This window comes from Phalacrocorax aristotelis, chromosome 11 (genome assembly GCF_949628215.1).
Source record: "Phalacrocorax aristotelis chromosome 11, bGulAri2.1, whole genome shotgun sequence".
Taxonomy (NCBI): Eukaryota; Metazoa; Chordata; class Aves; order Suliformes; family Phalacrocoracidae; genus Phalacrocorax; species Phalacrocorax aristotelis.
The window spans coordinates 23,777,706-23,899,601 of record NC_134286.1 but is presented as its reverse complement, the minus strand read 5'-3'; the positions used below and the strand labels follow the sequence as shown (position 1 = coordinate 23,899,601).

General features: G+C 56.2%; 5 protein-coding genes and 1 long non-coding RNA gene across 29 annotated transcripts; 4 read left to right on the top strand and 2 right to left on the bottom strand.

The window, feature by feature from the left end:
* Positions 1–268: 268 nt before the first annotated feature.
* On the top strand, positions 269–5,779 carry LOC142063056 (regulator of cell cycle RGCC-like). Its single transcript, XM_075106393.1, has 5 exons — positions 269–401; positions 794–949; positions 2,539–2,619; positions 3,714–3,776; positions 5,134–5,779. The coding sequence occupies exons 2-5, from the start codon at positions 796–798 to the stop codon at positions 5,139–5,141; spliced, it is 306 nt and encodes a 101-aa protein (XP_074962494.1). The 5' UTR covers positions 269–401; positions 794–795; the 3' UTR covers positions 5,142–5,779.
* Positions 5,780–17,641: 11,862 nt separating this feature from the next.
* LOC142063055 (H(+)/Cl(-) exchange transporter 5) lies at positions 17,642–60,676 on the top strand. Of its 8 annotated transcripts, none has more exons than XM_075106387.1 (16): positions 17,642–17,761; positions 17,996–18,069; positions 18,713–18,843; positions 20,171–20,363; positions 33,570–33,719; positions 45,260–45,411; positions 47,644–47,743; positions 49,958–50,142; positions 50,753–50,875; positions 51,373–51,579; positions 52,473–52,553; positions 53,450–53,992; positions 55,194–55,380; positions 56,715–57,113; positions 59,230–59,446; positions 60,309–60,676. In XM_075106387.1, the coding sequence occupies exons 5-16, from the start codon at positions 33,587–33,589 to the stop codon at positions 60,397–60,399; spliced, it is 2,418 nt and encodes an 805-aa protein (XP_074962488.1). In that variant the 5' UTR covers positions 17,642–17,761; positions 17,996–18,069; positions 18,713–18,843; positions 20,171–20,363; positions 33,570–33,586; the 3' UTR covers positions 60,400–60,676. The 8 variants fall into 8 exon arrangements, with proteins under 8 accessions (XP_074962488.1, XP_074962489.1, XP_074962486.1 ...); XM_075106389.1 differs by having other exon boundaries at positions 17,664–17,681; XM_075106388.1 differs by lacking the exon at positions 18,713–18,843.
* Positions 60,677–62,616: 1,940 nt separating this feature from the next.
* Positions 62,617–66,022, top strand: LOC142063054 (uncharacterized). 2 transcript variants are annotated; one of them, XR_012662620.1, is made up of 3 exons: positions 62,617–64,302; positions 64,949–65,028; positions 65,795–66,022. It is a non-coding gene; the product is annotated as an uncharacterized LOC142063054 (long non-coding RNA). The 2 variants fall into 2 exon arrangements; XR_012662619.1 differs by lacking the exon at positions 62,617–64,302 and adding an exon at positions 64,321–64,584.
* A 3,321-nt stretch (positions 66,023–69,343) lies between these two features.
* LOC142063053 (tumor necrosis factor ligand superfamily member 10-like) lies at positions 69,344–76,236 on the bottom strand. The gene is made up of 5 exons (XM_075106382.1): positions 75,924–76,236; positions 72,240–72,386; positions 71,883–71,919; positions 71,236–71,343; positions 69,344–70,979 (listed from the first exon to the last, which is right to left on the bottom strand). Exons 1-5 carry the CDS (start codon positions 76,158–76,160, stop codon positions 70,537–70,539), a joined length of 972 nt encoding a protein of 323 aa, XP_074962483.1. The 5' UTR covers positions 76,161–76,236; the 3' UTR covers positions 69,344–70,536.
* Positions 76,237–90,425: 14,189 nt separating this feature from the next.
* LOC142063052 (transmembrane and immunoglobulin domain-containing protein 1-like) lies at positions 90,426–96,707 on the top strand. Of its 3 annotated transcripts, XM_075106381.1 has the most exons (7): positions 90,426–90,903; positions 91,637–91,966; positions 92,089–92,358; positions 92,552–92,611; positions 93,656–93,707; positions 94,416–94,521; positions 94,827–94,963. In XM_075106381.1, exons 1-6 carry the CDS (start codon positions 90,828–90,830, stop codon positions 94,480–94,482), a joined length of 855 nt encoding a protein of 284 aa, XP_074962482.1. In that variant the 5' UTR covers positions 90,426–90,827; the 3' UTR covers positions 94,483–94,521; positions 94,827–94,963. The 3 variants fall into 3 exon arrangements, with proteins under 3 accessions (XP_074962482.1, XP_074962481.1, XP_074962480.1); XM_075106380.1 differs by lacking the exon at positions 94,416–94,521 and having other exon boundaries at positions 90,722–90,903; positions 94,827–96,707; XM_075106379.1 differs by lacking the exon at positions 94,416–94,521 and having other exon boundaries at positions 90,733–90,903; positions 94,831–94,966.
* A 3,915-nt stretch (positions 96,708–100,622) lies between these two features.
* LOC142063050 (uncharacterized) lies at positions 100,623–120,908 on the bottom strand. Of its 14 annotated transcripts, none has more exons than XM_075106365.1 (12): positions 120,562–120,908; positions 118,844–118,907; positions 113,443–113,555; positions 111,949–112,290; positions 108,690–108,959; positions 108,359–108,547; positions 107,174–107,275; positions 106,239–106,361; positions 105,903–105,998; positions 105,437–105,529; positions 103,152–103,228; positions 100,623–102,366 (listed from the first exon to the last, which is right to left on the bottom strand). In XM_075106365.1, the coding sequence occupies exons 3-12, from the start codon at positions 113,474–113,476 to the stop codon at positions 102,319–102,321; spliced, it is 1,374 nt and encodes a 457-aa protein (XP_074962466.1). In that variant the 5' UTR covers positions 113,477–113,555; positions 118,844–118,907; positions 120,562–120,908; the 3' UTR covers positions 100,623–102,318. The 14 variants fall into 14 exon arrangements, with proteins under 14 accessions (XP_074962466.1, XP_074962468.1, XP_074962470.1 ...); XM_075106367.1 differs by having other exon boundaries at positions 100,623–102,363; XM_075106369.1 differs by having other exon boundaries at positions 108,359–108,475.
* Positions 120,909–121,896: the final 988 nt, after the last annotated feature.

Here is a 121,896-nt window from a genome sequence, read left to right as displayed (position 1 = left end):
GCTGTTGTGTGCGAGGGCTGCGGCCACCCGGCTCCGCAGGACAAACGTCCCTCTGTCCCCGGGCCCGGCCGTCACCCAGGACCGTCATCGCGTGGAGACGAGGCGAGCCCCGAGGGGGAGAGGGGGGACCCCGGCCCCAGCCCCGGCCCCCGGGCCTTCAGGGCGACCCTGGCCCGGGCACGACCGGGGGGGGGCAGGGGGGGACCGCCACGGGAGCGGCGCGGTCCCGCGAGTCCGGCGGGGCGGAGCCCCAGGGCGTTACGGCCACGCCCCCGCCACGCCCCGGCCACGCCCCCGCCACGCCCCCGCCACGCCCCGGCCACCGCGGGGCGGTCCCTGGGGCTAAAACCGCCGCGCCCGGCGGGACCCGCCGCTGCTGCCGCCCGGACCGGAGCCCACCGGTGAGTGCCCGCCGTGCCCCCCACCCCCCGCCCCTTCCCCCGGAGCCCCCCAGGCTCCACGTAGGCCGGGGCTCCGGTTCAGCCCTGCCGAACCCTGCCCTGAGGGGTCCGGCAGCAAGACCCTTGCCTGCTTAGGACCGGCTCTTACCGGGCTGGGCCCCCGCTCAGCTGCGGGATGAGCTGGAAGGGCGGCCGAGCTCTCCGAGGAGCCGGGTGTGCCCCGAGCTCTGCGGGGCGGGGAGCGGGGGGCAGCGGCAGCCCTGAGCTTGCTGCGCGGAGCAACAGAGCCTGGGTCTGCCCCGTCCCCGGTGCTGCTCCCGAGGGGCTCCTGCTGCGGCCGCCTGCCTGGCGCGTACCCCAAAGCCATCCCGCCGCTGGCTTCTTGTCCCCAGCCATGGCTGATGAGCTCAGTGACCTGCTGCGGGAGTTTGATGAGGTGATGGAGGACTTTGACAGAGGCCCTGCGAGTCAGTACGAGCAGCACCTGGAGGAGCTGAAGAGGAGAGTGGGACACAGCGTGTACGACAGTGGCATTGATGAGCTGGAGAGTGAGTCCGGGGCTGGGGAATGACGAGTCCTGGGGGAGGTTGGTGTCCGTCGCGATGGAGTTGCTTTGGGGGCTCTAGGGTTGCTCCATGGTAAGCCACGGAGCTTCTGGCTGACCCCACCTCTGAGTTGCCTGTCTGACTCATCTCCCGTGCGCTGGATGAGTAGCGTGGGGTGATGACCGCTGGATCCTGGCCCAGGGCCTGCCAACATCTGCCGGGGCTCCTTCTGCTGGGCCGGCTGCTGTGGGACTGCACATGGCTTGAGATAACCTGGAGCTCAGGGGGAGCCACTTCCCTGTAATGACCCCGAGGAGTCCCCGTGGCCGGGCCCGGCAACCTCTGGTGCTGTTTGGCGGGGCAGAGAAGCTCACTTTCTTTTTCCCAAGTGTTCCTTGCAGAGGGGCTGCCCAAGAGTGAGCGTGGGCCAGGGACCCCGTGCCACTGTGGTGGATTGACCATGGCTGGATGCCAGGTGCCACCCAGCCGCTCCATCACCCCCTCCTCAGCTGGGCAGGGGGAGAAAATGTAATGAAAGGCTGGTGGGTTGAGTTAAGGACAGGGAGAGATCACTCACCAGTTACCATCATGGGCAAACCAGCCTCAGCTTGGGGAAATTAATTTATTACCAATCAAATCAGAGTAGGATAAAAAGAAATAAAAACTAAATCTTAAAATACCTTCCCCCACCCTTCCCTTCTCCCAAGGCTTAACTTCTCTCCTGATTTTCTCTTCCTCCTCCCCCCGAGCAGTGCAGGGGGATGTGGAGTGGGGGTTGTGGTCAGCTCATCACACGCCGTCTCTGCTGCTCCTTCCTCCTCAGGGGAGGGCTCCTCACACCCTTCCCCTGCTCCAGTGTGGGGTCCCTCCCACGGGAGACAGGCCTCCACGAACTGCTCCACCGTGGGTCCCTTCCCCGACTGCAGCCCTTCGGGAACAGACTGCGCCAGTGTGGGTCCCCCACGGGGTCACAGGTCCTGCCAGGACCCTGCCCCAGCGTGGGCTCCTCTCTCCTGGGAAGGAGCCTGCTCCAGCACAGGCTTCCCACGGGCTCACAGCCTCCTTTGGGGGCATCCGTCTGCTCTGTGGGGTCCCCACGGGCTGCAGGTGGATCTCTGCTCCACCCCTATCCTCCATGGGCTGCAGGGGCACAGCCTGCCTCACCATGGCCTTCACCAGGGGCTGCAGGGGAATCTCCACTCGGGTGCCTGGAGCACCTTCTCCCCCTCCTTCCCTGCCCTTGGTGTCTGCAGGGCTCTTCTCTCGCATGTCCTCACTCCTCTCTCCAGCTGCAGTTGCACAGGGGATTTTTTTTTCCCCCCCTTCTTATTATCCTAGAGGTGCTGTCACCGTCGCTGATGGGCTTGGCCTTGGCCAGCGGTGGGTCCATCTCGGAGCCGGCTGTCGTTGACTCCATCAGACGTGGGGGAGCTTCTGGCAGCCTCTCACAGAAGCCACCCCTGTAGCCCCCGGCTACCAAACCCTTGCCACGCAAACCCGATACAGCCACGCATGAGTTTGGTCCCTGGTCCTGCAGCTTGTTTATTAGGTGCCTGTGGCCGTAGACAGCGACTGATGCTTTGCACTTGCAGGTGCCAGCACGTCCCCGGGAAGCAGCCTCAACTCCAGCGAGGAGGACCTCAACACCCCTGCCAATGCTTATCCCTCCAAAGGTGAGGCTGAAGCATGTGCCCGAAGGGCTGATGCCAGGGTTGCCTTCTGTGTGCTTGGCTTGGCTCAGCAGCGAGGGGTCTTCACCCGCCCTGAGGTGTGGGGTGAGGGGGTGTGTGCCAATGGGGCCCTGCAGGATTTGGAGGTGGGAATGAGCCCTGGGGTCCCAGCTGGATCCTGGACGAGGCATGAAGCTGGACTGGCATGTTCCTAGTCAAGGCTAGACAGAGCCAGAGGCCTGTTTGGGAGGGTCACAGAGAGGGGCTCTGTTCCTGACCTGGGAAGCGCAGGATTGCGCAGGGAGGAGGCAGCACGGGGAAGGCGAGCACCCTTCCTTCCCACCACGTATGGCTCCAGTCCAGCTCTGGCCTCAGCTGAGCCCTTCCAGACCGAACTTGTGCCCTGCCCGTCCGCTTTCCCCCGTGTTGAGCCTGAAGCACCACTGGCTGCGTTATGGGATGCTGATCTGCGCGACACCTGCGGGCACCATCCTACCCCAGAGCCTGGGCCTGAGACGAGGCGGTGTGGGGTGTGAGGGGCAGAGGCGCTGTGGGAGGTGGAAATACTGTGTGTCTGCAGGTCAGAGTTAGTCCTGGGGTTTTCCTTCCTCAAGCAGCCTCCTTGGTGAAACCCCTTGCTCCTCAGCCTGGGAACGGCCAGCCCTGACCTGTGTGTGCACAGGGGGGAGCACCCTGGAGGGCACCTGGGGATGGGTGATGCTAGAGCTGCCCTGAAGCCCCATGCGAGTGTGGGACTCCAGAGCCAGAAAGCTTCAGCGCTGCTGTTTTGATGCCTTCAGCAGCTGGGTGCAGGCGTGGGCTGTAATCCCATAGACATGCACCGACCCACGGAGACGCTGCGCTCGGGGATGTTTGGCTGGGGTTATTCTGAGCTGTGCAGTGATCGGCCCCCATTAGGACATGCAGCCCCCCCATAACCCCCTCCCACCGCTGCCAGGCAGTGCCTGGCTGGTGCAGAAGCAGCAGGCAGCCAGAGCAATTGTGGTTGGAAGCAAGGGGTAGGGATCTTCCTTCTCCCAAATTAGAGCTGGGGCAGGGGAATGGGAGAGGCCTGACAGTGTGTTTCTCTCCACTAGCAAAGCTTGGAGACACACAGGAGCTGGAGGAGTTCATTGCGGATCTGGATAAAGTGTTGGAGGGTACGTACGCAGCTCTGATCCCTGTGCTTTCCGAGCCCCAGGCTGCATCCAGTGCAGTAGGACACCTGGGCTGGGGCTTCCCCACTGCCTCTGGCTCAGCAGAGCCTGGCCTAGCACCCCTCCTAGCTGGGGCTCCCACTGCAGGGGCCCTAGAGACTGATTTTGGCTGCACGGGTGGAAACCTTCTGTCTTTTGAGGGCAAAGGGGGGCTTATCAGGATGTCACTTCCCATCCCCTTTCAAGCTTTTTCAGCTGGAGCAGAAATTCCACTGCTGAGGGTCTTCCCTCCCTGGTGCCTCAGTTTCTGCCAGCTGGTGGGGTGGAGGTGGCAGCACTGCCCTGCTGGAGGGGCTTGGGGGTGTGAAGGCCAGATTGGTCCTGACAACAAAGGCCTGCAAAAACAGTGGCCAAACAGCACAAACTACAGAGCTATTGACATTTCAGGAAGATGGACAGATCTCGTGGCTCTCTGCCTACAGCCTCCTTCCGACCTCTGCTCAGAGGCTTTTCTTTGCTATGGGGTCGGGGTAGGGGGGGGGGGATGAGCAGGAGAAGAGTATTTTCCCTTGTGGTATACCCCAGCCTGGAAAAAAAAATCAGCCCTGGGGAAATATCCCATTTGGAGGGAGGAAAGTAAGGGTTCAGACTTGGTCAGTACCACCGAACACGTACCCCTGGAAGTGCCCCTCGGGGCGTGCTGGTGCTGAGCAAAGCCGTGGGCAGGTCTCAGAGTGAGCGGGAACCGCTTCAGAGTGTCTGTGCGGTGGCAGCGAGGGGAATCCCAGCCCTCGGGGAGCACGGACGGGTTGTGGTCTCCTCCTGCAGGTGTTTTCCTGGTAAAGGGCTTGGCTGCAGGTATCCCTGGGGAAGGTGGTGATGCTGTGTTGGGCATCTCTGGCAGCTTTGGCCAGGCAGCTCCGCAGTCCACTGAGGTTGGATGGTTCCTTGATGGGGAAACTGAGGCAGAGGCCACACTTCCTCTCCAAAGGGGTCCCTGGGTGACAGGCTGGAGGCAGAGAGCCTGATTTTCTTTTTTTTAAAAAAAAAAGAAAAATTCCCCCAGCCAGGCTGCATAAGTTGCAGTTCTCAGTATCTGTTCCCTTCTTTTCCCTTCTCAGTATCTAAAACAAGACAGCTGGTGGAAGCGCTGCTTCTGCTGGCTCTGAGCCACGCTGGGAGGCAGCGAAGCAGGAAGGAGACCGGAGTCCCCCCAGCAGATTTCTGCTCTAACCCTGCTGCCGGTGGTGCCTGGGGGGCTCCAGTGCACCGTGCAGCCCTTCTCCCCGCAACAGTGGTCTCACCGGTCTTCTTTTTTTTTTTTTTTCTTTTTCTTCCCCCACCCTTGATTGTCTTGCAGAGATGTGAGAGGTGGTTTTGGTGGCGAGTTTGGAGAGGAGGACCCACAGCAGCTGAGCCCCGTGCCTCCGCAACGCGCCCTCTGCTCCCATACCCCTGCCCCCCGCCGCCTGCGTGGGCGACGGCTCCCCCGTGCCACGCTGCTCCGCGCCGGGGAAGGGCAGCGCCTGCCGCCAGCGGGGACCGACCCAGCAACGGGTCGGGCAGCTGGGCTGCGATGGTGGCTGCGCCTTGCGCTGCTCCCCCGGGCAGGGCAGGACTCCGCCAGCATGAGGCGGGACCCGGGGGCACCAGGCTTTGCCCTGCCAGGGGGGCTGGCAGCTCTTGCGGCTGGTGGGTTTGGCGGGGACTAGGACACTGTTGAAGCCCGAGGAGAAACTCCAGGTGGCTTTAGGGAAGATCAGCTTGCAGTACGTCAGGGAGACCTTGGTGTCCCCTCCTGGGTCAGGAAAGCCTGTTCCCGCACTAGCATCTGTCGCAGGCGGTGACAGCCACTGCTGGCCCTTCGCTTTGCGCGGGTCGCCTCAAATAAGGCCCTTGCCTGTTCCCCAAGTGCCTCTGCCCCGGCTGCTGCTGTAAATACTGTAAAAAGGATGTTATATGCTGTACAGATGAGATGTATTTTTATGAATGGGATTTGAAGTGCTTCTCTGTGTGTGTGTCCAGCCTTTCTCCATGGGTTCCTCTCTGCAGCTGCCTATGGGGGTGGGAGCAGGCGTGCCTGTGCTGTGCCCCAGCCCTGGGGGCTGCCAGCCGGTGGGGCAGCGGAGGGATGGTGGGGAGAGGACTCAGATGCAAATGAAGCACCATTTGCCTGCCTGAAGTGGGGTGTGGGACCCCCTGGGCAGAGCATGGGGTGGCTGCTGTGCTCTGAGCTCTGACCCTGGCAGCAGGGATGGATGGACAGAGGGAGGGAGCCAGCTCTCCTTGTGGGGGGCATTAGTGAAGCCCCCTGCAACGTGTTCCCAGGATTCAAAGCCTCCCGCTGCCTTGTAAACCCCCTGGGGAAATGCCCTGCCTGGCCTGGACAAACCCCAGTGCCTGAGCTTGGGCCTCTGTGGAGCAGCCTCGGGAGCCTGGCTGCTCCAAGCGGGCTAGATCCAGCCTGCCTGGTGGCCCTGACGCTGTTGGGGAGGGGGGAGAGGAGGGCTTGGAGCTGGGGGGGCTCATCAGGAGCTGCAGGGTGGGTAAATGGCCATGGGAGCAGCTTGGACACCCCATTGCATGGGCTCTGGCTCTTGGATGGGGTGGGAGAGGAGGGCAGAGCCTGTCCCTGTCCACCTCCATCTGCTGGGAAAGATGAGCCCCCTCCTCTTGCTCCAGTGGGAGGCCCTGGGACCTGTTCCTGGGGTGCTGAGGGACCTGCTGTGTTCCTGTTGATGCTCTCTTTTGAAAAGCCTTTTACTTTACCCTAAAGGTACATTACAGGGACTATTTTTCGCTTGACCTAAAGAAACAAGAGGTGAGCATGACCATGTGATGCGGAGCCGCATTTGCAGCTGTGGGTTTGTGCCCAATGTGCTCGGGAAGGCCGGTGTGGGTGTCATTGGGTGATGCTGCCCGCAGATGCTGCTCCGAGGGTCCCGCTTGCCAACGGCCCTGCCCTGGTGATGCTTATTTGGTTATTGCCCCTTGCACCAACCCCGGGAGCAAGTCCCCAGGGGATGTGGGTTTGCAGCCCCCTGCCTTGTGTGGTGTAGGGAGACCCCCTGCCTTGCTGGGTCCCTGCGTGTCCCTGCAGGGTGAGTGGCTCGGAAGGGGGGCAGGCAGAAGGTCCTGTGGATGTGGGAACGGCTCAGGTGTGAGGTCAACCTGGGCACAGCTGAGCTTGGAGTGAGATCTGGCGGTTGTAAGGGATGCTCAGCCCACCCCCACGTTTCCCCTCCCAGAAGCTGCCCTGCGAGCAGGGTGATGGCCAGGGGATGCTCCGGGGAGAGGAGGAACGTGGGGCCCTGCTCGTCTCTGGGCTGGCAGCGCTGCCCTTCCTTCCCTGTGATGTCCACGTGGAGCAGAGCCACGTGCGGCTGTGTTGCAACTGTCTGAGTAGGAAACAAGCTGGTTTTAGCTTCTTCCCTCACCCCTTGGTTCATGGGGTGCCGATCAGGAGGATATTGGTCATCTAATCTGCTAGCCCGGGGCTTAGCGCTGTCCCAGAAGTCTGCTGAACACGCGGTAATCCTGCAAACCCAAGTGCTGGGGAGGGAGGGCGGGAGTGGGGGGGGCTCCCGAGCAGCCCCAGCAGAGCCCTGTGCAGGGCAGGTCACGCGTGGGAGGAGCACTTTCCACATTCACTCTCCCCACGCTGCATGACGTGGCCATTGATCTGTCTCCCAGACAGACACACACACCCCCCACAGCCACGTCAAGGGCAGCCAGAAGACGGGGGTGAGAGGAGTGCGGTGGGGGCGGAGATGATGCTCGGAGATGCGCCCGTGATGCTCGGCTGCGCCATGGGGGCTGGAGCACCCTGCTCTGTGGGGAGACTCAGCCCACATCAATGGGGCCGGGGCAGCAGGAGCTGCGGGGACGGCTCCTGCTGCGCACACCACGCTGGTGAAGGCAGCAACCCCAGTGTCGCTCAGGACATTTTTTTTCCCCTCTGAGTCATTGCACACAGGCGTTTCACCCTTGCAGTCTAGCTCTGACTGATGTTTATTCCGCCCACGGTCTCTTTCTGCCTCTGGGCATCACAAGCTCTGTATCAGCCTGTGTGGGAAGGGGATTTTTAGCAGAGCACCCTCGGCCCGCCCAGCAGCGTGGTTTCTGGCTGGATCATGGCGATGCTCGGTGCTGGGCTGGGGAATCCCATGCCATTGCCTTCCCTGGGCACTGCCGGCCTGCACTGGTGTGGCATCTGCAAACATTGCTAAGCAGCTGCAGAGCTAAATACTCTCAAGTACCAAATCTGCTGCAGCTGACACAACCTCTGCAGCAAAATAACAGACTTGGTGAGGTTCCAGAGGGGTTGTTTGTCGTGGGGGTTGCCAGGAGAAGGGTTTGGGTTTCACCCCAGGTTTCCTCCAGCCCCTTGGATCAGGCAGGTTACCTGGGTGCTGCCCGCACCACGAGGCTGAGCTGTCCCATGTCACACAGGATCCTCTCCAGGGCTCCTGGGACCCCCTGCACCCAGCAATACAGCTGCCAGCATCTGCTTGGGTTGGTGCTCTGAGGACGGTGGCACTGGCACCGCGCACCCCACAGTGCCGGTGCTACGTGTGGGTGACGGGGTGACACGGGACCCAATGCCAGCGCGTCCTGCCCAGCCTGCACCCGCAGCAGCAGCAATGGTGATGCTCAGCCTAAGCCGCCGGGACGGACTCGTGCATGTCGCTGCAAGCAGACCCCTTTGGGCACAGGGGCTCCGGCAGGTTCTCTGCTGGGACAGGGTAGGGGATTATTTTTCCTGGGGACCCCGGGCAGGGGTTGGGGACACGCCTGGGTGGCAGGGTGACCCTGAGAGGGGGGCTATGGCATCCACCGGCCCATGGGGGGGTCAGTCATCCAAGGGCTGTTGTGCAGCCTGGAGGGTCCACAGCCTCCTGGCCACACTCCCGGGGCGGCTGAAAACCCAAGAGCTGGGAGGGCGGTTGGTGGGGAGGGAGGGTCGGATGGCCCTTGTGTGCACGTGCAGTGGAGGTGCTGCAAAAATAATCAGCGCGAACAAGCACGTCCTGCAGCACGTCAGTTCCTCCCCTGGGCCCCTCTTCCCACAGCAGCTCGGAGGAGGCTGGACCAGGGCCAAGGAGCCCTAGGAGCAGCAAGGCCAGGCTGGACTTCGTGTAGGGCTCTGCAAAGAGTCTGGAGCGTGCTTTGGACCCACCCTCCGAAGGCAGCGGGAGCTGAGGGTGCTGGAGGAGCTGGGGACAGTCAGCCCCTGAGCCGCATTGCCCGGGGGGAGCTGGAGCCCCCAGCAGCAGCTGGGAGCTGCTGGTCCAGGCTGGTTGGGGCGCAGGCAGCAGAGGGCAGGGAAAGCGGGCTGCGGCCCCCCCCATCCCACCACGGTCAGTGGAGAAGAAACGCAGCACGAGCCAGGCCGGGGCAGGCAGGCGATGCCTGCACGGGGCCACCTGCAAGGCTGGCACTGCTCCCGGCCGTGCGTGCACCGCCGGCAGTGTGCTGCCTGCTGCCTGCTTGCCTGTGTTCTTAGAAGCGAGAGCAGCGCACGCAGGGCCGCCGTGGGACGGGAAGTGGCTAACCGGAGTCGAGGCAACTGCACGGGCCTCCTGCCTGCACCTTTTCCTTCAAGCCCAGCTGCAAACCTAGCCTTGCCGGAGACCGTGGTGCAGAGCCGGCACTGCTCTAGCAGTAGGTCCCATACGCCCTTTTCATAGGGTCTTCAGCCTCCCCATTTCTTCCTCCACAGGAAGAAGGGATGGGGCGTCTTTTGCTGGATGGAGGTGTCCCTCAAGGCTCGTGGGGAGGCAGGACGAGCATGCAGCTGTCAGATCTTCGGTCTGTTCACGGAGGCTGATGGAGCTGGACACAGTCCCCCAGCCTACCCAGGTCTGATGTTCCTCCGTGAAGTTGCTCCCACCTGGAGGGATGTCCCCAGCCTCTATCAGGTAAAAAGAGTCACCAGTATTTCCCATAAAGAAATTATAGGTTGATTTTCCTTCATCGCACCCAGCTGACCGGGTCAGCCCTGAGAAAGGCATGTACAGTGAGGTTTCTCTCCACCAAAATACCATGGCAAAGAGCTGTTGATCTTGCTGAGCTTAGAACCCGGTAGCAAGAGCAGCTCGATGTCTAATTGCAGGAAGCTTCACACCAGGACCTCAGTAGTCCCACCAAAAGTTCTCCTTCATCCCCACGTAACCACGGCTCCCTGGTCCTCTCCGGCGTGCTGAGCTCCGCCCGCTCCAGCTGGGGCTTCCTCCTCCAGCAGCCAGGAGGACACTCGCGTGGTGCTGCCCAGGGCCACGTGCGCCTGGGGACGTCTGTGCCATGCGGCGTTTCAGAGATGAGCCACAACCTTCTCGGGGAGGGGCGTCCCTGGCTGCCCAGACAGACTGGCCATGGTGACGCAAGAGGCTGTAACTATTTTGGGAGATAACCTAACCCTGGGGATGCTCTCTGCTGCTGCCTCTTTTGTCCCAACAAGCCCTCTTGCGTTCTGGGGGGGTCTTTCCACATTTACAGGAAAGAAAGAAGTGGGGCCCTTCTAGGTCCTGACTCAAAAGTTTATTTTCCAGCATGCTTTTTAGCTGGAGCTAGAGAGCTGTGCGGGGGCAGGCATAACTCTCGTTGTAGGTCACGTTTCCCCTTCAAAAGCCCTGCTCATCACTCCTCACCCACCCAGACCCCAGCTGTCCCATGCTGGTTTGAGGGTGCTGGTGGGCTGGCAGCAGTGAGGGCAGAGCCCGTGGCCGACCCATCCTGGGGGGAGCGGGAAGGAGCACCGGCTCTGCGGGACCTGACCGTGGCGCTGGCTCTGGGTCCTCGGCAGCCGGTCCTCCTCCTCATGGGTTTATGTGAAACAGCCCCCAGCCGTGCGTAGCAGCTCGGCTCTGGAGCCCTTCCCTCCCTGCCCTGCCTGTGGGTCAGCCTGGGGGTGCCGTCCTCGGCCCCCTCCTCTCCCCAGGGAGCTGCCAGCCATGGCTGCGCCAGACCCATGTCCTGCCCACGGGAGGGGGCAAACCGGGTGTCAGTGCAGGACCTGGGAAGAGCAAAGTCTCCATCACCCGAACCCCTGCCCAAGAACAGCCCTGGTGATGCCTGTGGGGGGATGCAGGACCGGCAGGACCCCAGAGCAGAGCCTGAGATGTTTTTTTTGGGGGGGGGCACAGATCCCCGATGCCCCAAACACCAACTCACTCCCCTCTGCTGCCTTTCACCACCTTAGTGCAGCCAGACGCAGGCTCTGGGGAGCATCCCCATCTTGGGGCCCAAGGTAGGACGGGCACGGTGACCCTGCCTGCCTCCAGCCGTAATGAACCCAACGTCTCTCAGCTCTTGAGACATCGGCGCTTGCCTTCGGCCACCACAGACAGGAGACACCCAGCTGCGTAACATGGGCTGGCTTGGCCTCCTCCAAGGGAGACCCGTGCTTAGGCAAGAGGGAAATACACGTAGGCTTTGACTACGCCTCTCTGTTGAAACACCTCCCCAGAAACAAACTTCTTTCCCAGAACCGAAAGGGGTGACATAGCCTGGTGTCACCGCTCCCAGCAGCTCTCCGCTCTCCTTGCCTACGGCTTCCACCGCTGAGGCAGCGGACTGCGCTGCCACGGAGGGATGTGAAACCACAGCAGGATCCAGAGGGGACATAGCAGGCTTGGGGCGTCATGGGTCACGGGTGTGCTGGGGGAGTCCCCAGGGTGACCAGCCCAGCTGCTGGAGGGAAAGGCAAGATGGAGAGAGGCTGGTTGGCGCAGGGCTGCAAGGAGAGCTGTAGTTCAGGCTGAACAGCCTCAGGTCCTGATTGAGAGTGACAGGAACAGGGCAACATGGCCCTTATGGGCCAGACAAGAGGTTAGGGGCGTCATTAGCCTTGGTGGGCTCGGGCTACCCACCCAGAAGAATGGTGCAAGGATGAAGCTAGCCAAGTGGCAAGGGGCAGTGGGGTGGAGGGGGGTCTCCATCACACACAGGATGTTCAGAGAGCCATGCTGATCATGCCTTTCCACCCTGTACAGCCCCCGTGGCATCCCCAGCTCCACCAGCCCTCAGCAGGGTCTTCCCCAAGGAGCAGCGAGTCTCCCCTGGACCATCTTTCATCTCTTCTGTGCTAAGGCCTGTGAGCTGCATCCCTGCTCCAACCAGTGCCTGAAGGACTGCCCCAGTGTGAACCCCTTCAGTGCTCAAACACATCCCTGCAGCACACAGCGTGGTGCTGGCTCCAACCTGTGTCCACCCAGGTTATCAACCAGCGCTGGCGGTCTTGATCTTGCTTTACACCCTTCGCCCTGATTTCCACCACGAAAGGAAACCCCAAGGATGCTCCCCACCTCTGGGCACCTTGGGGGAGTCCCTGGGAAGGTCGGGAGTGAACTGGCGGTCCATGGAGACAGCACGCTGTCTTTGAGAGCTACCAGGGCAGGCGATGGGCCAGGTTTGTCCAGGGTTGCCCGGAGGCTTGTGCCTTCAGACCAGGCTGCAGAGCAGGGCTGGGCGCTTTCCTCAGCGGTGGTGCAGCTGCTCTTTCTGACTCAGCATGGAGTGGGTGCTTCCTCCCCTCCCGGGGGTGCGAGTGACCCTGGATGAGAGGAGACAAGCTTCTCCGGGGCCTCGCTGAGGTTTCACCCAGGCACTGAGGCGGGTGCCTGCGATCAGAGGGATTTTGTGTCCCTTTCTCTTGGCCGCTGTTCCCCGCTCAACCCCCCGACCCGTGCTCCTCCGCCGGGCTGGGCTCTGACTTCATCCCTCAGGTATCTAAAGAGACAATGCCGCGGTGGCGGCCAGCGCGCCATCCTGTCCCCTCGCCCCCCCCGGGTCACTTCCCGGGATTGTTCTGCTCTGCTAGGACAAGGGCTGGCTGCTGGCTGGCCCCGGGGACCGGGAATGGATGAGCCTCACGTGCCTCTGGGCCAGTGGTATTTCATTCCGTGGCAGTTTGTGCCTGGGGTACGGGATGACGGCAGGGAAAGGTTATCCCATCTCTCCATACTTTCTCCTGCAGCCTTTCCCCCCGCTTCGTTAGGATCTGCCCTCCTGTGGTCCCCACCAGCCTGGGCCACGGGGCAGGACCCCGATTTCCATCCCAGCCAAAACCCTTTGTCTGACATTGCCGAGACCTGCCCAGGTCGGGGTGAGCTCGGGGGGGGAACAGAGGAACACAGCTGATCCGGGCCAGGGCTCTCTGTTGGCTTAGCTGGCATTAACCTCATAATTAAACTCATTAAACTAATACCATGAGGGTCCAGCGTCGTGTCACCATGCCTCTGGCTCCAAGCCTGCATTCAAGCCAGGGACTAAGCCTGCAGATAACCCTCCCTGACATAATCAGCCCCGATTTTCTGCACCCAGAGGCTGGCAGTCTTTTCATACAATGAACTTTGGACTGGAAATATCTTTTTTTTCCTCTTGTAATTTTTTATGGTTTGGTTAGTATGATGCCCAGCTACACACGCCTTTCCTCGCTGCATCCCACGAGTTTTTGTGTCCTGCCTGTCCTACAGCTCTAGGGCATGTTTAGACTTTAAAGTTCTACTCTTTTCCCATTTTGCTGTGGTATTTGCATTTTATGGGGTGTGTTCCTTGCTACCTGTTGGCTCCCAGCTGTGTGCTGGTTGTCAGTACTTGGAAGGCCGATGCTGGGTTGATATCGCTGGTAGCTGCTGCGTGCAGATACCAGGTTATGAAGCAGCAGCATCTGCCCGGCAGCCTCTCGTGGCCCAGAGCATCCCCCTCCTTCCCGCTCGCCCTCTGCGTGGTCAGCTCGGACCCGGCTCTAGGTCCTTCTGCCTGCCCCAGGTCAGCACACGGGGTCAGCGGCTCCGTCCCTCCGTGGTCATGGTGTGAGGTTGGACAAGAAGGAGGCTGCCTCCTTTCTGAGGACAGCCTCTGGTTTTATCCCCACGCCGGGAGGGTACGGGGCCGAGCTCCCTGTTAGCGGCAGGACGAGGCCATCCCACCTGCAGGCAGCAGTGCAAGGCTGCACCCACCGCCGGGACCTCTCTCTGGGTGCGCTCTCCAAGCGGGGTGCTGGATCCAGGGTGGCCCAGAGCGTGGCAGGGACGGGTCCTGGAGCACCCGGTGCTTTGGACTGGGTTCTGCTGGGATGGGATGGGGTGGGTGGGGAGGCAAGGAAAACTGTGGCAGGAGAGGCAAAGGGCAGTGGGCTCAGCACAAAATGATGCCAAGGGGCAACCCAGGGGCTGTGCAGGCGAGGTGTGGGGCTCCCCCCAGCCATGTGTTTCCAGCTTCGGCTATTTCAGGGCTTCCTGTTTCCCTGAACCAAGCGGTTTCCCAGCACAGCTGGGAGCGAGGCAGGCAGCCCTGGGGCTGGCCCTGCCTTTGCTCAATGGATCTGACTTTCACATTCATCCAGGGGGAATTTTTATCTCATCTCATGAAGCTCCTGGGCAAGCGGCGTAGAAAACAATGGGCAGGAAATCAGGGATGGGGTCTGCCTTCCCGGCCTCGGCAGCTCTGCCCGTGGAGTGTGTCTGAAGTATCTCCAGGTCCAGGTTTCTCTTCCTGAAGCCCCGCCATGGAGCAGCCCAGTCACCACAGCAGCGGTTGTCGCTGTCAGGATGAGCAAGTTGGCGGTGGAGTGGAGCAGACCCCTCTCCTTCCCTCTCTTCCCCGGCCCCACAGCCCTGCTCCTCCCTCCCAAAGACCGTTGCTTTGCAGAAAGTCTGTTTTCTGCTGAGGTTTTCAAGTTGCACCTTCCTGTCCTGTTTATTTCTGGTTCTTCCAGGCCTTTTGCATGCTATGCAAATGAGAAATAAATGTTGGTTATTTTTGCAGGAAAAAAAAAAAGAGAAGTTATTTCATTTAATGGGAAAATGGTGGGGCTGTCAGTCCCATGGGAGCTGGCCGTGGGGCTGCTCTCGGGCGTGCTGAGGGCAGGGACCTCCTTTGCCAGGCACACGGGATTTCCCAGTCCTGGGGACAGTAACTCAGAGAAGGGGACCAGAAAGGGACCAAACCAGCAAGCGGGGCAGGAGAGACCCCCTTGCTTCTGCGTGTGCTGGGCCTCCAGGCAGAGGACGGGCACTCACCATCCCCAGGGAGGGACCTGCTGCCCGCCTGCCCCTCTCCATCAACCCCGATGCCCTGAGCACGGGGCCAGGGGAAGGTGGCAGGCCAAATCCAGCAGCCACTGCTCCCAGGGAGGTGGGGGGGCTGAGAGCATGCCCCAGCTCAGAGCACGCCTGGGGGTGGGAGCACCACACCATGCACAAGGATGTGGCGGGGCTGGCTGCAGCCAGGGGAGCTGGTGCTCGTTTCTTGGCACTAAACCCTGGGGGAGCCTGGCTGACCGACGAGATCACAGGGGAGATCACATGAAGCCAGGTTTCACCTCCTCAGGACTTGTGGCAGGGTCATCCCCTTCTAGAGGCTCTTCACTTACCTGGCACGATGCTGGTGCCATCTTCTAGGGTCGCTGTTATGGTAAAAGTAAGGTGTCTCTTGTCCCATGTCTCGAAAATGGGCATGTTGCCAGCCCCACCGTGACATTCACCCTCTTTGCTACCTCTCCTGGTGGGATGCGGGAGGTCTGAGGGTACCAGGGTGCTGGGTGAAGCCTTTCGATGAGGAGCTGTAGGGCTTCCCACGCCACCCGAGAAGTGACTGAGCAGCCGTTCCTCAGGAAAGCGAACACATCTGTGCAGCTTCTGTGCATCTCCATCACGAGCAGGAGCTGGGAGCTTGCCAAGATCCCCCAGCCAGGTGAACCTCTGCTCCTGGGACGAGGTGGAGCCAGAGGCTTGGATCCTGCCCTGCCCTGGTCCTCTCATGCCAGCAGGGCTGTCTGCGGTCTGCTGGGAACGAGACAGGCTCTTTCTCCACTTCCAGCAGCATCACCCCACCGTGATGCACGGCTCCGTGCCCTTCGGGGTTCCCTCCCAGCAGGGACCGGCCACGCGTCCACCAGGCCCAGGGAAGAAACCATCCAGGTGCTGAGCCAGTCTCCATGGGAGGAGGAGAAGACGCCTCCAAGGATGCCAAGGGATGACCTGGGAGCTCAGGCAAGGTGCTCCTGGCTGGTGGTGGACTCTGCCTGTTCTGGCAGCTCCTGCCTGCACCATTGCTGCCCCCTAGTGCTGCCAGCATTCCCAGTACTGCCTGTCCCCAGGCAGACTGGTGGGACTGGTGATGGACTGGGAGGTGGGCTCTGGTGGTGGGGCTGCACTGGAGGGGCTGGCTCCTACTGGGGGTACGACCTGTAATGGCCCCAGCTGCTGCTCCAAGGACTTTAGTGCTGCTGAGGATGCTCATGCTCCGGGGAGGGGGAAAAATCCCCCTAAAACCTGCTGCCGATGAGCTGTCCGTCACAGCGCTTGGCCCATGGAGATGGGTAGGGAGAAGGGAAACTGAGGCACCACGGCTCTGCCTCGTCCCTGGCTCGCACCACAGCTCAGTGCTCCGCTCCGACGGTGCCCCCGCTTTGGCACGAGGGTGGGGTGGGATTGCGGGGAGCATCCGGGCAGAGACCAGTGGGTGCAGCTAAGCCTGGGTTGTCTGGGGTGGGGGGGAGCCAGGTTTAGCCCCCAGAGCCCTGAAGTGCCCATCTGGTGGGGTGAAGTGAAGGGGTGCTGAGTTTAGGAGGGTTCCCCTGTACCAGGGCGGGCACTCAGAGCTGCCTTTTCTCCCCCAGAATTGTCACCTTCGGGGGACAGGAGGGATGGAGCCCTTCCTGTGGGCAGGGAGAGCCAGCAGCCCCCCCGCTCTGCCGCGGCTCAGGGGGCTCCGGTGCTGGCCCGGGGTGGGGTGGGGTGCCGTCAGAGAGGCTGTCCTCTGTGGCCACACCACAAGCCTGAAGCAGACCTGGGGGTAAAAAGTAGGTTTCCTGATGCTGATCCCTTGTTTTAAACCCACCTTTCTTCCCCCTTACCTATTTTCTGCCCCAGGGGACCCTCCCCGAGCACCAGCCGTCTCCCCTTTGGTGTGGCATGGAAAGTGGGGATGGGGGGTCCAGAGGTGAGCATTTTCCCTGCACAGTCAGACTTTGGGGGGCTGGAAAGTGTCTCATCTTGTGCAAGGATATGTTCTTCAGCTGGAGGCATTTGGGGAGAGAAACTCCTACGTGTCCCCCCAATTCCTCTGTGGTGGCCAGGGAAAAGGTGGGCGAGGGAAGGAGGGACACTTGTTCTTAAGACAGGGTGAATACCCTCCCCCAGATGTGGTTTGGCAGCAATGTCCCAGCCCAGGGCTGGGTGGTGTTGGATAAGCTGAGCCTGGGGAAAAGCAAGAGGTGTTTGGGTCAGGCCCAGCCCTCCGCGCCCTCCGGGGTGGGATTTTCCCAAGGGTTTCACCATGGGGGTGTCCCAGTGGGGGTCATGGCAGAAGCATCTTGCCAGGACCCTCGGGGCCTGCTGTGCCAGCCCAGCTGGGGGAGATGGGGGACAGCGCTGGGGGGGGTGTCTGTGATGGGATGTCAGCAATGGGGTGAGTCAGTGATGGGTGATCAGTGATGGAGGGGTCTGTGGTAGGGGGTCAGTGAAGGAGGTCTGCAAAGGGGGGGAAACAGCAACGACTGGTGTCAGTGTTGGGGGATCAGCAATGGTGGGTTCTGTGATAGAGGGATCAGTGAAGGGGGTCTGCAATGGGAGGGTCATCAATGGGGGGGGGTCAATGATGGGGAGGGTCTCCTGGGGGGGTTAGTGATGGGCGGTGTCTGCGGTGGGGGGGCCAGAGGCGGGGATGCGGCAGGGTGGAGGTGAGATTCGCGCTGTAGCCTCACGGTGGCCTCACACAGGGACCCTCCGCACCATCTTTCCCTGCCTTTTGCACCCCGTTGCAGAACGGGGTGCATACCGCTTTAAGAGCCCCCCGCCCACACCCAAGATGGCGCCAGCAAGGCTTCAAGGGCAGGGCAGTGCGCTTGCGCAGAAGCCCTGCCCGGTAGAGGAAGGGCGGGCGGAGCCGCCGGTCGCGCAGGTGCCGCGGGGGCGGTGGGGGGGGCCCGGGCCGGGGCCGGGCTCGGCCTCGGCGGCGGAGCGGGGCCCGGGGCGGCGGAGGTACGGCGGGCAGGCCCGGGGGAGCGGTGGGGCCGAGCTCCCAGGGGTTGGGCGGGGGTGGAGCACGTGTGGGGCGGGCGCAGGGCCACCCCTCCCCTCCCCCCCCCCCCCGCCCCGTGCATTGCGATGGCGGCGGTTGGTCCCGGCGTGGGGCAGGAGGGAGATGGGGGGGATGTGGGGGGCCCCTCCTGGCTCTGCTCCGGCCTGAGCAGGCGCCTCTTTCTCTCCCCGCAGCTCCAAGAAGCACCAGAGCGAAGGCGGGAGCAGCCGGGCCTCGGGAGAAGGTCCGGACGCCGCTTGTTGGATGGGTAAATGCCCCCCTCGTGATGGCGGCTGCCCTCTCCCGCGGGTGATCGTGGGTGCTGGGAGCAGGGCCGGGGGGCACCCGCTCCGCTGCCCCGCCGGGCAAAGCGGCTGTGGGTCGAAGGCACGTTGCGTGTTTTCCAGGTGTTGGTGGTTCTGCCGTGGGCTCGGGCCCGGGGGGGGGCGGCCGTGGGCTGGGGGGTCCGTGGGGCAGGACTGCGGGCACCGTGGAGGCAGCGGGGACGGGTGGCTGGCAGACACTGCTGCGCCTCTGGCTCCTTTTGTGCCCAGAAGAACTTGAAAACAGGATTTTTTAAAAAATTTTTTTTTAATACTACTTGAATGACGGTTGTGTAAAATTACTTTTAATTCTTTGGGGTGCAATGGCCAAGGCATCCTGTCGCCATCCCGCACTGGGGCCTGGCTGAGCCCTTCTGAAACGGCCTCCTGCCCGCTGCACCGGGATGGGCGAGGGTCTGCGGCCGTAATCGTGGCCGCACCAAAATATTCCGTTGAGGTTTGGCTTCGGTTTTGGTTCGCCCAAGACTTTGTGGCGTTGTCACTAACAGTTGTTCTCCAGTAACTTCAGAAGTTGAAATGGTTTGGGAGCCGCACCCAACCAAAAGTGGTTTGTTTTTTTTTAAACAGTGGTGTGTTGTGCCTGCACCGCCTAACCCCCCCTGGACGCCGCATGCACTTGAAAACACAACAGCAGGTTTCCTTTGGTCTCCCTCTGGACTCGTAGGTCATGATCTTCAGCTGTTAGAAAGCTGCAGAAGGTAGAAAATCACTGACGCTCATTTCTCTTTTTCTCCTGCCGTGTTCTGAAGGAGGTTCTTGAGAAGCTGTGCCACACAGATGTACTTTTCTTCTCTCTCGCGTCCCTTGCCGTACGGCCGTGCTGCTGCTTTCTGCTGCCCTGCGCTCTTGGCAGCCCCATGGCATTTCAGGACTGGGTAGCGCTGCGAGGCAAGATTTTCTGTTCATCTAAATACTTGCCGTCGGTCGTTCTTCAGCAAATTCCGATTTGTGTTTGATCTGGCTTGTTTTTTTTTTAAAAAAAAAAAGCCATGGAGCTGGTAATTGAGTAAATATCTCGTAATGATGCATTATTTTTTCGGCTCTGGATGTCTTGACAAGGCAAAAAGCCGCTTGTGCGGTTGTCGTGTCACAGCGGGCAGTTAGAACGCGGAGTCACCTGCTTTCCGGATAAAGAGCTGCTCTTCACGAACAACTGGTTTAATGGGAGGAACCATGGAGCGAGCTGTCAGGTCGGCAGCCGTTCCTGTCGCATGTGGCAGCGGCGGCGGGGTTCAGCAGAAGGCTTCCAAAAGTCGGGGAAGCCCCACGGTGCAGGGGGCAGCAGCTCTGGCGTGGGGTGGCAGCAGGTGGCTTTGTGCCTGGGGAGGGTCTCCTGCTGTTGAGATGCCTGGAAGAGTCTCCTGCAGCACCTGGGCTTGTCCTGCCGCCGCCTCGATTTGATGTGGGGATTTCAAGTGCGGGGTGATGTACACAAATCTTTTTTACTTGGGAATAGCATTTTCAAGGAGATGTCTGTGTGGTGGTGGTGGCATCTTCCCCTTGATTGAGGTGCTTGCTGCAGCTCTCTGAGCTCTCCAGGCTTGTCTGCTTATGCTCCTTTGCCCTGTGTCCACCTTCATCCACCTCCTTCCCCAACACCCATATTATTTCTTTCCCTCTGCCACGGGTCCTCGCTTTCTTCTTCCATCCTTGGTGTGGAAGGTGGCACCAGCTGTGTCTCCAGCTGGATCTGGTTGCTAGTTAAGAAAGGCAAACCTGCTCCCCAAAAACACCTCACCCATAGCATGCTTACATAGGAGTAGAGTTCATCCATGTAATATCACAAGTCTTTTGGGTGTTCTGGGAGAGGATGAAGCCGGACTGGCCCCCCAGACTGACTGCAAGGCCAGGCGAGGGCTGGCGGTGGCTGACGTTGCCGTCGTCTGGTCGTCAACTCATCCAGCGGGTTTGGATTCAGGTCTGAGTGGTGCAGAATTGACCACGTGCGTTTGAATATTTATGTGCATCTTGCATCATGCTTTTAATTATTCCTTCTGGAATAACAACTCCCTCTTGGTTATGCAGCCCAGCCTCACGTGCAGTGTTTCTGGAGGACTGCGAGCCATGGTTTTGGAAGATCCTTTTCTGAATGAGTCCCTTGAGCGTGGAAGCCCACCCGCCTCCCTGGTGTAGCTTGGGCAGCGTCCGAAGGCAGAGCAGATGAGGGGCCCTGAGGAGCCTGCCGCGTGAGAGGGACGGGCGCACCGCTTCAGCCAAGGTAACCCTGGCCATGTCTCTGCTGAACGGGAGAAGCTACAAAGCCAGATGATTTGGATGTCTGTGGTGCTGCACACCCGTCGCTGTCACGCTGCAGGTGTTTGTGGTGCTTTCGGTTGGAGGCCAGTGCTTGGATAATGTGAAGTGGAGTGAAAAGAGCAGAACTAGTGTTTCAGGGCTCGTTGGGGTGCTGCTGGCGGTGTTCCGTAGTTGTTCCCTTTCTGCAGGGCTCTGTCGTGCAAGGTGGGGTGTCGGGTGTGTGTCCCCGCACCCTTAGGGTGAAACCATCGAGGGTTTTCTCAACAGCCATTTGTTTCTCAAGGCTGAGGAATGGGTGAGACTGTCTGGGGGGAGGCTGGCTGTTGTGGCACCCTGTTGTTACCTGGAGAAGAACGAAGTGGCTGTGCTGTGGGGCAAAATCAGCTGGCCTCCAGGACCGAGCATGCTGCCGTGGAAGCTCCTTCTCTCTCTGTATGGCTCTTTTTTGGTCAAACTTCCGCAGCCAACTGGCTGAACTTTGGCTCTGTCTGGTTACTGGATGTATCTGTGCTTTATTCAGAAGCAAGGATGCTGCAGGTGTGCTTCGGTGATAGAGTTAGGGGAGGTGAGAATACCCAGGCAAGGGCTTTGGGTAGAGGCAAGTGGTGGCTTTTGGGGGGCAGGAGATTTTCATCATGTCCCTGATTTTCATCTTAATAGTCCTTTTGCCTCTTACTGGGCTTTTGCTTTAAGCAGAAAATCCCAAAACCTTAGTACTGTAGTGCACCTGCACAGGGTATGTAAAATTACCTTGATTTTTTTTTTAATGACACCTGCTATAATATCACTTTTTAAAAAGTTTTAAAGAAATGCTGCTGCAGGCAGTGGCAGTCCATTTCCGCTATTATGCGACACCGTAAGGACCCAAATCCATAAAGAGAAAAGCCTTTGTGTGTTTAGTGCCTGTGATCTCTTAAAGGGCCGCGTGACGAGGCATTGAACAGCTCCTGATGAAACGTGTGTGCGGTTGCATTTTCCAGAAGCTTTACAGCAAAGGGCAGGGAAGGTGTCCATTAACAGAGGGTCTGAAACCCGGGGGGTGACTCCGCTGCCTGCTGCAGACGAGGCCAGCGTGCCGCCGCTGCCGAGGCTCAACTCCGTACCGCGCTTGCTGAGGACCTGGCTGGAAATGAAGTAGAGGGTCAGGCTGCTTATTTTGGTGGCTGCAGCTGCTTTATTCTCTAGACAAATTTCCTTTTTCCCAAAGGGGATACGGAAACCCATTTGTATTTTGAGGGAGCTGGCGTCGTGGGTAGCTGCGGAGCATCTGGACACCAAAATGTTGCAGCTTCTGCTGTTGGAGGGTGGAAGGTGAGCCTTCGAACGTGTGTCCTGGGTTTGTAGGGAGTGGAAACATCTGTAGAAATTCAATGAGTCCCGAGAGCTGCTTCAACACTGCAGTCAGTGAGTTAGCCCTGTTGTTTGGGTGCCAGCTTGTTCTGGTTCAGTGCAAGGGGTTTCAGACCTGTTGGGCTGCGGTTCAGTGCTTCCAAAATGCCATTTTTATCCTTCATCTTCAGGAACTTGAGTTGTTTTTTTAAAAAAAAAATCTAGTGACTACGAGGAAAGAGCATGCTCACTTTGGATGGAACAGCCAGGCAGCCTGCGGAGGTGCCTGCGTGCAGACAAATCCACTGCTTGGACAGAAATGTATAAAATCCTCTGGATCACGTGCGCCGAGCAGCTCGGGTGGATTTTGTTGGAGAGGGAGATGTCGGAAAGGTGACTCGTCTCCACAGCACTCGCGGCCCGGCTGCTTCATAGCGTTCGGTGCGTGCCAGCTGTAATTCTCCCTGCAGTTTGGCAACATCTCTGGATCCTGAACGCCGCCTCCCTGGGGAAGCTTAGCAGCAGTTCCTGCCAGGGCCCCGGTTCTCCTCCTGTGACCCCCTTACCATCGTGGCGGGGAGGCGTCTAGGAGGCTTTTCTCACCGAGGGTTTTGTGCAAGTTGGGTGCTCTACGTTCTCCTCGTGCCTCGGAAAATCCCCTCTTAAGTCTGTTGTGGCGTTTGTTTCAGTAATTTGGGTGTTTCCTATGCTGTCGAGCAAGAAGCAGAGCTGCAGTCTTCCTAAAATAAGTTGTCCTGTTTGAACTTCAGGGCGTGCTGTGAAGTGTCTCATAAACCAAACAAAAAAGATCAGGTGCTCTGCTGGAAGAAAATGGTGCTTGGCACTTAACGGAAGGATGAAATGGAAGTTTTCCAGCTGAAACTTGATGCAAGCTTGAAGCTAAACCTGACTATAAAATGTAAATGGAAATATTTGTTGAAATCTCAGCATTAAGCCATGATGGTCCTTATTACTGAAAAAGGGGAAAAATAAAAGGAAAAGGGCGAAAAAGTGGTGGTGTTTGAGGAGATGATGATTTGTCAGTGGTTATTTGGCTTTTTTTATCTGACACAGTTTTGGACATAAGATTTCTCCATCAGATCCGAAGGACTTTAGCTCTGTAACAGCAAATTCTTGTCCTCTTTGAATTCCAGTTCAATAACTAAGTGTAACAGATACAGAAAGAATGGGATGATTGTAAGCCGTGTCGTCTGATGGTGACGGTGCTCTGTGTTCGTGTTGCACGCTAGTGGTCATGGTGTATGTGTAGCGTGTGACCTCAAGGAGGCACATTTTTAACCTGAAAAGTGAAAATGAGTTTGCAAAACACTAATTCTGTGGCTAGAGTTAACTTATTTTTGTCGAGAAGTAGATTATTATTGTACCTTTAATAAACTGACTTATTTTCTTGTTTGCCTGGCTGGGGTGAACAGGAAAGGACCAGCATTTAAGAACGCTGCTGCCTGGCAACTTGTTCTGCGTGGGGTGTGAAACTCTCCGGCGTGGTTTGTATCGCAGGGGACCCACGTGGGTGCTGGGTGTCCATGGGTGAAGATGGCCGCGGAGTGCTGGTGATGCCTGGGGAGCTGTGCAGCGGTATATTTTTGGGAATGGGGGAGAGAATATAAGATTCTTGCTAGACTAGTCCTTGGGATCTGCCTGCTGCAATATCGGGAATCGCATTTGAGAGACATTACTGAGCCTTGAAGTGTGCCTGGGTTTAAACGAGTCTGGCATGTGCACCCTGCGTGCTTCCCTGCCATACACTGGGAAAAGAATGCTTTATATCAAAACGATATTTGGCCAGTCCTGTTGGTTTTCCTGCTGCTCTGAATACTTTTCTGTATTAAGACCTCCTCATCTTGCATCCAAGCCATTTTTCCACTTGTTTTGGGGGCGGATGTGCTGTGGCTGGTTTGATCTGGACACGCTGCTGTGAACTGGCGTGTGTTGCACCGCGCCGGACTGAAGCCGCAGGTCGCGGGGCTGCTCCCTCCGGACCCCGTCGCGGGGAGGGGATGGCGGGAGGTCCTGCAGCCTTTGGCCGCTTGGGTGCCTTTGCTGCCGTGTGTCTGGGAGCCCCGAGCCCTCCCCGCTTCTCGTTGGCGCGGTTTTTGGCTGTAGCTCCTCGAGCACAGCCTGTGGCCATCTCACCTTGGAAACTGTCATCCAAGAAGCAGCCTACCTCCTTAACAAAAACAGGGCCCATAGGGGTGTTCTGCTTCCTAGAGCTCTCCTAGGAGAGGATTTGGCCGTGGGGATGGCTGTGGTGGTGATCCAGTTTAAGACCAGAGGTTTTGGATGAAGACTCTAAAGCCACCTCCTGCCAAGATTTTGATGTTCTCAGGACGAAAATGGTGTCAGATCTGTTCCTAACAGTGATGCAGCCTCCGTGATGAAAACCACCTGCATTTATTCTGGCTGTTTCACTCCGGGTCACGCGTTAATCACACTCTTCCTGTTTGCATTGGGAAGGCTGGCTGAAGGGAATGACACCCAGCAGTATGTTGTTGGAGATTTCCTAACCCGAGGATGGCCTGGAGATGCTTTGGAGTCATCGCTTACCAACTGCACGGGTACGTTTTAAAAACAAGGCTCTAGCTGAGCTGATACTGCTGCGCAGGGACGTGCTAGTCAAGCAGTGCCACCATCCTGGGTTTCCAAAGGGGGCGGTAAAGGCAGAGAAGCTGCAGGCTGTGTTTCACTATGGAGACTGCTGTAAATAACGGAATTTAGTCTGGAAAATACAGAAAGCTTAAAAACCAGTAGGAGAACCCCCTAACTGTCTGTTGCACGGCACAACCGCAAACTGCCTGTAAATTTGGACTTTTGTGTTTTCAAGTTAGGCTGCTTTTTGTCAGAACATGAACCTGAAAAGGAGCTGGAAGTGTTTGTGAAGCAGCTCGTGGCTGTTGAAGACTCCCGTGGTGGTTATGCTTCAGGGCTAGGGAAGTGGTGTCTGAGCTAAGATTGTGGCTTCTTAACGGAAAGTTAAAATGTAAATTTCAAAAGATTTAGGAGGTAAAAAACCCAAGCCAGCGAAAGCGAGGCGGTCTGACTTGTGTCTCGGCATTTATTGCATTTCTATATGATGAAGCATCTTAAGAAAAAATAGGGGTTTTTTGAGGAAAGCACTGAAACGTCCACGATGGCAGTCAACTCGCCGGTCAGGCTGCTTTGATCCGAACCCGCGCTCTCCCGGCGGCTCATGTCATCCGCCCGACCGGACGGCTGAGAAATCAGCAGTGCTGCTGGAGGTGCCGGTTCTGGATAACGCACCTGAAAAATCACTGCTGTCGTTGGAGTCGCCGGGCACGCTTGTGTGGCCCTGCTGCGATGGGGGCCAGGAAGAGGAGCCACGCTCGGGCACAGCTGCGGTGGGGTAGTATGTACAGGAGGATAAAACCAAGACTGTTGGGTGACTGAGCGGGCGGTAAGCCTGGACCCGAGAGATGTGACGCCTGCCGTCAGCGTCACGAGAGGCACGCACGTGAAAGCGTTGTTTGCTAACGTGAACGGTGCTTGTGCAGGGCCTAGGCTGGCGTTGCTGTGGGTCCTCTCCTGAATCCCACATGGCCCACGCTGGGGGTGTCTCCGTAGGTTTGAAGCGGAGGTGTCTAGCTTGGGAGGAGAGATAAGCAGCACGTGACTTTGGAAACAGGAGGGGGTGTTGGGGAACCCACGGTGTAATCCGTCTCTAAATAGGCTGGTTATTTGAAGCGTCGCAGATATTTGCCCCAGCAAAACAGGGGAAAAAAATCAAACCCTCGAAGAGCAGCATGGCCATTCTGAGGGACCTTGGGGTTGGTCTGGCCCACACTCATCCTCAGGCGTTACGGGCCGGGGACGCAGGCCTGGCTCAGTGTCTCCAGCACGCCGGCATGCCAGCTTTCCTGTTCTTTCCTGTCGCCCATGCAGCTCTTTGCTTCCAACAGCCGCAACCTGTATGGGCCCAGCTTGTAGGTACAGTCAACTAGAAAAAAATACGGCAGTATCAACAAAAATGTTTAAACGGGAGTTTGCGGCTTTAGAGGTGGGGGAGGTTTGAGAGCTGTGGTTGCATATCAGTACTTATCAGGAAAAGAACTGCTGCTCAGCTTTTAGGAAGTAGGGCAAGGTGGCGTAGCATACCGAAAAGATGCTATCTGTTGGAAATGTCGTAGGACTGCTTCTGAATTCCCCCCCAAACAGCAGGGAAAGCCCTGAAGGTACAAAAGGATCCGTGCGGGTTGGGGAACTAACACTGCCTTGATGGTGACTACTTCGAAACCTGTTCCTCTGCTGAGTTTGTAGTGAATACCGTGTGCAGGTCAGTGCCCGGCGTTGGTGGGTTCGCTTCCCCTGGTGCGTGCCTCGCTTTTGTGCGTAGAAACTCGCTGGTATCCCCTCGTGTGCATGAGCTTTCCCTGTCTCGCATCATCGGAAGAAGGTTTTAATGTGAATTTGCCCCCAGCCAAAACAGGGCCTGGTTTGCCAAGATGATTTAGCAACCTAACAACTGGTAATTCCAGCAACGTCGTTAAACAGTCTTGTTGGACTGGTACTTGTGGCTTGGCTTGTTTTAACGCAGTTCCTTAAAACTATACCCAGTGTGATTAATATTGCAAAGAACTGGAGCGTGCCCGGCAAGAGGGAGTGAGAAGGAGCTTTCCTGGAGAGGCCAAGTGATGCAGGGGAGAACTGGGAGGAATTAATTAAGAAGATATCATTCTAATAATGAGTTGTGATTTACTGGTGCTACCGGTGGCAGCTGAGCTGAACTTGTGCTAAACAACGTCTCTCTTGGAGGACCGACGCTGGTCTCGAATGGGGCTGTACCTGCTTCGAGTCGTGCCTGGGGTTAGGGCTGCGGTGGTGCGAGAGCTCCCAGTGTGGTTTTAGCATGGGGAATGGGAACGCAGCAGTCCGCTCCTGGAATTGATTCACTTCCCCGAGGAAGACTGTTCTGAGTGAACCCGTGCGGTGTGTTACCCCTACCGCTAGCCTGCGCCCAGGGATGCCTTCCTTGTGGGTAGCTCAAAACCAGCAACTTCCTGCCGTGTCCGCAAGAAGTACAAAAGCTTTTCCCCCATTTCATGGATGGAGACACTGAACCAGATAATAAGATTTAAATAAAAACCACAAGTGGCTTTGTGGGATGGGGATATGGCCCTACGTCTGTTGGCACGTCTGCCTGCGCAACCTTGTCTCGTAGCATCTTTTTGCTTGTTGGTACCGCAGGAAAAAAAGGAGCTCCTGCTCCTTTTCTGGGAAGGAAAGCAAGGTGCAGGAGCGAGAGCGTATCGGTGGTTTGCTTGAAGCCCTTTGCTCGTGGGGTGGCTCTCAGGAGCAGATCTCCCCCAGGACTTTGACCTCCCTGTGCTCTTTTCCATCCCTTGTCCCCTGCAGCCTGCGAGGTCCGTGTGTGGCAGGGCCGGCCCAGGCTCTAAGCGCACTCGTGAGCCTGGGCACTTCATGGGTATCCTCGGCCTTTGTTCTCCCCTGGGGAAGCCAGATGCTTCCAGAGTTCCCGTCCCACTCCCTCTCCTTGCTTTTGTTTCCCCAAGCCCTTGGGAAGCACATTCCTACTTGATTTTTTGTGTAGATGTGCACGGGCCCGGGGAGCAGGAGCAGCGCGTGCAGTGCTTATGCATACGATGGCTGCTGAAACTTTGCTCACAAATACCAGTTTTAGAAAGTTGCACAAAGCCTGTACAAGGTATCTGCCTTCCAGGTACTGATAGGGAAAACTAGCTGTAAATTAGCGTAGAAGTTGGGGTGGAACAACCCTGCACTGCCCCAGTTGCCATCTGAGTAACGGGGTCTTTATCTTTGCAAGACATGGTACCGTGTTCTTGCTGGATCTGCTGGAAATAAATGGGGATTTCTCCAGCGACCTGAACTGTTCAAAACTTCTTGCATTGTAAGTGTTAAGTGTTTTCATGCTTATTGTGTGGAGAACACCAGGAGAGAGGTCTTTGGCTGCTTGTCCTCCTCTCTCTGTCCCTCTTCAGGGAAAGCCAACACAAAGAAATCCACCCAGTCTGCCCTCGTGAGCAAATCAGCATGCTTTACAAGTATGTTTTGCTTTGCTGAAGTCTTCTGACCAGCTCTGTGTAGCTGATGTGAGCTGCGGAAATCCCTGGTAAAGCAGGAGAAATAGCTGCTTTTTGCTTATTTTTAGAAATCCCTTCTATGTAAAGCATCTGCAGCAGCAAAGCATTTCTTTAATCAGTGGTGGATGATCATGGGGGATTTTTAATCTAATAAATGAATTACTGGAACATCTCGCTTCTGGAGACGCGCTTTTCTGGCAAGTATGTGTGATTCTGTTAACTGCACTCCCGGAAACAAGGTTTTGTTCAGAAGCCAAGTGCAGGTACTCACGAGCTGAGGATGAAGTCGGCTGTGATTGATGTCTGCCTCCACTTGAGTTTTGCCCTGTCCTGGGCTGAGCGGCGCGAGCCGTGGGGAATGACGAGGAGAGGTGATGCTCATGCGGACTGAAGGACATGGGCTCTAAGCGCCTGCGTGCCTGTTGGTACGTCGGCCTCCCGGGATGGCAGTCTGATGCACAAAAGTGCCAGGGAAACCTGGCACGTCGCAGGATTCGTCCGCCGCTTTCTGGCGTTACCTGGTGAGACGTGGCGGTGCGTGTCACCTCGCCGGAGGATGTCAGACCAGAGTGCGGAACGTCGTCTCCCTGGGGCCCGTGTGAGTACGTGTCAAAGAACAACAGAAGAACCCCAGACAAGCCCTAAAACAATTCAAGTCTTTGCTGGGCTTGTGTTGGTAGACTTCCCAGTTTCTCTAAAGCCGTCCATTGTTCCAGGCCAGCTTGGCCGTACAGCCCTTGCCTAATGCAAAGAGCTCAACCGGCGTTTGTTTGCCTTTGCCCAGGCAGCTGCCGAGGACGAGGTGGATCCGTGAGGGCTGCCTGGAGCTGCGGGGTGGAGCGGCAGGCTCCTGCCGGCCAGGTCAGCCCGGTGCCGGGACTGGGGGACTCCGTGCCGCCTCTCCAGCCTGAGAGGGGCAGCTTCTCTGGGTTCCTGCACTGGTGCTGGGCTGGGGCGGCCCCTGGGCCAGCCCGGGGAGGGAGCTGTCATCTAGGGGAGAGGAGGGGAATGGGAGAAGGGGACTGATGCTCGAGGATGAAGGAGTTGTTTGCTTTTCAGAGGACACGCGGGTGGACAGCGAGGAGTGAATGTAGGTAAATGAACGCTTTTATGACCCTACGCTTAAAATGCAATGGTAAAAGGCACATTGATAATCTTAACTGAGCCACTAAACCCTTCTGTTAAGTGATCTTTGTGCTGTTTCTGAAACCAAGCTGTTGCTGATAGCAACATGTTTTATGAGTTGAAAGAACATTTCATTTTTCCCTGAAGGTATTCGTATGTTGCATACGGCACCCGAAGGGAACGTAAAGATGGTATAAGAATATCCTCCCGGTTGTCAGCTCTCCTCTTGGCATAGTTTCATCTGCACAGAAGGGGAGACTGGCTGTAGGCACTTCAGGCTGGACGGAGAATCGGGGGAAGGAGCGGCACAGAAAAATAATATTTCTTTTAGAAAGCTACAAAGTGATACTTTCCACTGGTATCTGAACCCCAATTTCTTTTCAGGTAAGGGCTGAAAACCTCGGAGCTCTTCTGTGAATGCTGCCTCCAACTTTCTGTGCACTCTGGTTTGATTTTTTTTTTTTAGCAGTTAAAGAAATGATTGCAATTGCTTTGTTTGCTTTTGGTGGTGTTCGGGTTTTGTTTTGGGTGTTTAAGATCAGTGCCCAGCCGTCTTGCAGTGCACTTGATGTCTGCGTGTGGAGCCCGCGCCTGGCAGGGTTACGCATTTCATGGGCGGGGATGTGACAAAACCCAAACCAGCTCGCTTAGTTGGCCTGTGCGCTGAAGCTTCTCTTGTGGAGTGACCTCCTGCGCTCTGAAAAAAAAAGCCCTTTTTTCTTAAGGGCAAGGTGAGCCACTGGAGTGATAATCTTGCAGCAAAGCCTTGCTCTGCTGGCTCCAGTATTAGCATAATGGCTAAATGATTTTTTTCTCTCCTTTTGGTTTTTTTTCAGTTACAATTGGTTTATTCTATCTTTCTCCTTGCTTGTATACTGTTGGATCTGGTAATTGTGGGAATTTTGGATTCCAAAATGTGGGGATAATTAGAGGGCACCTCCCCTGCCCCTGTGAAGAGATGCTGTGGGGATGGAGTGGAAGAAGGGCCTTGGAACATCAAAGCCCGGCTTAGATTTGCCGATCTCTGGGAATAAAAAAGACAGTATTGTGATCTGGGCTTTGGTTTTTCACAGGAAATAGCCGCTAGGTGGTAAGCTCGCTCCTTCCCCCACAGCAGCAATGACTCACGCAGGCGGCTCTCAGGGCTGCTCCCTGCTCCTTTTTAAGTGGTGTTCTCCTGGTGCGATGTCTCTGTGGTGCCGGCGGAGCCGGAGCCGAGATTCCCGTCCGATGGGGGCGGGAAAAAATGCAGCGGGAACTTTCACCATGCTCTGGCTCGGGAAGCGTTGGACCTGCGTGCTGGAAGGGCCGCTCCGAGCCCTCCGTCGGCGGTGGCGGTGCCCGTGCCAGAGCTCGCCGGTGCCGCTCCGCCGGCGGCTGCCCCTGCAGAGAGGAAGGGGCGACCGCGCTGGTGCCGCGTGCTGCGCCGAGGCTGGGGGAGCAGATTTGCTGGATGTGCCGGCGATGCCGAAGCATGAAGTGGGGAGAAGAGCCTGCAACGTCTGGTGTTGATTGAAAAGCGCTGGGAGGGCTGAAGCTGCCGCCATGCGGGGGCTGGGTGTGCTCTGCAGGATGGCAGCAGGGTGCTCGGGCTTCCTGGTGCCGAGGGCTGTCATCTGAGTCACTTCCAGGCATCGCGGGGCTGACCCCGTCAGGTTTTGCTTCGTTGCTTCCCTTTGCTTGGCTGCGATGGGAATAAGCAGGACGGACTGCAGAAGGCAGAGGAGGTGAATGGGAGCAGCTGGAGGAGGATGGCTTCTCGCCCAGGCAAGCGTTGGGTGCACCAGGAGCCTTTTGGTACGTACACACCTGCTGCGGGGGCGTCCCGGGCAGTGCCACGACCCGGTGGGAAGGAAGCAACCATTGCCCGATGAAGCACTGCAGTAAATTAACAGCGTAGATAAGCATGAGAACAGTGGTTTAGTTTTTGAGGGTTTTTTCTCCATGTTTTGGTGCACATGGTTTAGCCTGGAAAGGCACCGCTTGCCCGTAGAGGGAGCGTTCTTGTAAGAGAAAGTGACTTAAACCTGTAGCCCAGGGACTGCTTTAGGACTTGGGAGAGAAGCAAGCACTCAGTTATCATCTTCTGAGTCCTTCCTGTGCTGCGTACGTGCTGGGTGTTACCTGGACGCTGCTGTGACTGGAATGTGATGTGCTTGTTGGCTTCGTTTTGTTTTTTTTTTTTTTAAGCTGTAAATGAGCAAAAACTTGGGAGTGGGTTGGGGGGAGCAGGAGGGGACGTTGCTCCAGTTTTCAAGCGGGATTTCTGGCCGCCTGTGCTGGTGGTGCCGTGCCTTCTGCCGGCCGCGGCCTCTGGCTGGGCTACAAATTTACGCTTTTTGTGCAAAGCTAATATGTGAATACTGACATATTTTAAACCTCCCCTCCTACATAGATGTATATATTCACACACACACACACAGTGTCTTATTGGAAAATACCTATCAAACTGCGTTATGCTGCAGACAAGCCCTGCAACACACAAGTACAGAGTTTCTTCAGTTCTCTGCTGGGGTGCAATGCGCCATCCCTGCCTCCTGGGCTGGCAGCCGGCATCCACTGTGCTCCCTGGAAGCAGCTTACGGGAGGTGCACCGCAGCACTTCAATGAAATTTAATGGTTTTTAGTTATTATTAGCTGGCAAATAACAGCTTTGACTTCCTCAGCTTCTGCTGCCTCGGGCTCTCCGTGCACGCTCGGTGCTGCAGCCCGCGCCGCCTCTGTGCTTCCAGCGTGCGCTCAAAGCGTGGCCGCTGGCGGGGCGGTGTGCGGCAGCTCGCGGGCCTTCCCGAAAGCCCAGCTCCCCTCGGTCGGTGCTCAGCGCTTTCTTTACTGGGTATTCCACACCAGTTTAATGAGTAAACATGGCTTAAAAGTCAAGTAACATTGTGTTCCGCAGAGCAAAGCTCAGCAAAGAGCCCAGTGCGTCACTTCGTACGATGCCAAGACTTTTTTTTGTGTGGAGTGATGGCTTTTTTTTTTGTAATAGGAAGTGCTTTCTGCCGAGTGTGTAATTCATACTGTTTGCAAATGCTGGCTGGCTTTTTCCCTTCCTGAAATAAGGCTGAGCTGCATATTTGGTTCCTCTATAATTCTCTTGAAAAATACGTATGCTTGCAAGAGAAAAGCGGACACGGCCTGTCGTCTCATTAAGATGAAAAGATTCCTGCTTTCAGGTTGCAACAGCTGTTTTTGAGGCTGAGACCTAAATTTTTTTTTTCCAATTTAGTTTATTATGTTTTCAGAGCTTGTGCTTTTGTAGTTCCCCTGCCATCCTAGAGAAGAGGAGGGGAGATGGCGGTGTCTTGTGTTGTGGCTTGGCATGGGCAGCTCCTTGAGATGGCTGGGTCTGGCAGCAGGTCAGGGGTGCTTAATTAAGATTATTTCTGGAGCTTAATAGCACGCTTCCAGATTGCATTTTGCAGCTTCGTGTGTGGGTGGGTAAGAATCATCATTCACTTGGGTTGGTTTGATAGTTTGCCTGCGTGTCAGAGGAGGACGGGCAGGTGAGCTCGGCACATCTGGAGGGCATCGCAGCCGCGTTCCTGCTGCGAGGATCCTCGCTCTGCACGATGCTCGAGCAGTAACTACAAGGACACGGGGGGGAGGTGAAATGGTCAAAAACAAGTCACTACAAACCTGTTGAGAGCACGTGCGGAGGTCATTTAGAAAATACCTCAGCGGATGTCTCGCGCGGTGTTGACCTGAGTCATTTTTCACCTGCTGTTAGAGTGGATTTCTAATGGCTCTGTCTGGTAGCGATCAGCAGATAGAAATTGATTCACAGCCTTTGTGGGAGATACAAAGGAGAAAAAGTAAATACCTTGAGAGGCCTTTTAGACCAAGAACTTAGAAATAGAGTTGGTTTTCTATAGAAAAAAACATTATCTGAGGCATTTGGGCTGCTCTTGTGTTCGAGATTGTAGTCGCAGAAGTTAGCGCTAACTTGTACGTGATTATCAGATAGCAGACTTCGTATGACACGTCATTTTCAGGACGATCCCAATCCCACCTCCAGCAGAGCTCTGACGCGCCCGAGTGAAAGCCGTGGCGGTGGGTGACACGGGACAGCACACCCGAGCTACGGCAGCTGAGACGAGGGCGGTTCCTGGGTTTTGGGTCGGTTGGTTGCAGTTTGAGGCTCTCATTGCCTTGATTAAGCCCGTCTCGTGGCTGGCAGCTGGTTTGCCAGCAGGCAGTGGATTGAAGAGCAGAGGATATGTGTGTAGGATCCCTTATCATGGAAGGACTTTCCTCTGCGAGGCTTAGCTTGGGTGTGCGAAGCTTTCTAAAGTCGTTTTCTTTTAAGAACCTGGGCACCCTCGTGCTGCTGTGTTTGTATGTCTTTCCAGTTGAGTCCAGATGCCATACTGGGACTTGATGTTTGTTTCTGGTATGTGGCAGTATGAAATCTAGTGCAAGAGCTGCGCTTGGAGTTGTGAACACCCAGTTTTGTCCTGTTCTAGCCCAGACTTCAGGCGGTATTGCTGCATTTCTTCACGTGGGGAGAGCAGTGCGGCCTCCTGGTCTTCAGGACAGTGTCAAGCGGGCGTCAGTCCAGTTGCCTTAGGAAATGAGTCTTCATGCCTGTGCCCTAAAAATTTTCCCTGTGCTCCCAGGTTTGGAAGCTCTGGCCATGGATCAGAAAGGCTATCGACGGGGGAGCTTCCAGAGCAGCACTAGTGATGAAGATATGCTGGAAATAGCAGGAGCATCTCTGGACTTCTCCATGGCAGACGATGACCCGCCACTTGACAGGGAGATGGGAGGTAATACCTGTGCATCTCTTCACTTTCTGTTTGTCATAACAGCTTTCGATAGGTTTTCCTGTTAATATTTTCTGTGTGGGTCCCGCTGGCCTCTGCCGAGGGTGGGAGCCTAGCGTTTCACAGCACCAGTATGAATAGTTTGCAGGATTCTGCGCTGCGTCGCATCCATGAATAGACTTCTGCAGAACAGCTGAGCGCCTGCTGACGTGCCACAGTTGGCTCCCAGCACCGCTTTGTAGCCGAGGCTGGTGGGAGGCGCGTGTTCTGTGCAGAGTAGAAAATCTCCTTAAAATAAATGGCAATTGCGAAAAGCGTGTGAGTGACTTCATTGTCGTGGGGAGGCGCTGCTTGTCTGTCTCTGGCAGCCGAGCTGTCGGAGCTCGGGCTGCGTGCATCCAGTAACCTGTCAGGGGGGGAATCTGCCCTCTGAGCCATCTGTGTGGTTACGTTGCTCTTTAAGGTAGCATGTCCTCTCCCACCACTTTGCTTTAGGCCTTCTGGATAGTCCTCTCTGGAGTTTTCAGAAGTAGCTGCTGTAGGGAAGAGCTGGCTGTGCCACGAGGGAGGTGGCGTAAGCGTGGTGGGCAGGGATGATGGCGCAAAGCGATTCCTAGGACTTTGTGATATGACAGAGGCTCTCCCCTCCCCTTCTTCCTTACCTATAATTTCAAAGCATGTGCGTTGTGGAGAGACTCTTGAAGTGTAACAGCACAGGGGTTTGGTGCTGAGCTGGCATGCAGTGGGGTGCTGGGCTTCCCCTGCCACCGCTCGTCTGTCCAGAGGGTCTGTTGCTGCCTCCTGGTCTGAGCCTGAGGTTGTGAAATTAATGGGGGAGGGATGACTCTGCATGGTTTTACTGAGCTTTGGCACTAGACCAGCAGGTTCTGCCTGATTTTTGTCTTCTGTGAATTATCGTAAGTTAGTGTAAAAGCAAAAATCCTTTGGACGGCAGACTGCAAGTCCCCATGACCCCATAAACCTTCTTGTTCTCTTCTTCCCCCACCCCTGTTTACTGTAGGGCAAAAATTAAAAAGAAATCCTTCAGGTTTTGCTTCCCAGCTATGTGGTCTGCCTCCAGGTAGTGCAAATGAAGGCAGACTTCCTCAAATGTCACCTGTCAGTAGCCGAAACAACCAGCTTCTGCTGCTGGAGATCCTGTGAGGATGATTGTTTTCTGCTTGGCTTGGTCCCTCTCACAGCTTTCAGGCTCAAGCAGAGGAAGGATCACCGTGTTTTTGTAGCCGTTGCGTTAACTGAGTGATAAGCCTGGGTTTGTAGTTAAAAACCCTCTGTCGATGCGCAAAGGGGGCGTGTGCAGGGTCCACATCCCGAGTGCGGTGTTCCCCGGGTTCCACCCGGCGCGAAGGAGGGTGGCTGGTGCGCGGGGTCGGCTGCGGCGTGGGTACCGGGCAGCGCACCACTCCAGCCTGACCCCGTGGTGGAAGTCACTTTTAAACCGGGACACATCTGGGAGTCCACTTCAAAGCTCCACACACAGAGCTTGAAATAATGACTTGTGACTGATTTTGCTTCTGAAGATCTATTAATTACAAGGACGTGCAGAATTAGGTGCCCGGACGTAACCACGTTATGCTCATTGGTAACAGAATTGTAAATGTTCTCTTACCTGCTGGTGAGACTCATTGGGGTATCGACTGTCTGAAGTTACACGCGTGCTCATGTTTAGTATTTAGAGAGAAGGAGCTGAATTCTTTAACTCCTTGTAAGGAAATTATTATTCTGTGGAGCTTGGAAGCAGTGGTGGGTAACTCGAGTGGACCTGAAACAGTGCTCGGTTCTGTCCCTCCTTGCTTAGATAAGCTTTTCCCATCTCTGCTCAGGGCGTTTGAAGGCCTGTGGCTACTTCTGTGATAAAAGCCTGGGGACAGGAGCCCTCGCCAGTGCAGTGGATGGCCCTTCAGCCGGGGCGGCGCGTGTGGCTTGCGGTGGCGGCGCTTTGGAGGGCTGCCATAAGCCCCGTGGCAGGCTCCCCTGAAAGAGGCGCGCTCTGTCGGTGGCATGCTTAAGTCTGCGAGGGGAGACACAGAAGTAAAGGATGAAACTGAAAAAGGGAAACTGTTGCCTGCCCGAATACCAGTTTCAGTTCACTCTGCGAATTTCCCCTACCGACTTCAGGAAATGTTTGCTGGCAAGTGTTTGGGTGCCGGGTGCGCAACCTGAAGGTGTGGTGGCATGGGCTTGACTGGAGCTGGAGAGCTGGTAACCGAGGTTCTCCCATGGTGGAGTTGGCTGCAGACCTCTGGCTGGGACCTGCTGCTTTCGCTGCCTTGTGTGTTGTCGGGTGGGGGTGAGTTAGTGACACCTTTTGGAACCAGAACCCAGCCCCCTCTTGCCGCCTTCTCCAAGACTGTCAAACTCCCCTGCAAGAGTGGTGGCATCTCAAGTTGAAAACACAGCCACAACTGGAGCTTTTGAGTCCTGTCCAGTGACTGGAGGAGGAAAGCTCACCGGCTGCTTGGTGGATTTACAAATCTGGAGTGCATTTGGCAGCCGGTGCCCCTCCCTGCTTTCCTCACAAGCCCTTGAGTAACAAGTGACAGGGCTTTGGTACTGTGTCAGGTCCCTGGTGGTACCACCAGCCTCGCCTGCTGCCTGGAACACAGGGTCCTTGTGTCGAAAAATACCTTCACGTAGGATCTAGACTGTGAAACTTTGCTCCTAACTGGTATTTGCAAGAATGCATCTACTTTCCAAAGGCTGGAGCTCTTCAAGAGCTTGAAGCAAAACGTAGATATTCCAAGCGCTTCAGGGTTCTTTCAGTTAAAATGATTTAAAACGGACTGCAGTGCCTTTTCACGCCTGCTGCTGTGCTGTTTGCGTCATTGCACACACGCTGTGGGCAGCACGTTCTCTCACTCTATCTTCCCTGGTTTGGACTTCAGCATTTCACCAATAAAAGGTAACAATAAGACTTTCCTTGATCCCCATGTGTCCCCGCTGTTAAGTTGTGCTTGGGAATCAGACCTGGCTTTTTGATAAAATCCCCTGACGCTTCTCTAGTTGTCCTCGTACCGAGGTGATGTTTTTACGCCAGGCAGCAGGGGAGTGAATCTTAGCAGCGCTTTCTCAAAGCTGTGGTCAAAGCCTGGGTTTTAATCTTGGCCAAAGGGTTGGGGGGGTGGCACAGCCTTTATAAGGATACAGCCATGCTTCCTAGAAGTTGTTTCATCTTACTGGCATCACCACCTTTCTCTGGCCAGGACCACACGTGATGTTCAAGGTACATTTGTACAGCAGTAAATCTTTTCTGTTTCTTAGTTTAAGTGATTAAAAAAAAAGCTATTTGCTATTTCCTTGTCAACTGTTTTCAAGTGTTGAGCAACTCCTTGCAGAGCATTATCCGCAGACACTTGAATTTTTAAGTCAGACATGCTGACTTGGAGCGTGACATTGTTTACCGTTGTCTCTTCCCCCACTGTATGCCTTGCTGCATTGGCACTGAGTTTCTTCTGCTCCCTCGCAGTCCAGCTGCAGTCCGTCAAAGCCAGCTGAAGAGATGCTGGTTACCCAGCACAAGGTACCGTAAGTGTAGGCACCACTTTTCCAGACCGCTTACAAATACATCGAATAGTCCAGTACAAGCACGAATGAATGGAATTCCACTGTTGCCTTCCTCCTGTTGTGGAAACGTAGGAATTTATGCCTTTAATAGCTTGTGTCTTCAGCCAGTTGCTTTTCTGTGAGAGAACTTCCCCTGTTACTCCCCGAGAACTTAATTTGCTTAAGACCTTCTAAAGGAAATCCTGTCCAAAGCCTCGTGGATACCCAAACACATGGTCAGTTAGATTATATCTGCAGTCCTGAGGGTTTGGGTGGGGTTTTTGTTTGTTTGTTTTTAAGAAATACAAGGTTTATGAGGCTTGATGCCTTTAGCAAAACCTCTGTTGGAACAGCTGCCTTACCAAATAATATCTCCTACATGAGGGGTTGCTTCTGTCAAGTGGTTTGTTATGAGGGTGAGTTGTTCTGATTTCTGATTCCTTGACATCCCTTTCCAAAACTATTAAAATACAAATGGTTTCCTCTGAGCGGGTGAAAGCAGTTCTGGTTGGGTGTGTAAGTTGGGCAGCGATGCCGGCTTACTTTGTGCTTTTCTTTAGGCCCTTTCTCCACTCGCTGCAGCGGTGAGGCAGACATGGGCTGGGAGGAACAAGATGTCTGGGCATCACGGTTGTCTCTGTGTGCTTTAAAGTGTGGGGAGCAAAGGCAGGACTGTGGTTCCCACTTCTTCTGGAGGAAGACTTGAAAATGTTTCAGTGGCTGGAAGGTCTCCTTTTTCCTGTAGGATCTAAGAAGGTTTTTTTTCCTCTTTGAGCTCTAAGGGCAAGAATTGAGAATTGCAATAGCAACAAATGACACCCAAAAGCACAGCAGGGTTAGTGAAGCTTAGTTTCATATGGGTTTTTGGTTTTATCCTCTAGCCCTGTCCTTGACTGTGCTCTCCAGACACCCTTGCTCTATGCAATGGGAAGTGGAGGTGGGTAGCGTAGCTAGCGGCGGTACTGGGGGCCAGCCAGCTGGCTGCGGCTCTCGGAAGGATTAAATACCTTTCCTTGGTCTGCTAGCCAGGGGATTTCACCCAACTGCCGCACCTTGGCAGGTTAGACTTAACTGACCCACCCATTAGAAGTGCTAAAGGGACGACCTCAGAGAAACCCCCCAGCTCAGGGGTCAATCTGCCCTGGCTTTTTCCTTCAGCCGCCTTCCTCCTCGACCTCCAGACAGAAACCCGCGGTTGTCAGAGCAGCCTCCGCCAGCGTATCGGGTGAGAGCAAAGTCAACGTTTGTTAGGGTGTAGTGTTTCAGACTTGCCAGACAATGTTTAAATGACAAGCTATCGCTAGCAAATTGGAGCCAGAAGAACTTAATCACCAGCCCCTTTGAGCTCTTATGTATGTTGAATGGCGAGATAAAGAGTGCTCGTGGGGCCCGGGAGGGGTTGGGGAAAGCACTCTGAAGTAGTGCCTGTGCGGAGAGGACAACAGAAAAATTCAGTGCCCGCCTGCTTTCTGGAAAGCCCGTGAGCAAAGGGCGTTGCTGCTGGCCATTTAGCAAGCAAAATGCCATCTGGGTGGGAAGAGAGAGGGTTTTTTTTTTCCCAGTACATCTGTGACTGACCCACCGACGTTGGGAAACTCCGTCGATAAACGTGTGTTTTGCCTGTGCTGAAGCTTGGCTTGGTCCAGACCGTTGGAAGTGTGCGGGTGCGGAGCAGGGTATGTCCCAGGATGGTGTGCCGGGGCAGCACCGCTCTGACGTGGTTCACCGGGTGCTGGCGGCCGGGGCGCCCCACCACGGACAGACTGGGGGTGATGTGGTTAATGCCGGGTTTGCCGGATCTTTGGGGTTGGGGTGATGGGGATCCAGAGGTCTGAGCGCACAGCTTGAACCTGCCTGACTTGTAGTGCTTACAAGAGCAAACAGCGTTAGCAACGAGCTGCTCTCCATCTTAAAGCCCTGGCGCAGTCAGCTTCAGCTCTCTGCTGTACAAGTCTGTGTAGCACAGCAAACGGGCAGATTTTATCTGGCAGAATATATTCCCCAGGACTAAAACATCCTGAGCGCTGTCTGAGCGGCTCCGCTCGCAGCTTCGGGGTGCAGCCTCCCTTCTGGGCGCATCCCTGGACGTAGGCAGCTTCCCCTGTCCTTGCCTGCCTGCCTGCCTGCAAGCGTGAGCCTCTCCCCGTGCCGCTCAAATCCTGCCCCTTCCAGCAAGGTGCAAGGGCTGGCTCATGTGACGGCTGCCCGTGACGACACGCCGGGCGTGCAGGGAGGGCCCAGCGCTGCTGCAGGCTCGTCTTCGGCCGACTCCGGAGGAAGAGGATGCAGCAAGTGCCGCTGTAAGACGAAAGAGCGCCCGCCGTCCCTCGACCCGCGCGGCCATGGGACGGACGGGCTGCCGAAGGCGCTCCCGCGGGAGGAGGAGCGGTTGAGCGAGGGTGAGGAGACTCCTTCCACGGAGGAAGAGGGGACGTGAGCTGAGAGGGGATCGTGGCTGTCTGTGGGCGCGCCTTGCGGAGGCTGCGGGGCAGCAAACTGCTGGCGGCAGCTCCAGAGCTGCTCCCGCTGCTCCGCCGGGATGAAGGGGTGGCTGGGCCGGGCGAGCAGCCGGGGTGGTCTGTTGGATTTCTGCTGTGTAATGGTTGGTTGTTTACTGCCGCTCTCCCTTTTGTCTGCAAACCCCTTTCTTTTTCCAGGTTTGCTAGAGCCAGGGAAGCGGTGCGGAGGCAGACCTCTCCCAGGTGCCGTTGCTGTCATCTTGCTGTGCTGGCAGGACAATTAATAAAGCCCTGTGGGTTTGCTGTTCTGCAAATGACAGATGCCTGTAACTTTAACAAGCACTGCCTTTTTTTTTTTTCCCCTTAAGCCAGGCAGAGTCTTTAAAGTGGAGAATTAACCAGTCTTGGGGAGAAGAGGTGATCAAAACGCTAACAAATCTGTGTTTAAAAAATGAACTGTACTTCCCTAACAGGGTCGCATTTAACTTGCAGTCTCTAGGCATTAAATACTGATTTAGAGACATTAGGAACCGGGGAGACCTGAACGATCATCTTGACAAGGCATTACCGAGCTCATTTTCTTCCTTTATTCGTAGCCGGTTGTCCTAGGATCCTTGATTTGCAACAAGCCACGGCAGGAAATATAATCTTGATAAATATTTAGCTTGTCAGCCATTTTATAGCTGGGTATTACTCCTGGAAAAAAATATAAGGACATTTTCTCATTATTTTCTGTCAAATGGACAGCTTCTCCGGCAAAGGGCTGGAGACCTTGGGGTCCTGCTTTCGTAACATAAACCCCTGGGGCTGTAGGGACGGCAGGCTGGGCTGAGCGGGGCCAGTGTCTGGAGGGCAGGATCAGTCTCCAAACTGCACCTGGCTGGTCCCGAGTGTGCAAGTCGAGTCAGACCGGCCCTCCTGCGCCTGGCCTCACCGCGAGATCCCCGTGCAGCTGCCGGCTGTGGTATGGATGGGGCTGTGCGAGGTGGTACCGTGGGACTTTCGGCGCTGTATAGCGGGGTAGATCTGAGGATGCGATGACCTGCAGCCCCTCCTGCCTGGCGGGCAGTGCTCTGTGCTGACTTTGTGCCCCCGGGGTCGTCTTCATGTGGCTCTGCGGCAGCTCCGAGCTGGGAGAGTGCTCCCAGGACAGCTAAAAGTTGCTGGTCTGGGCAGTTATTCCAGAAGAGTGAGCAAGGGATGACCCTGATCTGATCTTCTTACGGAAAATTCTTCTCAAAGTAGTCTCAGTTAACTAGGTTTAGCACTGCTTTATTAGCACTGGTTTGTTTGGTTTTGGTTTTTTTAGGACAACTATCTTTTTACCTTTAGGAAAGATTGCGGTAGGTCTGCCAAAATAAGACTGAACAGACAGTGAAAGCCTGCTGTCTTGCAGCGTGGAGGCAGGAGTTGTTGCACTTTTCTAGAAGAGCTGGTCCTTCCTGTAGAAAGAAAAGCAAACTCTTGTGGCTGGGCTGCTTGGCTTTGAGAGGTGAGCATGCAGGAGGTAGTCGTTCATCTTCTGTTTCTCAGGGTAGGCTCAGTGTCGTCTTCTGCATCGGTGGGCATGGTAGAAACCCGCCGCCCACATGAACAAAGCGTCAAAGACCCCCCGCCAGAGCCACCTCATTACTTGTATCTGAAGCTGCCGTAAAAGTGATGCGGCCGTGGTGGTTCCCTTGTCTGGGGGCAGAGCTAAAACGAATGCCTGGGTAGATGCTGGCTTTCCATAACACCGTTACTGACAGTGGGTAACCACCCCTCCTTCCCCAAATCTATATTTCAGCTTTCCCAGAAAAGCAGCTGCTTGCCTAAGCAAGCATCATGGTTTAACCCCAGCTGGTGACTGAGCCCTATGCAGCTGCTCGCTCACTCACTCACCCCCCGGTGGGATGGGGGAGAGAATTGGAAGAGTAAAAGCAAGAAAACTCATGGGTTGAGATAAGAACAGTTTAATAATTGAAATACAATAAAATAGTAATACTAATCATAGTAGCATATGCAAGGCAAGTGGTGCACGGTGCAGTTGTTGACCACCCGCTGACCGATGCCCAGCCAGGCCCTGGGCAGCAGCCCCTGGCCAGTTTTCCCCCAGTTTGTGCTGGGCATGATGCCACGTAGTATGGAATATCCCTTGGGTCAGTTGGGGTCAGCTGTCCCGGCTCTGCCCCCTCCCAGCTTCTTGTGCATCGCCAGCCTTCTCAGTCGGCAGAGCATGAGAAGCTGGAAGGTCCTTGCCTTAGTGTAAGCACTGCTCAGCAGCAACTAAAGCATCAGTGTGTTATCAGCGTTATTCTCATCCTAAATCCAAAACACAGCACTAAACCAGCTACTAGGAAGAAAATTAACTATTTCAGCTGAAATCTACAACCTAAATATGCTAAATGAAATATTAAAACATTCTTTTGTATGGGACTTTTAATACTCCTCTTCCCCACTACCTTCCAGTTCTGACTGGGTTTTGGATTTGTGCTTTTTATTCCCCCCCCTTCTGGGTGACTGTAAATGCTTAGTGTCTTACAGAACCGTGATTAGATTTACTCTCCTGCCCAGGTCTGAAAAACCAGCCTCCCTACTTGTGTCTCCACATGTACGCCCTTGGAAGCTTTTTGTAGCAGCCTATTGCCAGAGGAAGAGCGTGCACGGTGTATGTTCTGCTAGTACGGGTTACGAGGAGCATGAAGTCACGCTTGCTCTGCGGAGCAAACAGGGTATAAGTGGCTTTGGTGTGCTGTGGATTGCCAAGTGAATGATATGTGGTGATTTAAGGCTGGGGCTCCCAGCGCTGGTGAGAAATGGGCTACTGAGGACTTCAGTCTCCTCCTGCCTTCTAGATTTTCTGTACTCTACTTCTCTTTGGTTTGCTGCTGGCTGGCAATCCCTTACTGAGACTGCTCAGCGTGCACATTAGCTGGCTGCCAGCACCTTACTCTTCCCCTTTTCTGACCGGCAATATATGTTGTACAAGGCTGTTTTAAAAGGTTTTCAGAGCTGTGGTGTCAGGGAGTTCATCTGTGCAGCTCCCTGCTGCTTTACAGCTTGTTGCACAGCTCCTTTCCCTGTCCCCTCCAAATGCTGAGTGCAACGACTGCGGCTCGCTGCTGTGCTGTCTTCCTGCACGCAGAAGGTAGAGGCCGGCTGTAGGTGCAAAAGGAGGGGTTTATCAGTTGCATCCTTCCCTCCTTCACATGCCTCAGTTGTGTCCTTTCCACCTTCATGTCTTAAACAGAAGGGTAGTGCACAGCAGGTAGCCTGGTAGGTCGCTGCTGCCTTCTTCTAGGGGCATGGAAGTGAAACAGTGGCGGCCAAGGGTGCCAAAGATGCCTGTGCAACTTGGGGGGGTATCAGACAGCTCCAGAATGTGCGTTCGTAATCGGCTGGGCTCAGCGTAGGAAGCTCACTGCTCTCTCTCCAGTTTGCTTATAACAGAAAAGGGGTTCTTCTGCCGAGCTTGGTTTGGATCCGGGCTGTGTTAGCGTGGGAAGGATGCTGTGCAGAAGAGCTCGAGTCCTGCGGTCGAGGGGACGGTCAGCCGGCAGCTCTAGGCAGCCCGTCCTGCTTCGTGTGCTTTTGTAACAGTGATTTCCCTTTAGCATGGCTTTAGTTTTTAGAAATGAAAAAAACAGAATCCCCAGGTAACATGATAGCAGATGTAAATCTTAGGAGGTCCCCTGCTGTCAGGGCCATAGAGAGCCTTTGGGAGTGACAGTAGCACGAAAGACATCTTAAGGGAGTTAGAAAAACTGGTATTCAGTGTGTAAAGTAGCGTCACTCATTTTCTGAGGGTGCTTTTGCGCTGTGGATAATAGACTGCAGGGAACCTTTTATCTCCACTGAAATTTAACAGACTGTTTCTTGGAGTAACCCAGGGGATTTTTGCCCTTTCAGCATTTGGTGACTTAGAAAGAAAAATATCTGGAGTAATTACTGAAGGATTCTCTTGGTGTTGACTTGGAGCAGGGGCCTCAGTGCTTGCACGAGCAAAGGGATGAAGCTTGGGCTGAATTGCACAGAAAAACTTGTTCCGTGTCAATCTGTCAAGAAAACCTCTTGATTTCCTTGGATAAGGTTTAAAAGACCTTTGCTTTGTTTTTTCCTCAATGTGTTTCGACACCTTCTTCAAAATGCTTGCAAGGGGCTTTAAGAAACCCATTTTTAAAGGAGCAAGTGCTACATTAATGGGGGTTTTAAGGTTCTTTTCAGGTCAAAGATGCTCAATATTTTGTTCTAGGAGCAAATGAAAGCAGGAATAGATTTGTGGCTGTTTTCCAGGTGGAAGAGATTTAAATGTGTTTCCCAGGGCAGGTAAAATCCGCTGGGGTCGCAGGCCCCTGCCCCAGGTGCCGCAGGGGCAGGCTGTGCTCTGCCTCCTGCCCAGCCACCCTCTCCCCCGGGTACTGGGGGCAGCCAGGCGCTCCGGCGGGGGCGCAGCACGTAGCAGGTGGAGGGGCTTGGGAGGAGGCAGGGGCCAAACATCAGCTTGGCTGGGAACTGGGGACATGGAGACAACGTTAATCCACCAGATCTGACCCGTTTTCTACACTGGGGTCCAGGACTAGCGGGTTGGACTTAGATGATCTTTAAAGGTCCCTTCCAATGCAAATTGTTCAATGATTCTACGATGAATGCATTTATTTTCTTGGCAGACCTGGGGGGAATGACATGGGAGGCTTTGCTCGGGAGCATGGCTTGTACCATGCGTGTGTTGTCTTCAGAGGGACCTGGCCAACCCTTGTCACGCTGTAGAGGAATAGTTTTCTGTAGGTCCTCACATTACCCTGCTCCACACCCTTGGTCTGCGCTCCTAGCTGTGAAGAGACTGTCTTGTCGCCAAAGTTTTGGGAACATACATCCATGCTAAGCATCATTTTCCATGGGCTGGAGCAGGTTAGGCTGAGCTTGAGTGGTTTGGCCAAGTTTGTTTCAGCTGAAGGGAGGCTGTGAGCCCCGATTTGGTATCTTCCCAAGCCCCCATTTGGTACCACTCCCTGCTTTTCAGGCCCTCCTGGCCCCCCACCAGTGACGGGGAGGGGTTGGATGCTTTGCTTCCCGTGTCCCTCCTGCCCTTCCTGCTTTCATCTTCCATCTGGGACTCCCTTCAGCACTGCTGGGGCTCTTAAATATTCACCTTCTCTCCCCTCTGCTTTCCTCAAATGGCAAAATATCATCGTGGCAAGTCCTGGGTTTAGGGAAAACCTGACATCTGGATGCTAGTGTTGATGTACTTTGGTTCCTAGACAGTCATGTCCAGGAATGATCCCCACCTCTACGCGAGCTGCTGGAGCTGGGGAAGGGTGTATCTGTGCTGCCCAGGTCAGCCCTGGGAGGTTTGCTTGGACTATTTAGCTCAAGGTGCAGCTTGTTAGCTCTTTGCTTCCACTGAAATCTGTGGTTTTTCCCCTAAGTTAGTGTTTTGGTGATGTGCTTGGGTTTTTTGTTGGTTGGTTTGGTGTTTGTTTTTTTTTTTCTAAAAAGGGGGAAAACTAAGAAATGCTCAATTTCCCCTTCCTCCCCCACCAGGGTTTTCCTCATATAATGGAGGAGGGATGAACGGCACAAGCACAATGATGGATTTCCTGGAGGAACCTCTTCCTGGTGTGGGCACCTACGAAGATTTTAACACTATAGATTGGGTGCGAGAGAAATCCAGGGACCGGGACAGGCACAGAGAGGTAACACTTCTTACTACTCCTTGCTGGCACTGAAGGCAGAATAATTAACTTGATGGGGCGAATCTTAGTTCTGATTGCCGCCCTAGGGAGGCGTGCCCTAGAGACACCTTGGATGGAGGGATTGCCCTTAGCTCGGCAACTGAGAGCCTCTCCACAGGGTCTCTAGTTCGAGCTAAAGGAACACTAAACTGAATGTGTTGCAGTTCATCAGTTGCTACTTCTCACTTGAAGGCTTTTATTTAAAAAGCTTTAGTGGATTTCTGATACACATCTTAAATGCCTTAATGGCACACTTTCTTATGCTGTGTTAAACTTGCTCGAGACAGAAGCAGAGCAAAACCTAGGTGCATGCATTATTTGGAAGAATTACATTGCTATTGCATGGTTTGTAATGGAAGAATCCCAGCACCTGTGGTCCTGTTTTTATCGATAAACAGGCTATTTTTCTGCTCATGCCGTTGCACTTGCAAATGATGCTCTTATATTGGAGGTTTTTTTGTGCTGCATGTTTGAGAAAACAAAGTGCAGTTCTTTCAGAATTCATTCCCAGGACTTCACTGCGCTCTGCAATTAAAGGAATCTGCTTAGAAAGCAAGGGGTGCCTTAAATAAAGTACCGATGTCCCCAGCACGCTCCTGATTCACGAGAAACCCTTGCTGGCAGAACTCTTGTAGGGTGATGACTGAACTCACGTTGTCTATTTGCTTGCCAAAATATTCTTTTAATTTTTTTTCCCCTGAGCCTCACAAAACAACTTGTCTCAGTAACAGCACACAAACGGAACGCAGTCCCTGCTCCTTGTGTGAGTACGTACAATACGGTGTAAAGGCCACACCTGAGCAGGTACAGACCCAGTTAGGGGGCTCCGTGCCCCGCTACCTCCTGCCCAAAGCTCTGTTCCTGTCTATGGATTAAGAGTAAGACCCAAAAGACTTCTCGCACGTATGCCCCCACACACAGACGCATGCATACAAAGATGATGCCCATCAGCATGGAACAGGGCTGTTTCCTATCTGCAGAGAGATGCTTGTGTAAAACAACCGCTTCTGTCTGTATCAAAAGAAGTTGAAATCGGGTCAAGGCAGAAGTTTCTGCTGGCCAAAGAGGTGTGGGGTTAGTGCAATGATAAGAGATATAAAGGAGGTAGTTTTGGCACCGGCCCCAACCCCTGCCTTGATTCGGTAGCGGTTCTACTCGTGATCAGTGTGGCATCTGAAAGACAAAAATCCGGAGAAGAAAAACAAACGGCGCTCATTCAGGCAGAAAGGATTCGTACTTTATTTATTCCTCATTTAGTGAGTATTAGTTGTTTGCATTAATGTGCCTTTTTATCTGGGAATAATAGCGGTGTGCCGGAATGTTTCCCTTGGGAGAGGCCGCCAGGGTACTGGGGCACACAATAGCTGCTCTGTCACCCTTTTGTCTGCCTGTCGAGAGCAGTGAGACTGACAGGCTTCAGCCGTCCCTGCCTGCCACAGGCAGACAGGGCCAGAGCCTCTGAGGAGCTGACCCTGCTGGGGCATCTTGGACGGGTCTGAGTCCCGCTTCCCAGTGCCACCAGCACAGCCTGGTTCCCAGCCTGACCATTCCTCTGCGGTGGTATCAAACCTGCAGCCCCCTCGTGCCCGGCTGAGCAGTGGTTGGAGAGTCTCCTCTGGCTAAAGAAATGCCTAGTTTGTGTTTCAGATGTTGAGGCAGTAGCTGGAGGCTGTGAAATGCTGGCAACAGCTTCTCTTTGCTCTCCCAGTTGGTGGGTATCAACGCCCACGAGGCAGTATTGATGAATTGCTGGGGGCAAAGTGCCTGAACGGTTTCTTCAGTGTTCAGATATGCTTGTGGCATCGGGATACTGGTAACTCGCTATTACTAACAAGCAATGGCCTTAAAAGATTAAGGGATGAATTTTGTCTTCGTTTTATGCGGAAGACACCTAGGAGGAGAGCGCTACTTGAGTGCTTTCCGTTTTGCTGGGAAAATGGAAGTATCCGTGACGGTTCCTGCACACCTGACGGGAGCTGCCTTTGCCGTACCAGCTGGAAGAGCAGGCACTGCCTGATGGTTTTTCTCTCGCCCCTCAAAGCAGAATGTCATGACAGCTGCTGTTTTGAATGTTAGGGGCTATCTTCCACTAATGACGTCAGCATGTAGTTTTTAGAGCGTTTACGCCAAAGTAGGTCAGCTTCTTAACAGATTGTTTCTTTTTGAAAAAAAAAAAAAACCCAACTTTTCTAGATCACCAGTAGAAGTAAAGAGTCCACGTGGGCACTGCTGCACAGCGTGAGCGATGCCTTTTCTGGCTGGTTGTTGATGCTTCTCATTGGGCTGTTGGCAGGTAAGAGCAAACCTCAGTTTAAACCTAAGTCCTGGTCCTGCACTGCAGCACTGGTATCGATTCCTCCCACAAAGCCTGGCAGATCGCTGGAGCGGCAGATTTGGCCCTGGAGCGAGGGCCGTGCAAGGGGCTGCGCTCGTCGGTGGCTCTGCTGCTGCTTTGCAGTTTATGGAGAATTATTTTTAAATGATTTGAGGCTGGGTTTGTGTAAATACCCAGACACAAAACTGAGACTGAAAGCTGTCCTGGCTGCTGCTCTGGATCTGCTGCTGGTACAGAGCTCTGAAACAAAAACAGACAAAAACTACACATAAAAAAACCCCAAAACAAAAGACTATTCATGAAAGCAGAGCTGATCAAAACGCTGGGTCAGAGGAGGGTGTCATGCTGTACATCGTCTTTGCCGAACGGTCTTCATTGACACTGGATAGGTTAATGCCAAGGACTGCTAGCAAGATTTTCTTAATCTATTTTTTTACTCTCCCCCCACTATGCTTAAATATAAAAAGTGAGGGGCGTTTCTTGGGAAGTCGGGCTTCTCTCAGAGGTTGACTGGCTGAGGCCTTGTAAATGATTTCAGAAGCAAACTTTGGACCCAGTGCAGCAGAAGAAAATCAGTTGGATACAGATCTTCCCGATAGAAAGCAGCTAAGCATTCATCACGAGGAATTAAGTGAAATCTTGTGTTAATATTTACATAGGAAATCTGCTAGCCAGTTTTTCATTAACTGGAAGATTTGCTAAATACTAATTGCTACCTCTGGAGCTTGTGCTAGCACTTGCTCTGAGAGATCAGAGGTCTTGGTTCCTGGCCTTGGTGTTATTGTGGCATTTTTATTGACAGCAGAGCTGATGGCAGCGTGTATCTTTGGGGCTTAGAGGAGTTATTCTTAACAGAAAAATAAGAAATTGCACGAAGATTCCTCTTTTAAAATCAGAATTACTTTCTGTACTGGCTCTGCTTGCTTTGTTTCACTTGGCACAGTTGTAACTTTCCCTTCCCTTTTTTTTTTTTAACACTGGGATTGGAAATTCAAAGTTATTCCTGTCACAGCCTTAGCGTTGTTGGTGTAACTCCTGGATTCCAGCTCTGCAGCAACCCCAGGCAACGCTCCAGGCCCGGGGCAGAGGGGCTGGGAAGTGCCCGGCGGAGAAGGCCCTGGGGGTGCTGGCTGGCAGCCGGCTGGGCATGAGCCAGCAGTGCCCAGGTGGCCAAGGAGGCCACCAGCCCCCGGGCTTGTGTCAGCCCTGGTGTGGCCAGCAGGAGCCGGGCAGGGATGGGGCCCCTGTGCTCGGCCCTGGGGAGGCCCCACCTCGAGTGCTGGGCTCAGGTTTGGGCCCCTCGGGACAAGAAGGGCCTTGAGGGGCTGGAGCGTGTCCAGAGAAGGGCAGCGGGGCTGGGGCAGGGTCTGGAGCACAAGTGTGCTGGGGGGCGGCTGAGGGGGCTGGGGGGGTTTAGCCTGGAGAAGGGGGGGCTGAGGGGAGCCCTTCTCGCTCTCTGCAGCTGCCTGAGAGGGGCTGGAGTGAGGGGGGGTCGGTCTCTGCTCCCAAGTCACCAGTGACAGGACGAGAGGGAACGGCCTCAGGCTGCGTCAGGGGAGGTTTAGGTTGGGTGTGAGGGAAAATGTCTTCCCTGCCAGAGTGGTCAGACCCTGGCACAGGCTGCCCAGAGAGGTGGGGGGGTCACTGTCCCTGGGGGGGTTCAAAAACCTTGCACACGTGGCCCTTGGGGATATGGTTTAGGAGACCTCGGGGTGTTGGGTTGGCGGTTGGACTTGAGTATCTTAGAGGTCTTTTCAACCTTGATGATTCTATGATTCTTGTGCTGAAGACCCGTGGCACATTTTGCCTGTGTCCTCCAGAAATGCCATACGTCTGTCTCTGCCTCTGCTTGCTCTGCTGTGTTTAATAAGTGCTCTTTTGGTGTAACTGGGAAGAATTAATTTCTAGTGATGCATTTGAACACATTTTGTAATGGTCAACCTTTGAAATACTATTAGGCATGCTTTGTTTCCTGACCTCCTCTTTTCAATATATATATACTCTCTCAAATCTTCCCATTTAACTCTCTATAGAATAAAAGTTAACTCTAGGCAAAAATACCAGTACTGCTGTATTTGTTGGTAGGTGAGTCAAAAATTAGTAGGGCGGATGTAACCTTCAGGTATTGGAGTCTGCATAAGGCGATTATTAACTTTTTTTTCTTTAAACTAGGTTCCTTAGCAGGCCTGATAGACATCTCTGCCCACTGGATGACAGATTTGAAGGAAGGAGTGTGTTTAGCAGGCTTCTGGTTTAACCATGAGCACTGCTGCTGGAAATACAACACAACCTTCACGGACAGAGACAAGTGCCCCGAGTGGAAGAGCTGGTCCCAGCTGATCCTTGGCCATGGAGAGGTGACGTGTGCCTACAACTGGTTTTGCTGCCGACTGTCCGGTTCCCCCGGCCTGTACCATCCCCTGCTAGTGATCTGGGTGTATGTGCCACAAGTGCAAGCTCTAGGTGGCTCGGTGACTTTAAGGTTCACCGTTGGGGTCTTCCAAGGGCATAAATAAACTCAAGTTACTTATGTGTTGTCCTCGGAGGGGAAGCAAAGCACTGACACGTTTACAAGTGCAGTGTTTTAGCCGCGTGTCAGAGACTTGCGGCTTGGAGGATGTTTCGCCCATGAACGTTTCAGAGGAATGCTAGATGAGCTCAAGCCTTGTGTTTCTGGCAGCTCTATCCAGCGGAGCAGCCCGCTTGACTGGGGCAGCACTTATCCCAGTACCAAGTACTTGTGTACCCTGTTTGCTATTTATATAAATGGTCTTTGGAGATATGATTGGTTCGTATCCCCCTAACCCAGCAAACGTAACTCGTCCTTCAAACCTCACACCTGCTGTAGGTCTCTTCATTTTTTGGCTGAGGGATTACCTCCTATTTCTGCACGCTTGCTTCAGCACGCAGATTTGATGTGATCTCAGCTGAAATGATCTAATTTGGGTAACGTTCTCTGCATTTCAGGGGGCTTTTGCATATATTCTCAACTACTTGATGTACGTTATCTGGGCCTTGTTATTCTCCCTTCTTGCTGTGTTACTTGTGAAAGGCTTTGCTCCTTATGCCTGCGGCTCAGGGATCCCAGAGGTGAGTGAGGATGACAGTGGGCTGGGTTTTTTTAAGGTGGGGTAGGGATCCACCATCCAACGGTTACACGTGCCTGCTGTGGAATAATAATTTCTGGCACTTCAGATGGTGGCTTAATACATGGGGCTTTTTTTTTCCTGAAACACGTCTGAAGTACCGAAGTCTCTATGCAATCCCGTTAAAAACTAAAATGTTTTTGGCATTTACTGCAGGAGGTACGAACAAAAGTGCACTGTTTGCGTAAGATGGGCTACAAAAGCTGGGCTCAGACTGTTCTTCAGCAGGCCTAGTGGCCCTGAAGGGAGGACTCAAATGGCTGTTTCAGCCTTTGCACGGAGGGATATTTTTACTGACTCTACGTTACTTTTGATGGCTGGGGGGGCACTCTGAAAGCTGTAGAGGAAAGTTCAGGGCAGGGTTGGGAGCGCCTAGTAAAACAGGAGCTCTGACCAGGGCTTGAATGAAAGCCTGTAGAGCTTTGTGTGCTTGACTTCCAGATCAAAACTATCTTAAGTGGTTTCATCATTAGAGGCTACCTGGGCAAGTGGACGCTGATCATCAAAACCATCACCTTAGTGTTGGCGGTGTCCTCTGGGCTGAGCCTGGGCAAAGAGGGGCCCCTGGTGCACGTCGCCTGCTGCTGTGGGAACATCTTGTGTCACCTCTTCACCAAATACAGGAAGAACGAAGCGAAGCGCAGAGAGGTACGGAGAGACACCGATGTCAAACTGCGGGGGTGGCGCGGGCAGACCGTGCACTGTGCTGTTCTCGGTGTGCCTCAGCGCGGCCCCTAGTTGGAGCAGAAGGCGTCTCGGTTAGGAAGGGACACCACAGCATCTCCTCAGCGCAGGTCAGCGTCCCGTTTGTTTGCCATGCAGCTCTATAAACTATGTTGGGACTGTTTGGGGGACCTGGACTTGGCCGTAGGAGTAGAATGAAGAGCTCCGCTTTCAGGGACACAGCGATGGGCATGGTGTAAGAACCAAGCTAGCGTCTAACGTGAAGCTCAGGAGTGTTTCCTCACAGCGCTGCATGCTTGTCTCTGGACAAGTCACTGGAGAACAGTTAATGTGAGGTGTGTAGTATTGCATTGGGCAGTTTACATTCTGCAAAACCAAGACCTGACAGAATCCACCCTGCGGGCTGCAGGATTTTGGGTGGCCCCGCAGCACCTCTAGTTACACTGTGTTACCCTATTCTGAGAAACAGAATAAATGTGAGACAGGCAAACGTGGCAAAAGTCAGCGTGAAATTACTGCTATTCTGTTTTACTGGAGCTTTATCTAAGGTGGAAGCGTAGCACGAGATCAACTGAAACAGGAAAAAGGGAATTGCCGGTGATGCCACTTCTGCTGTCTTTGGGGTGGGACTGGTGAAATGCTCACACCAGTGTTTTTGTAGCTACTTGCAGCCCTTCTCCCTAGGGAATCGGCTCACTCTGTCTTTTCCCTGCTGCCTTTAAAATGGGTCTGACCCTGGCTTACTGTGCTTGCGCTGGAGATAGAAGTTGTACAAATTTAAGTCAAGGCATACAAAAAGAGGGGGAATGTTTGGAGGGGGGCTGAAAACGTCTGACTGGCTTTGGTTTCTCCCTCAGGTTTTATCAGCAGCTGCAGCTGCTGGTGTGTCTGTAGCTTTTGGTGCACCGATCGGAGGAGTGCTCTTTAGTCTGGAAGAGGTAACATCAGCATTTTCTATTAGCCCTTGGCGAGCTGTTTTATTGCAAGAACTGACCCTGCTGGTTTAAAAATACAGTCCACTCATAACTGCTTGGGTGTGGAAAGGAGACCGTGTTCAATACTGATTGGTGATGTATTTACAAGGCCAAGCAACCTAAAAGCTTATTGGGGTTTCAGGTAATTCTTGCAAATACTGGAGAGTTTATTTTGGATGATGTCATATCCGTAGCTTTGCAATAAACCTGTTGGTTTCCCCTGGTGTGCCCGTGCTCAGCAACACTGCTCACAGCCACAGCCTCTGTCACGTTTTCCGTGTGTCCACGCTCCCCTGACAGCTCTGTCCCACGGCACCTGGGAACAAACTTGTCTGGCTTATCAAACCCCTTTTCTTCCCAAGGAACTTCTAATCCTTGGTGTTTTGATCCAGACGTGAAGTGGATCACCCCTGCTCGCTTCAGGGCTTAGCTCGAAGGAGGAATGGGATGGGTTTGCTCAGCTGAGCAATAGTTGTGGTGGCAGCCATGTCAAGCACTGTTGTTTGGCACTTTTGGACTTTGCAGAGCATGCAAGGCAAATAGTTGTCCGGATTCAGCTCGTAGCTGGTTTGTAACAGCTTTTGCTATCTGAGTAAGTCGCCTCCACTTCAGGGATCGTAGAGGGCACTTGCCGCGCTGGAATTATGCAGGCCAGGGCTCGTCCTGGTCGTTGCAATCCACATTGAACGGGAGCTCAAAATAAAGCCTTGGGGTGCGTGGCTGGAGAGGAGGGTAGGTGGCCAGCACACATCGATCTCGATCCTTGCCTTTACCTCATGCAGTGGTGATTGTGTTACTGGGCAGCCTTCGGTATAGTGACAAGTGTCAAAGTGACTGAGTCTGCTTTGGTTTTCCTTTAGGTCAGTTACTACTTTCCTCTCAAGACACTGTGGCGCTCCTTCTTCGCTGCTCTGGTCGCTGCATTCACCCTGCGCTCCATCAACCCTTTTGGGAACAGCCGCCTGGTTCTCTTCTACGTGGAGTTTCACATGCCGTGGCATCTTCTGGAGCTTGTGCCATTCATCCTTTTGGGAATATTTGGTGGGCTCTGGGGAGCTTTCTTCATTCGCAGCAACATCGCCTGGTGCAGGCGACGCAAGACGACCAAGCTTGGCAAATACCCTGTGCTGGAGGTGTTTGTAGTGACCGCGATCACAGCCATTCTGGCCTTCCCCAACGAGTACACCAGAATGAGCACCAGCGAGCTGATTTCTGAGCTCTTCAATGACTGTGGGATTTTGGACTCCTCCAAGCTCTGTGAGTATGTGAATGATTTCAACAGCACCAAAGGGGATGACCTGCCAGACCGAGCTGCTGGCCCAGGAGTTTACACAGCCATGTGGCAGCTGGCTTTGGCCCTCGTAATGAAAGTCTTCATCACGATCTTCACCTTTGGCATGAAGGTGAGAATCGCCTGTAAAGGAGCTCACGGGGTTCCTGCAGAGAATGAGAAGAAACACATCTTAGAGTTTTATTTGCTCAATAAACAGACATGTTTTCCTCCCTGAGCTCTGTTAAGAAGGGGGCGAGGCGATAGACTGCAGTTACTTCTTCTGTTGCTGGTAACTGAGGGCAGCAGAAACCTTTTAGCGTGAGTGTGAGCGTCAGATGCAGTCACTGAAGCTGGCGTCTCAGGGCTCCACGTCCCATTTTCCAAACACGGAATGCTTCTAAATTGTCCTGCCGTAAGCGTTTTTGATATGTATGCAATATATGTGCAATACCTAATTGCAAAGCAGTCGATCTCTTAATTTGTAAATGCGTACTTATCATAGCTGTTCCTTGGTCAGATGGTTCTGAACTTGTCTGGTGGCAGCCTCCCGAGCTGTGGATGTACTGCCTAGGTCTGAGCTTTCCTGCAGTGGGGCTCAGCGGGTGGAGCTGAGCATCTCCCCTGACCCCAGTCCTCGAGTGGTCCGTCCAGAAAGGTGACCTCACCACAGAGGTTTGGACATCATCGTTGCCGTGAGGTGGTCGCTGACATTCGAGGACAACCAACAAGTCTGTGAGAAAGGTGTACAACGTGTGAGGAAAGCGGTGTGGCAAATGTGTAAAGGAAAGGGGGGGAGATTCTCCGACTTCAAAGGACAGGAGCTTTCAGAGCCCCAGAACAGCTGAAGTGCAGAGGTGAAACTTGCTGGCAGTGGCTCTGCTGGGCGTTGCCTGTGCTAATTCCAGGCACCCTCACTTCCACAGTGGAGTCTGAATCCTGCCAGGGAAGCAGGATGATCCCGCTGCCAGTATGGGAAGCCAGCAGAGTGGGAGAATCCCGTGGGTGCCATAAACAAGTACTTGTGCGGTTGGAAAGGCAGGGGGAGCACTGACGGTGTGCAGGGGAAGCTTTATTATATTCTCTTGGGAAATAAGCTTTTGAAAAAAGGTGGTTCTGTGCCACGCGAACCTCCCACGTGGCTGTTCCTCCCGCTCGGGAAGGAGCGCGTTTCAACCCTGTTGCAGGGAGTAGGAGAGTGCAGGAAGGGCAGCGGTGGCAGAGCGAGGCGTCCGTGCCGATTTTAACTTCTAACTCAGTCCCATTTCGAACGTCCGTCTCTAGTCTTTGCGAAGTCTGAGGAACGGCGCGTTTACCGGCGGGTGTTTTCCCAGGTGCCGTCGGGTCTCTTCATCCCCAGCATGGCGGTGGGTGCTATAGCAGGCAGATTGCTGGGAGTAGCCGTGGAGCAGCTGGCCTATTACCACCACGACTGGGCCATCTTCAGCGGCTGGTGCAGCCAAGGAGCTGACTGCATCACCCCTGGCCTCTATGCGATGGTCGGGGCTGCAGCGTGTCTAGGTAAGCAGGATGTTTTCTGAAGCCCAGGTGGTGGTTTGGGTCGTGGTTGGCCATGTACAGAGGTGTCCTGGGGAGATGCTGCAGCTGTTGTCACAGTCCGTGGAAGCTGGCTTCAACTGGAGAACAGGGAACTCCCTAGTGGAAAACGCAATGTTTTTCTCATCTTGTTTGCATTCTTTTGCCAGCACCACCCTACGGTTGGACATGACCGGTTTCAGTGGGGAGCCTGCTGAATAGGCAGCTAGAACAAATGAGGCTGGCCAGGGACTTCAGATTTTCCTGGGCTGGTTTAATTCACTTTACTTTCTGTTCTGGCCCTAAATCTTATGATGCAACTCTTCTTTCAAGCACTTTGTTTTTTTGGTAACACTTCTTCTGCTTGGATGAATTTGAGAAATTGGGTGCATGTGACTGAACTTGACTTGCACTGTAATTCCCAATCCTTTCCTCCACTGAATAATATGTTTAACTCCTGAGGGAGTACTCTATCAGGAGAAACTTTCATTTCAGGAACAACAAAAGCATGCTACCAAAGCCCCACCTTCGGTCTTTTTAAGGGGGATACACCTTCTTGTTTGCATGTAGTTGATGAAAAATAAATATGGTTCCACTGTTCTGTTTACCCCTGGACAGTACTAAAGGGTTGTGCTCCTTTAGGAGATTGGTTATTGGAGTAAAACTCCTCTAAAATATGTGGGAGTAGCTTTGGGACTTGAATCTCAAAAGCATAACTAAAATATGCTGAGAAAAAATGCTGTTTTAAAAAAAAAAGTCAGTATTTAAGAAGACTCATCTCTTCTCCAAATGCCTCAACTGTTTTAGTGTTGAAAACCTACAAAAGCGTAATGACCAGTAGTTAAAATGTCAGCAAACTCAAAGGGCAGGTTGTCTGAAGCCCTCGCTATTGGGGGAGTTGATGCCAGCAACCAGAGGATGCCCGGATGACACTTGCCTTTCGTGTACGGCTTGTCAGAGGTTGCGTTTCATGACTCTGCCTATGGATAAGGCCCTTCTATGGCATGGCCAGACTGAGGTTGCTTCGGAGGTCAGGGAAAGACCCAGCAAAAACAGGTAGCAAACCCTTAAAGCCAGCCCGTGGCACGATATTCTGGAAGGGAGGGATGGTTTCAGTACTGCGTTCTGCTTGTGTTTGGCTTCCACTGCGATGCTCAATTAGATGTAGGGGTCCAGCAGCACCACCGCTTGCTGAATCAAGGCCTGCTCTAGGTGCGCTGGCAGAGGGCAGCTGTAACAAACCTCAGAACAGCTCTCCTGCCTGCAAACCCCCAAAATTGCCTGTTCATGTCGACTGTCTTCCTGTGCTCTGTTTGCAGGTGGGGTGACCCGAATGACCGTGTCATTAGTGGTCATTATGTTTGAGCTCACCGGTGGGCTGGAATACATCGTTCCTCTGATGGCAGCAGCCATGACCAGCAAGTGGGTGGCTGACGCTATTGGGCGGGAAGGCATTTACGATGCCCACATTCGCCTCAACGGATACCCTTTCTTGGAAGCCAAGGAAGAGTTCTCACACAAGACGCTTGCGATGGACGTAATGAGGCCACGGAGGAATGATCCTCCGCTGACTGTCATCACTCAGGGCAGCATGACTGTAGAAGATGTTGAGAGCATCATCAATGAAACCACATACAGCGGCTATCCAGTGGTGGTGTCACGGGAGTCCCAACGGCTTGTTGGATTTGTCCTCAGGAGAGACCTCATCATTTCAATTGGTAAGAGGCAAGATCCTGCATAGATAAGTGATGCCATCAGAGGCCTTAGGTGGCACCAGCTATACCTTACTTGATGAGTTTAAACACCCAGTGGTGGTGGTGGCTGTGCTTACTGGGGCAGGCATCCCATCCCTGAGCAGCAGGGATCTGCATGCAGTGGGTGCGAAGGACGGCATGGACTGCCCGGCACAATTAGCGTGGCTCTGCTGACTTCATACGCCTTAGGGCACGGTTGTGAAGCATGAGGCTTCTTGTCAGCAAGAGTAAGGCTTCCCAACTGTGTGGGTGACTGGATGCAGAAAGCTTTCTTAACTGTTAATGTCTCAAACCTTATTTTATTTCATTACGGAAAGAAGTCCGGTGGGCCCATGTACTGGGTGTTGGGTCACTTCTGAGGCGGTGCTGTCAAACCTACAAATATCGACACTGATGTTCAAGTTGTCCATCTCCATCACTGAAAGCCAGCCTCGTCCTTCACTTGTGTGCTGGGGGCTGCGAGGCGGGTGGTGTGCGGTGCTGGCAGGACTTGGAAAACCCTGTCCTGGCATCACTCAGATGCAGTTTCCGTCTGTGGTGTGAGTTGAGCTCCTTTGGAAATAGCATTGTCGTGTTACATAGGGCACATTCAGTTTTCTCATGCTCTCCAGTTTCTTAGAAACTGCAAGTGCGGTTTCCCAGCGTGAGACCCGCGTGGAAGTTCTGGTGATGTTCTTGCTGGCTTGGGTGAGACAGTATCTCTTCTCTTGATGAAGCAGGAGACATCTGTGTGTTAGGGTCAAGGGGCACGCAGGCATGTAAGTCCTTACAAACTGTGCCTGCGTTGAAGATTGGGCATGAGGGCACCAAGCCCCACGCTTGTGCCAGCTTGAGTCCCTGTGGTTTGTGCCCAGCTGTAGCTCAGACTCCAGGCATCCGCGCTGGGCGCGGGTGAGCTGGAGTTGCCCAAGGCAAAAGCAGAAAGCGATTGTGGGAACAGGGTGATCGTGGAGCACTGAAGACGCCGGAGCTGTGCGGTGTGTTCTCCAGCGCGTGGCTGAATGCACTTAGCTCAAGCTTGATGACTTTGTGGGTGGTGTGACGGCTCGGCCCTGAGCTAGCTTTGTCCCCTGGCAGAGCTAGAGTAGTTTTTATCACTAAGTTGCCTGTAGCTGTGAATCAACCCCGTGTGTTCCCTCTCTCCTTTAAGGTAAGTTTTCAGTGTCAGTTTTAGGATGTGCAGCACAGTCTTCTGGAGCACGTGAGTGTTGCTGTCGTTATTCTGATAAGTATCTTGCCACATGCTCATGGCAATGTGGAGTGAAATACAGAAAAAAGTGCACTATCATATTATAATTATGCACGTTGCCTTCCTTCCGTAGGGCTGCCTTGTGGTATGACCACAAATCCTTGCATTTGTGTTATTCTCCAGGACTTAAGAGTAATTTTTCCCCCAAGGCACGCACAGTAACGCGCTGTTGTGTGCCATGGGACTTGGCTCTTGATGGCCAGCTCCGAATATCCCGCCTGGCGTTTGGGCTGCCAGGCTGGCCCCTTCCCGGTGAGTCTTGGAGTGCACACACCAAATCGAAGCTGCAGTGTGGCAGATATCCGAGCTGCCCGTGTAGCAGGAGCGTAAGGCACGACTGTAAATATCTGAGTGAGGGCAAGTACTTCACTTGTTTTCTATTCTTGACCCTAGTCGCGGGGCCTGAGCCAGTAGGTTAAGTGCTTAAAAATACTTCTTCAGCGACTCTGCGTGGGACCCAAACTGGTGACTGATGAAATATAAAGCATTTTATCTACGTCCTCTTAAAACCAGGAAGTTAAAGATCTCCAGAATGTACATTTACGTGGCCAGAGCAAAATGCGTGGCAGCTTGATATTAGGCAAAGCGTGTGCTCATCCCACCCCTGGGGGGAAACTTTGGAGACCTTAGAGGTTACGATGTAGTGATCAGAAGATAGGACAGAAATACATCGCACCTTCCGTGGCTCATCCGTTGCCTTGAGAAACAGCGCAGGTGAAAGGAAGGAACGGACTATTCAGGCCATCCCGGTGTGGGCAGAGAAAAGGGTATGCTCTTCGGTTTGGGAAGGGAAAGGAGGGTTGATACTTAATCAAATGTTTCTTCTTGCAGAAAATGCCCGGAAGAAGCAGGACGGGATCGTGAGCACTTCCATTATTTATTTCACTGACCACTCTCCTCCGCTGCCTCCAAGCTCCCCCTCCATGCTAAAACTCAGGAGCATCCTGGACCTCAGTCCTTTCACCGTGACAGACCAAACCCCTATGGAAATCGTCGTGGATATATTCCGCAAGCTGGGATTGCGCCAGTGCCTGGTTACTCACAACGGGTAAGAGCGCTGCAGGCAGAGCCCTGGGGCCCCAGGGTCGCCTGTAGACCTATGTCAAAACCTCCTCTCCCTCGAGTGACCAAAGGCCTCTGGCGTGTAGAGCACTGAGCATCCGCTGGAGCAGCTGTTACCTGCAAAAAAGCAGCTGTGGAACCCCTGAGCTGCTTTCAGGCGAAGCAGTAACGTAACGCCTGTAAGGCGGAGGCACAGCTCTGTCGGGCGGTGGGTGTCTTGAGCTGAGGGAAAGGGCTCACAGCCTCCTCTCAAACCTGGCCACGTGTATCATGTAACTGCTTGAATTCGCTTGGGTGTCAATCAGAAGCAGTGTGTTTGGTGAGGCGGGAAGGAATGAGGGCAAAGATGGCAACGGAGGGATCTGTTCCCCGAAGCGTGGCACCGGCAGGACTCCTCTCCCTGTTCCCTGCTCTGCTGCGTTTGGACCCGCTGATCTTGTCAGCCGCTGATGGGCAGCTGTGTTGCTCAGCTCAGCGTCGCTCCCCAACAGATGCTCTCCCTCGTTCCCCGGCTCCTGGCATGCCTCTCGGTGCCTTTTTGAAAGCATAGCTACTGAGAGCACTGGGGCTTAAAATACAGCGCTAGACGTTCAGGTTGACCTTTTTGGAGGAGGTGGATGTTAATAACAATTAATATTTGCCTTTTGGTTATAGCCTCCTTGCCTGTCATTAGTGTAAAATACTGGCAGAGTTTCTGTTGGGGCTTGTGAGCGCCGTGCTTCGTGCGGAGTCTCAGCGCTGTGATCCAAAAGGGTACTTGAGCTGAAATTGCCCTACGTGAAGCTATGCGAGAGCAAGGGTTCCTCCTGTGGGCGGTGAGGCACTAAAAACGTGGTTTTGTTTTTCAGGAAGCTACTCGGGATCATCACCAAGAAGGATGTATTAAAGCACATCGCACAGCTGGCTAACCAGGACCCAGATTCTATACTCTTCAATTAAAGGCAGACTCGTAGGTATTGTGTGTTCAACACAAGAGGAACTTTATAGAAGATCCTGGATACACTTCTCCGTTTTTATTGAGACCATGGAACTGTTTTCAGCGTTTCCTTCCACGGAGCTGAAGATGATAATTTTTTTTCTATCAGATAACCAATTGCACTACATAATCTGTGGAACATAATCTTCTTTTTAGAAGAAAAAAGACTTTATTTACGTTGCTTTTGTGAAGTTGCATTGGAAAGATTCCATGAAGGAGTAAAAGCAAAATGCTAAAGAATTATATCTCTTATTTTATTTGAACCCTTGTTACTAACATGGGGAGGAAAAGACAAGGTCTATACCTTCAGAAGTCTTGGAGGAGAAGGATGACCTTGCACACAGCGTTCAGGTGGTGGCAGAAAGGTACAGTTGTAACTCAGGGCTGGTGTATTCCCAATTAGCCACTTGATAAAAATAAGGACCTTGTAAAGTCAAAATAGGGGAGGGGAAAGAAAAAATGGGCTAGCTGAGACTGTTTTGCTGAAAGGAAGAGGAAAAAAAAACCCACAAAACCAAAACCCCCAGAAGACCATATCCCCTTAAAACTTGGGCCCAGTTTCTGGTTGGGAAGAAGGTTATTTTGATTAATCTTCTGTGAATGTATTGAGTCAGTCTGATGCTGCCTTGCCAGGAGAACCCAGAGGAGGAGGCAGAAGGAGTTAACAGTTGTATTTCATCGCGATCCCTTCTTTAGACATATGCCTAAGGATTTCTTCGTGATTTCCCTCGAGCGTGTAATTTAAATCGCAAAGGCCACGTCCTAAGTTATCGCCCCGCCTTTACTGCCCTTCCCAGTAAACTCTGATCACGCTAGATATTGCACAACTGCCCCTTTCCTTGATCAGCAGTGTCTTAGGTGGCTGAGGAGGCCCTGCTGGAGAGCCCTGCGCCCGGGACATTCACGTGGATGCCTGTGCTGTTCCCTGCTCCTCTCCTCAGCCCCGCACCCAACTCAGGCCCGGACCCTGGCTCTAGGATCGGCAGCGCTGCCACTTCACATACGAGCACCGCTCGGTGCCTCCTTTTGCCAACAACTATGCAATAAAGCCCTTCCTGACCACTGTCAGCCAAGTAACTCCTTCCCCATCTGTGCTCCTCAAGCCCCTGTCCCAGATCTTATAAAGTTATTTTCCTGTTAATAAAATTGTGACCATTTACTGGAACGTTGAAGGTATATGAATGCTTTCGGAGGTCGATGTTGTCCACCACGGCTTCAGTCTGTAATGGGTGTTGCTTTACGGTCTGTGGCTGAGGCTCGTCGGTGGCAGCAGAGCTTCCTCTCGCCTCTGGCTCGCCACCGAGGCTGCAGGAGGGAGCCAAGCCATTGAGTAACGGCCGAGAATTTGGAAGTGGGGGCTTGTGCTCTGCCTCCTGAGGGACAAACGTCGGCTGCTGAGCAGGTGTCGCGCTTCAGCTGGCCTCAGCTGCAGAGGCTGTGGTAACAAGGGCCCTCATGTCCCTCCCGTGCACTTGCAGCCGCGGGCTGGGGCGTGGTGGCAAGAGGTGACGGGATGTCCATGGGGGGCTGCCGCTGCCTGCGATATCCCTCTTCGGGGGGAGCTGCCTAGAGCTGTCTGGGAGTTTGGTCGATCTTTATATCTGAGAGAGTTTAATAAATTCCTCATCTCTACCTAGAGCAGAAGCCAGCTTGCTTGTTTTCCAAAGCCACCCGACAGCGAGGACCTGCTGCCGCTGCTCTAACCTGGCAGGGAGGTGGTGACACCTTGAACGCTTGAGTAGCTTAAAGCTGAATCAAACCAAGATGGTACCACTGGGTCAGACTCCCTGTGCTCTGCAAAATAAACCCCTTGACTTTGTGGTGGTTTTGTACAGCAGGAGGTGGTTGCTGAGTTGAAACCAAGACCGCGGCGTGCCTCTAAGTGGCTCATGGCTCGAAACGCTTCACGTCCTGCCTTGGCTGTGCCTCTTGGCCACCCTTGCCCAGTGGCAGCGGCTTTACCTTTAAATGCTTTTTTCCTTTGTCCCCTTTGGAGAGGGTTGCCCCCCACTCGCCAGCTGGGTGTTCTGGGCGTCTGGGTCCGAGTCCAGGCAAGAAGCTGCTACATTCCGCTTCCCTGGGGTCTCCGTTTGGGGGACGTCTGCGCTGGGAGGGGTCGGGGATGCTGTCCCATGCAGGCAGGCTTCTCTCCTCAGTGGCGTGCGTGGGATACCAGAAAGACAAAGCTTTTTTCTGCTGTTCTACTTACCTTACAATCTGCAGGAGGGCTCCGGCTTGACAAATATGGTCCCTGCTTCCATTTGATCCACAATATGTGGGAGCCCGTTCCTTGTTCTCGTGGGAAGGCTGCGGCAGCCCGGTGCGAAGGTAAGGGCAAGAGGTGCTGAAAGGGAGACGCGTGAGCGGGCTGGAACGTCGCAGCTGGCCGGTAGGTTACCGCGGGCGCTCCTGGGGAAGCGGCAGGGCAGGGGGCACGCCGCCGAGGGGCACCGCAGCCGCCTGGGCGTGGGAGCGCTGGAAACGCGGCGGAGCTCGGGGCAGGAAACACCTGCCCAGCAGCGCTGGGGCTGTGCCGGCAGGCAAGCTCCCGGCTCCGCGGCAGCCTTCGGCGCCCCTATCGAGGGGCTTTTTTGGGTGGAAGAGGTGTCCTCGGGAGGCCGGCCTGAGAAAATCCTGCGCAGGAAGGTGGGAGTGTGGGAAAACACAGCCCCTGGCTTTGCGGGAAGGCCTGGTAGAGCTGGGCTTTAGAGCGGCTCAGTCTTTGCTCGGGCAGTGTTTTGCGTCCTCACGATGCCAAACCAAACGCGCTGACAATGGACAAGCAAAAGAGAAACGTTGCTGTGTCTTTGCAAGAGTCTTTGCCTCTTGCTTGAGCAGATCTCGCCACTCCTTGCTTCCTTCTAATATGGAAACCTGTAATTTTCCTGCGAACGGGGATGCACGCTTTAACGGCTGGAGGTCTGGTACATGTGGGCGAGGTGGAAATGGGAGCTTGGGGCGTGACTTTGTAGCTGCTCGGTCTGTGTGCAGAAGCCTGCTGACCCCGTTAACCAAGGATGGCCCTAATCAAGAGGGGTTTCCTCTGCCCAGGGCAGTTTGAGCTGCTGCGAAGGGTTTTGCCCTGTCCAACTCTTGCTTTTCCATTGCTTTACCTTCGGAGTGACTCCAGGAGGAGCCCTGGGGTTTCTCTTCAGCAAACAGCTGGTTATACAAGTCAGAGCTGGAAGCGATCCATGCACTTGATAAATAACACCGAGCCTGGGATCTCCTGAGCTAAGCAAGAAAGGTTGCTTAAAGCACTGGGTTGAACAAACAGAGATAAGGCTGGGGTTGATACTCTTGTAAATGCCTTTGTCATCTGTTGCTAAAACCTCCTAACTCCAGGGGTGCGAGGAGGTGGCCATAGGGCACCCTTCTCTTTACCGACCCCCAGAAAAGGCAGGGACCCGGCGGGGGGGTGTTATGATATCATATTTATGAAGTATGATAGTGGGGACCCTTCTGGGGAGAGGCTGGATGCCTGCTCTAGCTGTCGGCCTTCTTAAGGGCAGGATGTGGGTTGGGGTAGTTGACTCTGCATGTCCCCCCGCCTAGCGCCGGGGTTTGAACGGGGCACAAAGTGCACGGGGGAGGTTGTTACAGGGCCAGCGGGTTCTCGCCTACGCTCTGCTGCTCGCCTCGTCTCTGCTGTCGGCGGCGAAGCTCCCATCAGAGCTTTGCCTTAATGAAATGTGGCAGATGAGGGAGCCCTTTCCACCCTGCCAGGTTCCCAGCTGGGCTACGGCAGGAGATACAGGGGTGTCCGTGAGGGGTGGGCTCCTGCGGGGGTCAGGGCTTGCTTTAGCAGCTTTGCCTGGCTGCCCAGAGCCGGGCTCCTCCTGCCTGCCCCACGCTGCAGGCAGTAGGTAAGTGGCATTATTTTTTCCTGGTATGTCCAGCTTGTCTCACTTGGGGAAATAAAGGGGAAAACTGCATGTCCTTCGTGCCTGAGATCCGTAAGTCTGGATCAAGCTGGCTCAGCTGTTTTTTTGTGTACCGCTCACTCATCCCAAGGGCAGAGCGGGGAGTTGTCGGTGCTGGCAGGGGAGCCTGGGACCACGCCAGGCAGCGGCGGTGATGTGTCTGCGAGTCAAAAAGGAGGAATGGCCGAGCTGCTGGCACCGGCTCGCTGCTTCGGCAGCCCTGAGGTCTGTTGCTCAGAATCCAAGGTCTGAGCAGTCGAAGGCGATTCACTCTGGAAGGGGAGAGAAATCACGGTCACAGCAGTGTCTTTCCTATGGGGCTTCAGTGGGTCCTCGGCACCAGCGCCCGTGGGGCTGCAACCGGCTGGGGAGGGCGCTGTGAGCAGCACGGCTCTGGGAGACCGGCATGGACGGGATGGATGAAGGCGGGCTCCTGCCTGCAGCAGCACAGGGGTCCCGCTGCTTGCTCACGCTGCAAGAGCGTTCTTGTTTTCCCATGTAATGCAATGAGCACCCTGCCTCTTACGGCTATTGCAGTCCTTGCTGAAGGAAAAAGATCTGCTCTTTCATTTTCCTCTTTTTTTTTCAGGCTTAATTAATGCTTGGGGGAGAGCCATGGCTGGGTGAGACGTCCCAAGGTGCCCCCAGGACTTGCATCAGGATGGAGCGGTGGGTGCCGGTGGCGTGTGTGTGATGGTGGGGCCACAACCCCTGGCTTGCTTTCTTTGTACGCTTTGTTTACAATGTCCCAAGAAATTATTTCCTAGGGTGTTGACGTCTTTTTTCAGTGTGGATTTCCTCCTTCCCGCTGCGAACTTGTTCTGGGCTTGGGACTTGAAAGTAAAACAAGATCTTGTTTGGAAGGGAACAAAGGACTTGGGTGTAGCGATGAACTGGTTAATAATAACAGAAGGGGGAGCTGGGGGAAGAGTTTTCAGCCCCAGAATTTGTTTTGAGCCAAAGGGCAGCGCAGTTAGGGCTGTAAATGCCGCTGGCTGGCTGGCACATTTCTCTGCATTGAATTGAAAGCAGAGCTTCACGGCGGCAAAGATAAGACAGTCCTTTGGCAGCGACTACAAGGAAGCAGCGTGTGTCTGGAGCAAATAAACACAACGAAGCCATGAGAAATAAGGTCAACCTGAAAATGTTATTAGAGCTGCAGCCCCCCATCACCACACCCCGGCCTCTTTCAAAGCAGCAGGAAAGGGCAGGGGAGGTTTCTGAGCCGTCGCCGGCAAGGACGAGGCGCCTGAGCGGGCTGGGGAGCTGGAACAGCTTTTGGTTTTGGTTGGTTTTTATTTTTTTTTCTCTATGTGGTTCTGAGCTTGACGGGCGCTGTGCTGGCAGAGGCCGGGAAAGGCCCCCGTGAAGCGTGTGGGCTGATCTGCGCTGCCTTTGGCACAGGAAAGGCAAACTGCTTTTTTCCCTTCGGCAGTGCTTGTGTAACCAACTGGCCTGCTGGAGCCGAGGCTGAGCACCGATCCCATTCCCTGAAACCACATGTTCCTGCAGGCAGCGCGGGCGGGCAGCGCGGCACCCACCTTCCCCAGCATTGCCCCGGCTGTGCCCTCGCAGCTGCAGGAAGAAATCACGTCGGAGCAAAGTAACCCTGCCGGGGGCAGCCGGATGAGTAATGCAACAGGCAGTGTCATTTTATACGCTACTAGGTGTCAGATGCTCCGTATGTATTTATGCACACACACTTTATGGCTCGGGGTCCTTGCCTGGTTGTGTCTGTGGCACCAGAAATCCACCCTGAGGCTTGTGAGGCTGAGCCCCAGGTGCCTCCAGTGTGCTCTTACCTGCGGGTCTTGGAGCCTTTTACAAAGACCAGCGTCCGTAGGCACCTCGTGCAAGTGGGGAAGTCGAGGCACGGAGGCTTAATGAGCGACCGGGTCTTCTGGTGAAGAAGTTTAGTGCCCACCTGTGATCTCAGTTCTTGCCCAATGCAATCCGCTTTCTCCATCCCCAGCAGCTGTAGAAAATGAAGGTGCTGAGGGCTAACAGGTTATGGCTGTGACTTTGAGCCCCCTTGATTAAAGATTCCCCGTCCTCATCACACCTCCGGGCTGTTCTGCAGGTATTCCTGAAAAAAAAAATAATCTTTGCATAATGTTGTGTCAATGAGATCTCGAGCAGGGCACGAGCTGGGTTCTTCCAGTCACTGCCTAAAATGAAATGCTGGATTTCTGAGGACGATGCACATGTGGCCGTTGGGTTGATCTTGTCCTGTCATCAGGACTCTCCATTAATGTCAGAATTAGAAAACCCAGGACCTGCTTTTGTACAAGCAAGCAGTGAGGCAGCCTCGCCTGCTGCTGGGAGCATCAGCGCGACTGTGGGCGAGTCCATTCCCCACTGGAATGAAACCAGAGAGTCTCTGCAGGGGCTGGGCTGGGGTGTGCCGGAGCAGGAGGGTCTGCATGGGCACAACACGGTTTTGGCTCCGATGGCGCCTGCTGCTCGTTGTTAAATGTCAAACGAGTTTGGGAAACTGAAAACCATCTTCCAGTTTGGCGCATGTCAAATGTGCATCGAAGTCCTGGGATTGTTTTGCTTTTTTCAGCCTCCTGGGTTTGGTGGGGTTTTTTTTGTGTTAAGCCTCCTCTAAGCTCACGCTGGGAGGGTGAGGTTGCTCTGAGAGGGGAGATGCCCCATGGGGGGAGATATGAAGAGTCAGGACGTGGCGAGTGTCCTGGAGCAGCCTGTGCCTCTCCAACCCGCCCGTGTCCGGGGCGCGCAGCTCAGGGGGATCCCCTCACCAGGCGCCCACGCTGGGTCTGCTCCCTCCGACAGCTCCGCCTGGCGCTGGCAGGCTCCTGCGGCGGGGGCTCTGCAGGAGCCCAGGGCCCAGGGGCCCCTTGGGCCAGGTCCACCCTGCAGCTCCGGAGGTGCTCGGCAGCAGCTGCGGGGCGGGGGGATGCCTCCAAGCCCCTCTCCCCACCGCTGGCCATTGCGAAGAGCCCAGAGCAGGAGACCTGGAAAAGCTGCAGCGCCGGGACCTTGAGAGCACCCTCCCAGGCCAGGGCCAGCCCACACCCCACCTTGCCACCTCTTCCCCTCCCCGGTTTGTGCCGTCTCTCATTTCCCAGGGCCGCTTGGCTCTCACCAGCCTTGCCGAGGCTGCCATTTGGCCTGACGCTCGTGGAGTTTGTCTCCTCCAAAAACATCCGCCCACAAGTCTTCTCCCTTCCAGGAAAGCGAAGCAACCCGTTGGCGCCGAGCCGGGCTCTCCCAGCTCACACAAGGGGCTGCTTCACCTGCGCCGCCGCCGGCTCCCGCTCGCTGCCTTGGCAAACCCTACCTGCTCCAGCGGGCTGGGGGCTGCTTTCGGCCCCATTCCAGAGCAAAACTTTGAACCACCTGCTCCGTTTCCTGCAGCCCCAGGTTGTCTGATTCAAGGCTGAGCTCCCGCAGCTGCTGCCAAAGACAGCTCAGGGACTGGGGGTGTGGGAGCCCGGGGTGAGCTCGGCGCTCCCCGCGGGGGGAGGTTTCGGGTCGGTAAGGATTTTAAGAGCCCTGGGAGCCTGATCCCTGCTGGTGGTGAGCAAGGTGGTTGAGAAAGCAGGTGGAGGAACGAGAGGTGGAAGAAAAAGGGACCATTTCAAAGGTGGTTTTAGAAGGGAGGGGTTGGCGGGGCTGGGTGCGTTTGGGGGTCTTCGCTGAGCGATATCATGGGGGGGCCCAGCTGCGCTGCAACACTTTCGGGTTTTGTTTGTGTCGGGCAAGAGCACAACGCACCGGTCAGGGCCGAGGCTCTCCTCGCCTCCCTCCACGGGGCCGGGGGACCGTGGCTGGGGGGAGCAGGACCCTGCAGCCCTGCCCGGAGCGGGGAGCAGCTGTGTCACCCCTCCTGCAGACAGCAGGACGGTGGTCTCGGTGCTCTCTGGCTGGGTGCGTTTGGATGAGCTGGGAAAGCTGCTTGTGCGTTTGGGGCTGATCCAGGTGCTTGTGTGCAGGGTGACGGGGCCACGCCGTGCCCCTGGGGGGGCTTTTTGTATCATCAGCCTCGCTGGAGCAGGAGCCGGCAGGAGCTGGAGGCTGGTGGGTGGCAACAGCCAGTGCCTGTGGGTGGGGGGACGTGGGAGCCGACATACCTGCTCCCAGCCCCAGCCAAGGATGCAGAGAGGGGGCTCCGGCCTGGAAAGCTGTGGGATGGATAGCGGGAGCAGCCCCTGCCTGGCCACGGCGTGATGGGGAACAAGCCCATCTTGGCACCCTGGGGTCTGGCTGTGCCTTGGGCTGGGCTTGGCAACGGCAAAGCGGGGAGAGGAGGAGCAGGACCAGGATCCCCTGGGGCAGCAGAGCGAGATGTAGCCCCCAAGAGCCGATGGGAGCAGGGGAGGAGGAGGACCGGGGCCGGGCTCAGGTCCCGGAGGGGCTCTGCTGGAGCTGGTGGTGGAGCTGCGTGGGGTCCCAGGGGAACAGAAGGCACCGGGCTCCAGAGCAGGAGCACCCTCCCTGGGAATGCCCCAGGCGCCTGTGAGGGGAAGGCAGCAGCGGAGCCCTTTGAGATGTGCTGCAGATGCAAGATGAGGCAGGACCCGGTTATGGCCTGCAGCCTTCGCTGAGCTCTGTTTGCAGCTCTCAGGGCCAGAGCTGCTGGGAACCGCACGAGCCCGTTCCCCCAGGCCGCCTTGGCACCCAGCAGCTCTGGCACCGCACCAGGCCTGCTCCGCCACCACCGCCGGCGTCCCAGCAGCACCGGGCTGGCGCGGCAGGGCTCTGCTCAGGCAGGTGTGGAAGCACGGCGGGAGGCTGCAGGCAGCCGGGGAGAAGCTGCCCCTCTGCTCTGCCCCCTTGCAGAGCTCCGCTTGCAGCCAGCCTCTGTGCCGGGCCGGGACAGGGAGAGAGGGGGGCAGATAAGGCCGAGCTGCAGCGAGGGGGGCTGCTGGGCCCCAGACCTCAAAATGTCTGGTTTGTGCAGTAGCATGGCCCAGGGCGCTTTGCCTGGGGTGCCTGATGCAAAGAGGTGCGAGACCAGTGCTGGAGTACAGGCTTTATTTAAACCAGCACTGAGATCCCCCCCGCAGCCGTGCCGGCGTGGCGGGGTGTTCGCGTCCTTCGTGGGAGCCTGCGCTGCCGTCCTGTCCGTGCACATCAACAGTCTTAATATGATACAGAGAGTATACAGGTAATTACAAAAGGGGGCTGCGTCCACCCCAGTGTCCGTGGGCCGAGCCAGCTTGACCACGCTGTGCCCTCCTTGAACCCACCTCTTGCATCTGACGTGGCCTCTGACACCGAGGGGTTGGTCTTGTCCCTCCTGGGTCCTGTGCTGCTACCGCCGGGGCTCACCCACGAGTTGAAATCCTGCAAGTTAACGATTGCTGGGGCGAAAGGTGTCAGTAAGCGGGTGGCTGCGCTGGCCCAACAGGGCTGGGAGGACCAGAAACCCCAAGGAAAGAGATGCTTGGCCAGAAGTGAAGGGGAGGCGTGATGGGAAGCTCCTGGGCTGGATGATCCTGTGCAGCTTGGCTTGGGCAAAATGCACCTCTCTGCCACGTGCCTGGGTGCGGTTGTTTGGGCTGGTGATTACTCCAGCTTCATGGTCCTGGTCTTTGAGCTCCCCTGAACCTGATTGCTGGAATTGCTCCAGGTTTCTAATTAGCCTGAACTGAAACTCCTTCACTCCTTTCGAGAAGCTGATGCCTCGTACCTACAGGCTGGCCCCGGTGCTTTGCCCTGGGGGGGTGCCAGCCCTGCGCCCGCGCTCGCTGCACTGCTGCTCTCTGCTAACCCCGGCTTCCGTCCCAGCGCCTCCAGCTCGGGGTCCCCGAGCGCTCGCAGCCTGGCCGGGTCTGCACCTGCCAGGCGTGGGGGTCAGACCTGCAGAGGGTCATCCTGCCACAGGGATGCTTTGTCTTGCGGTTGCAGATGTGATGCCGGTGCCTCTCCTGCAGCAGGGAGCTGCTCGGTGCTACCTGCTCCGCTGGCAGCCAGGGAGGTGATGCGCTACCAGGGCTGGCACGTCCCCCCTCCTGCGTGCCTCCCGTGGGCCCCTGGAAGACCCTTCCTGGCTCGTGGGCTTCCTCCCGGCCGGATGGCGGGGCCCCGTGCGGCACCGAGCCCCCCGGCCACTCGGCTGTTGTCCTGCTGGAATAGCGGCTGCCCCGGGGCCTCACGGGAGCGTCGACGGGCAGGAGCAAGCGGGACGGTGGGAGGCGGGGGCGGCCGTCACAGGTCGAGCCGGAAGGCCCCGAAGTAGCTGGCTGCTGCATCGTTGTAGTCGATGGCCAAGGAGGAGACGGAGACAAAGAGCTCATCGCCGGCCTTCAGCTCGAACAGTCCCCCCTGGTAGAGAGCGTGGAGCCCGTAGTTCGCCTCGGGCGCCCAGCACTTGGTGCCGACCCCTTTGAGCAGGAGGATGGGTTGGCTGTAAGACGTCTTCCAGTTGATGCACTGCACGAGCTGGGGGACAGAGACTCGGGCGCTGGCCCCGTCGCTGGGGTAGCGAAAGTAGATCTGGGAGTAGACGTAGTACTTGCCCGCCTGGTTGACCCGCAGCCGGCCGTCCCGGTAGGTGATGTTCTGCAGGTGTGAGTGGATGGTGCTGTCTTCCCAGCGGGCGATGGCGTGGCGGCAGGACTGGGAGAGGTTCCCGAAGCGCTTGGAGTTTCCTGGGGAGAAGGAAGGGTCACCGAGGGGCGCGAGATGCCTTGGGGAGCACCCGTCAGGGGCAGGAGAGAGGTGGCTCTAACTCCCTCCCACCGTTACTGAGCTTGGAGGGGTGGAGAAGGTGGTCTTGGACTGGAGAGACCTCCCCATTGCCACCAAACGCATCCTCCCATCCTGGTCCCCTGCCATTTGGGGGAGATCTTTCCCCTGTTCCCATCTTAGAAACCCCTTGGTGCCCAGTGGGGCTCCCCGACTCACCCTCCTGGGCCAGGCTCTGTGGGCGGAGGGTGAGATGTGCCGAGGGCTTGCTGGCTGTTTTGGGAGGAACCTGCCCCTCCGAGGTGTTGAAGTAGCTCCTCCGGGCCTCTGCGAGAAAAGGGACACGTGGCTGTGCAGGACAGAGAGCGTGGGGACCCCCAGCCCCGGGCCAGCAGAACAGGCCAAATTTACTGAGCAAGCAGAGTGAGCTGGGCAGGGACGTGCCCCACTGACCCACCGAAGAGGGAGGTTATTTGGGGATGAAAACGTCTAGTCAATCATTATCTAATATTTCTGTGCTGTCCCCTGTGGCCCTGGTTCCCCAGACTCCAGGCAGACGTACATGGCTGTCCCTCCAACCGACTCCCCGGGGCCGTACGCCCTTCACCCGCCCAGTGGGACAGTCCTTGCCCTCCCCTCTCCGGCCCCAGCTCGCAGCACCGTGCCCGGCGGAGTTTGCCCTGGGAGCAAGCGAGCCCCGCCGGCCCGCTGGCATGCCCAGCCGCACGCCGAGCTGTGCGCACGTGGACCACGGCTCCGTCTGTCTGGCTGCAACCCGGCCCCAGCAAACGGGTTGTCGACGCTTTGCGGCGCCGGCGAGCGGCACCCCGGCTGCTACCCCCGGTGCTGGGCCAGGAGGGACTCACCCTTCACCGCGCTCCTGCGGATAACGTTCTCCGTCACCTGGAGCATCAGAGAAGAGAGTCCCAGGGTTAAAGGTGAACCAGGCGCTCCCTGCGCCCCAGCTCCCCTTGCCTTTTCTAAGCCTTCACAGCCTCTTCTTCCACGCTACATGGCTCTGGGCTCCACCGGCTCCTCGCTGCAGGGGGCCGGGCGGCCAGCCCCACTCCTCCGCCCCCCGCCTTAAACCACCCTTGCGATTGCCCTCTGCCACCCCTCCGGTGAGGCAGAAGGGGAAACTGAGGCAGGGAGGCAGACAGAAGCCCCCCCCATCGGCCGCCCCATCCTCCCCTGCTCCCCAAAGCTGGCGGGTCCAGGCTCACCGTGGCCACGTAGGCTTTGATGGTGTTGGCCAGCTTGAGGCAGGACTCGTTGCTGATCAGCTCCTCCAGGCTGGATCCCTCCTGCTGCTGATTGATAACCTGCAGACACCGCAGCTCCTCCGTGCTGCCCGGCGCCTGGGCTTTGAGCTGGAACAGAAACACCCGGACACCCCCTCGTCAAAGCGGGCAGGCAAGGGCGGCGTGCGCGGCTCGGCTGGACGGAGCAGCGGGGATGCCCGGCGGGGTGCGTGCACGGGGCAGCTGCCTTCGGCCCGGCTCCTCCAGCGCCAGGGCCCTCACAGCCGCACCGCGGGCTGGAGAACAACCCCGAGCTGCCCTGGTCCCAGAGCTGTGGGGATGCTGTGCTGGGTTAGGTAGCAGGAAGCTGGGTGGGTCCCAAGTCCTGTCAAAAATCTGTTTTTTTGTGAATTTGACAGGTTGAATCTCATCCTGACCTCCTGCGATCCCTGGTGGAAGCGAGTCTTGCTCATCCCAGCTCTTCAGGAAATACAGAAGCATAGAATTGTTTGGGTTGGAAGGGACCTTTAAAGGTCATCCACTCCAACCTCCTGCAACGAGCAGGGACATCTTCACCTAGACCAGGTTGCTCAGAGCAACATGACAGCCCCTTTCTTGAGTTACAGCGCTGAGCGTGAGGAGGAGGGGAGACGCAAGGACTCTCACAAGCTGCAGAGCACCGGGTAAAGAAAAAGAACCCAAAGTTCCCATTCTCCATCTCCTTCACCCCTCCCTCTCCTGCCGTGGGGGAATGAGGCTTCTCGAGCAGTAAAACCCAGCCTTAGCTTTGAACGAGATGCTCACGGCTGCTGGGGAAGCGGTTGCCCTGCGAGGCTTGGCTCCGTACGGCGCGCAGAGCTAAGAGCTGCAGCTGCAGGCTGAATGTGCCCAGGCAGCCTGGTCCACGCTCGTTGTGCTCTCCTGCTGCTGAGCTCAACTGGGGGTTGCAAAACAAGCTCTCACGCAGCTCTGCCCTTCCAGCTGCCGAGCCGCGCTGGCTGGAGACGGGACCCCAAGCGCTCGCAGTGCTGCGTCAGCCCAGGCAGATCTCAGACACTCTCTAGCCTGTGCTGGCTTGTGGTTTGGGCTGGGAAGCCTTCCCTCCACGTGACGCTGGCTGCTGCACGGCAAGCTGCCCCTTCCCAGGCTGTCCCGGGGCTGACCCGGCTCGGCTCTGGCCGTGGCGTCACCGTGGGCACAGGCACGGCTGGCTGTGGGGTCTCACCACACCGTGCCGCTGTCTAGGGCGCGGGGAAACTGAGGCACAGATGGGACGGCTGCCCGGAAATCAGCGCGCCAGGAGCTGGGAAGGAACACTGGCACCTTGACCGCCCTACCTTTATCACCTGGGTCGTTCCCAGATCCCAGGACGGGACCCAGGAGTCCTCGGGCTTGGCCACGTCGTCACCTGGGGCTTGGCCTCCTCCAGCACCCCGCACTTCCCCCACATCCCTGCTTGCTCCGAGCCCCCACCAGACTCCTGCCTGCCCACCGCCCTCGGCAGCGCTTTTGGGCACTCGCTTTGCCTCGTACCAGCACGCGCTCCTGCTTGGGATCAGTACCGACTCCAGGAGCAGCAGAAAGACTGCGCCAGGTCAGATAAAAAGTGGGTTTTTTTAAATTATTTTTTGCACTATTGGGCCAACCGTCTGCCCCAGCACTGGCGGCTGGACCTGCCAGGAGCGCGGTGGCTGGACGGGCTGCAGCGGCGAGCTCGGAGGGCTGGATGGCTGGCGGAGGGCGCGCGCAGCCCTAGCAGCGTGTTCCCCTGGGCTGGCTTTAGCCAGCCGGGCTGCCGTCTTGCAAAGACCTGCCTGCCCGAGTGGGCGGATGCACGGTGCCCGCCGAGGCAGCAAATCCCCAAGTGATGGGGGCTGTTCCCATGAAACTCCACAACGCGGGTGCGTGCTCGGGCAGCACCATCGCGTGCAGCTCCTCCGTGCTGCCAGGAGCGCTAATTACGGCGCGTGCCCACAGACCCGGGGCCAGCCCTCTCCCGAGGTTCCCGGTGAGGGGGTGGCACGTTCCCGGCAGCAGCATGGGGTCTGCAACCGCGTGCCTCGTCCCTCTGGCTTCTAACAACCGCCTGGCACCGCCTGGTCACGCTAATTGCCTTGATTAAAGCTTGCCGTGAGGGGCTGCGGGTACCACCAGCACCCCTCTCTTTGCAGGGTAAGCCCTCCGCCTGCCTCCTCCGTCCCCCCTCCTGGGGACCTTGTGCTGGGGGGGGTGTTTCAATTAAGGAAAAAACAGGGAAGTTTTGTAAAACTGGAGGCACGGGAAGTACCCCCCGAGAGGGGGTGAGGGTGGGCTGGCCATGCTGAGCGACTCAGTGCCCCCAGAGATGCTGAGCTCTGACTACCTAACCCCAGCACAGATCCCATGCAGGGATCCAGTGCCTAGCCTCTGAAATAAGCCCAAAAAGGTCAATTTGAGTGGCTCTCTCCTCCCTTCAGCTCTTCCCTGCGGCTCTGTCTGCCCGCATTCCCCTCCTCCCTCAGTGCCTTTCATGTAAATCCCTTGCAGTGGGTGCCACATGGGATGTAGGGATGGAAACAAAGCCCAAGTGAGGGCTGGTCTGCTCTAAGGGATGCTCTGCTGGCACCCGACAGGCCCTTCCTCCTGCATCCATGGGCTTTTTACCTTTTTTCCCTGCCTCTGTTGTGGTTTTGTGCAATGCTTGGCGGGACCCTTTTCTTGCTGGGCGCTCCACCACCAGGGATGATCCATCCCTGGAGGAGCCCGGAAGTCCCAAATTTCCCTCCCCCCATAGCAAAGACCTCTCCTGTTTGGAATTTTCCCCTCCTTGACCCTCCTGTTGCTCGGGAATTGCTGAATCAGCAGCTGGCAGGGGGGTCTGTTAGCAGGATACGACTGCATTTGGGAACGGCTTGGCACGAGGGACACTCATGGGTCATGGGTGGGGACGTCTGGATCCCCACTCAGTCATTTGCTGTGTTTAAACTGGAGCAAGCACCCAAGGGCTGCTGGAATGGGGGGGTTTCCCAGCCAGGCCGCTTCCAGCATCGCACAGTGTGGGTGAGGAGGATCCCGGCGGTCCTGGAGTGGGGGTGGGATGGGAATGGAGGGGGCAGGCAGGGGAAGATGAAGTAAGAACCAGAGGTGAATAGGGCCTGGAGCCCCGGGCAGCTCCCCCACCTGCAGCTGCAAACTCCGATGGGACCCCAGGGTAGGGCCCCCACCCCACCCCCCAGTGTGGACCCCCAGCTCTGGACGGAGCCCAGGACAAAGGCTCCTTCTCCACATCTGGAGGGAGCGGCCGCTCTGGGCGGAGCCGGGGGCAGCGTCCACCCCCCACTCCACATCTGGATTGGCGGCTCCCAGGGGAGCCAGGGCAGCGGTCCACCCCCCCCTCCACATCTGGATCGGCGGCTCCTAGGGTAGCCGGGGCAGTGCCCCCCCCTCCACATCTGGATCGGCGGGCGGCAGCAGCGGTAGCCGCCGTCCCGGGCGAGCGGAGGCGCGGAGGAGGAGCGGGCAGACCCCCCCCCCCGCAGCCGCCGGCCCTCCCGGGGGTGCAGCACCCCGCCGGCCCCGGCCCCCCCGCGCGGCCCCGCCCGCACCGGAACGGCTCCGGGGAGGGGGCGGGTGGGGGGGGGGGTAGCGCGGGAAGGGCAAAACCCCCCCTCGCTCCCCCGGGCTCACCTTGGAGATGGCCATGGTGAAGTAGACGAAGAGGCCGGTGGTGGAGGCGATCTGCAGGGCGAGGATGGCCATGACGGCCACGCTGCCCCACAGCGGCCCGCACCGCCGCCGCCGCCGCCGCGCCCCGCCGGGGTCCCCGCCGGGCCCGGGGCCGGGCCCCTCGGCCAGCACACGGACCTCGGAGCCGCCGCTGTCGGAGCGCAGGTACTGCCCGGCGCTGGGCTGGTGCGGGGCCATGGCCCGGCCCGCCCCGCCTGCCGCTCCCGCGCCCGCCGCGCTCCGACCGGAGCCTCCGGCCGGGGGGGGCGTGGCCGGGGCGTGGCGGGGGGGCGTGGCCTCCCCACCCGCGGCGGGGAGCGAGGGCGACCCCGGCGCTGGGGACGGGGTGCGGCATCAGGTGCCCCGTGGGAGGTGGGGGGGGGGGGAGCGGGTTGCGTGGCCTCGGGGAGCCCCCGTGAGACCCGCAGGGCGGCGTGGGGTGACCCTCCCCCGGACACCCCGCCTCCCCGTGCTGCCTGGGCTCAGAGCGGGGGGGCTCTGGGCTGGGGGGACACGGCCTGGCACGGCTTAGGGCGATCCCTGGGGGGGCCAGCAGCGCTCAGGCGGCCGCCCCCAGAGCTCAGACGGGTGGAGCTTTGCAAAAAATGGGGGCAACTGCTGCTGCGCAGCTCCGAGGGGCCCTGCCCGGGTGGGGGGACGAGCCCGTCCTGGCCACCGGTGAGAGCCCACCCTGGGCCGGGGGCTGCAGCGCGGGGCTGGGAGCGGAACAGCATCCTCTGTGCACACCGGTATTTGGCCGCTGAGCCCCAGTGCTCTGTCCTGCGGGAGCGTAGAACTCCCAGTCGCCCTGAAATAGGGGTGCGGGGTTGTTGGGAAAGCAAACAGAAAGGCTGGAGAAACAAACGGCTGCCCCCCGACGGCTGCGATAGCCGCTCCGAGGTCAGGTGAGGCTGTGGCTTTTAGTTCTTTCCCCTCCGAAATGAAAGCAAGATCTTGATGAAACACACGAGCACTTCAGTCCTTGTGGAACCGCTCCCTCTCCTCCAAGGATGGGGCATGGGAAAAGCGGGCTGGCCTCAGCCCAAAGCCCCAGGCAGCTCTGGCAGCCCCGAGCCTCGTCCCGGGGCAACTTAGGATTGGTGGCGAAATCGGGACGCGACTGTGAGTTTGGACCCAGGTGAGACCCATGATGGAGGGAGCTGCCCCGTGGCCACCCCGTCCCCAAGACCTCAGGCCCTGCAGCCGTCCCCAGGCTGGGGCACCGGCCAGTGCCGCAGCCACAGCTCTTCACAGGGACGTGCCACAGGGACGCGGCCGTGAAGCCAGAGCTGCTCCGAGTCCACCAGCACTGGCCCCGCTGCGTGCCACGGGGGTCTCCAACTCATGCTGCTTCCCCTTGGCAAGAGCTGGGAACCAAAGCCCTGCCAGGCTGGGCTTTGATCCTCAAGGGGCTTAGAACTGTGATGTTTAAGCAACAATATCGGCTCAGGATTTGGCCCTTAAGCCTGGACTTTCTGGGCTGGGTCTTGCAGAGCATGTGTCATCTAAGGCCCCCCCACCTGGGGAACAAGGAGAGCTGGTGGGAAGGGGCGCCTCACCAGCACTCGCTTCTCCGGCGCTCTCACACAAAGACTGGCATTATTTTTTTTCTTTAAAAAAAAAAAAAAAAAAAAAAAGGAACTTGTCCTGCTTCACATCCTGCCTGCCAGGAACGGCACTGTCTCCTCCACCGAATCCTCTTGCCTCCCCGAGGCTTCGTGCAGACCAGTTTCCTGCAGGGAGCCCCAGTGGACACAGGGGACGAAGGCGAAGGCAGCTACTCACGGGTACCACTTAATTAAAAGGGAAAGAGCAGGTCCGGTTTCTCTTTTTAATGATTGGTGGGGCTGGGGGAAGCAGCAGCTCTCCCTAATTGCCCTGGGCTCGGGTCGGGGACAGGAATTGTCCTTCCCCTTAGCGGCAATGGCAGAGGCTTGACGAAAAAAACCTCTCAAGCATCTTTCCAGTCCGATGTTTCTGCTTACGCGTTCGTGTCCCCATTATGGCCGGTGTCGTTGCCCACGCGGCGCTGCCAGGGTCTTTGCCCGCTGGTGGAGCGAGGCAGAGCCCACCCTCCCGCAGCTCAGGAGGATGGTGAGGCAGCGGGAGCCTGTTCAGGGCTCCCTCCCCAGGAGATGGAGGAGATGGCCCTTGTTGGAGGCCGCTCGGGGATGAGAGCGGGTCCCCCTGCCCACCCCCAAATACGGCCATTGCTTGGGGTGCCGGGAGCCGAGTGGGTGGCCCTGCTGTCCGACCCACTTTCGGTGGCTCATGGGTGTCCCTGCCCTGTGCTGGTGGCCATTCCTGGCAGCGGGTGTTGTCTCTGCAGCGGCTCGCCCCCATCACGCAGGTGCTGCACCCTGGCACGGGGCTGCTGAGCACCCAGAGAGGGGAGCTGGAGGTCGAAGGTGGCTTTTGCGCAGGAAGAATTGTGCAGAAAGAGCCAGCAGCGATGTGGGGGTGCCGGAGCCCCCTGCCCAGCCCCTCGCCCTGCCCTCCCCACCCCACGTTTCTCCTAGAGCAGGCGCTTGTTTCGGGCGTGAGGGCTGGCTGCCCTCGCCCCTGGGCAGGGCTCCGGGCAGGGTCAGTATCGGCTCTCTCCTCGCTCCTCAGCTGATGTTTGTGCACGCGTCCTTCCTCCCGACCCTTGCTCTCTGGACCCGCCGCTGCAGCCTGGCTGGGTTGGCATCACACGTACCCCAGGAGCAGTTCTGAGCGGGTCTCCTCCACGAGCCTCCCTCCACCCGTGCTTGCTGTGCCACGGGGCGAGCGTGGGGACACTTAATCTCAGCAAGGTGGTATCCTCAAGCCCGGTTTTATCCTTAGGCATGCACAAAATGGGCAGTAGTCCCTGCAGCACCGGCCAGGCATGTTGGGCTCCTGCAGCCTGCTGCTCTGCCCAGCACGCAGAGGAGCCGCGTGACCAGCTATCGTGACCTCCCAAACATGGGAAAGTGGGTAACTACTCACCTTATCTGCTTTTATTGCTTTTGTAAAATACTTTGCCAAGCCTTGAATAATGCAACCTCCATACAAATGTCTTCAGATCACTGATCTAATCGCTCGCTGCACGAGGGTCTCCAGTGGACTGTGATGTGCGAAGGGAGAGGATGGGGGGGATTGTGTGTGTGGAGGAGGCTGGCGGTTTCCTCGACACCTTCTGGGGAGCCAAAAGGTTCTTCCTCTCAGTATTTTGCAGAAAGGCAGCGCCGATGCTGTCTGGGGGCTGAGGTTCCCCACCTCGTGGGGACCTGCACCAGAGCCTAGCCAGAGCAGAGCTGTGGGAGCGGGGCGAAGGAGGTGGGGCCAGATGCGGACCACAGACGTGGAGGCGGATGCTGAAGGGCTGAGGACTGATTTATTACCAGCTGTCCCAGCCAAAGCCTTTCAGCTTGGGCTGCTCGTTGGTCTTAGTGGCCAACCTCATCTCTCCCAACTTTGCTGTCCTCCCCTCTTTCTGCAGGGAAAATGCTGCTGAACTCCTGGTGACTTGTCTTGCAGCGACCTGGGTGGGAAAAACGCTGCCCCTTCCACCCCCCAGGCTGTGTCAGTCAGGATGCTCCTGAGACAAGGGGATCTTCCAGCCAAAAGCATCTGCCAAGTCCCTGAGCGGTTTCTCCCCTGCTCCCTGCCAGCCCGGTGCATGACCCGGTGCCCAGAGCCCGTGGAGGCAGGCGCTGCTCTGCTCAGCACCGGTGCGGGCATCATTCCTGCCCTGGCAAGTCGCTGTTGCTCCAGGTGAGATGCCTTCTTTGGAGTTGGGGAAGGGCACCGAGCTAGGGGAGAGATGGCTCTTAATTTCTAAAGAGTTCAGTGAAAAATGAGCCCTCCTGGTTGTTGTTCTCATTTAAAAAGGCTCAGGGCCTTCAGAGCCAGGTGGAGGGGGAAGAGCTGGAAAAGGTGCATCTGTGGGACAAACTACTTGCAAACCTTGCCCTGGTCTCAGGCAGCAATTCTGCCTGCTTCTGGTGTTGAAGGGCTGCACGCACTGGGGGCTTGCAGGGGTCCCCCCATGCAAGGGGCAGTGTTTGCCTGTCAGAGCAGCCAGCCAGGCAGGGTGGAGAGAGGGCGGACATGGCCAAGCTCTGGCTTTTGGTGGCGGTGAGCTTGAAGAGCCAGATGCATTTACAATTTGGGGCATGGATGGACGTGCAGAAGCAAACTGGGTACCGCTCGTCCGTGCGCTGCGATCCTGGGCCACACGCTGCTCCGTTGGATGGGGCCAGGGCACGTGCGGGCTCTGCTGATGAGCAGAGGGAAGCCTGGAGCTACAAGAACTTGGTAGCTTGGGGCTGTTCTCCGTGCCTCGGAGGTAGGAGGTTTGCAGCGCAGACAAGCCTGTGAGCGAGGGCAGGACCAGCACTGGAACTGTGCAAAGAGAATTGGGTGGGAGCCAGATTAAAAAAAAAAAGCCTCCTGATACTGGCTGAGGAGTTGTTTTTCACTTTTAATGTTTCCTGGTCTGTGCACTAGGAGAGCCGGGTCAGCTGAGCCTGGAAATTTGTTTCCTCAGCACTCAGTGGTGCAGAGCAAGTGCAGGAGAGCGGGAGAAGGTGTTTTGCTGGGGTCTTGCCAGTATCGTCAGTGAGGCACCGGGGTGGGTGGGGGAAACCAGGCGGCGAGCCCCTGCATGGAGATGTGAGATGTGTGCCTGGGATTTTCCATCCCTTGGATTCGCTTCAGCTTTGCTTCAGGCAGCATGGTGGAATGTGCAATCTAGTCATGTTATTTTCCCATGGTTTATGGGGGTGATGTGCGTGCAGGACCTGTTGGGTTAGCTTAGACTGGACCCCTCTTGGGCTGGGTTAGCGACAGGGCATTCGTCCCTGGTTCGCATCCTCTGGAGCAGAGCTCCAGTGCTAGGTCTCGGCTTCCTGAGGCTGTTCCTTTAAGGCAAACCACAGCCTGGCGTCTTTGCTCAAGCAGCCGATGATTTCTAACATGTGTTGGCTGCATGATCTTCAGTCAGGAAACAGCACCCCCCCGGGATGTGAAATCATTGCGTGCAGCTCAGGACAGCCTTCGCTAACCGCCCTGGTATGCTCTCTGAAACGTTTGTCTTTCGATTTGAACTGATCGATGCCCATGCTGAGATTGTTTGGGGGGAAAAACTTCTTCCCCATCACACTGCACTTCCAAGGCTCAGCTGGAAGGTCAGTGCTTCCAGCCGAGGCATCGGGTGAGCTCACCTTCCTGACCAGGTCTGCCCCGACCACGTGGAGAACCCGCTGGGACCTCAGTGCCGGCTCAGTTCTGCCCTCGCCACGGGGAGCAGCCTCCCCTGGGGAGGCAGGGACTGGCTCGCCTCCTTTGGCCTCCTCTTCCATGGCCCAGCAAAGCTGGGGAGGTTCACCCCATCTGTGGGGCAGCACAACATTGCACCTTGTAGCTGTGAAACAGGAGGCTGCAAGGATGTGCCCTGGCCCCCTGCCCTTCTGCGCCTCAGTTTCCCCCCGTCCAGCGTAGGTTCTCAGCGGGCCTTGCTTCCCGCCTGGTTTCCCAAGTGCTTGAGATCACTGGCAGGATGATGCCCAGCCTGGATGATGCCCAGGGCCCCTGGACAACGTTCATCCCGGAGACCGCCGCAAATGCTCTGCTGCAGCAAAGTGCCCTGACTGAGCGCATTTGGCTTTGGAAGCAGATGAGGGATGCTATGAGAAAAGACTTAAATAGCAGGAGGGCTCCCGGAGAAATTATTATGTAGAAAGGCGGGAGAAGGGAAGGCCAGCTCGCCCCCTCTGAGGGTGGTACCACATTCCCTGGGTGATGCTCTAACCCGTGGGTGGAGGCCTGGGAGCTGGTGCCTGCGCACTGTGGATCTGGCCACTGACACGGGGCTGTGGGGTACATTTGGCTGTGAAGTGGGTCAAGCTTTCCAGCGGTTGTGTGCTGGGACCTCTCCTCACCCACCTGTACGGTGCTTTGGGTATCCAGCTGCAGTGGCAGCACTGGGCCTTCATCGCCATCAGCCAGCACCTCTGGGAGAGATGCTGGTGCAGGGTCCTGGGGAAAAGAAGAGCCTTTGCAAAACTGAACTGGAGACGGGTCTGTGGGGACTGGGATGGAGACATGGGATGGAGCAGGGCAGGCAACCTTCCTCTTGGCTGGGGCACCTCTACAAGGCCACTGCAGAGGGGATGCTCCTGGGAGGTGTGGTGCTCAGGTGGCCGGGTGCAGCACAGCTGAGTATCGACCTTCCTGGGGGGATTTTCCAGCCGGGGCCATGCCAGCTCATCGGTGCCTCTCTCTGCCTGTGGAAACCAAAGCGTGGCACTGGGATCAGTCTGGGAACGAGAAGGGTGTTGGGAGGCCCAGAGGGCAAAGGGATGGATGCCAAGAGCAAAATGCCCAGTGTTGGGATGCTGGTCCCAGCTCCTGCAGCCAGTTTTGAGCTTTTCAAGAATCAGTGTTACCCCTTGCCACACATTTCGGAGCAGACGGTCACCATCCCTGCATCAGGCATGGGCAGAACACCCCTGGAGATGGCCGTGGCAGCCCTGCTGCTGCCTGGAGCAAAAAGGGACGATTAAAGCCATGTCTTTTATGTCCTCCCCTACCCAGAACAGCAGTGACTTTACAGCACGTTTAACTTGTGGTGTAATGTGGAGGGACCCATCTGCCTTGGGGTGGTCTGCTGGGAGGTCCTCTTGGTGCTCCAAAGAGCCAGCAAGAGGCTGGGCTGCTGCGGAGGGTCCCACCAGGGCTGGGAAAGAGGGGTCTGCTGGGTCTGAGTGGGGAGAGGGGTGGGAGGAGGACACATCTGGGTTTGCCCTCTGGCCACGGGCAGGCTAGGGACACACAGCCCCTGGGCAGGCTGCGGGCCGGGGGGGCCGGGGGGATGTTGCAGAGATGCCAGGCTGGGTGAGAGACTGATGTGGTGGCCACTTTTGGATGAAATAAAGCCTCAATTCAGAATGGGAAGAACTGAAGTATTTCAGCACAGGGCTCGTGGTGCCCCTTCGTGGTCGCCGGTGGGACCTCGAGGTGAGGAGCATGGGAGCACACGGTGCTGGGCGATCCCGCTGTGGGATCCCCCCGGCAGCACGGCTTGGGGGCAAGGGTGTGCCAGCGGGACCAGGACCGGGTGACCCAAGCAGACATGACTCAGCACCCAGACGGCGTGACTCAGCACTCCAGAAATGCTGTCTGACAACGCCTGAGTGCTGGTGCCGCAGTAACTGGGCACCCAGTTTCTCCCTAGGATTGGCAAAAGTTTGCAGGGTGGGAGGGATCGGTGTCTTTGAGAGATGCCCAGAGAAGCTCTTCTTTCCCAGCTGGATCCAAAATATCCCTCCAGAAAGGGAGCCCCAGTTATGGGGCGAGAAGGATGATGCAATCCTGGCTCAGGGGTGGTCCTGGAGGGTCTGCAAGCATGAGCACCCCACAGCTCCGGGGGTCTGGCAGTTTGGGTCAGGCCGTGCCGATGCTCCCAGTAAGACTTGTGGAGGACTTGTTTTAGGCTTTATGAGCAGTCTCACCTGTCTCACCCCTTCTGCCCTTCCTCCCACACAACCCAAGCACACGGTCGGGCTCAATTCCTTGCCTCAGTTTCCCCCCAGCACCGTGCCATATACCGCATCCTCGCCGCCACGCTGTCGTGCCATGTGGCAGTGTACAAACCAGAGTCCCAGCCCTCCATGTAAACGGAGACTTTGCTTTTCAGCCTTGTCCTTTCCCCTAAAGTCACCTGGGTCAGCCCCAACCTGCCCAGTTTGGGCCGGTCCCTTGGCCAGACCCGTGCAGAGCCCTTCAGCCCGAGCGCCAAGAGGTCCGGAGACCCTGCCCTCCCTCACGCAGGCACAGGCACACTGATGCGGACAGGCGCAGCGTGCTCTCGCTCTGCGAGGTGCCGAGACCCTCTGCTTTGTTCCGGGGAATCTGGAGAACTGTGCGAGCCATGCCGAGGCTGGGGAGGGGGGACGACGGACAGGTTTCAGCAAAGCTGTGGTTGAAACTGACTCAGAGCTTCCCACCGCAGGTTTCCGTCTGGCTCAGGGCTTTTTCATGCCTTCCTCCCTCCCCCTCCCCAGAACTATCCAGCTCCTTGTGAGGATGCTGACATACATTTACTACCCGCAGCGCTGCGAGAGGCCCCTTCCCCTTGTCGAGGCAGCTCACAGGGGGGGAGCATGTGCTCACTGCCTGCCTATATCTTAGTAGAAACACTCTTTCTGGGTGAACCTTGCTCATTCTGGCTTGACGTACCCCTGGCTTTGGCTGTGCAGCGCTGAGGGGCAGCAGGCTTCGGCCCCTCCGCCTGCTCTCAGCCTGCAGCAGAGCTAAAGCAGCCTTTGGGCTGCCCCGCTGCGTGCTGGCTGTGGGGATGCAAGGGGAGGGGGCTGCATCCTCCCCCCCACACCTCCCCAGCCCCCGTCTGCCCATCAGGTCACCCCCTGCCTGCGGCTGGGGCTGGGGTTTGCTTGTCCCCTTTATCACAGGGAAGGGAGACCTCCCCTGCATCAGGCCAGCTGCTCCAGCCCCACACTTTGCTGGGCACAGGGCTGAGGCTGGAGGCTCTGGTGGTCACCCCGGACAGGACAGGATGGCTTGGATGGGCACAAGATGGCCCTCGCTGAGCAGAAGCTCCCACTCCCAGAAGCTCTGATGGAGCTGGTGTGTGTGGCCTCCTGCGAACCAGCAGGATCTGGGCTGGTTCAGCTCAGCTTCTCCTCTCACATGGCACATCTCAACCCCACGATCCGTCATTGCATCCCGAAGGAAGATGCCTCCATCCTAGGGCTGCTCCTGCCATCCCTCAGCTGTTAAGCTGGGACACGGCGCTTGGCTGCTCCTGGGCTTCAGAGGGTAAAAGGGAGCTCCGGGTTGGTTTGACTCATCGCCTGGGTTTTGCAACCTCCTGGCAAAGCAGAGCGCTAACAAAAAAAAAAAAAAAAAAAGAAAAGAAAATTAAAAAGAAGAGGAAAATGGACAGCCAGAGGCCAGGCGAGCTGGGGTCCGGGTGCGTCAGCCGCCTGTGTGGGCCAGCTGTGCCTCCTGCCCCTGGCCTCCGCAGCCCACTTTTCCTAGTCCTCCTTCAAGGCGGCTCTCTCTGCTCTTGCTCTCACAGTGGGAATGCCCAGCAGAAGGCATTAGGGGTAGCCCCTCCATGTCCTGCCACACCCCCCCCCCATGGCATCCCATGGACAGGATTACATCCATGCACATCTCTGCGTGAAAGGAGGGTCTCGTGGTGCAGGGAAGGATGGGTATGAAGGCGCCAGTTTCAAGGCTCCGCGTCCATGGTGTTAGCGAAACGTGGTGGCAAGCTGGGTGCTAGGAGGGGGTACATGGGTGGTGACCAAAATGCCCTCAGCCCCTTTTCTTTCAGAGGTTCAGGCCTGGGAAAGGCTGTTTCTGGGATGCTGGGTGGGCAGCCAGGCTTCTATGGAGCGGGAAAAGGAGACAGAGATCCCAGCTGCCTTCACCCTCCTGCCGCCTTGGGGGTCTGGGCTGGGCCAGGCTACGCTAAACCTTTTTCTCAAGAACTTGCTTGTTTTTAGGTTCCAAGCTTCAAGATCTCCGCAGCCAGACCTCCCAGAAGTCGTGCACGGAGCAGCTTTGTCCTCTCCGCCTGTTCAGAGCTGCGGGCTGGCTGGAGGCGCGCGGTGCCGTGCACGCCGGGATGCGCCCGCAGCGGTGCCTGGTAGGGCTCCCTGGCAGGCACAAGGCAGCCCCGTGACGCCGGCTTCCCTCCTGCCTACCTCCCTTTGCTCCCTGCCACTGCCTTCGTGAGGCAAATTGACTCCCCAAGGAGTAAAAAGGAAATTAGGTGGAAGGTGCTGGGAGCTGCTTGACCCTTCCAGGAAACGCTGCCATCATCTTGGCCTTCCAGCCAGCTTTGTACTGCTTTGCCCAGACAGCTTCTCCCCTGGCCCTCCAGGTCCTCTGTCCTGCTCTGCATCCTGGATGCTCCATCCCACCTCCCCGGGCTGGGAGCCTCCCTGCAGAGCTCAGGCTTAGCAGGGCAGTGCCGGCCGGCTGCTGCCAGCTCGGCGAGGGCTGGGGGAAAGGGTAGAGCTGCGTTCTGCGGCAGCCTTTGCCTTTGATGCATAGAGTCCACTGCTGCTGCCCGTGTGAGCCCCCGCGCCCCGTGCCCTGGGTCTGCTGCTGGAAAGCACCGGGGACATTTTCTTCATGGTCCTTGGCAGCCCAGGTATGGCTAGAGATGCCTCCTCCTGGCTCAAGCACTGGGGTGAAGGATGTAATGCTGGGAGAAAAGGGGTACCCCGGGGGTGCAGGGGAGGCAGCAGTGGCTGGACAGCCCCCACGGTGTGATGCCCCAGGCAGAGGGGAAGCTGCGCCAGGGCCTGGACAGGAGCATGGCAGAGGGTCTCAGTTACCTTGGCATTTCTTCCTCCTCTCCCGTCAGGGCCTGGCCAGGGTCTCGTGGGACATCCAGTCTTAGGCTGAGGCTTTGAGCAGGGACGTGCGCCTGTGTTGGCTCTGCCCCGCTCGTCGCTGGCTCTGGTCATCACCTGCATCCGCCTGGCCAAGGGCACGCCGGCCGTCCTCACAGCCCTTCCTGACCCGCAGGCTGGTGGCGGGACCTGGAGGTAGCTGGGGGTGAGAGCCAAGGGGTAGCGAGGGAGGGACAGCAGGGGCAGGGAGGCTCTGGGGGAGCCGTGCTGCGCCCTGCTTTGCTGGCGGGAGTTGGTTAGCTTGGCAGCGGAGGGATGGATGAAGGGGGAAGACTGGGTCCGGCCCCACAAAGCCACAAGCATCCCCGGGAGGGATGTAGAGCCCTAACGCTGCCGACGCAGCCGCACGCTGCGTAACAGCACAAGGTGGGACTGCGACCTCCCGAGACATGCGTGCCCTGGGCAGGAGCATCCCCAGGGTCAGGCGGGGGGTGAAGGGCCAGTTCTTCCCTGCAGCACCTTCTCTGTGTTGGGCTCCCTCATCCCAACTCTTCGCTTGCCTCCTCCGACAACTGGTCTTCTCGCTCCCTCTAGTGGGATGGTGTCGGGCCTGTGCACACACACGCGTGTCCACGTTTCTCCTCTTGCATCTCGGTGTCTTCCTGGAGATCTTCCTCTGGCCAGGCTGGGTCGGGTCCCTGGTCTGGCCACCCCCCTCCTCCCTGCAGCCCTGTCCCCCCCACTGTTCCAAGTATGTAGTCTGGCACCTATGGAGGGAGCGGAGCATCCTCCAAGAGACAACCCAAAAGCCTTGGGGGTTTATCGGAGGGTGGCTTATGATGTGGTGGCTCAGTCCCTGCCCCTGAGGTTTTGTGCACGCACAGCTGCCAAAGGCTGTGAATTCATGGCCTGGGCAGATCCAAGCTCCCGTTTCCAGCTGGAGCACCCCCCAGCACTGCCGCAGCCCAGCTCACCCGCCCCTTGGGAACACCTTATTGCAGCTACTTTCACCCCAAGTCAGAGGTCCCGGCACAGCATTTCCCCTCCGAGGAGGTACAGGTCGCAAAGCCACTCTCCTCCCAGGTGTACGGACGCTGGTTAACCCCTCGTGGGACAAGCAGCTCGCAGAGCGGACCCTGATAACACACCACCCTGTGCATGGAGGCTGCGTCTGTTCCCTGGGGCGGCCGTGTCGTGACGTCTTGGGAAGCATCTGCTCTGCAGCCCTGATCCCCCACGAGGTGATCTCCGGCCTTGGCCCGCCTTGCTGGCCGGGCAGTCGTGGTGGTGACCACCCGGGCAGCCCTGCTGCCCTCCCACCACCGTTCTCTGCAGCAACCACCTCAGTGTGGGACTGCGGGGAGGCAGAGCCAGAAACCCGAGCGGGTTCTGACTATGCGAAGGCCAACGCAAGGGGCTTTGGGCTAAGCGGGTCTGGAAAAGGGGATAGAAAGCAGCCTGCTCCCTGCCTGCACCATTGATAGGCGTTATCCCCTGGGATGTCTCTTGGCAGAAGCAAGCTGGTGAGATGAATCCTACCTCCATCCCTGAGGAAAAGAGAGGTGGAAAAGGTGTCGGTGTTCGTTGCACTGAGCCCGTTTGCGTGGCAACGAGGACCATCGAGCTATGACAGGGCACGTCTCCCGGCTCTCTCCTCGCATCTCCGCTGTCTCCCATCAGGACCTGTTCAACCCTGGGCACGGCCCTTCTGATATCAAACATAAAAGATGCAAATCCCCAACCACAGCTTAAACTGGCCTCCGAACCCGAGCGCCAGGAGTTTCCTCAGCGCATTTAATGCGCGCACAAGCCTTGCAGAGCGGCACTGGAGGATGTTGGATCAACATCTGCAGCGCAGTGATGGGGCAGGGGCTCTCCTGGCTTTCTCCAGACAGATGCTGCCATGGTTTAATGGCAGCTAACCCTGAAGACCCCAGGCTAACAGAGGACACGGGCCAGGAAAACAGCTCCTCCAGCAGGGCCCCAAAGTGGCTTTACACCGCAGATTTCACTGGGAGCAGGATCAAGGCCAAAGGCAGTTGTACTGCGTTGCGCGTGGTTTTGCAGCTGCTGGCAAGGGTTTGCTGTCCCAGTGGGGATGGCGAGCCCCTTCTTTGTCTACGGGAAGATCTGAGGTCTCCCTTAACCCACGTGCTTTCTGGACTTGACTGAAACCGTCTCTTGGCCCAGACCAAAGCCCTGTGAAATGAGGCAACTGACCGAAAACAGCACAGTTGATTTTGTTGCGTTTTCCTCGACATGCTTTCCCTGCCCTCATCTACTCGGGAGAGGTGGCAGCTCCGGGGATGAAATCACGGGTGCCACAGCCATTCCTCTTACGGTACCAACTGCTGTCATCACATCATTGCTGGAGGTTTCTACCCTTTGGGTTTCATTTTTTAGGCAAATTCTAACTGCGGTCTACAAGGGTAAAGAAGCCAGAGGCCTGTCTGTTCTTCTACACACCTCTGACTGCTACATATATATGTATATATATGTATATATACACACACACTTTTTCAGGCGAAGCTTGCAGCATTGCTATACTTACAGGGTTTAACAGTGTCCTTCTAGTGGTCTCAGCACACAAACCACTATCTGTGTTTCACCAGCCACAGGTTCTCCGGGCTGGGCTTGTTCACAGAACATATTTGCTTCTCCCCAGGGTCGCTGGTTTGGCAGGGAGAGCAGCGGTACGAAAGCACAGCTGGCAAGCAAAGCTGCCCAGACGCTGTCTTGGGGGTCCTGCCCTCACCGTCCTGCAAAGGACCCATGGGGCCAGGGAGCATAGCGACGCCGTGGCCCCAGCACCCTTTTGGACCTGGCATTTGGGGTTTCTGACCGCAGTGAAGGGCTGTCAGAAGAGCAAGGCACGGCCACCTACACCTGGGTGTAACCTGGGTGTACCCCAGGCTCCCCAGCCTCTGCCAGCACCCACGGTTTCTGCAGCAATTATTTTCAGCTGTTTGTCCCTACTCCGGCTGCGCGTTAGCCGGTGCTCGCTCCGCGCGTTGGCCCGTGCACGTTCGCCAGGCGCAGCAGCTTGCGGGGAGCCCCGTTGTGCAGCGGGCTGATGCACAGCTGCCTGGAGCAGCAGCTTTGCGCAGCACAGGCGTGCCCGTGCCGCTTGTGGCAGCAGGTCCTCGCAACCCTTCAGTGCAGCGCGTTTTCACACATTCCGTTTGTGCAGCAGCTTTGTGCGTGTCCAGTTAGAGTAGCATTTGGGGAGGGGACGTTGGAAGGTCCCCCCAGCTCCAGCCCGCCCATCCCACCCTGAAGGCGTCAGGAAGGGACCGAGGGGACCCAGCCATGGCGGGTGTTGAGCTCATTCTGTTTCTGAAGCTGCTTGGGGCCAGGAATAGATGCCGCGGTGGTGTCTGAACCTGCCTTTAACAGGAAGCTCTCCTGCATGTGGGTTTCTCAAACCAGTTTGGCTTGGATTAGTTTTTTTTATATATAAATATCTGCAGGGTAGGTTTCGTCAGACATCAGGCCACGCAAAGCACCGCGTAAGGTTTTGCTGCAGCAAAACATCTCTGTTCGTGCACCCTTCACCGCCCTCCTAAGCTGCTACGGCGATGGAAACAATGTGGGGAAGGGGAAGTAAAAAACCCCACCCGCCTTGTACTTTAACTGATAAACCTGTGGGAGCAGCGGGAATCTCTGCGGCCTCCCCTGGGCAGGCAGAGCCGTTTCTCAGCTCCAGCCCCGTCCTCTTGCGCAGCCCTGCCTCCAGCTGCTCCGGGAAATTATTAAAAACCCGTTCTTTGCTGCTGCACGGGCTCCTCGCCTGCCCTCCGCGTCCTGCAGAGACCCGCGGGGCCAGGGACTATCGCGTCGCCGTGCCCCAGCTCCCTTGTGGGCCTGGCTTTGGGGCTTCTGCACCGCGGCAAGCGGAGCGGGAACGCGAGGGGCGGCCGGAGGCGCTGCTGTGGCTTGGTCGGTGCATGTTGGGTTTGGGCGCCCTAGGAAGGAGAGGGGAGGGGAGAGGAGAGAAAGGGGAGGAAGAGGAGGGGAAGAGGGAGAGGGAAGGAAGAGGGAGAGGGAAGGAAGAGGGAGAGGGAAGGAAGAGGGAGAGGGAAGGAAAAGAAGAGGACGAAAGGAGAGGAGAGGAAGAGGAGGAGGACGAAAGGAGAGGAGAGGAAGAGGAGGAGGAAAAGGAGGAGGAAGAGGAGCAGGGGAAGAAGAGGAGAGGCAGCCCAGAGGCCCGCCTTTCCAGCCCCTCCCATCCCCCTCCAGCCCCTCCCATCCCCCTCCAGCCCCTCCTAGCCCCGCAGTCCCTCCCAGCCCTTCCCAGCACCCCCCAGCCCCTTCCCGCCCCACCACGCCCTTCCCAACCCCCCAGCCCCTCCCAGTCCCCCCAGTCCCCTCGCCGGGAGGGGGAGGCGGGGCTGCAGGAGGAGCCCCGCTGTCCCGCCCGCCCCCGGCCCTTCCCGCCGTCCCGGGGCGGCTCCCGGCAGCGGAGGGTCCCGCTGGCTGCGGCGGAGCTGCCGCCGCTCCGGGCCCGATGCTGCCCCCCCCACCCCTCCTCCTCCTCCTCCTCCTCCTCCCCGGCAGCCCGGCGGCCGGCCCGGCGGTCACCGGTGAGTCGCAGCGCCGGGGGGGCGGTGGGGGGTTGTCGCGGGGCCCCGGGGCCGATCGCGCGTGGGGGCCGGTCACGCGCCGGGGTGGGGGTGGGGTGGCGGGGGGCCGGAGCACCGCGCGTTTTGGGGGCGTTTGGGTGACTTGCGGGGGGGTGCGAGCTGCGGCGGGAGCTGGAAAACTTTCCTGGCCCCTTCTATAAAGAGCAAAGGCAAGTCCCGGACTTGGGCGCTCCTTAAGCCCGACTTTTCCCCGGGCAAAAGCTTCCCAAGGAAGATCGGGACAGGGCTCGCCGGCTTTCCTGTCCCTTGAGCGCAGTTCCTTGGCAGCGATCCGACGGGAAAGTGCCTGTGCGCGGAGGGGGCTCCTGCAGCCCAGTCACCCCTGGGCTTGTGCCCCGGCAGAGCCGGGGGGGGGGGGCGGGAAAGGTCCCCCTGAGCCGGAGCTGGGAGCGCTGGGCTCTCGCAGCCGTCCCCAGCTGCTGGAGCTGTGCGGACACACGGTGGGCCGCTACCGCCAGCAGCTGTGTTTTTCAGGTGAGAGATACGAAGGGAACTCGTAGGCAACCGTCGGGACCTTCTGCCTTTCCATGTCTCTGCTTAAAGCCAGAAATAATTAAGCCCGAGCTTGGCTGTTGGCAGAGCGGCTGAGCCAGGGAGGGTTTCTGCGGCTGCCTCCCAGGTGGGTGAAGTTGAGGCTCTTTAGCTGCAGAGCAATATCTGATTTCTTTTTCAGCCCGCACGCTTTCTCCATGCTACTCCGCTGACCTCAGGCCGGCTTCGGAGAGGCTTGTCTCGGCCGTGGGCTGCACTGTGCTTTTGACAATACCGCCGCTGAATGCCACCGAAGCTGTCTTCTGGGAATACAAAGCCGGCCTGCAGGAAGGAGTCATCGTCAATTATGCTTTCGACAGACCCGCCAACACGTCTCGCCCCTACAAGGATCGCACGAGGTTCAACGAAACGGACTTCTCGCTGCAGATCGTGCTGCAGCAGGGAGACGACCGGCTCTACCGGTTCAGGTCCGAGTCGGAGGCCACGGGCTGGTTCCAGCTGCGCGTTGTCGGTGAGTGTTGAGATGGCAAAGCCTCTGCCAGAGGGCTTGAATCGCTGCGGAGGAGGGTGCTCCGGGTCTGGCGTCTGGGCAGCCGTGGGTTTGAATGCTGACAGTCGCTCTGTCTCTCCCAGAACCGCTGTCGGAGCCAGAAATCGTGGGCAACTCATCGGTGAAGGCAGGAGGCAACACCAAACTGGTTTGCAATGTCCAGGAAGGGAAGGCAGACTTGTACTGGTGGAAGAAGAACGGGGAGCTGCTGCTGGGAAGCGACCACATCCAGTTCGTTGACAATGCCACCCTGTGCATCGTTAAAGCCTCGATGAACGACAGCGGCTACTACGCTTGCGTGGTCCGCAACGAAGTCAGCCAGAACGAAACCTCCTTCCTGCTCCACGTCCAGAGTAAGTGGGGTCTCTTCCTGATGCCCAGGGAAAGAAAGTGGGGAAATAGCCCAAAAACCCATATCCTCTCGCCCGGTGGCTCCATGCCCCTGCGCCGAGCGTAACTGCCCGGCGGCAGGTTTTTGCTTGGAGGGTGTGAGTAGGGGATTAAATTCAGTCTGGCCGCAGAGATTGTGGATCCTCTCCTTCGCAGACGCTGCGAACGTGGTGTTGCCCGTGGTCCTGGCGTGTGTTATGATCGGCTTGCTCGCAGGTGAGTACTGGGGCCGACTCTACCCTGGCTTTTTGGCCGGCTGCTGCATCGCTGGTGGGTGCTTCGGCAAGTGCCGCCTGCGAGAAGGGATGGGGTGAGAGGGTCTGTGCTGGCGGACGTGGCACGTCCTTGCTGGGACCCGGGTGTCCCGTGGGCAGGGGCTGCGGCTTTGTCACTGCTGTCATTTCACGCAGGGTGTCCCCAATCTGAGGAGGTGGTTTTGTCCTCCGTTGCCTTCCCTTTCCTCCCTGCTCCCGGGCGTGGGAGGGAGGGATGTCATGAAAACGCCACTTGCGTGTCCAGAACAGCCACGAGATTATACTTTACTTTCCTTGTCTCGGTCAACCCCCGCCAAGTCCCACGGGCACGGGGGGGTGTCGCACATCCCTTCTAGGGTGAGAGCACTGAGCCCCCCCAGCGTAGTCTGCGGCAGTTTTCTGCCCACAGAAGGGAAATGTGCTTCCTTACCCAGCGCTCTTGCTTTTCCTCCTTTTTTGGAGCTGGAGAGCATTTTTTCCGGCCTATCCCCAGTCCCTGGCAAAGTGGGGAATTTAATTCTCAGATTGCCAACTGGAAACTTGGAGGGGGGAAAAAAAGGAAGAAACACCCAAGTCTGGACCTGAGAATAGGATCTGGCAGTGGAAAATGGAAGTAGGAGGTTCTCCCTAGGTGATTTATATGTATGTTTTGCTATTGCACAAAGTTTTCAGGTATTTCCTGTGAAAAGCCTCCAGGCGCTGGGTAGGTGCTGGAGGAGCTCATCGGTGTGTTCCTGCTCCCGTCATCCCCGTGACGCTCCCCTTGTGCCTGCTCACACCTGGCCAGAGGTGGTGGCCGGCTCCGCTCCCCGGCCGTCGGCTGGGTGGGGGCGATCGGTGCCCGTGGGGTGGGGGATGGCCAGGGGTGGTTTCCTCCAGACCCCAAACACCAGCGCCGCCTCAGGGAGCGCCGACGGGTGCTCCCGGCTCGAGGTTTCCCTGCCGAGCGTTGCCTGAGCACCATCTCTAGGGCGTCTAATGGAGATGACGGCTGGTTTGTCCCCAGGTGTCTTCGTCTGGTGCAGGAGAAGGGACCGCCAGTATCACGATGGCTGTAGGTAAGATGCCTTTATCCCGTCCCTTGGGGGTGGCCCTGCTCCTCCAGCCACAGCTACAAGCCAAAATTTGGCTGGAACTGAGTAAGCTGGACAAGTGGGAGGGCTCGGGCTCCTTTTCCAGCCTCTCCTGGCAGATGTAAGGGGCAGCTGAGGGGTTGCTCTCCCCGCTCTAGGGGCTCAGAGGATATGCTGCCCCCCCATTTAGTCCCCACTGGGATTTGATCTGGGAATACCCTCAATTCCGCCCCCAACAGCCCGATAGTGCTGGTTATCTCCGGCAAAGCAGGCGCTGGGCAGCGTGGGCATCGCAGCTCACCGGCAGCCGGGAGCCTCCCAGTTCCTCCTGGCCCATCGTCCACTTGCTCCATCCCCCGTTCTCCCTCTGCACTGGCTTTTTAATTCCCATTACACATTTTCTGAAGTCAGGTGTGCTGGAGTAGTAAGTGGCAGTCCTGCCCCAATTCTTCCCATTGCAAAAGCAGTCAAAAACTCATGCTATGTTTTTTGTGAGAGCAGAATCTTGCCCGGAGGGGAAATGCTCAGCTTCTCCAAAGCACGTCTGTGGCTCAGACGGGGCCAAACTCTGGTTTCCAGTAATGCTTTCCAGATTGGCGTCAATCAAGCTGCAGCAGCCTCCGGGGCGGAGGATGTGCAGACCCACTCTGAAAAGTGCTCCTTAATGGCTGGGTTTTTTTGAATTCTCCAAAGGGCTCGAGAGGTTTCTGGGAAGCGAGTGATTCTCAAAATCTTCTCAGAGCTTGCTCACTCTATGTGACCACAAAAAGCTCAGGCTATTAACTGAAGCTTCCTGGAGGTGAGGACAACGACACGATCCCCTAAGGGTAGGAAACCCCATCCCACATTGTGGCCGGTCAAAAATAAGAGAGGTCTCAGTTGTCTTGTGCAGCCAGGCCCCAGAAAACCCCTCCGAGAGATAAGTTGGCTGGGGTAGCTCCTGAAATTTGGAGTCGAGCACAAGCCCAGACCTTCTCAGCACTGCCACCGCCAGCACGCGACGCCTGCAGCTGCCTGAGGCCTCGGAGGGGGTCTGAGTGAGGGGCACGTGGAGGATCCACACCCAGGAGATGGCTGGGACGGAGCTCTCTCTTCTCCTTGCAGGTAGAGCGTGAGCGGCTGTGCCCTTGCTGCCTTCCCCTGATGGTGGTGGTGGTGGGTGCTGCGTGGGGAGCCGCCGGCCGTCTGATGCTGTCCCGACCTCTTCTGGGCTCACCTCTGAACTGCTCAAGCTGCTGAACCCCACAGAAGTTTGTAAAACACTGGCTTGGACTATTTCCGTGTTGTCCTGCCCTTCCCCAGAGCCCCTTGTGCATCCCCGGGGGAGAGGTGGGCCCATGCCTGGAGGCCCGGCTGCTGCTGTGCTCCAGCCTGGCTACGTCTCCCAGCTTCCTCCAGAGGCCGTGCCGGGTAGGTGCTTGCACATGGGCTGGAAGGAGCCACCGTCCCTGCCGGACAAACACACGGTCCTGGGGCTGCTGGCGAGTGCCGCGGTGCCAGGGCTTGAGCCCCTCACCGTGGCCGCCTGGTGCGCTGCTGTGCCTGGCATTGCCAGGGCGGCTCGGGCTGAGGCCGTGGGCATTCTGCTCGGTTTGGCCCTCGGAGCGAGGAAAAAAAGGGCAAGATTTTGCTGTCCTGTGCGCTGGGGAGTCCAGGAGATGAGTGGAGCCAGCGGAGGGCGGCAGGGATGGAGGAGCAGCGAAGCAGTTTTGTTTTAGAAAGCAAACCCCAAAGAAATCCCTGTGGCCGGCTGCGTTAGAGCCGTGTCGCAGCCCGGTGTGGGAGGCGTAGGGATGTTCCCGAGCCCACCTCCTCTGTCTTCCAGCCTCAGGCTCCAGTGGGACCTGGAGACATCCCTTCCTCTTCCAAGCACTAGCCGCCTGGGTCGTACGTGTGCCGCTGCAAGCTTGTCCTTCCCTTTTGCCACTGCTGCGGGTGGTGGTAGATTTGATCTGGTTCGATAAGGCCAGGGCAGCCCTGCTTCCAGCCCCTGCCACTGTTGCCTCCCTTGCCCATGCTGCTTCTGCAAAGCTCTTCTGGGTTTTGCTTGTGAAGGGGTCTTTATTAGTTCTTGTAGTTGAATTACTTAGCCTGGAGGCTCAACTGGCATCTTCACCCTGGAGAAAACTGGATGCTCTCCCAGGAATGCTGGACCTCCCACCGTGCCTTGCTCAAGGTCAGGCCGGGGCGTTTGCACCCATCTTTTGTTCTGATGGGGACAACCCCAGGTCCAGCACCCTGTCTGAGCCGGTCCCCAGCACCTCTGTGGGGGGGCGGGCATTTTGGGTGCCCTGGTCTAGCCACTGGATGGTCACTCCTGCCCCAGAGCAGCTGGTGGCTTGGGGACCTCTCCTTGCCCCGAGCCACAGTCAGCAAAGGGAGAGCGTGCTTGGGTCTTGCCTGGAGACCTGATTCTGCAGCAAAGGGCTCTCCTGGCCAGGGGAGCAGCGGGTTTCCCTCTCCTGGGGGTTACCCCTTCCCTGTGGAGAACAGAAGTGCACCTGGGAGAGGCTCAAATTGTATCCCGTGGCGGCAGCAGTCGCTAAGCTGTCCTACGCCACTTTTCGGGGCAAACAGGAAAATTATGAGAGAAACTGGCTCGTGGCTTGACCATCTTGGACGCTGCCTGCTCTGCCCCTGCTCTGGCTGACGGTGCAGCGAAGCTCTGTCCCTGGGTGACAGCCGGGATATAAAGGGGCTGGCAGCAAAGGTCCATCTCTCAGCCTGGGATTTCATGTTGCAGTTAATGCGTTAAAGGGAGCAGAGCAGTTTGGGTGGAGCAAACTAGATTGCAACCTCAGTTTTAAGCCGCGATGCAGGTTGTCAAGTTCCCTGTCGCACTTGCAGGAATAAAACGAATGCAGCCACAGGTTTTACAAGAAACACTTTCCTCAACTTTTTGGAGAGTCATCTGTAAATCATTTTGGAGCTGCTGTGTGTTTTTTAATGTCTGTTGCTACTATTAAAAGTGTGTGTGTTATCCCAGCTGATACTCTCGTGACCTTCAGGGGTGGGAAATAACCCCTCGGGGGTTCCGAACGCCTGCGGTAGCGGAGGGACGTGCTCCCCGCTGCCGGACCCTGCGTGGGCTTCAGACTTCGCTGGCGGGTTGCAGCTGGTGGCAGACCTTGGAGATGCTGGGTTTAGCCCTGCTGTGCAGCCCTGCAGGAAGAGCTGCCGTGCGCGGGGAGGACATTTGCTACCGCTGTGGGACTCCTGCATCCCCATCCCCTCCCTCGCCCCGGCAGCCCGGCTTCTCTGGCGGCGGCCGCAGCTTGGGGAACTGAGCTGGGGTTAAAACCAAGCCGAGAGCCTTGCTCCAAAGCTGGGTGAGGATATTTTTAACCTGTATCAGTTCCCTGAGTCATCGGGACCTGGCAAGCAGCCGCCCTGGCACGGCCCGTAGTCCCAGCAGTAGCTGGACTTGTAAGAAGATGCCAACCAAGTGAGACGGGGTCTGAGGTGCCTCTGGGGTTCACCCTGTGGGTGCTTTTCAGGGGAGGTTTTAGCTTCGAGGTTAATCTGGTGGCCTTTGTGTGTGGGTTCATGCATAGTAGCTGTGTCTGTGATTAGAAAAGCCTCCTCTAGGCTGTAGGAAATACCTCTGTGCATTGTAACAGCTAAATGTAGTGGGGAAAATAGCCTTTGGGAAAGATAGAAAGGATAGGCAGAGTTTAAATGTGCCCTGAGTAAATAGGTCCCTGCATTCGTATACCGGAGCGTGAGATGCGCGGGGACGTACCCGTGGAAGGGATGTTGCCAGCATCCACCTCCTCTGCGTCCTCGTGCCCGTGCCTTCGTGTCCTTCCCTCGTGTCTCTCTTCCCCCTCCCTGGGAAGCCTTGGCGGCGTAACGCACCGCACACCTAACTAGCGAAGCTGCCAGCAAAACACTGTGAAATTCAAACATTTTCCTGTAGCAGTGTAGAGAAAATCTGAGCAAGCACTTGTCCCAGGCAGCAGAAGCATTTTGGCACGCTCAAGTTTGCCAAGCAAACAAATTACTACTGGTAAAGCAAGTATATATTTCAAGTTACTCCCAGAAAAGCAAGTATTTCAAAGTACTCCCTAATTACCACTACAAAAGCAGCAAGTATCTACGTACCTACATATCTGCATCTTCATATTAAAGTGTGTGTATCTATTATTAATTTATCCTATGAATACCTATATATATATGTATTATTTGGAATGTTATGAGTTGCGTGCTCATCACAGCACTCCCAGGAGTGAGGCCAGTCGATGATGGACAAAGGCTCCCTGCAGGGATGACCCATTAGTCGGGCAGGCATCCCCCGGTGGGGGTCCCGTCTCCTGTAGCGCAATTTTTGCAGGCAGAGGCTCCATTTTGGGTAGAAAGCGAGTAGTTTTAATTCCATAGCGACATGAGGGGGCGTAGGACACCAGTGCTTGGAGCAGATGTTCCTATTTCACCCGGAGCAGCCCATAGATGATGATGTTTTCTATTTTACCCAGACCAATCTTTGCTTTCTGGGGCTGTTTCTCTATTCCTCCAGCTGAAGCAGCCACTACCTGTCGCTGATTCCTACCTTCCCAGACTGTTTCTCACCTTTTTTGACCGATTTCCTCCTTTCTGGATGATAAGTTTGTTGTTGTCGTTTCTTGTTTTTGTGGTTATCGAGGCTGTCTGGGGCTGTTTCAGGTTCTCGGGTACCCAGCTACACTTCAGATGCCAGCTGTGCTCCCAGCGCTGCTGCTGGTGCCCAGGCTGGCAGCGCCCAGGCTTGCAGACATCTGCTCTCAGAATTTCAGCAGGCGTTTTCTGTCAGTATTTTTCTCGTTATAACCTTGATGGCTGCTCCCATCAGCTGCTCCCACCAGTCCCCACCCAGCACTGGCACCGAGTCCTTACTGCACATCCCACACAGGATGCAGGGTGAGATGACACAGATAGTTAAGAACAGCTTTAATAGGAAGCTGGGGCAGACGGCGGTGGTCAGGGCTTGGTCAGGCAGGCACTGCTTACACACAACTGGCCCCTTTTACCCTCCTCCACTCGACCCCTTCCCCCAGCCGTTCCTTAATACGTTTTGCACAGTGCCACATCCGCCCTCAAATAACCCGAATCCTCATCTTCCTCCTGTTTCCCCTCTCTTACCAGTTGCAAACTCCAGGTTTGTCCTCTCCCAAGCTCTGCCTGTCAGATCTTGGTGGCCCATCAGTCAGTGGCTTTTTGGTCTTTGGCATCATCTCCCTTCGCACCAGCGTACCTGGGCTGCATCGCCATGTGCTTTTGTTTATCCCGTCCCCCTTTGCGCCGGCAAGGTCCTTGATCAGGGAACTGAAATGAGCTGGGACAGGATGGCTGCAGCTCTGGCCCCCTCCCCAGCACCTGGAGCTCACTGAGAGCCGTTTCACGGGGTTTGTAGCTCGGTGTAAGAAATCCGTTATATTCCAGCTAATGGCTGGAGCTCGCTGGGCTTGCCGTGTCCCTCGCCCTGGTCCCCACTGCGGGGGTACAGTGACACGCAGGCTCCCAGCCCAGTGCTGGCTGGCTGGAAGGATGTCTTCCTCCTTACTACAGGGCAGCAGCCCCTGCTGCCAGCGTTGCTCTGGGGCGCAGCCCTTCCCTGGCCCCCGAGCAAGCCAAGACCCCAGTGGATACCCCAGAGGTACAATCAGCCTGCCCAGCCTTCGCTGCCCCGCGCCTGGCCCTGCCATCACCCCTCCTCCCCATCCTCCTCCTCTGTGTGCTTTGGGTTCAGTGGGGGCAAAAACTGGGGAAGTCTCAGGTCTTGCACCCCGGGGCTGATCCATGGCATCCCAAACTGCTCCCCGTTTGCTGCCTGCAGTTGCACTCTAACAGGCAAGCGCTGCTGGATGCATGTCCCTGCCCCGGGCTTTCCGTCCCTGTCTGAGCCACACCGGCGGAGTGCCAGCCTCCGGCTCCGCCACAGCCCTGCCCGGCTGCGCTGCTGGTGGGAAGGGGTCCCCTGCACCCCAAATCCAGCCAGGGAGAGGGCGGTTCCTCCTCCAGTGAGGAGGGGCACCCGGAGTGCAGCCTGGTGTGCGTATGCGGGGACGAGGGGTGTCCCGATGCAGCCAACAGGGTAAGTGAACGTGGGAAGAGCCCGCTGCTACCCACAGCATCCCTGCCGGCACGGCTTGGTGGGGTGGGGGTTCGGCAGGGCCACGGATGCTCCCCAGCTCAGGCAGGGGAGGCAGGGCTTGAAGTACGGAGGTCGAGGGAGGTGGTGGTGTGGGGGGGAAGCCCCCCCCAGCCAGGGCGCAGCACCCAGCACCCTCCTGTGGCTTCACAGCCTGGACGGTTCCTGGCTGCACCAGGGGAGACCTTGATGCCCATCCCAGCCTCGCAGCGCTCGGCAGCCAGCAAGAAGCAGGTCCAACTACAGGGTGAGAAGCCGGTTTCTTCCCAAAACAGCATTCCCCATTCATTGATGCAAAGCAGCGCCCAGTTGGGGAGCCGAGGGCAGAGGCAGCTGTGGGAAGAGCAGCAAAGCCCTAAACTCACACCTGGGCAGTGAAACCTGGTCCAGCACTCGCCGGGGCAGGGCCCATCTGTGAGCAGGGTTGGGAATAGGATGGAGCTGTCTTCTGCTTGAGGAAGCAGGGTGGGGATACACACAGAAGTGTCTGTGAGAGATATATTAGAGCAGCTATAACAAAGCAAAGAATAAAGCCAACATAAGGTAGTTTTAGAGCTGACATCCCGTCCAAGGGGGATAAAATAAAAGGACCTTGGCAGCACTTATGCCAACTTCACCTAAAATGCTACAAGCTGCAACGGTAACTGCTGAAAGGCTGTTGTGGTTTAGCCGCAGCCGGTAACTCAGCCCCACCCAGCCGCTCAGTCAATCGCTCACTCCCCCGGTGGGGTGGGGGAGAGAATCAGAAGGGTAAAAGTGAGAAAACACGTGGGTTGAGATAAAGGCAGTTTAATAGGTAAAGCAAAAGCCACGCACACAGCACAGGAAAACAAGACACTCATTCCGTCCTTCCCACGGGCAGGCGGGGGCTCAGCCATCCCCAGGAGAGCATCACGCCTAATGGTGACTTGGGAAGACGAACGCCGTCACTCCCAACGTCCCCCTTCCCCCTCCTCCCCCCAGCTCCATGTGCTGAGCATGACACCGTGTGGTATGGAATATCCCTTTGGCTTTGGATCAGCTCTCTTGGCTGTGCCCCCTCCCCTCCCGGCTTCTTGTGCACCCAGCAGAGCGTGGGAAGCTGGAAAGTCCTTGACTAGTAGGGGCACCACTTAGCAACAACCAAGACATCAGTGTGCCATCAACACTAGTCTCATACCAAATCCAACACACATTCGACCAGCTAGAGTGAAGAAAACGAGCCCTATCCCAGCCGAACCCAGGACATGGCCATGGCATGAATGCGAGGTTGGTTAAGAGTCCCGTGGAAGGGAAATCAGCTCAGGCCAATGTAGCTCAGGGATGCTTAAATACATTTTAAAAAAGTCCCAGCCCGAAGGTACATAGGGATGCTGATGGAGCTGCCTTTCCTGGTCACCCTTCCCAAAGGCCAAGCATCCTTGCTAAGGGTGGGAGTGTGGAGTCAAAGCTGTGCCCGGAGGAGCTGGCAGCAGACAAGGAAGGGCAGGAGCGAGCGTAGGACAGACAGACAAGGGCTTGGCCTGAGTTTTCTGGGGAAGGTGGTGTGACACAGGGACATTTGCCTTGCAAAACTGAGGGAAGGCAAGCTAGAGGGGAAGGTGCGATTGCAGAGCGGAGCTGCCACGCCTGAAAACCACCAGCCTGGCTCACTGCACCTTAAAAAGGGCCTTACCGACGCAGACGGAGGAAGGGTGCAGAAAGCAGTAGCACACATGGGTGGTGACACCAAAATCTTCACATGGACAAAGTCCAGCAGAGCTCTGCTGAACGCAAACCAGGCTCAGCTTAAAGCTTCAGCGGCAGGGCAGCTCTGGCAGCAGCACATCTCGGCAGTGCTTGGGCAGCATGGTGCGCACGTCTTGCATGCTGGAACAAATACCGACTGGGCCAGCAGCTGAAGGTGAGAGTTACTCTGATCTTCTGCAGTTGTCTACGCTAAGTAATAGCAGAACCACTCCAGTTGCGACAACTCAATCAAATTCCTTGAACCACTCCGGAGCATCAGCTTTTTCCCTTGATTGACATTTGCCTGTCTTTTTGGTCTGGGTTTTTTTTTTGTTGTTGTTGTTGACTCATTAACATACTAAAAATGAAGGCACATGGTGCAACAGCATTAGTGAGGGTGGCTAACTGCCAGCTTGGAGTGTGATACAATTTCTAGCCCTTGGAAAAGCTGCCCGTGCCTGGATGATGACCAGCACTGGCAAGAGCAGTGGCTTCTATTCTCTCTTAGCCTGGGCTTTATGGATAGAGGGCAGGGAAAGTGAGGTGGGGGGAGTATCGTTTGTCACCTGGACCTATTGCTTGGTCATCTGGGTGCAACGTTTTGGCAAGATTTTTGCCCCACGCTTGTCTTGCGAGTGCTGGGGTAGAGGCAGAGCTTACGGCTGTCTTGCTTTGGCCAACAGCAGCTTCCCAGGTCCTCGGGGCTCTTCCTCAGCTGCCCATGGTGTTTAAGCGCAGCTGCTTGGCTGGTAGAGGGATGGCTCATTGCTCCCTTTCTTGCCTCTGTCTTTGGGTTTCTTCCATCACCTGCTGAAAACACAACGACAGTGTCCTTTGGTGGCATGAAAACGACGGGGAGCTTTTTGGCCGCACTGTGAAGCATCCCATAGCAAGCCGCGCTGCTGGGGGTGGCAGGTTGTCCCAGCCCTGGGACGAGCACCTCCTCAGCACACAGTGCCATTGCATGCCTCTTAAACAACCCAATCCCTCAAACCACCCCAGATACTGACTTGGGAGAAGGCAGTGAATCCCCCACCTCACACCACGACCCCCTCCAGAGGCGGGGGAAGGCTGCAGCTGCACGTGCACCAGTGCCCCCGAAATGCAGGGGTGCAGCGTCAGCCCCTGTGCCGACATCAAGCCTTAGCTCGGCTGCAGGAGAAATAAGGGGGAGCTCCCCTGACCCTAAAATCATTCTGGAGCCTCTGAAGTAAGGAGGCAGGAGACAAAGATGGGGCTGGGGCAAGCCTGCCCCAGCTTCAGTGAGGCTGAGCGCTGGTGGTGCTGGTGTGGGAGGGAGGTTTCTCAGAGGCAGAGCAGGGCGGAAAAGGGAGAGAGTGAAGCGACTACTGGAGGCGTGTGTATTGAGTGCTTATGTCATGGATAAAGACCTGTGGTTTTCCTTTGTGCCTTATTTGTAGGTGTTTTGGGTTACGTGTAGTAGAAGACTATGTTTTTACCCAAATCAAAGTGCAGCAGCCCTGAGAACTAGCTTCCTTGTAATTATGAATTAAATACTCATTATTAATTTAATATTCATCATTAAATAATAAGGATTTGCAATAGTGGGGAACCAGCTAATGGCAGTGAGTTACCAAGCTGTCCATGACTTCTGTGGTCTCGATCATATTCGGGTTTTTCATCACCACGCTCTTCTGCTTATTTCTGTGATCTGTAAATAAAGGAAAGGCCAAGTAACTGGTGGGTTTCCAACAACACCGCAGCAATTCCGGCCACCCCCTGCATCTCATGGGATGGGTGAAGAAAAGCTGGCTGCAGAGAGATCAATGAAAACGGAGCCTTCCACCGCACAGGGTCCCTCTGTTTCCAAAACCAGGAAAGCCCTGCTTTGGGGGGATGGGGGGAGAAGCAAGAAGGCAGCACGGAGAGTGGACTTGTGCCTATGACACCCGCCTTGCCTGCAAGCCCCGCAGTTCTAACCCGCCTCCTTTGGCTGTATGGACTAGGTGCAATGTTTCCTATACTTCAGACTTGGAAATGCTCTGTGCACTCTGGGAAAGCAAGAGAGTGTCCTTTCAGTCCTCCCCTCGAGGGCGTCCCCTCCTCAACGTGCTACTGACCTTCCTTGTCACTACTTCTCCCGAGATGCTACACGTCATCCCGCAGGCTGAGGCTGAGCCAGCATTTTTGGGAAGCCTGCTAGCATGGCCAGCCAGCCCTCGAGTCCAGGCCACCACAGAGCCTGTGCAGGGGGAGGCCAGATACAGCTGCTACTCACAGCAGTGGGGGGATTCACATGGCGAGACCACAGAAACCAGGAATGTTAAAAGGATAAACTGGGAAAACCACTGTAGACACGTGGAAATCACCTGCCTGATCTCTTCCCTCCCTTCTCAGAGCTGGAGGGAGGGAAATGAACTACCCAACCTCACTTGGCAAGCCCCACTTAACTGGGATGACTGGTCAGCGGCTCTCCTGGCTCATCCTGGACTGGATGGGCGAGCCCAGAGAGCCGTGGTGACGGAGCTAACCCCAGCTGGCAGCCGGTCACGAGCCGGGCTCCCCAGGGCTCAGCGCTGGGGCCGGTCCTGTTTAGTATCTTCATCAATGATCTGGGCGAGGGCATCGAGGGCGCCCTCAGGGAGTTGCAGGTGACACCAAGCTGGGCGGGAGTGTCGATCTGCTGGAGGGCAGGGAGGCTCTGCAAGAGGGACCTGCACAGGCTGGATCCATGGGCCAAGGCCAGTTGTGTGAGGTTTAACAAGGCCCAGGGCCGGGTCCTGCCCTTGGGTCACACCAACCCCAGGCAACGCTCCAGGCCTGGGGCAGAGGGGCTGGGAAGTGCCCGGCGGAGAAGGCCCTGGGGGTGCTGGCTGACAGCCGGCTGGGCATGAGCCAGCAGTGCCCGGGTGGCCAAGGAGGCCACCAGCCCCCGGGGTTGTGTCAGCACTGGTGTGGCCAGCAGGGGCCGGGCAGGGATGGGGCCCCTGTGCTCGGCCCTGGGGAGGCCCCACCTCGAATGCTGGGCTCAGGTTTGGGCCCCTCGGGACAAGAAGGGCCTTGAGGGGCTGGAGCGTGTCCAGAGAAGGGCAGCGGGGCTGGGGCAGGGTCTGGAGCACAAGTGTGCTGGGGGGCGGCTGAGGGAGCTGGGGGGGTTTAGCCTGGAGAAGAGGGGGCTGAGGGGAGCCCTTCTCGCTCTCTGCAGCTGCCTGAGAGGGGCTGGAGTGAGGCGGGGGCTGGTCTCTGCTCCCAAGTCACCAGTGACAGGGCGAGAGGGAACGGCCTCAGGCTGCGTCAGGGGAGGTTTAGGTTGGAGATGAGGGAAAATGTCTTCCCTGCCAGAGCGGTCAGGCCCTGGCACAGGCTGCCCAGAGAGGTGGGGGGGGTCACCGTCCCTGGGGGGGTTCAAAAACCTTGCACACGTGGCCCTTGGGGACACAGTTTAGGAGGCCTGGGTTTGTTGGGTTGGCGGTTGGATTTGATGATCCCAGAGGTTTTTTCCAACCTTAATGATTCTATGATGAGATGTTGCCAGACCTATTTCTGTCTGTTTATCACAGAGTTTTCTCCTCCCAGAGCTTGCCATAGCTGAGTTGTTTTTAACCAGGGTATGGCTAGGGAAGATCAGGGCAGGACATTCTGGAGGAGAAACTTGCTTTCCTTGAGCATCTGTTGACAAAGCAGAGGTGCTGGAAAGGACCGCAGACCTACTGTGGCTTTCCTAAAAGGATGGACACCAGAGCTGGGTCCTCAGCTGATTTGGACTGTCCTGCTCTTTAAAAGAAAAATCTGGCTTTTGTCTAACTGAAAACACCTTTCCTCATACCCGCTGCTGGGGGGGGTGAGAGCCGAGCCTGGGGGCTCTCGGTGTCTGAGCAGCTCGTTACGGCTCCGGGAGGGAAACTGTGGGGCTACTTACACCGCAGGAAGATGAGCAGTAGCATTATGAGGATTGCTGTTGCAGCACAGACACAGCTGACAGTCAGATCAACGGCCTCCGAGCAACCTTGCTCTGCCAAAGAGAAAAGGAGGATTTGTCAGCAGCTGCTTCTCTGGCCAACATTCCCCTTTGAACACTTAGGCACCATGAATTTAATCCACCAGGGACTTCCTATGCGACGCAGAGTGGGGATCCCTGTGTTTCAAATCACAGAGCCACGGGGACGAACCTTGCTTTGCTACGTAAGAGCTACGACCTTCCCGCTCAGCACGAAGCTGCCGTGACTGCGTCAGCTACGACAAGGCTTCTTGCAGGACCGGCCACGTGAAGCCACCTAAGGATTCCCTCTGCCCCGTGTGAAGCCCACCTCCCCCAGCTGCCCCACTGCTCCCCAGAAGAAAGGTGAGCAAGGGCACGAGCGGTGCAAACCCGAGCCACCCCTTACCATGGAGCTGCTGGATATTGTAGAGAAAGAGGGTGGTGAACAACAAGTCGACAGCAAGGGTTGTGAGGGCTGTGGAGCTCTGGATGACTTGGTACCCTGGGAGAGGGAAAAATTGCTGATGGATGAGTGGAAAATGGGTAAGGAGTGCAGGCTGGCACAGGGGGGAGCTGCGCTTCAGTGGGAGGGTGAGCAAGGCATAGGCAATGTCTCTGGACGTGCACCACAGCAGCGTGCCAAGCATCTGCTCCCTCCTGTGAGTAAAAACCTACAGAGTTTACTCCTGGGCTCTTATCAGACCTTTTCCACCAGAGGTTTAGATCATAAACAGCAACTTACACATTTTGCTTTTGAAGTGGTAGAGAGCTGCTGGCCTCCACACTGCTGCTGCTCCCACCCAGGTGGTGGCTATTGCTGCAGCAAATGAGAACAGCCCAAGCAAGATGTAGACAGCAGAAAGACCTGCGGGAGCAGAAATAAACCAGAAAGTGAGATGGAAGCTGGCGGAGGCAGTGGTCTGAGAACAAGGCAAGGGAAGTTGGCCTGTGGTGACCCTGCACCCCACTGCTGCACCTGGGAGTGCAGGATCCATCCCCCTGTGCAACGAGGCTGCGCAGCGGGAGCAGGGCTGCAGGCTGCAGCCCAGAAGGGTCCCCATGGCCTGGGGGCAGGTCTGGAGGTGGGACTGGCTGGGCACCTCTGGCCAGGGGACCGTGACCTACAGCTGAGGACAGTTCTTACCCTGGAAGTTGGTAGCAAGCAATATTTATTATAAATGTACACATAAGCAGCAGCTTTCTTTCAACAGAGAAGTGGGAGAAGAGCTGCATGTTTTGGGGGGGATTTCTTTGGGCTTGATTGCCTTAATGGCTGCTTGTAGCTCAGCATGTAGCAAATGAGCACCCATGTCATGACAAATACAGGCCTCAGACTGGGGCAGGGAAGAACTGTCTACGGAGCAGTGTTAGAACAGCTGAGTTTTGTGTTTGTCTCCTGTGGTCCCTTAAGGTCTGGTGGAAGTAGTTTCTGAACTGCTTTTTGATTTTTGAGAAGTCCTGGGGAAGGCGTAGTGGTACCTGAGGAGTGCAGAGACAAATGCAGCCCTTTGGTTTCAAAAGAGCAGAGAAAGAGGAGCCCGCAGGCTACAGAGCAGTGACGTCTAACTGCAATTTCTCCAAATCAAACACTGCTACATCAAAGACTAAAGACCTGGAGGAAAAAGAAAGATAAGACACTGAAGCAATCAAGAACAAAGCACATTAAATTACTCCTACCTTTTTCCTGCATCCAGATGATGGAGGTGGCAAGCAGGAGGAGAGAGGAGATACAGAGCAGCCCGTGGATGGACAGATTTAAATGTTTCTTTGCTTCTTCTCCTGGGAAAAAAGGCAAACGTACTTAGTAGCACACAAACAGGATGGGTGCAGCCTGCAAAGGGAAGATAAACAACAGCACAGGTTTCCTCTGTAAAGAATTGAATCTCTGAGGTTTAGAAACCCTGAGAAGAAAACCTGGTGAACTTTCAAGGGCTTGCTTTGACTTTAGGAGGAACCAGGAGAAACCAGCTGGATTTGGGGTTGTTCCACACTGAACCAGACACCAATTCCACCTATTGAGACACTTTACAACCCTTCTGCTCAAGTTTTTGCCTCCTATAAGGACGTGACAAGTGCTGGATTTCCTCTGGAGACCCACTTGATGGGGGAAAGCCCACATGGCACAAGCTCGTGCTACGAGCACCAGGCACAGAGAGCTCCTCAGGGGAGATTACCTGCAAAGGCAACACCTAATGCCACAACCTGCGCGTGTCCCCAGTGTTAACGCTGAGAGACAAATACACATGGGAGAGCTTTCCTGCAAGCTGTAGGACTTCACCTTTGCTCTCTAGATGGTCTCCGTTATTCTGAGGGTTATTCCTGGTGGGTAGAAGCAGCAGATTACAAAGACTGTGCAGGAGGACTTGCTGTTGGCTATGTCTTTAGGTTTGTTTTCTGTTAATCAATATGTGTGTTGCTTCTGAAATGCCCACATTAACCTGTACGGTACTCTGGTATGGATCCAATGCCATGACCCAAACACCAGTGTGCTTGGTCACCAAAACCCGAGACATGACCTTTGGCCAGCTCCAGGCAGGAAGGCTCTTCCCATGCAGCCTGTGTCCCCTGCACATTTTATTTCTCCCCAGGAATGGGAGAGGACGAGTCATAATTCTTCGTACTGTGACGTTTTTGGCTCCATCTCTCGCAAAGCCATTTGGGATTAGCTGTTTCTAGGGAGTTTTATTCTCTGTGCAAGCTACAGAGACATAAGAAATGCACGAGCTGAGCACATTCCCTCCTACTACCAAAGTGAACTGTACAGGGGAGAGGGAACTTGGCCAGGCTTTCTGCTGTCTGCCCTGTCCATCGTGGGAGAGAAAGGTTTGGGCTGGGGGGCTGGGGTGCAGTCCTGGCACTCACCGTAGCTGTGGTCTCTGGGCTGACAGAGCAGGATAACGAAGGTGATGGTGGAGACGGCGACAAACATCAGTGCAACGACGACCAGCTTCTGCATGTGGTGTAGAGGAGGCGTGAGACCTGCAAGGCAGGGCAGGAGGGAAACCCCATGCTGGGGACAGCCCCGCAACACAAAGTGGCGATCCCAGGAAACTGCAGAATGGTAGACAACCTGAGGGACAAGTCCTGGGGCCTCCTTGCTCAGGAAAGCCCATGAAAGACAGTTGTACCCTGCAGGGTGGACCTGCAGCAACATGATGAACTGCTGGACCCACCAAGGCAGGGCAAGGCTAACCTGTCACCACCAGGTTCCGGGCTGCCTCCTTCCAGCTTATTGCGTTGCTGACGTTGCAGGAGTAGGAGCCACAGTCCGACTTCTCTGCTTTCCTTATCTGCAGCTTGGTGATGTTTTCAGAGAGCAGACAGAACTTTTCAGGGGGAAGGGGATGTCCATCCTTCTTCCAGGAGATGGAAGTCACTGTTCCTTCTGGCACCATGCAGACCAGCTCAATGGGCAAACCTACTGGGTTCAACCTGAACTGGAGCTCAGGCTGGGGCACAGGCTCTGGAAAGAGGAAAGCAGCATGGTAGCACTTGCAAAAAGCATGAGTACTGCCTTGCTTTGGACCTGAAAACTGGCCAACATGCAAGAATACCAAGCCCCATGGGGACTGAGCAGGTCCTTCCCTCCCGATTTACAACCCAGGTCGGTCTGGAGAGAGAGAAGATACTGCAGGAGCAGGGCAACATCTACCAAGTTCAAAGCAGAAAGCGGATGTCCCCATCCCTGCAACCACCCCACCCCTAGGATGGACACTACCAACCCCTGGAGATCAGGCATGGCACCCTGGGCTCAGGGATACCGACCCAAAAGAGCTGCGAGTTGGGATTATGCTGGGAAGAGATGACAGGGACTTTCTGGACACTGGCTGCCATGGGGTGTCCCAAGAGAAGAGGGCTTTACCAACACAGCAGTGGCACAGTGACATATGGGAGGGGTCGAAGAAGTCATGAAGTCCAGCCAAAGAGCGGCAATGTGGGACTCCGCTGCTGCCTGCGTCTAAACGGGTCCAACTCCACGTGGGCCAGGGCACAGAGAAGCAAGCCTTGCATGCTGGAGACCCCTGCCACATGCAAAAGGAGGGCTGACCCCGTCCCTCAGCTAAGGCCTTGTTGCCTGCACCAGGCGCGGCTGCTCTTAACTACACCTGGACTTCCACTGAATAGCAACCACATGCTCCTGAGGTCCTTCATCCCTGGATGACCTACATGCAGCAGGCTCATGTAGTGATGCTGAGCTCTAGGAAAGGGCAGTTCAAAACAGGGCGAGCTCTCATTTCTGTTTATCTTTCAGCGAAATTCAGAGGCAGAGAAAGGCAATGCTGGCGTGAAGGTAGGCAGTCTGCAAGGCCCGGAGCTCCTGCAGGGAGCCACAGATCAGCGACATCTGCCTGGCAGACCCACCCTCTGGTGAAAAGCATTCGTAAACCCAGCTGATCTCAGGATCTGATCCTGAAGGGATTAGTGGGGCAATTGGTGAGGCAGCATCTTATTCTGGGATTGCTGGCCCCAGCTCCAAGGGACCAGCCACAACCTGCAGGTCCTGAGTTTCTCAAATCATTACCATGGCGTTTGTTTTGCTCATCAGATATGAGCAGAAATCCCTTCTCTTGAGGGAATTTTATGCCATACACTTCCTGTGAGTGGCTGTCCATGACAAAACAACTAGATAAAAGTTAAGGCAGGAGGTGTCCCCCGTTCCGTCACTCCAGGATGAAGGCATCATGCAGCCTGATGTCCCAACCAGGAGCTCAACCCATAGCTGGAAAAAACCCTCTGGCATTTCCCAGCAGCTCCGGTCTGTGTCTTTCAAGGCAGCGATGATACCAGAAATCCTCCTCCAGTCTGGGACTTGCTGCTCCAGCTGGATGCACGTAAGCCCAATGGGATTCATCCCAGGGTACCAAAGGAGCTAGCTGATGTTATCACGGGACCCCTCTCCATCATTCTTCAGTGGGCTTGGCCTTGGGAGAGGTCCCAGGCAACTGGAAGCTGGCAAATGTTGTCCCAGTTTTCAAGAAGGGTAAGGAGAAAGACCCTGGTAATTACAGGCCTGTCAGTCTCACTTCAGTGCCTGGACAAATTATTGAGAAGGATATTCTGGGAGCTATTGAAGTACACTTGAGACCCAATGCAGTCATTGGCCAAAGCCAACATGGGTTCACGAGGGGAAAGTTCTGCTTAACTAATTTAATCTCCTTTTACAACAAGGTCACCCACCTAGTTGTCCAAGGGAAGCCAGTAAATATGGGTTTTTTTCAATTTTAGCAAAGCCTTTGATACTGTCTCTCACAGCATCCTTCTGTGACGGGTGTCGCAGCACACAGCTAGACAAGTCCATAAGATGTTGGGTGAGCAACTGATTGACAAGTCGGGCTCAGAGAGTTGTAGTACATGGGGTGACATCAGGCTGGTGGCCAGTCACCAGTGGGGTTCTCTGGGACTCAGTTTTAGGGCCAGTGCTCTTTAATGTTTTTATAAATGATCTGGATGCAGGAGTCGAATACATATCAAGTAAGTTTGCTGATGATACCAAACTAGGAGGAGCTGTGGACTCCCCTGAGGGTAGAGAGGCCTCACAGAGAGATCTGGATAGACTAGAGAGCTGGGCAATCACCAACCGTATGAAATTCAACAAGAGCAAGTGCCGGATTCTCCATGTGGGATGGGGTAATCATGGTTATACGTACAAAGTGGGGGACGAGAGGCTGCAGAGCAGCCCCTCGGAAAGAGATCTGGGGGTTTGGGTTGATGGCAAGTTGAATATGAGTCAACAGCGTGCCCTGGCAGCCAAGAGGGCCAACCGAGTCCTGGGGTGCATCGAACACAGCATCGCCAGCCATCGAGGGAGGTGGTTGCCCCTCTCTGCACTACACTGGCGTGGCCCCACCTCAAGTGCTGTGTGCGGTTGGGGCACCTCAATACGAGAAGGACATCAAACTATTAGAGTGTGTCCAGAGGAGGTGACCAAGATGATGAAAGGCCCCGAGGGCGAGACTTACGAGGAGCGGCTGAGGTCACTTGGCTGGTGCAGCCTGGAGAAGGGAAGGCTGAGCAGTGACCTCATCGCTAAGGGGTGACCTCATCGCAGCATCCACCTTCCTCAGGGGGGCAGCAGAGGGAACGTGCTGATCTCTCTCTGGTGACCAGCGACAGAACATGAGGAAACGGAATGAGGCTGCGCGAGGGGAAGTTCAGATTGGACACTAGGGAAAGGTTCTTCTCTGAGAGGGTGGTTGCTCACGTCACCAGGCCTGTCAGAGGTCGGGGAGCATCTGGATGATGCTTTTAGTCATCGGGTTTAGTGTTAGGTAGCCCTGCGAGGAGCAGGGAGTTGGACTCGGTGATCCTAATGGGTCCCTTCCAGCTCGAGATACCCTATGATTCTATGACTCTGGTCATAGAATGCTGGTTGCCATCTTGTGGACTTGTCTGCTGCACCGACTGGCTAATCCTTGGCTGAGAAAACCATCCTCTCAACACATTTGACTTACTGATAACTTCAAGGAGGGTTGTCCGAGTTTTATCCCTCATCAGATCAACTGTTGCTTTATAGATGCCACTGTCTGCCTCTTGTAACCTCTGCAGGAGGATCGAGCCATTCTTTGGATAGAAAATCACTCTGCCTTTGTAAGCTGGGTAAATGTTCGGAGACGGGCTATCTGCATAGTACTGCAGGATGAACTCAGGGGTGGTGTTTCTTATATATTCCCACTCGGTGAACTTTCTGTTCTTGACATCTGGCGCATGCATCAGTGCAGAGGATCCTTCAGCTGCGACTCTTCTTTCTGTGGTTTCCACCACTGCAGAGGAGCCCTGCAAAACCAGCAACAAGTCTGGAAACAGGAGAAATGCCAGAACAGGATGGGTCAGTTCTAAAGCAAAAGCCAAAGAGCAAATTAATTTGCTTGTACTTCTTTTCTTTTGTGGTTTGGTGTTTTTTTTTTTTTTTTGGTACAAGTTCCCAACTGATTTCCCTAAAGTGTTATGTCACATGTGTGATTTCCTTCCTCCTTTGTCAAGGCAAAAACTAACATTTTTGTTGGTGTGTTATATAAACACTTCATAGCTGGTTAAGACAATTCCTTGCCCTTTGGAATGAAAATTATGGGAATCGGGACTTTTTGGCATTTTCTGCCCATCAGGAGTTGCTAACAGGGACCATAATCAGTGTGGCTTAACCCCTGGATCTCAAGCTGCTCCCTTGGCACCTGAAAGGAAGAGTATTGCTTGGAAAACAAGCTCTGAAATGCAATTTGTTGGGATGTTGTAGTCCTGGCTGCTGAATAACAGGTGTCTGAAAGCTGAGCTTTCTGAATGCTAAAACCTACAGGTGTTTTCAGCCTCGGCCTCACCATCCTCTCAAGAGGAGGGTAAGCCCTGCAAAACTGATGCTCCCGCTCAGTGAGGCACCCAGCGACCCTGTGCATCTGGAAGGTGCAAATTCATCATGCATTCACATTTCCCGACACCTCTGAGTAATGCAACGGCTGGTGTAAAATGACTTAGCAAGTGGAAAGTCACTCTGGTATCTCCAGCCCCTGGATGCGCCAGAGCTGTCATCCTAGAGCTGCTTTTAGCATATTTAACAGTTTAAGCTGGTGGTTGAAGAGGGAACAAGCTACAGGAACAGAGTGCAAAAGGAAAGCTTGTCTAAGCAAAGAGGAAAGATGATGGAGGGGAGGCTCAGGAAAGGGTACCAGAGGGTACACCATGGTGGGAGAGCAGAGAAGAGGCTCACAGGGAAGCAATCCTTAGGTGTACAGTGGAGGAGAGCTGCTTGTAAGAAGTGGTGGTACGCAGGTACGGTGATGCTGCAGCACTGGAAGGAGGCACCTGCCGGGATGGCACCCAGAACACATGCCTTTACCAACACGGCAGCAGAGCAGAGCAGGGATGCAAGAAGAGCACAGAAATGCTGCAGGCATAGGCTCCAAAGGAGGTGCGCAGCCAATGCAATCCCCACACAACTCCCTTTTCATACTCACAGCCTATGATGGCCATCTGCAGCCAGGTTAACATGGTAAAGCCCTGCAGGCTCCTTCAAACAAGCATGAGGGATGAACTCCTCCTGCAGCGACGTGCTCTTGGAATGGCCACTCTAGGCATAGAATCATAGAATCATTAAGGTTAGAAAAAACCTCTGGGATCATCAAATCCAACCGCCAACCCAACACCCCCAGGCCTCCTAACCCATGTCCCCGAGGGCCACGTCTACATGTCTTTTGAACCCCCCCAGGGACAGTGACTCCCCCACCTCTCTGGGCAGCCTGTGCCAGGGCCTGACCCCTCTGGCAGGGAAGGCATTTTCCCTCATCTCCAGCCTAAACCTCCCCTGACGCAGCCTGAGGCCGTTCCCTCTCGCCCTGTCACTGGTGACCTGGGAGCAGAGACCAGCCCCCCCCTCACTCCAGCCCCTCTCAGGCAGCTGCAGAGAGCAAGAAGGGCTCCCCTCAGCCCCCTCTGCTCCAGGCTAAACCCCCCCAGCCCCCTCAGCCGCCCCCCAGCACACTTGTGCTCCAGACCCTGCCCCAGCCCCGCTGCCCTTCTCTGGACACGCTCCAGCCCCTCAAGGCCCTTCTTGTCCCGAGGGGCCCAAACCTGAGCCCAGCATTCGAGGTGGGGCCTCCCCAGTGCCGAGCACAGGGGCCCCATCCCTGCCCGGCCCCTGCTGGCCACACCAGGGCTGACACAACCCCGGGGGCTGGTGGCCTCCTTGGCCACCTGGGCACTGCTGGCTCATGCCCAGCCGGCTGTCAGCCAGCACCCCCAGGGCCTTCTCCGCCGGGCACTTCCCAGCCCCTCTGCCCCGGGCCTGGAGCATTGCCTGGGGTCGGTGTGACCCAAGGGCAGGACCCGGCCCTGGGCCTTGTTAAACCCCATACAGTGACTTGTGAGTGTCCAGGTGGAGCAGCAGGTCCTAAACTGCTTCCTCCTGGATTATGCGGTGTTTGTTCTACTACCCGTCCCTGCCTCCCAGCTCCAGGGGCTGAATACCGCAGGCATAAGTGGTCTGATGGTTAAAGACTCAGGCAAAGAAGGCATCGAGTACCTCAGCCTTTTCCTCATCCTCTGTGTCCATGTTCCCCCCGCATCCAATAGAGGACAGAGATTCTCCCTGGCTCTTTTTGTTGTTAATGTGTTTGCCAAAACACTTTTTGTTATCCCTTACAACAGTGGCCAGACTGAGCTCTAGCTGGGCTGTTGCCTGTCTAGTTTTCTCTCTGCATGGCCCAATGAGATCCCTGCACTCCTTGAGTTGCCTGCGCCTTCTTCCAAAAATGGCAAACTCTCCTTTTCATCTGAGCGCCAGCCAAAGCTCCCTGTTCAGCCCGGCCGGTCGTCTTGCGGCGCTCGGGGACAGCGCGTTGCTGCACCTTTCAGGCGTCCTTCCTGAAGGATTCCCAGCCTCCGGACCCCTCTGCCCTTCAGCACTGCCCCCTGAGGGACTCTCCCAGCCGGAGCCCTGAGCAGGCCAGAATCCCCCTCCGGAATCCCTCGTAGCGTTTGGCTGACCCCCCTCCGCACTTCACTGGGAATCGAGACCTCTGTCACGTCATGGTCGCCGAGGCCAAGGCGGCCTCCGACCGCCATGTCCCCAGCAGCCTTCTCTGTGTGTGAAGAGCGGGGCAGGCCAGGCAGCTCCCCGCTGGGGTCCCCGACCCCCTGCCTCAAGAGGTTTTCTTGTCTTCCACACGCTCCAGGAACCTCCCGGACGGTTTCTTCTCTGCTGTGTTGTATTTCCAGCAGACCTCGGTGAATGAAGTCCCCCATGGGAGCAAGGGCTAGCCACCGTGAGACTTCTGTGTGCTTCGGCGTTGGTGTGCTGGAGCTGGGCTAGCACAGGCACGATGGATGGGCCTGTGAAGGGCACTGTAAAAAGCACCACTGGCATCCACCATGCAGGTGTTGGGAAAGGCAAAGGGTGCTCAGTGCGGCAATGGGGGAGCCCCCAACCTTCCCCGCGTGTCCCCACAGCACTGGCACCTCCGCAGGCGCACAGGCTGAAGCAGGGGGTTGCTGTATGGCAGCCGAGCCCACGCCACTTGTAACAGCGCAGCGAAACCATCACAGTCACATCTGTGTTCAGCACCAATTCACCACAGTGATTAAAAAAAAGAAAGCTCTCCACACAAAGACCAACAAGATCCAACAGCATCAAGACAGGCACAGGCGCGGCAGTTATTGGGGGGGAAGAAGAGTGGCTGGCCACTTTCTGCAGCCCTTCCTGTGTGCTGCAGCTTTACAATGCTAGCAAGTACAGCCCTGCCTCGTCCCTTTAGTATTTGTTTTTGCACCTGCTGGCTGTGAAACGGCCCACTTATTTAGCAAACACCTCCACAGCCTCCCAGGGTAGCAGAAGCCACACGCGCTCACACCTTGCTGCCTACACAAGCACTTTTGTCTTCTCAGGTTTAGCCCATTTCCTCACTTCCTCGAGCAGCCCTGACCCTCGTCCCGTGGCACGGACTGAATCTAGGCTCTGCATCTGCCTTATGCATCGCCTTCACGACTCTGAGAACCTCCATCCCATCCCCTTTCCCACCCTGCTTCTCCAACCTGAAGGCTCCCACACTTTTCAGTCTCTCCTTGCAAGCTCTTGATCATTTTGGCTGCTGTTCTCTGGGTCTTCTCCAACTTTCTCCGGAGACCTTTTGCCTTAGTTCCTTCATGACAGAGGCTGCCACACACCCCGCACCAATCGGTGGGCATGAGGGAGCTCGAGATCGACCTGCCTTCCTCCAACACGCCTCACGATAGGGTGGTATTTGAACAGGAACAGCGCTTGGAGCTGGTTTGCAGACCCAGACAGAAAGCTTTGGCATTTGGACAACAGGGAGTGCTTTCACTGTCGGGTTTTGCAAGGCTCTGGAGCGAGGGGGAGGGTGGAGGACAGTGGGAAAGTGTGCAGTGGGACAATTGTTTGCCTCAGCCGGGGCCAGGGGAGATCAAGATGGCCTGGTTTTAGAAACAGCCTGAGGCTGGTGGAGACTAAAGCAGAGGCCTTCTGAGGCAGCGGCGTGGAGGTGTGTTTAAGGCTGAGCTCCCTCCCGAGAGGCATCACCACCTGGCAGCATCCAGAATTCCTCTGGGGAATCCGGCAAACAGCAGAGCAGCATCTGAAAGGGAAGCTGTCTCCACTGCGGCGCTGCCCATGTGCCCAGCGTGCTCTCCCGGACCCGGCCAAGCAGCCCCCCAGCCCAGACCCCCGAGGCCAAGGAGGGGAAGAGGGAAAAAAAAGAAAACCCCAGAACCCAAGGGAAGAGAAAGCAGCCAGGGGATGTCATGTTCATCCCTGCAATGGAGACCTCCAGCCCAGGCCGTCCCCACCACCAGAGGAGCCAGCTGCATGGCCCTGGCTTCTGCCGTGCTCAGAGGAATTCCGGAAACAAAGTTCTGGAGAGAAACACCAGAGTTAAGGGTGATTTAGCTTCTGTGCAGCTAAAATTTACATTATCTGGGACAGCGTGGCTGCTGCAGGCTGCAAAGCCATGCCAACGCATAGAAAGCTGGCTATTTGAATGCCTTTGTGTCTTCCATGAACTCCTAGTTGTGCTATTCCTAGGTTAGCGGGTACACGGACACCATGAAAAATCCTGTAATTTCTGTTGAAGGATTTCCTCCCAGCTGGCATTTTATCTGCTTGTTAACCAACGGTCCAACTGGAAGTCGAGAACAAGCAGGAGACTACGTCTTCTTCTGCTTTGTAAAATACCTGAGATCCTGGGAGGGGAGTTTGAGAGAGGAAGGTTGCGGGGCTAAAATTAGCCTCTTTTTTTTTTTTGGCCGTTTCTCTGGTATCCTCCTGCTCTTTCAGGCTTGGGCAATAACTGTGGCTTTTGACAGCAAAATGAGAACTATAATTTGTTTTATATCTTACAGGGCTGCTTTAAGGATATAAGAACAATAGCTGTGGAAAAAGCACTTATATGCACTGGAAATGGATGGTTTCCTTTATCCCGTCAGGATAAGGTCAGAGATTTTATCCAAGCAAATGCAAATAGTTGTGGAAATGACCTTTTTCCTGCAGCTGGGTACGACAGCCTCTCCCTGTGCCTATGGAGAGGGGAAAACACTTATCCCAGGAGGTGGAGAATAAGGCGTATTTGGAAGGAGGGCATGTACCGCACCTCCTGCTCGAAGTGCTGCTGCTTTTCTGCAAAATGAATCCCTCCTCCTCCTCCCTTCTCCCCTCCACCAGCAGAGCAGGACTCCTCAGATACAGGGCTGGGGAAATGGATGAGAGCTGTCGGGTAAAGAGACACCCACGCAAGGCGGAGGGTGGGTTAGACTTGCCTGCGATCGCAGGGGCTGTTTTATCTCTTGCAGAGAACCTCTCGTCTCACGCAGGGCGTTAACATGGTTGGACATTTGCAGTCTGAGAGGCGGCTGCAAACGCAAACCAACGCTTTTGGTAAGGGGCACATTTTTTCAGAAGTTTGCAGGGAATCTTATGTGAACAGGGAGAGGCGTCGGACTTGGAGACGCACGTACCTAAGGCTGTCATGTTTTCCCCTTGGCCTCTAGCACCATTGCTCTGCTGCGTTATCTTTCATTTTTACAAAATTCACATGGAAAAGCTGAAAGAGAAGCATGCTGCAGCCTTCTGGAGTTTTACAAAGACGTCTTTTTAAGAAATATTTTATGATCTTTGTTACGAGGCATGCATGCGGTACTTGGAAAACATATCCGAGGCACTCCAGCCTCTCATGCAGCCTTTCATAGGATATGCATCAGCTGTTTTTTGGCTGCAATGGAAAAGCTTATTATGTGAGCTGGAGCTATGATATCACTCAGACACCACATATTTCTAAACAAAAATGTCATGTGGGAGTAAGGGAAGCTTCCCAGCACTACAAAGCCCTTCCAATGCTTTGACCACTGTTGAGGACATTAACTGACCTTTTGCTAGCAAGGCAGCGAGTCCTTCCTGCTGCTGAAGAGGGGCGAGAGGCTCCCTCAGGGATGGGGGGGGGGGGCAAAGAAAGGCTCTGCCTGTTTTGTAACTGCCTCCTCATCCTCTGGCGGTTTGCATGGGGCACAGACGTTGGCAGCTGCCAACGGCTAAGCGAGACAAAGGGGCCTGTTGTGGTCTGGCAAAGCGAGCGGCAGCTGTGCAGGGAGCAAGGCCAACGCAATCAGCGCGGACGCAGGGGCTCGGCTGCTTAGCTCTGGTTATCATTTCGCTGGTACCCCCGCAGTCATGCTAAGAGACTAAACGTGACAGTTAAAGAGGAAACATGGTCTTTATCGCTCCCTAATGAAAGGAGGAGTGGGGAAACACTTGGGTTAGGCCTTATCTGAGCACGGGGCGGGGGCTACGTGAGCGTTATCTGCAGGGGCTGGCTGGCCCCACATGGGATGGGGCTGCTCAGAAAATATCTTTACCTGGAGGCATGTCTCCCGAATGAGCCAGTCAACACCGGTTCCTGCAGAAGGGTGCCGGGTCCTCCTGCATAACACATGAGTTTATATTAGCAGTCATTAAAAGGATGCACTTCCCCTGACCTAGGCTAATGGATAATTAGAGCTTGTAATGACAGACCTTGCGATGGGAAGAAAGGGGTGATTTGCAAGGACAAAGGCCGCACATCAGGTAGCGGAGGCACCTGTGGTAACTGGCTGGTACCACCAGGCCCTCGATAACGATGTGTGACGAATGTTTGCTCAGTGACAACAGTGACACTGTGCTCTTCCTGCTTCTATGAAAAGCCGTTACTGCAAAATTATAAGGAATGATGTTTGGTCCTCCCCCATGGGAAAAAAAAAAAAAAAAAAAGCAGCAAATCATCCTATTATAAGTCATCCCACAACTTGGTATGATTAAATATCACATGAGCAAATATGAAAGCCTACTGAGAAATGTCTAGCTATACTCTCAGTCTCACATCTGCTAAGGCAGAGCAAAGCAAATGGCAACAGGGAAACTGCCGCTACTGATGACAAAGAGGAAAACTGTAAAATGCTACTTAGCAGTACTGGTTTGCATGGAAGGGAAAATACCTTCAGCTAGAACCCCAAGTTTGCTGTAAACAGCAGGACTGTCATGAAGGTATCGTCACAGTAGATACGAACTGTGAGAACCTAAAAATTTCACAGATTTGTGCTCAAACCAGAAGTGAGAGCAACGAAAAAAAGAAGCAGGTGTAATACCCATCTAGAAAAAGGACAGTTTTATGCATGAGTGCCAATCTAAATAAACCAAGAAATCCCCCTTCTCATAAACAAATTATGAGTTATTTCAAAGACTTTTTTAACTTTACCCTGGCCTTTTATAATGCTCTTCCCATCCTGCAGTCAGGACAGACAAATTAAGCTCAGCAGAGTCCTGGGACCAAGTAGCCCAAATCCACTTGCAAAAAGCCACCAAACCCAACTGCAAGTGCCACGGTGAGTTCCTCCATGTGCGAGGGGGCTTCAGCCAGCCACTGGTCCGCTACCCGCAGAGCGGCCGGCTCCAATGGGGCCGGTGGCGTGGGTGAACAGGGCTCAGCAGGTAGCTGGGCAAAGCCAGCGGACGCACGGTCGCAGCGGCGAGGCTGCAAATGCTCGAGCAGAGCTCTCTGTGCGCGTAACCAGGGAAGGGATCGGGGGCAGAGGCGCGTTGTTTAGGAGCTATATAAACAGCACCGTAAGGACTTCGGAGAAATCTGCCTGCCTGTAAGAATTTGTTTAATATTTCTGGTGCTGGTTAGGAGGAGAAAGCGGAGCCTTGGGAGCAGAGCCCAGATCCAGGTGGGGAATAACGCCTGTGGCCCACAGGGAAGTGCCCGGGTGGGGAGTCGCCTGGCCCCTGTCTCCTGTCTCGTCCCTCCATCCCTGTTGCTCCGGTAGCCATCCCTATCACTCCAATCCCCAGCACCACCTCTCTAGTCCCTGGCACCATGGGACCAGTATCCAGCCCCCACTCCAGCCCCCCCCCGCCCCCGCTCCGCTTCCACCGCTCCCGCCGCTCCCGCCGCTCCGCTCCCGCTCCAGCCCCTGCTTCCACCGCTCCCGCCGCTCCGCTCCCGCCGCTCCGCTCCCGCCGCTCCCCCCGCTCCGCTCCCGCTCCAGCCCCCGCTCCCGCCCCGCCGGAGCCCACACCGGCCCTCCGCAACACTCACCGTGGCACCGGGGCTGCAGCCCGGCCGGTCCCGGCCCCGCCGAGGGATGCGAAGGGGCGGTCGCTCTCTGGGGCGGGCTGTGCCTGAACCCTTTGCCCCCTCCCCTGGCGCAGCTGCTGGTGATTAATGAGATGTTTCCCCTGCTCCACTGCAACGAGCTCTCCAGGGACCCGAACCTTCAGGTTTCCACTCCACAGGAGACATTTCGGCTCTAGGAAACATCTCCAGCCTAGCCCCGTCCCCCAGGTCTTCTGGCTCGTCACTAGATGCCTTCTGCACCCACCACCGTCGCACCTGGCAAGCTGATCTTTTGACAGTCTCTTGTAGCATCCTCATCGCCAAGTCTGGGTGGGATCGGTGGGCAGTGGGGTGGGCTGAAAACCAGCTGACCAGCCAGGCCCGGAGGGCTGTCGCTAACGGTGCATCCCGGGGGTTGGTAGTGGGGCCGGTCCCGTTTAACATCTTCACTGACGACCTGGAAGATGGTCAGTGTGCCGAGGCTGCAAAGCTGGGATGAGCGGCTGGTACACCTAAGGGATGTGCTGCCACCGAGAGGGACCGCAACAGGCTGCAGAAATGGGCTAGAGAGGGACCTCTTGCAATTCAACCAGGGGCCATGCGAAGTCCTGCCCCTGGGGAGGAACAACCCCAGGCGCCAGGGCACGTAGGGGCTGGCTGCTGGGAAGCAGATCCGCAGAGCCTGGGGGTCCTGGTGGGCTCCGTCTTGACCATGAGCCAGCAACGTGCTCGTGCAGCAAAGGTGGCCAGCGGTGTCCTGGGCTGCATTAGGAGGAGCATCGCTGCAGGTCGAGGGATGTGGCCCTCCTCCTTTGCTGGTGAGTCCCCACCTGGAGCGCTGGGTCCAGTTCTGGGCTCCCCAGCACAGAAAGGACAGGGTTTTACTGGGGAGAGTCCAGCAAAGGGCCACAAAGGTGATTCTGGTACTGAAGCATCTCTTCTCTGAGGAGAGGCTGGGGCAGCTGGGACTGTTCTGCCCAGAGGAGAGAAGGCTCAGGGGGGCTCATCAAGGGAGATAAATATCTGAAGGGGGTCTGTAACGAAGGAGCCAGACTTCTCAGCGGTGCCCACTGGCAGTCCAGGAGGCGATGGGCACACATTACAAAGCAAATTAAATCCAAATAAGAAAGCGCTGTCTTACTATGAGGGTGGCGGCAGTGTGCTGGCACAGGTTCCAAGAGGTTGCAGCGTCTCCAACCCCGTTCAGCGTTCAAAAGCCATCTGAGGACAGTCCTGAGCAACCATGCACCTCAGCATGTCTAGTTTAGCCTGCTAGATTAAATCAAACACACTAATATTTTTTTAGTCTTAATGGTA

Coding starts and splice junctions, on each gene's coding strand:
- LOC142063052 (XM_075106381.1), top strand. CDS start 90,828: ATGCTGCCCCCCCCACCCCTCCTCCTCCTCCTCCTCCTCCTCCCCGGC. Junction 90,904..91,636: donor GGCCGGCCCGGCGGTCACCG/GTGAGTCGCAGC, acceptor TTTCTTTTTCAG/CCCGCACGCTTTCTCCATGC. Junction 92,359..92,551: donor CTTCCTGCTCCACGTCCAGA/GTAAGTGGGGTC, acceptor TCTCCTTCGCAG/ACGCTGCGAACGTGGTGTTG.
- LOC142063053 (XM_075106382.1), bottom strand. CDS start 76,160: ATGGCCCCGCACCAGCCCAGCGCCGGGCAGTACCTGCGCTCCGACAGC. Junction 71,344..71,882: donor CCGCAGGAGCGCGGTGAAGG/GTGAGTCCCTCC, acceptor CTTTTCTCGCAG/AGGCCCGGAGGAGCTACTTC. Junction 70,980..71,235: donor ACAGAGCCTGGCCCAGGAGG/GTGAGTCGGGGA, acceptor CCTTCTCCCCAG/GAAACTCCAAGCGCTTCGGG.
- LOC142063056 (XM_075106393.1), top strand. CDS start 796: ATGGCTGATGAGCTCAGTGACCTGCTGCGGGAGTTTGATGAGGTGATG. Junction 950..2,538: donor TGGCATTGATGAGCTGGAGA/GTGAGTCCGGGG, acceptor TTGCACTTGCAG/GTGCCAGCACGTCCCCGGGA. Junction 2,620..3,713: donor CAATGCTTATCCCTCCAAAG/GTGAGGCTGAAG, acceptor TCTCTCCACTAG/CAAAGCTTGGAGACACACAG.
- LOC142063050 (XM_075106365.1), bottom strand. CDS start 113,476: ATGTTAACCTGGCTGCAGATGGCCATCATAGGCT. Junction 108,548..108,689: donor CCGGAACCTGGTGGTGACAG/GTTAGCCTTGCC, acceptor ACCATTCTGCAG/TTTCCTGGGATCGCCACTTT. Junction 107,276..108,358: donor GCCCAGAGACCACAGCTACG/GTGAGTGCCAGG, acceptor CTTTTTTCCCAG/GAGAAGAAGCAAAGAAACAT.
- LOC142063055 (XM_075106384.1), top strand. CDS start 30,702: ATGGCTTCTCGCCCAGGCAAGCGTTGGGTGCACCAGGAGCCTTTTG. Junction 45,412..47,643: donor ACCGGGACAGGCACAGAGAG/GTAACACTTCTT, acceptor CAACTTTTCTAG/ATCACCAGTAGAAGTAAAGA. Junction 50,143..50,752: donor TGATCCTTGGCCATGGAGAG/GTGACGTGTGCC, acceptor TCTGCATTTCAG/GGGGCTTTTGCATATATTCT.